The 138,589-nt window shown below is 51.0% G+C and overlaps 6 protein-coding genes across 17 annotated transcripts in view; 3 read left to right on the top strand and 3 right to left on the bottom strand.

Moving 5' to 3' along the window:
- The window catches only part of Ythdf1 (YTH N6-methyladenosine RNA binding protein F1), a 17,421-nt gene extending 1,765 nt beyond the window's left edge, over positions 1-15,656 (bottom strand). The window contains exons 1-4 of the mRNA XM_057780867.1: positions 14,980-15,656; positions 14,601-14,625; positions 13,451-13,530; positions 4,953-6,473 (exon numbers count right to left, since the gene is read on the bottom strand). Of these exons, the coding sequence (XP_057636850.1) occupies positions 4,953-6,473; positions 13,451-13,530; positions 14,601-14,625; positions 14,980-15,006 (1,653 nt within the window). The 5' untranslated portion in view covers positions 15,007-15,656. The remainder of the gene's footprint in view (positions 1-4,952; positions 6,474-13,450; positions 13,531-14,600; positions 14,626-14,979) is intronic.
- A 7,556-nt stretch (positions 15,657-23,212) lies between these two features.
- On the top strand, positions 23,213-27,987 carry Birc7 (baculoviral IAP repeat containing 7). Of its 2 annotated transcripts, none has more exons than XR_009057744.1 (8): positions 23,213-23,626; positions 25,043-25,142; positions 25,511-25,589; positions 25,679-25,724; positions 26,425-26,538; positions 26,869-26,940; positions 27,121-27,302; positions 27,814-27,987. XR_009057744.1 is itself a non-coding variant. In XM_057781362.1 (8 exons), the coding sequence occupies exons 1-7, from the start codon at positions 23,278-23,280 to the stop codon at positions 27,295-27,297; spliced, it is 954 nt and encodes a 317-aa protein (XP_057637345.1). In that variant the 5' UTR covers positions 23,213-23,277; the 3' UTR covers positions 27,298-27,302; positions 27,814-27,987. The 2 variants fall into 2 exon arrangements, 1 of the variants encoding a protein (XP_057637345.1); XM_057781362.1 differs by having other exon boundaries at positions 27,104-27,302.
- A 454-nt stretch (positions 27,988-28,441) lies between these two features.
- Nkain4 (sodium/potassium transporting ATPase interacting 4) lies at positions 28,442-46,521 on the bottom strand. 5 transcript variants are annotated; one of them, XR_009057722.1, is made up of 8 exons: positions 46,295-46,521; positions 35,957-36,094; positions 35,608-35,688; positions 34,553-34,750; positions 31,109-31,169; positions 29,910-29,994; positions 29,511-29,594; positions 28,447-29,009 (listed from the first exon to the last, which is right to left on the bottom strand). XR_009057722.1 is itself a non-coding variant. In XM_057780783.1 (7 exons), exons 1-6 carry the CDS (start codon positions 46,346-46,348, stop codon positions 29,512-29,514), a joined length of 615 nt encoding a protein of 204 aa, XP_057636766.1. In that variant the 5' UTR covers positions 46,349-46,521; the 3' UTR covers positions 28,446-29,009; position 29,511. The 5 variants fall into 5 exon arrangements, 3 of the variants coding, with proteins under 3 accessions (XP_057636766.1, XP_057636768.1, XP_057636765.1); XR_009057723.1 differs by lacking the exon at positions 35,608-35,688 and having other exon boundaries at positions 28,442-29,009; XM_057780783.1 differs by lacking the exon at positions 29,910-29,994 and having other exon boundaries at positions 28,446-29,009.
- An 11,046-nt stretch (positions 46,522-57,567) lies between these two features.
- On the top strand, positions 57,568-72,894 carry Arfgap1 (ADP ribosylation factor GTPase activating protein 1). 5 transcript variants are annotated; one of them, XM_057781402.1, is made up of 15 exons: positions 57,568-57,716; positions 57,996-58,283; positions 61,292-61,355; positions 61,784-61,893; positions 62,668-62,839; positions 63,279-63,379; positions 64,094-64,180; positions 64,651-64,747; positions 66,847-66,903; positions 67,887-67,919; positions 68,661-68,690; positions 69,459-69,515; positions 69,916-69,975; positions 70,836-70,906; positions 71,482-72,894. In XM_057781402.1, exons 3-15 carry the CDS (start codon positions 61,296-61,298, stop codon positions 71,816-71,818), a joined length of 1,272 nt encoding a protein of 423 aa, XP_057637385.1. In that variant the 5' UTR covers positions 57,568-57,716; positions 57,996-58,283; positions 61,292-61,295; the 3' UTR covers positions 71,819-72,894. The 5 variants fall into 5 exon arrangements, with proteins under 5 accessions (XP_057637385.1, XP_057637384.1, XP_057637386.1 ...); XM_057781401.1 differs by having other exon boundaries at positions 70,830-70,906; XM_057781403.1 differs by lacking the exon at positions 68,661-68,690 and having other exon boundaries at positions 70,830-70,906.
- A 4,170-nt stretch (positions 72,895-77,064) lies between these two features.
- Positions 77,065-109,419, top strand: Col20a1 (collagen type XX alpha 1 chain). Its single transcript, XM_057781226.1, has 35 exons — positions 77,065-77,143; positions 79,559-79,669; positions 84,016-84,159; positions 84,389-84,544; positions 85,788-85,946; positions 86,440-86,559; positions 87,037-87,201; positions 87,890-88,042; positions 88,241-88,410; positions 88,820-88,949; positions 89,960-90,105; positions 90,186-90,309; positions 90,686-90,822; positions 91,287-91,416; positions 91,628-91,770; positions 91,965-92,097; positions 92,484-92,632; positions 92,792-92,921; positions 93,862-93,900; positions 95,128-95,266; positions 97,992-98,134; positions 98,418-98,527; positions 98,857-99,015; positions 99,086-99,163; positions 99,753-99,839; positions 100,597-100,650; positions 104,726-104,821; positions 104,896-104,949; positions 105,045-105,098; positions 105,527-105,580; positions 106,485-106,556; positions 107,178-107,213; positions 107,294-107,360; positions 107,438-107,608; positions 108,028-109,419. The coding sequence occupies exons 1-35, from the start codon at positions 77,065-77,067 to the stop codon at positions 108,099-108,101; spliced, it is 3,966 nt and encodes a 1,321-aa protein (XP_057637209.1). The 3' UTR covers positions 108,102-109,419.
- Positions 109,420-109,672: 253 nt separating this feature from the next.
- Chrna4 (cholinergic receptor nicotinic alpha 4 subunit) lies at positions 109,673-129,935 on the bottom strand. Of its 3 annotated transcripts, none has more exons than XM_057781413.1 (6): positions 129,764-129,935; positions 127,579-127,730; positions 124,333-124,377; positions 124,069-124,178; positions 117,988-119,383; positions 109,673-114,707 (listed from the first exon to the last, which is right to left on the bottom strand). In XM_057781413.1, exons 1-6 carry the CDS (start codon positions 129,810-129,812, stop codon positions 114,582-114,584), a joined length of 1,878 nt encoding a protein of 625 aa, XP_057637396.1. In that variant the 5' UTR covers positions 129,813-129,935; the 3' UTR covers positions 109,673-114,581. The 3 variants fall into 3 exon arrangements, with proteins under 3 accessions (XP_057637396.1, XP_057637395.1, XP_057637397.1); XM_057781412.1 differs by lacking the exon at positions 129,764-129,935 and adding an exon at positions 129,064-129,330; XM_057781414.1 differs by lacking the exon at positions 129,764-129,935 and adding an exon at positions 128,426-128,474.
- Between the last annotated feature and the right edge of the window lie 8,654 nt (positions 129,936-138,589).

The raw sequence follows: 138,589 nt of genomic DNA, 5'->3' as shown, positions 1-138,589 counted from the left end.
CCATCTAATTAAAGCCCTTTCCAAAGGATCAAGTTTTCTGTGGCCTTCAGCAGTACTAACCAAATCAGGATAGAATTCCTCAACTGGGCTAACCCCTACTTCTACAGACAGCACCTCACCTCCAGCATGCATGACACACCAATCTGAGACTTATATCCAACTCTTTCCTGCTGTTTGCCTGCCTGGTTTCTGATCAGTGGGTCAAAAGGCCATCTGTCTTTTCTAACAATGCAGCATCTAATAAATTCAGACCATGACAGACAGTGGTGCATGCACTACCACCCACATACCAAGCACCACATTCTGTCCTAACCGTAAGACCCTCTGAACAGCACTCCCATGCCTGCTTGCCTGTCCTCCTGCCCCGCCCCCATTCCCATTCTCTCATGTGTCACTGTCAAGATATTGGAGAAAGAGCATAAACGCTACATCTGGAGGTTAAAGGTTGGGTCCCTAACATGGTCATCCTAGGTGTGAACTAAGAAAAAACTGCTAGCAAAGCACCTACAGTTTGCTCAATCTGGATTCTGTTTGAGACGGGGTCAAGTATCTAAGGTTGGCCCTGAGCTACTCCTGATCCTCCAGCCACACCTCCTAAGCATTGAAATCACAAGTAGTGTCACTCTACCTAACTACATTCAGTGTATCTGGGCAACACCTGCACTTTTCTTCGGGGCTACACTGCACTAAATATATGCCAGGCACAGAGATGACTACCATGCAAAGTCCTAAGCGAGGTCTCACATCTTTGTGTGGCTCCAATCACAAGAAAGTGGCAAGGAAGCACCTAGACCAATGAGTGGGTGGATTACTACTAAGAATCCATAAGCCTCTACCCTGAAGTGTAAAGAGGACAATTCTCTTTAAGCAGAAGTATGCCTCCCCTGAGTGCAATGGCTACTAGTAAAGCACCCGGAGGAGGGAGACCATGTCTGGCTCCTTCAGCCTTCCCAATAGCTACAAAATCTGCCACCTGCTCTTTACAGAAGTAACATTACTCAAAGAACATTTTGGGGGATGGGAGGAGGGAGAGCACTGCTGAAAAAGGACAGGTCATCCTAGAGGCCGAGCAAACACGCCTGCATGGATCTCATAAGTTCTCCAGGCTGCTCTGCTAACTGTATGTGACACATCCCTGAGGTCTGTCAAACTAGGGTCAGAATGGTTTAGGTATCTCCAGTCAGCAGGCACTGTGCAGAACACTCAATTGCCACTATTGAGTGACACCCTAAGAGGTCAGGCAGTGGTAGCACATGCCTTTAATCCTAGCACTGGGGAGGCAGAGTCAGGAGGATCTCTATGAGTTCGAGGCTAGCCTGGTCTACAAGAGCTAGTTCCAGGACAGGCACCAAAGCTACAGAGAAACCCTACCTTGAAACAAACAAACAAACAAACAAACAAACAAAAAAAAACCCCAAAACTAAAAACCCCAAGAAAAGCCTGTTTATAGATTAAACAAAATAAAACAAGACTTATAGGGATGGCAAGGTGGCTCAGCAGGCTAGGACACATACTGTCAAGTCTTGACAACATGGGTTTGAGCTCCAAGACCTATATGACTGACCAAAGAGTGAACTGACCCCCCCCATTCTTTTACACATACCGCCACACAAATAAATATGTAAAATGTAGTAAGTAAAAATAAATTTAAATGAAAAAAAAAAAGATATCTGAGACCCTATCTCAAAAACAAAACAACAACAAAAACCAGTGTGCCAGGACAGGCACTAAAGCTACAAAGAAACCTTGTTTTGAAAAAACAAAAACAAAAATACAAAACAACCCAAACAAACAAAAAACAGTGTGCCCAGCACCCAGTGCTTAGGAGACAGAGGCAGGTAGAGCTCTCTGGAGTTTAAGACTAGCCAGAGTTATATAGTGAGAACCTTTCTGGGGAAGAAAAAGAACAAGTTATTACAAACAAGGCCAGCCTGATCTACAAAGTGAGTTCCAATATACCAGGGCTACACAGAGAAACCATGTCTCAAAAAAATAAAAGAAATTAGCATATTTTCACATTTATAGCTGGACAGGAAAACTCTGAAAGGGAAACTGTGAAATTGTTTTGCTTTCTAAACATACCAGATGCTACTTTAAAGTGGTGAGGTCTGTTAACAATGAACATAAGACAGGCCTGTCTTCAGGTCAGGAGAACCTTGGCGGGGGTGGAGGTGGTAAGGTGGGGGGGAGGGGCTTCAAGTATTTTGTAGACACTAAATTTTAGCCCTGAGGAAGGAGCTCTTTACCCTTTATACTACTTCATTCTTTTTTGAGACAGGGAATTCACAGAGCTCCATCTACCTCTGCCTCCTGAGTGCTGGGATTACAGGTGTGTGCCACCATGCCCGGTGTCCCACTTCACTCTTAAGATGAAATGGCATTCTCCAGCAGCCCAGACTCCAAGACACCAGGATCCCAACTCCTAGCTTCCTGGGAGGGGGAAATTGAGTACTGACAGGCAGCAGCACAGGGCGCAGTGAAGGTATGCATCATCTAAGGACTGCCCCACAACTGGATAGAGAAACCTGAAGTTCCACTAGTGCTCACTGTCTTCTTCAATACAACTTAACATTCGACTCCATGACAGAAAGCTCTGTGGCTAGGCTGTCACCAGTCCTCCCGAGGATGCTCTTCATGATGTCCTCCAGTACAAGGACCACCAGGGATCCTGACCATATGCCTATAGCTTGTAACCCCTGCAGGTCACTCAAAAGGTTTACAAGACCAGAGGGTTAACCGGAGATCTGACAGGCACCACTGCCTAAGAATCAAGTTCATAATTTAAGTTTTCAGATGGTAGAATTAGGGGCTAACACTGCTTTGTAGTTACAAAGGGCCTGGGTTTGGTTCCCAGCACCCACCCCAGGAAGTTCACAACCATCTCTAATTCCAGTTCCAGGGGATCTGACACCCTTGCCTCACTTCTGCAAGCATCTGTATACATGTGACACATGTAAACCCATGAAGGCATATATACATAAAAACTTAACGATAGGGACTAGAGAGGTGGCTCAGTGGTTAAGAGCATTGCCTGCGCTTCCAAAGGTCCTGAGTTCAATTCCCAGCAACCACATGGTGGCTCACAACCATCTGTAAAGAGGTCTGGCGCCCTCTTCTGCCTTTAGGCATACACACAAACAGAATATTGTATACATAATAAATAAAAAAAACCTTAACGATACAAAATTCAGGCATACGGTTAAAAAAAAAAAGACATTAGAATTTTTAAGGCACAACAGATAATGGGCAGAATTTTAGCCCTAAGCCTATTACCAATCTCTGAGACCCAGTATTTTTTTTTTTAAAGAACTGAATGCTTTCTTTTGGATTTTATTTTTATGTGCACTAATAATGTTGTTTTGCCTGCATGTATGTCTGTATGAGTATCAGGTACACTGGAACTGGAGTTACAGTTGTTAGCTGCCATGTGAGTGTTAAGAATTAAACCCGGGTCCTCTTAACGGGTGAGACATCTCTCCAATCTGATTTTACTTATTTTTATGCATGTAAGTATTTTGTCTGAATGTACAGGCTATGGACCACACGAGTACAGTGCCCTTGGAGGCCAGAAGAGGGCGTCACAATCCGTGAGACAGGAGTTAACAGTTGTTAGCTGTCATATGGGTGCTGGGAACTGAGCCCAGGCGGTCTGGAATAGCAGCCTACACTCTTAATCACTGAACCATCTCTCCACCCTACCCAGTGCATTCTGATGTAACTATAAAGTTTTAGCACTTAAAGGAAAATTGAGTATAAACACATGTGCACACAAATAGCTAGCCACCAGATAAAAGGACCAAAATAGCTAGCTACTAGATAGAAGGAGGACCTAAGTTTCATTTACTATTGCTATTTTAATACAGACAGATGTTGCATTAACAATACTGTGCTAAGGGAGTGGTCCCAGATGTCTAGGCATCTTTGGTTTGTACAGGTATATATATGATGATGCTAGCAAGACAAAGTCACTAGCAACCTATTTCTAAGAACCTATGTCACTGTTAAAGAATTCCTGTTATTTTATACCTAAAAAGGTCAACCTACATAATACTGTCATCCCTTTCCTAATGCTTTCTCACTACTTGAGACGAGAGTAACTTGATGGTACTATCAGCAGCATTACTACCTGGCCTTCTCCACACTTTGCTCCAAACGCTTATTTACATCAGCAAGCCATCTAATGCAGAGTCATAAAGACTGGAAGCCAATCCAATGATCCCCGGCCTATGCTGACTGGTATTTCATGAAAGAAAGGACAATCTTAGGACTAATGCTCTTGGGTAATAAAAGCTTCATAAAACACTTTGAGACTGTTTCTCTCATTTCTGAAAACCATTTCTGTTCTGAAGAGCAAATGGCCTCACATCAGTTAGGACCATCTCCAGCCCAACGGACCTAGTCATATAATCATAACCATTAATTACAAATCATCTGGCTCCCAAGCCTGCTCCCTTATTCCCACCACCTCCCCAATTCTTCTTAGTACTTAAATGATGTAAGTTTAAGTTTCCCCAAACTGCAGGTCTTTGGAGTTCCTACAAGGAAGACAGAAAATGACCTATGTGGCAGTGTCCACACAAGAATGCTTGGGCAGGCAGGACACGAAGGCACAGCCAACCCTACAACATGGGCAGTCTCCTTGGCCTCTCTGGTGCCACATGAACACCAATTTCTAAGAGTGCTTAACTGGGCAGGAGCTAGAAAGAACTAAGATCATGATTCAGAAAGTAGCTTCCCTGCATTCTTAGGTGCACACAGTGGTCCAGATGACCATGTCTCCTAACACTCATCCCAGGGATGTGTAGCTAAGAGATGACACCTGTACCCTCTCAGACTGCTCTGATGACAGCTAGCTGGGACACGTCACTGGCCCATTACACTCTAGCTTGCTGTGAGGGTACCCGGCATGCAGACACAGACATTTGTTTAACAGGTGCCTACAGACAACTCACCTTGCGCACCACCTCCTCTTCCTCTTGGCGCTTCTCATAGTGAGAAAAGTCATCAAAGATGGAGGTTGTGTGCTTATAGGAAGCAATAATTTTCAGCACTTGTTTCGCTTTTTCTAAGGGTACCTCCTGTGTATCACGGGAGTTTGTGACAGGTTTGTTGTCGTTATTCTCAAGTCTGATGTGCCGCAGTTGGTTATTGGGCACATCCTTGACAAAAATCCACTTCACGTCAAACTTCCCCTTCCATTTGTCCTGGGACCAGACCCCAGCACTGGTGCCGTAGTCCACAGGGGACTTCATCTCTGCTACCCCACAGAAATGTCCACTCCCATTGACACTGAAGAGCAGGTAAACAGGCCCCTTGCTGCTCATGGAGCGGAAGGCGCCGTCCAGGCGCTTGTTGCCATGTTCAGTACTACACCAGATGGAGTACTTGATGGAGCGGTGGATGTCGTCCTCAGAATAGCTCTTGATGATGAACACCCGCCCACTCTTAAGATTCCAGTCGAACTCTTTAGGGTTATAGCTGTGGGCAGCTTTCAGTTTCTCCAGGACAGGGTGGGATTCTACACTTGGGGCAGAAGTAGGCTGGGCATTTCCAACAGAGTTACTGTCACTGTTGGCCACTCCACTCTGCCCAAATGCTGCATTTCTGTTTCGGGGAGCCACCCAGCGGGGTTGAAGAGGCTGCTGAGGGCTCTGATACTGTGGCTGGACTAAGGGTGGGGGCTGAACAGGGAGAGGCTGAGCTACCTGTTGGGACTGTGGGGCAGCCTGGGGGGATGGTGTCTGCTGGGGGGCTGAAGCCTTTGGAACAGGGCCCTTGTTATCCCAAGTACCAATGTCCATGTTATGTTTTATAGGTGGAGGAGGCAATGCACCCCCCACTATTGGCCCACTCTTTGTTTTCATCTTAGGCTGCGGTTTTGCAGGCTTGCTGGCAATGGCTGCCCATGAAGTTGGTTTTGAAACCGGCATGTTTACATTTGTACCACCATTGCCAGAAAGGACACCAGTCAGTGCCACACTGTTGACAACTGAACCCACCGTCTTAACTGCAGAGGCGGTAACATCCCCAATCTTTAGGCCAACCATGCCCTGCTCCAGACTGTTCATCCCAGGGGCCTTGTTGAGGGTGTCACTGTGAAAACCTGTCTGCCCATCAACAACTGTGCCACCAAGGGAGCTTGGTGGGTAAGTGTAACTGCTCCCATAGGCTGAGCTCTGAGTCTGCTGCCCCTGAGAACCACTTGTCCCCCAGGCTGAGAAGGCAGGGTTTTCAGGGAAAAAATTAAACCTATGCGGGTAAATATTGTTCCCCAGACCCCCAGGCTGTCCAAAAACAGCATCATGCATGAAGTGATGGTCTCCATTACTAAGTTGTCCATAGGTAGTAAGATATGGGATGGGAGGGTCCCCTGCAGTGGACCATGGTGCCTCACTGAGGGAGTAAGGAAATCCAATGGACGGTGGATAGTAGCTGGGCAGGTAAGGATCACTCATCGAGGGGTAACTGTTACTCTGTAAAAACAAAACAAGTGATAAGTTAGATTCCTATCATATAGCCCATCATGCTAACCACCTCATACATAGGCAGAGCAGAAACAAACCTAAAATAGCACAGAATTATTTTTTCCTAAATGAAAGCTATGGTTACCAATGTCAAAACAAAAGTCAAGATCCAGAGAAATTCATAACAAATAGAACCCAAGCTATTGCCTCAAAATACAAAACCTCACTGGGTAGTGGCAGCACACACCTCTAACCCCAGCACTTGGGAAGCAGAGGCAGGTGGATCTCTGAGTTTGAGGCCAAAGTGACCTAGAGAGTGAGTTCTAGGACAGACTGGGCTATACCCTGTCTCAAAAGAACAAAATACAAACAACAACAACAACAACAACAAAACCCCAACACTACAAAGCCTCCTTTATATTTGAACTCAGGTAAAATGACCTGAACTCAGGTGACATGATCCAGCCAAACCATCTTTTTGCCTTCACCATTAGAGGAATCCAACCCAGGTCTGTAGTAGTGATGTTTATAAACAAACACTGACAACAGAACAAAGCAGGACAGCTTTAACAATGCCCTGAGGTGGCTCTGATAGTCAATTAGGACCAGTAGGCTCCAGTTTGCTGGCCGACTGGCACACCTGGGCATTGATGTTCAATGTCACCCTTCAAAACCCTCTTCTAAGCCGGGCGGTGGTGGCGCACGCCTTTAATCCCAGCACTCGGGAGGCAGAGGCAGGCGGATCTCTGTGAGTTCGAGACCAGCCTGGTCTACAAGAGCTAGTTCCAGGACAGGCTCCAAAGCCACAGAGAAACCCTGTCTCGAAAAACCAAAAAAAAAAAACAAAAAAAACCCTCTTCTAAACACACTCCTGAGAGCTACCCCAGCTGGGTTTTTTTCTGAGGCTCTGTCCTTCACATTTCATGGGTTCCTGGGTACACTCATGGGTGCTCAGAGGGGAACACGGACTCCTTGGCTGGTTCCAATGCTTTTGCCAATGTCAAGTTCCTGGAGTTTAAGAACCCTGCTATGAGTCTCCCTAAGCCCCAACTCTACCTGCAGAAGGAGCTTCTGAAAGGGGCTGTTAAGTTAGGTTACAGGACAGAATGGTATGAGGAAGGACAGAATGCTTCACCATCTTGACCTAGTAGCCTTACTATTCCTCTAAGGAGTTGCTAGGCTGCAGGTGTAGACTTGGGAGCGGGCAGTCTAGGGTAACATCTCTTTGGAGACACTCAGCTGAGGTTTGGTCAGAAACAGGCCCTACCCACAGGCATCGAAACAGAGGTGCTTTGAGCTCAGTTTCAGTTTTCATTTCAACCCCACTGACAGACCAGTTTCTGTCACCTCCACTGTCTCTGAGAGTGAGGCAACAGTGAGGTAAATGAAGACACCTTCCTAGAAAAGCAGTCTGTGCTCAGGCCGTACATGTTTAGTGAAGAAAGCACCATTTAGCACCACACATTTCAGAACTAGTATTTAACATAAAGTAACTGTTTCTCTGTTAATGAAAACTTAGCATCTACAAACACGTCCTCATAAATATTCTATAAACATAAAAAACCTTGAGTTTATCTTCTCTTGAAAGGATTTCAATGATTCTGGTTCCTCCAATGCAACCTCCTCCCAGCATCCTTCAGAGGAGCCCGAGCAGCAAGGCCAGGAGGAAATCAGTGAGGTCTGGGTAGAAGAACCCTTCCTCTGTGAAGGAATCATACAGATTCCTTCATGGATACAAAACTGAGGGCATAATCCTTCCACAGGAAGACTGGCCCACCTCAGCAACCACTTTAATGCATGAATTATGGCTGTATATCATTCTAACCCACTGGGCCACAAACCAACAGAAAAACAGCAATAAAGAAAAAACGCTCAAGTCACTCTGACTTACACAATTGAGGATTATATCCATCACATTCAGCAAATCTCCCAAAGCCCACCTGAAGTATTGCCATGCCAAGAACAGACACAGCACACAGGTCACAGAGCTACACAAACAGCCTACTATGCACTCAGCACCACCCAATAGGTGGTCCCCACTATTCTCTAGCCTGTAGTGTCTAAAGGCTATCTGAATACAGTAGATTCAAGCACAACACCTCCCTAAAACCCCACTGCAAATCCTAAAATTGTGCTTCTTCCAGATTTTTATACAAAGATCCTAGGTAACGTTCTTGAAAAAATCATCACACCTCACGACAAGGGTGTGATGATTCAACTAAAAATGTACACGTAGAAACACACATGTAGGACAGAAGCAGCAACGCAGCAGAGAAGAGAAGCAGTCAGCAGCCTGGAAGGCATCCTGGAAAGCACCTCACTGCTTCCTTGAGTTCTCAGATGGAGAAGACAGTACAAGCAATGATACAATTAAACCCTAAGGAAAAGGTAAAATCACAGATAAAAAGGCCATTGTGTACTAAGGTCTCCTGAAAAGTACTACAGGCATCCAGGAGGTTACCCAAACACCTATCCACACTCTCCTTCTGCCTCTGAACCAACAGCCTCACTTCTCCTAATGCTCTCCACCCTGAGATGCCACAGGCACTGTGAAATTGTATATTAGCCCAATCCCAGTCTTGACCTCAACCCTACTGACAGTCCAGTTTCTATTACCTCCATCATATTTCCTTTCAATTTCTGAAAGTGAAGCATCAGGCTACTTTGTGAAGCTATCTCACCCAGGTTGTTTCATGCAGAGGAAACCTGTGAGCCAGGCTGAAGCCGGGTCCATGATATACATCTTTCCTGAGAAGCAGGTGGTTCCCATCAATCTGTAGTAAATGCTCTGGTCTAGATGTACAGCGACTTAATTCAAACACACCCTGGAAATACACCGGGGCTGCTGGTAAAGCTCCATCTCCCTCTGTGTAACCAGGCACAGGCTCAGGTTTACATTCACTTGTAAATGCCCCAGGCAAGACAGTCTTCTGGCTTAGTGGCTCCACAGGGTAGTCTAACCTACCAGTAACAAATGGTTTATCAAAGACACAGCTGAATAAACTTAAATCACACAAGCAAACTCAAAATCACTCTTCATACACGAACACCTCTGAGTGAGAACACTTTGGTTCCCACAGTTCTTACCAGACTCCTGGGTAGTACCATATCTAAGATTTCTAATCAAAGCCTGGGTACAAGAGGACCACACAAGGGAAGCACGCACATCTCCCAACGCCAGAGCTCACTGACAGATGAAAATACAACTTGGAACTCTTTGGTCTCTTCCTCCTGATAACTGGAAAATTAGATAAATAAAATAAAGCCTCCAAAGATTTAAAGAGGATTTAAATGACCATGGCTGTTATCCCCAGGTTATTTGGAAACAGTTAAATATAATAAAGCTACAAATCTGTTCAAGAATTAAGAACTTTGGGGCTGGAGAAATGGCTCAGTGGTTAAGAGCACTGACTGGTCTTCCAGAGGACCCGGGTTCAACTCCCAGCACCCACATGGCAGCTCACAACTGTCTGAAAATCCAGTTCCAGGGGATCTGACACCTTCACACCAATGCACATAAAATAAAAAAAGATAAATAAATCATAAAAAGTTTAAAAAAAAAAAAAAATTAAGAACTTTAAAAAAAATCAAACCAAGTTGAGTTACCTTAAGTGACAGGGTTAGGAACGGACACACACACCGACAATTCTGAATGATCAGAACTCTTCCTCTAGCCTTTTTTCACAAAGGAAAGAATTCTGAGACCATTTGAAAAACAAGGTGACTGGGTGTCAGAGGGACTGACACTAGAAGGAGATTTCCCAGCCCCACAGGTCATCTCTGGAGCATGCTGAGACACATGCACTTCACTGGATCAAATCAACTACCTAAAAGGAAAGCACTGAGGGCAAGGCTGGAAAGTGACCAAGTGACTAGGACTCCTGGGAACTGCTCTGTCAATCAGCACGGCCACATTTACTTCAGGACAGAAGAAATGTTCGAGAAAAATCTGAACACTACATACTGGCTCAGCTAGCACTTCTTGGTCTTTCTTCAAGGCTGGTCCTTCTGAGACTGTAATGTCAGTCCCTTATCTGGCTGATCAATATGAAGAGACAAGAGTTTCTGACAAGGAATTTCTTTATCTGTTTAAACAATTTACTAAGGGGCAAGTAAAGATCCGCGGTATCCTTTCACTGCCCCTCTGGGACGCTGTACTGGGAGCAAATCCCTCCTCACCAGGTACTGCCACGGGAACTTTTAGGAATTTTATGTACACATAACCACAAGACTCCAAGCCAGATGATACAGGTTTGATAGCCAGGCACATATGCGCTAATCCTGAGCCTACCAGCACTGCCTAGACATGGCAGTAACACAAGTATCAAGTTTCTCCCAGATCTTCACAAACAGAGATTGCATATGCCCTAACAAGGCACAGCATTATTTAACTTAACTCTGGACTGCAGGCGAAAAAAAAAACACACAAAGCCTGATTAAAAAAAAAACAAAAAACAAACAAAAAAACCACCTTGGATGACTAGGTAGGCTCAATTTTCAAGATAAGCCGAGAAGAGCTCCCAAGGCCAGCAGTTCCTCACAAATGAGTGAGTATAGAGGTATAAACGTCAATCCAGCCACAGGAAACAACACAAGTGACGGTGTCCATCAATCATTCTGAACTATCTTTGGGCACTGAGATGTACTACAGAAAAAGCAAGGAGGCAGATGGTCACTTGGCCCCATATAAAGAAACAAGCAAAGCAAAGACAAAAGTACCTGAAGAATGAAGGCCCCAGCTTCTCCAAACAGGTAAACAGCTGTCACGCTGGTACTCAGCTGCTTCTTCTAAAAACACCTGAAAGCTTCCTATGTTACTACTTTCTACCTAACGAAGTTGGGCATTTCTAGAAAATCTGCCATCAGGAGCACACAGTTACTCTTCAGTAAAATGCGCTGTAAGTACTTTGCTAAGAGTGCACATCTGAACACACAGACACAGAAGGGAGTGCCACCTTGAAGAACGTTCCTCCTTTCCATGCCTTCCACAAAAGAAGACTGCAGTGGCCTGCAATTGACAGCGGGACTGGGGGTGGGTGGGACCGACTCCACTTTAAATAAATCCTCTCAAATGTTCCATGTGCCCCTACTTTATAAAAACACATTTCAAATGTAGTAAAGCAACCCTAGTTCCTTGTTTTGGTTAATATTTAGTATAAGCCACTACTCATCACTAAGAAAACCGGGAAATACAATATTCAAAAGGATAGCTTTGTTTAACTTCTTGTCCTTGCCATGGCCAACAGCCCACAACTAAAGCCAAGTCAGTTCTGCAACTCCATACTGTTCAGACATTCAGGGGCAACCATGCAGCCCTACAGTTAAGGTTCCTTCAGACTCTTAGGCTTTGATATGCTAAATGTGGTGGGAAGGAAGATGGATAAAAGTTGCAAAATGCTCTAAGATGATCTTGAAGAGGCAGAAAAGTGAAAAAGAAAAACAAAACACAAAAACAAAACCAGTCAGTAATTCATTTTCCTTCCAATACAAGGACCAGGCAAAACCTTGCTTTACTTACTCTAAAAATGCATTTAAAAGTAGCAGTCACTATGGTTAAACCTAAATTTCAAATTGCCTATGGTTCTTTGCTTGTTGTGAGACAGGTCTCACTACATAGTCCTGTCTGTCCTCGAACTCACAGAGCTCCAACTGCCTCTTCTTTGAGTACTGGGATTAGTAGTATGAACCACATACCCAGCTTGCCTATGGCTTTTAACCAGAGTGATTCTGTTGTCAGAAGCTAATCAGGAAATCTAGTTGGTTGGGGGGTGCTTTTATGAAACTAGTGATCCTACTGTGCAGGGAACAGTAAAAACAATACTTTGGCACAAAACGCCCAGTAGATTAGGGGAAAGAGAGGACATGAAGGTGGGAGGGGCACACTGGGGAAGTGTGAGGATGCTATGATCCATACAGACTGTATGCACATATGAAATTTTCAAAGAATAAATTTAAAAAATGTTTTTTAATTGTCTGGGGCTAAAGAGATGGCTCGGAGGTTGAGACTTGCTGCTCTTTCAGAGGACCACAGTTCAGCTGCCAGCACCCATGTAGGCTGTTCATAACCACCTGCACCTACTACTCTGGACTCCAAGGTCACCTGTGCACTGCACACACCTACTGCCTGAGCCACACCCACACCTAAAATATAGAAGTCGTGGCCGTGGCGGGGGAGATGACTCAGTTTAAAACGATTGCTACCCAAGCTTTAGGACTAGAGTTTGAGCCCCCCTAAACCCACGTAAATGCCAAGTGGGTTGGGGGCTTACTTGTAAAGACAGGAGATTCCCAAAGCAACTGAGACTTAGCCACATTGGCAAGTTCTGGGTTTAAGAGACCCTGCAGCACTGAATAAGGTGGAAAGGTGACAGGAGATGATCCTGATATCAGCACCAGGCCTGTACATGCATTCAATACCCCACCCACCCTAGCCTCAGCAGACACACACCTGTACATATATACATGTGTTTCAAGGTGCCAAAGATAAGAATACTGAATCACCTAGGAACACAGGCCCTGAAGCCTGCTGGACCACAAAGGCACTCTCTGTGCTTTATATGCCCTCTCTAGTGCCAACCTCCCAATAGTCCTAAGAACTAAGGTTCAGGGAAAGCGAGTCACCTGATGCACAGAAAGGGCCTGCTGCACTGCCCAGGGCTTAAGCTGCTCTCCTAGATCCTAACTCTAACCCTCCAGAGACAAAATGAATATGGCACAAAGCTTCAGGGAACCACCAGTCCTTTACACCATAAAAAAGTCAATTAGAAGTCTGTCTGTCCCCATCCTCAGTGGGTGCTGCTCTGCATTACTCAGGCCCCAGGCCTAGCGGGAAGACCCACTCAAATCAACTCTTCAAGACTGGTCACGTTTACTATTCTCTAGCCTGCCTCTTTCCTGTTTAGGATAAGAAATTAGAAATATGATAGTCAAGGTGTTACAAACAAAGTTACTTAAAAAAAAAAATTCACTAAGAAAAATAAACTCACCGGATTGGACTGTCCAGAAAGGTAGGGCTCAAAGTCATTGTCATGAACTGTATCCTTCTGATGCAAAGAACCATTTTGTACTACAACAAGAAGTAGCAAAATATTATCTTCAGCATGGGAATTACTTTTAAGCATGGGAACCTTAGCAAAGTCCATTTTCATCAAATTTTTGTAGAGACCATCTTATGTTAAAATGGGCACATTCTAGAGCTGATGTTTACATGCCTCGTAAGACTGGCAGTGTACAACTTTCTACAAATTACATTTTTATAAAGATATAATCATAATTTGGTCAGGTCATTTTTTTTTTCAAGTAAAATAAATGGCAAGAAACTTACAGCCAGACTTTAGGGTCTTGTGATGTCCCGCCCCCACCCCAGAGGTGGGAACTGACCCCCAGCTGATGAAATCTACAGGGTCTCAGAAATTCTTTGCCAGGCTCTAAGAGCCCCGCTGGGCACAGAGAGCTGAAGAGGGCAGGATGCTCAGCTGGAAAGGGCCGTAACCCAAGCTCACTACCGTCTGATTCTCCACTTACTTTCTGTTGTTACAGTGCACAGCCAGGAAAGGAAAGGAAAGGAATGGTAAACAGAGTGCTGGGCCATTTCCAACCTTAAAACACGATGAACCATATTTGGTTACACCCAAGTAACAACAACATGCACTGGTTAAAGAGTCTTCCAAGTAAACGTCTAGGGTCACTTTCCAAGACTGAGTTTTGGCAGTTTATTACGGATCAGACTAACACAGAAGACAACAAATTTGCAGTGACAGTAACTTAGGGTGGAGGGCCGAGCCTCCGAGGCCCGCAGGCTAGCTGACTCTCCCTAAGAACCGCCCACTACCTAGCAACAGAGGACCATCATTCAGCCCCCTGGACTCTGCGAAGAGGTCTTATCGCCATTTCCTTCCCCACCAGGTAACTGTTCTTGCAGAGTGAAGAGGGAAGGGCCGAACTACTCCGGCCCTTTATTTCCTAGTAACCCCCCCCCCAATCTGTCAAATATCCCGGAAATGGAAAGTTTCATCTCCTCCGAGCTGACGGAGAAAACTAACTTTCGGATTCCAGGCAAGGTAGACTTTCTCTCGTCCACACGGACCGACGCTGCCCCGTCCTCCTCCAAAGTCGACTTCCCGGAACTCTGCTCACCTTTATTATCTTGTCCTTTTGTTCTCTGCGTCGCCGCAGGTCAGGATGTGCGGGTGGACACCACCCAGCCAGGGAAAGGAAACACAAAAGTTACTATCCGGAGAATGCTCCGCGGAGGGCGACACAACCCCGGCCCGGCCTCGGGATCTCTCACACTCTGACCACGGCCAGGCCCAGCGGACCCCACCTTCGGAACCCGTAACTCCGGCCCGGCCTGGTATCCAGGTCCTCGGCCCGGAGACCCGAGCCCTGACCCGGCCTCCCGGATTCCCGGCCCGGACCCTGCACCCCCAGCCCAGCCTCCAGTTCCCTGGCGCGGCCCAACCTCAACCTCGGCCCACGGCCCGGCCTCGTGACCGTGGTCCCGAGACGCCCCTACCTGGGGGTCCACGCTGGTGGCCGACATGCTTCATGAACAGCGCGGCGCGGGACCGGGGCGCCGCCGGCTCGGGCCTCCCGCGAGGCCGGGCCTGTCACGCCGCGCGCGGCCCCGGGCCCCGCCGCCAATCCCGCGGGCGCAGCCGGACGCGGTGGTAGCTGTGGGCACGCGGGCCGGAACAGTGGGCGGTAGCGGGGAGGTAGCGGACAGGCTGAGGGGTAGCCAACTCCAATGGCGGCCGCGGCGGCGGGGACGAGGCTGCGCGACGTCAGCGCGCGGGGCAGGCCGGGAGCGCCGTCGAGTCGCCACCATTGCGCCTGCGCGTCGTCTCTCCTCGCCCAGAATTTCGCGCTTGGGACTCAGCCTCGCGCTGGAGGGGCAGGGCCGGACGGGGCGGGGCGGGGCGAGTCGGAGGAGGAGGTGGGTGTCTGTGGCTAAGCTACACCTGTCCCACTGGCGCAAGAATTTTGCCGGTGCTGTGCAGGCCCCCTCGGCTACAGTGGGACAGTCTGGCCTTGAGAAGGGAGTACCAGTGTGTGACCAGTTTAATCGCCTTAGATTCTAAACCCGATTCCATCACCCAGGAGTAAAGACAAGAGGCCTTTGACGAAGGCTAGACAATCTCCTTTCGGCTCCAAATTCGTGGGGAAAGCTCCGTTCATTTTTCACACACCAAAGAGTCTCCAACAAAGAACTCACCCACCTCACCAGACATTTACTTTCAAACAGGCTCCTTGCTCAGTGAACTTGTTACCACACACACACACGCACACACACACAGAGAGAGAGAGAGAGAGAGAGAGAGAGAGAGAGAGAGAGAGAGAGAGAGAGAGAACTGAGGCAATGTCTCAGTGGTTAAGACTACTTGCTGTTCTTACAGAGAACCCGGGATTGGTTCCCAACAGCCACATTGAGTTTCACAATTGCCTGTAACCCCAGTCCCAGGGGGTTCCAAAACTCTCTTCTGACATCGGATGTGCCATAGTGCACGCGGTGCACAAACAAACAGGCATACACACATGTTAAATAAATAAATAAATAAATAAATAAAATATTTGAAAGATTTATTTATTATGTATACTACATTCTGCCTCGATGTATGCCCGCACGCCAGAGGAGGGCACCAGATTTCAGTACAGATGGTTGTGAGTCACCATGTGGTTGCTGGGAATTGAACTCAGGACCTCTGGAAGAGCAACCAGTGCTCTTAACCTCTGAGCCATCTCTCTAGCCCTCAAATATATTTTTTGGTTTTCGAAACCGGGGTTTCTCTGTGGTTTTGGAGCCTGTCCTGGAACTAGCTCTTGTAGACCAGGCTGGTCTCGAACTCACAGAGATCCGCCTGCCTCTGCCTCCCAAGTGCTGGGGTTAAAGGCATGCACCACCACCGCCCGGCTTCAAATATATTTTTTAAAAGATGTATTAACTTTTATTTTCTGTATTTTGACTGCTTGTATGTAAATGCACCACATGTGTACCTGGTGCTCAGGGAGATACCAGAAGAGGGTGCCAGATGCCCTGGAACTGGAGTTACAGATGGTTGACCTCCAAATGTGTGCTGAGAGTTGAATCCTCTGAAAGAGCAGCAAGTGCTCAAGCCCTGAGCCATCTCTCTAGCCCCTTTAAAATATTTTTAATATTTATTTATTGTGCATACAATATTCTGTCTGTGTGTATGCCTGCAGGCCAGAAGAGGGCATCAGACCTCATTACAGATGGTTGTGAGCCACCATGTGGTTGCTGGGAATTGAACTCAAGACCTTTGGAAGAGCAGGCAATGCTCTTAACCAATGTTTACGAGAGTATTTTGCTTGCATGTATGTATATGTGTGTGTACGTGAATGTATGTATACATACACTATGCGTGTGCCTGTGCAGGTCAGAAAAGCCGTCTGATTATCTGGAACTAGAGTAACAGGCATTTGTGAGTCGTCATGGGAGTCTTGGGAACCAAACATTGGTCTTCTGCAAGAACATTGCTAGGCACCAGCACCCAGATGCACCTCCCCATTCCTTCCAGGGAGTGTTTGGTTCCTGGCTTTGCTGTAGTAAATGTTCTAACCTGTTACATGTCATCAGTAGATGGATACAAGAGGAAAAATGATTGGGTTGAAGGGCATTTTTCTGTTAGTCATTTTGTAGATGTTAGATGCCCCCCACGGAGGATGTGTTGAGTCTCCAGCTAGAAGAGCTGAAGGATGGGGCCCAGCGGGTATAAGCCCTGTATTCAAATGACACCTGGCTGGAACAAGCCTGTGTGCTGTGTGCTGGGTTTAGCTCACTCGAGAATTGGCTCTAGCTGGGCCAGCAGTGAAGACACCTGTCCAGATAGACAACCCACGGATGCTCAAATGCAGCCCCCCACCCCTTCTCTATGAATGTACTCTTGGGAATGAACAACCCTCTGTAGCAGACCTCCCTCTGAACACCCTGTCCTTCCATACTTTCCGGGGTGTCTAGTTTGTCTTCCAGGAAAACCAGCTTGTGAGCTTGGGGCTCCTTCTGTCCTCGCCCCTCAGCGGCAACTTTGAGAGGCTCCTGTGAATCACAGCTCCTCTCTCTAAATGTCCATCAGTCACTTATCCAGAAGCACTCGTTGACCACCTATTTTATGCCTGGGATATACAGAGTACTGGAGTACCAGTGGTCCCTGCCCTTGTAGCTCCCTGAGGAGGGATGCTTTCACAGTCCAGCTCAGCCTCACTCTACACTGACTGACCACCAGTTCCCAAGCATGTGATCAGAAAATGAGCCCAGTGCTTCAGCCAGACACAAAAAGGATGGCTCAACCAAGTCACCACAAATCAGACCTGTGATTTGGCAGGCAGCCAGGACAGGGAAGAATGAGAAGAAAGAATGTCCGTGAATTGGGCTCTAGGATGTCCCTTAATGAGAATCCAGGTGATAGCCAGGCAGTGGGGGCCCACCCCTTTAATCCCAGCACTTGGGAGGCAGAGGCAGGTGGATCTCTGTGAGTTCGAAGCCAGCCTGGTCGATAGAGCAAGTTCCAGGACAGGTTCCAAAGCTATAAAGAAAAAATAGCAAAACAAACTAGAATCTTAGCCGGGCGGTGGTGGCGCATGCCTCCAGCACTCGGGAGGCAGAGGCAGGCGGATCTTTGGGAGTTTGAGGCCAGCCTGGTCTACAAGAGCTAGTTCCAGGACAGGCTCCGTAGCTACAGAGAAACCCTGTATCGAAAAACCAAAAAAAAAAAAAAAAAACCAAATAAAAAAACCTGATTCTAGGGGAGATGGAGGCTGGACTGAGCTGAGTCCCCAAGTCCTGCCCCTGGCTTAATCATCTCAGCAGGTGGCACTTATAAAACAATTTCAAAGACTGTCCAGAAAGTGGCTACAGCACTATTCTAGGCAAGAATTGTCTGTTACAAAAGGTGCCTGGGAACCACAAGGATCCCAAGGCCCTGCTGGAGATGCACAGAGCTGGCATCACAGGAGTCAAGCGATGACTGTGCCAATTGGGATTGGCCAGGATCAACAGCAACAGCAGGAAGAGAGTGAGGAGGGCTCACCCTGGAGGAGGGGCTTGGGGCCCAGCTGGTGAGCACTGCTGAAGCTTTTAGCCTGGAGTGAGGGCCTGGCCTGATGTGCAACCAACACCCGCTCCTTCATGTCTCCTCCATGCTCCCCATGATGACCAGCAACCCTTCAGTCTGGTAACTGCATGTTGATATCAATTCAGGGAGTCAGTCCTTCTCAGCCCTAAGCTGGTGCCTTTGGGGAAACGAGGTGCACTTGCCCTCACTTTGCTGAGTTGTGAGCAAAGGGGCCGTTCAAGGCCATCGTTACTGAGACCTGTTGTTGTCCCTGAGAGGGAGAGGTCTGCCAATGATGGCATTACCTGAGCATATGGATCAAGCTAAACCCGAGGCCGTCCACCCTGGGCTTTCGCTGAAGCCTCCAGCACCTATTAACTGGTCTCCTGGTGTCCACACTCCCTCATGTTCTTACAGTTCCCAGATACTGGCTACACGTGCCTCCTGTCCCTACAACTCCCCACCCTACTCCAGAGTCCCTCAGCTATCTTCTAGGCATTTGGACCCTTGTTCTTGTTGTCGCCTTAGAATCTCACAGCATTTCTGAAGTTTGGTCCACCTATGTAGGTGGCTAATTCCACAACTCTCTAGGACCCGTGTTGTCATTCCCCTCATGTCCAGTAGGGTGTGCTCTGAACCAGGTGTTATGACCTCGGGCTCCCCCATCTTCCAGATCCGGGAGATTGACTTTCATCCCGTGGGCAGTGGGTGAATACTGTGACTTTCTGGGCTGCTCTGTCTCACAGCACAGCCACTGACCTTGTGCCGCGACTGAGTACTTGGAATTTAAGGACTGTATTTTCCCATTTTATTTCGTTTTAGGAAGACTCAAATGGCCACACTTAACTAGGGTTCAGGCCATGTCCCTGGGAGAAGTTGGAGACCTGTGTGTATGGCAGACTCACAGATGATCCTGACACTCAATTCCATTGAGCCTGGTTATCTACAACCCCTCCAGCAACTCTGATAAAGATGAATTGGAGGAAGTAATGTCTAGCTTGTTTCTCCCTTGCAGGCTACAGTTCCCCTTCCTTCCCTGCAGCCCTTCCGGAGGCCAGGGAACTCCCTGAGCTAGCCCTTCTTGAAGTCAAACCCAACTTTACCCTGGATTCCTCCTTGGCTGGAGGCTGGGTCCAAACATACACAGTCTGGAAGGTTGACCTGTGGGACATTTGGGATCCCCTGGACTTTGGGAACAGAAGATGCTGCCATCTCAGCTGGTCCATGATGCCTACGTGTTCTCCTTTGGCCAGACACCTCAGGGTCTCTGGAAAATACACTTAGAGTGCCCAGAGGAGTGGCCTTTACAAGCAAGTCCAATGTCAACAGCAGGATACCCGACACTGACATTCATGCTTCAGCCTGTTTCGAGTCTGCTCTGTAGAGCTCAGAGCAGGACAGAGGACCTATAGAACTATGCAGAAAGAATCCTCTTGGTCTACAGAGGGGGCTAGTGCATTGGCCTTCCTCTGACTTCCTTCTCTTTCTCTCATCCCTTCCCCCACCACATCCAGGAGCCCTCAGGCCTCCCTTTAGGCTTCAACCACACAGAGGGTGGCACCAACTGTCCCCACATTCTAACACTGGGTCTTAGCTGACCCAGAGTCACATCATGGCTATGCTGTGAGCTACAGGGCCTTGCCAACTACAGTCTGTCATCACCTAGGTGCTGCCTGCCTTGACAAGGGGCTCAGCTTGAAGTGTGAGCTCATGGGGGGGGGGACTTAGGCATCAGGTAAGGCATTTGTAGAGACTAGTGCTGTTCTTATGAGGTCCCAGCATGAATACATCTGACTCAGACGCCCAGGGGTTTGTTTCCAGCTCCTTCCGCACACATCATGCTACTGCTTGCCTCTTTCACGGGCCTCATGCACTGCTGAGAGCACTAAGATCCCCATTCTGTGGTCCCAAGTAGAGGATATTCCTGTCTGCCAGGAGGACTCTCAAACAGGAAAGAGGGGCTGGCTCAGTTGCAAGCTTGCAATCCTGACTTGGAGAGACTGTCCTTTGTCACAGGTCCCCAGGCCCAACCAGCAGATTCAGAGTCCAATGATCAGAGCCCCAGGGACCGGGGCCTGGACCTGCACAGAGAAAGAGTTTGATGACACTGCCCATTCTCCTTTATCAGCCCCTTTGACCTCAATCCCTGGGAACCCAGTACAGCAAGCCCTGGAAAGGCAGGGCTCCGGGTTCAAATGCCAAAGCTGTGATTCTGCCCTTTTGCTTGCAAGTAGAGAGAAGGGCAGAGGTTGTGAGGGCCTGGAGGTGCCCTAGAAGGTTCTATGGCCACAGATGGAAGTATCGGCAGTACATGGGCCTAGCAGTGAATGAGACAGGGTCCTGAATTCTGCAGTGTCGTATATGGGTACATCTGCTGAGCTGGTGATGGCAGATTCCCCGGGGACTCCAGCCCTGCGGATCTTGATCTGGTATGGAAGTGAGTAGGCTAGGCTACCATTTCCTAGACTGATCTCCCACACCTCCGAGGGAACTTGCTTCAATTTTCACATCTCTGAAACAGTGAAAGCCGGGTTTCTTTCTCAAAGGGCCATGGGGGTTCTGTGAAGCTTGGTTCTCCCAGGGCATTCTAAAGTCATTGGAACATTGGAAAAGCTGCCCGTGGGCTCTGCATGCCACTGGAGCTTTGCTGTAGCAAGTGAGAAGGGTGAGATCATAGACAGGGTTGGCACCCACATCTTTCCAAGCCAGGTGCCTCCTTACTCGGGATCCTGCTGGCAGGCCAGGCCCTATGAAGCAGAATCCAGGATGGTATCCCCCTACCCCTGAGAAGGCAGGCCTCCTGCCCAATCTGTTCTGCTCTCTCTATTCCTTGCAATAATTGTAATTTTTATATATATTTTTTGAAACAGGGTCTTGCTTTAGCTCAGGCTGAAATACAACTTCCTCTATAGTCCAGGTTGGCCTTAAATCACAACAGTCTTCCTGCCTTAGCCCCATGAGTGCTAGGACTGCATGTATGAGCCACCATGCGCACCTCATAGTGTCTCACAAGCCTCACCCCCTCACCACCTCTCTCAATATCTACCCTGATTGAGGGACTATTGGTAGTTGACAGCTTCTGGGAGAGGGGGAGACGGTTCTCTTTAAGGCTGGTGACCCCTGGTAGGTTGACCATGTTCCAGTGGATGTTGCCACACCCATAGATATATGGACAGCACAATTGGACATTTAAAAAAAATAAAAAGAGGAGTTGAAGTTGGGAGTGGAGAGATGGGGATGGATCTGGGAGGAGGTGGGGGGAAGAAGTAGGGGTGAGTATGACCAAAATGGACTTCAAACTGAAGTTATTCTTCCTTCCTTCTTTCCTTCCTCTCTTTCCCTTCCTTCTCCCTCCCTCCTTCCCTCTCACCCTCCCTTCCTTCTCCTTCTTTTCTTTTCTCTCTCTCTCTCTTTCTTTTTCTCCTCCCCCCCCTTTTTTTTAAAACACGGCTTCTCTGTGTAGCAACAGGATTTCTCTGTGTATCCCTGGCTGTCCTGGAACTCACTCTGTAGATGAGGCTAGCTTCAAACTTGGAGCTCTGTATACCTCCGCCTCCTGAATGCTGGGATATAAATATAAACATTCACCATGTTAAAAGCTTCACCGGCAGTGAAGAGCTACTTGCAGGTGAAGCGTTTGTGCAATTATCTGAATACAGTGTCAGCTGGGGCAGAGCTGGCCTCTTGATCTTCTTCGCTCCCCTTCCAGTAATCCTGAGGACTTTTGTTTTACTAACCTGTAGCTATGGCCTCTCCAGAGTCATGACCCTCTTCTCTGTTCCGTTAGGTCTGTGGCAATGGAGTCCCTCACTTCGGGCAGTTTAGAGGAGACCAGGTCCCTGGGACCAGTTCTGAGGCAGAGCTCATTTAGGGAGGCAGTAACCCCTGTCCTGGTGCAGATGTCTGGCCTGGAGCAAACAATCCAAACCTCGAGCTCGCCGGGCGGTGGTGGCGCACGCCTTTAATCCCAGCACTTGGGAGGCAGAGGCAGGCGGATCTCTGTGAGTTCGAGACCAGCCTGGTCTACGAGAGCTAGTTCCAGGACAGGCTCCAAAACCACAGAGAAACCCTGTCTCGGAAAAAAAAAAAAAAAAAAAAAAAAAAAAAAAAAAAAAACCAAACCTCGAGCTCCTCCCAGGGCACGCCCCACCCATGATCTGACTCTAGACTGTCCAGACAGAAAGAGGTCAACCTGAGGCCAGACAGGATAGGTGGACTGAGCCCAGCAGGGACCTCCTAAGTACTAGGGAACAGGATAAGCAGGTGATGTCATCCTCTAACAGGCTAGGTATGGAAGAATGTGGTGGGGGCTGCATACAGTCCTGGACAATCTAGCTTTCTAGCTATCGTCTGGCTCTACCTCTACCCAGAACTGGACTCTGAATGGCTGGAGTCCCCCTCCTCTATGATTTTGTCAAAGTCTAGGACTTGTTTCCAGAGGCTTGGGGGATATTGTTGGAGAGGTCCCCAAGCTCTGCCCCTCCCCCTATTTAGAGAAGCTTTCTGTTCTGTGGAGTACTGCCTTTGTTATGCGCCTGCCAGGAGGCCCCATGACACTCTCGCTGCAGAGAGCACGTGGCTGCCATTCTGGCCTCTTCCAGAGAGTGGCGCATCCCTGGACACTACAGCATCTGAGCGTCTAGTGGCATCGGCCTCCAGTTAGAAGCAGGAGTCACCAGAGCTTCTAGAAAGGGCTAGAGTCAGGAGCTGGAGATAAGTCACCAGGCACAATTCCAGGGTCGGTGATGTTCTCTCCTGCAGACTGGCTCCGAGCTACTGAGGGTAGGGCCAGGGACTTGTCCTGTGGCCCAGAGCTAAGTCACAGGGGAGACAGCAATGGCTCCACCCAGGAGCAGAGCAGACCCTGCAGTGCAGGTAGCCATGTCCTGGGCCAGGACTGCATAGATGGGCAGATCTTGGGCCAGTTGCGCCCCCTGTCAGAAGAGCAAGAACCCTCTGGGGCTACCTTCCTTGGGGAGCCTGCCTTCCCTGAGATGGATTCAGAGGATCTCCGGCTGGCTTCCTTCTACAACTGGCCATCCACTGCTGGAATTCAGCCCGAGCCATTGGCTGCTGCTGGCTTCTTCCATACAGGTAAGTCTTGAGGTCTTTCTGCTGTGGTCTGGCTGCTATTTATTACTGAGTTCTGTCCATCCCTGCCCTGAGGAAGGAGCTAATGAAAGGTAATCCCGTCATCACTGCTTGGCCAGAGCGTGGGGTCCACCCCAGCTAAAGTCACTATGAGATCCTGGGCTTGTGCTGGCCTTGTCCTGAGGGTCCCTCAGCAGGTGGGGGTTTCACTTGGATTCGATGGTTCTGCGGGTCCCCCACACTACTCGGGGATCCCCACTGCCGTGTGGGAGCCTTACAGACTTGGTTACAGAGGTGATTAGTTCCTTTCATTCCAGGACTCAACGAGACAAAATCAGAATAGCTTAAGCATCCTGATTTGTGCCCATCTTGTAGGTAATCCTCCAGGCTTGCCATGTACCAGGCTAAGACAGGGACCAACTCCAGACAAATCCTTTGAGTACCTGTTCTAGGTACAAACAGCCTACTCCTTTAGCTTGGACTGCTCCTCACTCAAGGTAGGGGTCAGATTCTGGCTCCTTCTCTGCCTGGCTGAGGAAAAAGAGGCAGCGAGACCCACTGAGGGGCTTTGTAAGTATGAACATAGCCAGAGAAACTGTCACCAGTAGGGCCAGTAGGGGAGGAATCAGTAATTTTCCTTACACTGGTCAATCAAGAGTCCACACTGATATAGGGTGACTGGACACTGGTTGTGATGGTTAATGGCTGGGACAGCTAGAGCATCCTTGAAAAAAAGTGTCCCTGAGGCCAATAGATGTTAGGAGGATTTTGTGGACTGTGGCTGTCTGCTGTGGGATATGCCTGTAAGCAGTCCTGTTCCCATGGTTGGGGGAGGGGCAGAGAGCAGAGATGAGGAAGGCCTGAGCCATCAAACCAAGCCTGGCTATAGACTGGTATGGGAGGAGTCACCTCCTTTTTTTTTTTTTTTTTTGGTTTTTCGAGACAGGGTTTCTCTGTGGCTTTGGAGCCTGACCTGGAACTAGCTCTTGTAGACCAGGCTGATCTCGAACTCACAGAGATTCACCTGCCTCTGCCTCCCAAGTGCTGGGATTAAAGGTGTGCGCCACCACCGCCCGGCTGAGGGGTCACCTCTTTATCCTGTCTCTAGGAATCCTTCTTGGATGCCTTGAATCTCCAGGCTACAGAAACTCCAAGCCTTTGGCCCTACCCTACCCACATGCTTTCAGAACAACATAAATGCTAGCTCAGCCTTTCCAGAATATTCTCCCCTGACACATACCCCAGGCATTGCTTTTATTTGCCTTTGAGACAAGAGAGATGCCCATGGTACCTTGCCCCCTTCTTGTTAACCTGCTGGCAGACCCCAGTCCTGACTGCCTGAGCTCTGAAGGTCATGGAGGAACACCCTGGGGGTGCCAGCTCGGTGGGGTTACAACCATGTGTCTCTGCCATACCCAGGCCAGCAGGACAAGGTGAGATGTTTCTTCTGCTATGGTGGTCTGCATAGCTGGGAGCAGGGAGATGACCCCTGGACAGAGCATGCCCGATGGTTCCCCAGGTAAAGGCCAAGTGGACTGATGCAGGTCTGATTAATGAAAAGGGCCCTAAAGAACTCTGTCCAGTCTTCCCATCTTCCACAGTCCCAGGATATCAGGATCTCCCTAGGGTAGCAGACAACCATGCTCTTCATGGAGCTCTCTCTGGAAGGGCCGCTATGGTGGGCATTATCCTGCTGCTATCGTTTTCTAGGTGCTCAGAGTCCATCTCCTGAGTCCCAGCAAGTCCCCCACCCCTGGAGATACAGCCCTGCCTGCCTGCCATAGGGTGTAATGGGCTCCATGGGAACAGAAAGCATGGCTCATGGGGCTTGAGTGTGGCAGTGGGGCTCTCAGAGTGCAGTCCTGCCTTCTGAGATCTCTTCCCCAGGTGTCAGTTCCTGCTGCAGTCAAAAGGAAGGCACTTTGTGGAAAGAATCCAGGCCTGCACCCCCTTACTTGGCTCCTGGGTAAGTCCATCTGAGTCCATCTGTCCTCAGGACTCGGGGTTGGCAGTCCCTTGCTTTGTTTACTTACGGCATTGATGGCTTTCCTGCAGGATCAATGGGAAGAACCAGAAGATACGGTCCCTGTCATCCCCTCAGGTGAGACACCCTGACAGAGAGCCCTTGCTGTTTCATTGATATTTGCAGCCTGTACATGGGTAGGACTGTTGAGTGCACCCACCTGCCAGTCAGCAGGGAGGGACTGTGCACACGTGCTGTGTGTCCAAGGCATAGGTCAGGTCCCACCGAGTGGTTGCTAAAGGCACCAGCCAAACCTGAGGATGTAGCTGGGCTGGTTCTGCTGGGCACAGTTTCTGAAAGCCAACCGAACTGTAAGGAAAAGCCTGTTGAGTAAAGCCACAGAGGACACAGCTTTCCAAATCTCTTCCCTGGGCCCTATGGGACAGGGGCCTGAGGTAATTCAGGAACCCCCAAGGGGACTTCTGACTTCAGAAAGCACCTGATGTGTTTGCTACCTTTGTGGACACAGGCAAATGGCTCCTCTTCCTAACTGTTGTGAGACATGACAACACACACCCATTTCAGAAGCACACGCGTCTGTGGGACACTCTGGTGCTCGGCGGGGCTTTGTCTGCCGTCCTCCCCAGTGATGGTAGCACCTCTAGAGAGAGGCTCTGAAAATGTAATATCCTTGTTGTTAGAGGGCCAGACCTTCCCCCAATGCCTTCTGGGAATACGCAGATGTGTGTACAGACAGAACATGCCACAGACCACCAGCCTTTTTCTGCACCCCATAGATCTTGGGATCTCTCTCTGTCTCTCTCTCTCTGCCTTAAAGATACCAGGGGCATCCGGGAATGGAGCCAGAGCCCAGCTGTGCCCAGCACAGCCCCTTCACAACTGATGGCTAACATGCTCCAGGAGGATGAGGGCCAGACAGTCAGGGCCAGAGGTACAGCCACCCCTTCTAGGCACTACTTGCCTTTCCTTGTCTCACTCCTCTGGGAATCCATCACTCCCTGTTTCCTGTCCCTCCCAAAGTGCCAAGTATATACTATCTGTGACTCCCTAGTCTGAGGGGCTTGGCAGGCAGAGTACACTGGTGGCAGGCTCCTTGGTGGCCTCCAGGAAGCTCATGAATGGCAGTGGAGTGCCATAAAAACCTTTCTGTTCTCTAGGACAGTATTGGAACTTAGTGGCTGCTAGACCCTCTTTGGGCGAGGCCTCCCTTCCCCACAGAAGCTAGGTCTTAATAAAACCCAATCCTACTAACTGTGAACAGCTCCTGCCCATGGAGGCCCTGAATTGTTCACATCCAGAGGAGAGACACAGCCCGAAGATGTCAGTGAGCCAGGTATAGTTGGGATCTACCTGAGGTGGATGGGTCACCTTCTTTCTTGGAGGAACTGCAGGGGGAACATGGGGGATAAGAGGGTGGGTCTGTGTAACAAGTGCATTCCCCTTGAGGAGTCCGTCTCTTGGGCCCTGAGGGTGCTGGTGACTTCTTGAGTCCCCAGGAGCTGGGTCTGTGCAGGAACAGCTGCGACAGCTGCAGGAGGAGAGAACATGCAAGGTGTGCCTGGATCGAGCTGTCTCTGTAGTCTTCGTGCCCTGTGGCCACTTAGTCTGTCCTGAGTGTGCCCCCAACCTGCAGGTGTGCCCGATCTGCAGGGTGCCTATCTGCAGCTGTGTACGCACCTTCCTGTCCTAAACCAGGTAAGGTGCAGGGTCTTCCAAGCAATGTTCCTCAGCCTGTGTGTAACCTCAGTGTCTTGCTTCCTAAGGCTGGCAGTAGCATTCTACAGATGGCCAGGCCACACTTCTCACTCCCTCCACCCGTCAATCCCACTGTTTGGAATCCTTCATAGGTGGGGTCTGAGGGAAAGAGGGCTGGGGGACACCCCTTGTCTAGCTGGTCAAGGGCCTCAACTAGGCTTGGAGAGGCTGACTTCAGGGGCACATGGGCTAGATTGGGGCTTGGTGGTCATGCCCAGGAGGGGGCACATGAACCTCAATTATTACATAAATGTATCACACCCCATCCTTGCTGAGAGATGGGAGCTATGGCCTTCTTATGCTCTCAGAGGTCAATGTGTCCCCAAGATGTGTCTGATAATTCTCTGGTAGAGCAAAGTAGTAGGCCAAGAAAGCCCCTGGAGCCAAGGACCTCTGACTCAGGCAAGCCTGATGAGAACAGAACTCACACTCATTCCTTTTCTCCCTCCAGGTACTGCAAGATGGGCACCCTGCCTGCCCCAACCTGTCCCAGACCATACAGTGGGTCTGCTGGGACACTCGGTATTGACCACAAACAAAGCACAGCGTGGAAGAAGAGTTCCTGGTTGGTGTGAGGTGTGCTCCTGTTGTAGCTTTGGGAACCTATTTGAAGATAATAAAGTAGAAGATCTCACTTCAGTGCTCAGCTAGGCTCTATACCAGATACCCCCGCCTCATCTTCTAGTCCACGCTGAGCCGGTCTATGCTGCTTCTCACCTGTCCAGTGTCCAGACACCTCTAATCGCTTCACAAACGCTCTTTCTGATCTCAGTGATCTTGCACTGTATTCTACCCTTTCAGAATAGACCGGCTTCAGGTGCCTCTTGAAACCCCACTTCTAATTACCCACAAACTTTTTATATTTCCTAAAATGGCAAGTGTTCTCAGGATGCTTGCCCAAGGTCCTTTTTTCTAAACAGAGTCATGTCTACGGCCATACCACCCTGAACGCGCCCGATCACGTCTAAACAGAGTCATCCACTTTCTAGAAAGAAGAGTCTATGTGGCATTCCTAGGCTCCATGTTTCACCCACGGTTCTCTCCTAGCTTGGGAGTGGCAGGGTTCCTGGTCCAGCTCCAGGGAATGCACTGGCCTCAGTGGGGCAAGGGCCTTTGCGTGAATAAGATCTGCAGCTAGGGTACTGCAGTATTTATTCAAGACCTTTGTCACTCTTGGATCTTGGTGACTCATAGGGACTTCCTGATGGGACTGAACCTTCTCATTGTCCTCTGCTGAGCCTTTCCATACGTGGTGTGTGGTCTGCAGGTCCTGTAACCTCAGGTCAGAGCACTCTGGGGACGCCTGGGAAAACTGCCTAGGTTCACTGCCAGTTGCCCAAGAAGACCAGGGATCCAGTTTGTTTCTGTATTCTCTCATGTCTTGTCTTACTTTTTTTTTTTTTTAGAAAAAAAGAAAGGAAGAGAGAAAGAAAAAAGAAAGGAAGAGAGAAAGAAAGAGAAATTACAAACTCACAGTCGCAGCCACCCTGGCCTGCAGTGTGCCCCGCCCCTCACTGGTATCCAAGGGGAATTTGGAAAGAATGCTAGGCAGGCAGGGAAGCAGGGCTGTGACTCCAGGCCTGGAGTCTCCTCATTGTTCCAGCGGCTGAAACTGGGAGGCTCAACTGTTTTCTCACTTATGCAGGCCTGCGGAGAAGGCAGAGATCAGAGGGGACTGAGAGAAGGAGGACAATGTCCCTTCTCTTGGGGACTTCAGTTGTAAAACACACAAAACCAAGGCAGGGATAGTAGCTCAGGCTATAGCAAAAATATGCCCGGGGCTAGTACTGATCTTATCCTCTGATGACCCTGGCCCGTTCCTGTGGGACTGGAAGTGGAGTGAGGATTTCACCCTGGTCCTTTCGTCCACTCAGACTCTCCACTGAAGAGAAACCTCCCACGGACTGCCATATTCGTGGAGATTTATTGAGCCCAGGCTTGTCTTAGGAGCTATAGCCTAGGCAGCCTGAAGAGGCTCCTCCCCTTCCTAGGTCTGTATCTCCTTCTTTATTTATCCTAGGAGTTGAAGTCCTGCTACTTGTGATACCCATTATCCACAACAGTCTAGGACACCCTGAGGTCAAGCACTAGGAATCTCTGGGACCAAAGACAGTTTCACCAAGAGAACCCCTTAATGTCCCTTCTGACCTCAATTCCAAGACTTCCAGGAAGCCCAGGCATGGCCATGGCATCTGTAGGGCCGTGGTACTGCTTTAGAGAAGGAAATGTGATCTGCCAAATATAAGAAACAGATACCCTCTACACTTACTGAAGCACTGACGCCCCTGGGGGAGTGGCCTGTTGGCATCCCTCCCATTCCTGAGACTCCAGACTTCAGTGCTGACTGGGGTTCTGATTAACACAGAATCTACCCCTGCTGAGCCTTGGGCTCCACATGTGGGCTGAGTTCTACAGTCACTGCACCCTGACACCTAACCAGAGCATGGTCTTAGGGGAATGGACAGACACAGATGCCTGATAAAGTCTCCAAGGAGAACAGCCTTGAATTGTGAGCACCCTGATGCAGGCTGAGTGGACCATACTTACAAATATGCCTGCTTGGACAAGAGGCTGGACGGCTTTTCATTGACATGGTACAGGGGGAATGGGTCAAATCCACCAATGAAATCAACTGAAAGAAATCAAGCCCAAATAAAATAAAACCCAAATGATGGAAAAAGATGGCAGAATGGAAACATTCCCAGTGGCAGATTTCCAGCAAAAGGGGCATTGCCAGGACTTGTGAAGGGGGACAGGCACATCTGCAAATCAGTCCCCTGCTGTTTTGCAAATCTTGCTGGGATCTCTTTGGGGCACTGTGCACAGTTTCTGGGCTCTGTGGTCTGAATGAACTTTCCCAGAAGGAATCAGGCGAGGAGGCCAACAAGTGCCCTCAATTCTGGATGGGGCTGCACCCACCCTGCTAGGCTCTCCAATCATCCTCATGGCCTTTATTAACATCAAGCATCTGCCCCATGAAACCACCCCGACACTAGTGGTCGCTAGGCTTGTTAGGTAAAATGAACACATTTTTGAAGCTCAGGGCTGGCTGCAGTTCTGAATTCAAAGAGCAGGTGGAGCTCCTGCTTCATCCCCGGCAGCTAGCTGAGGGCTCAATGATCAGGCAGCACGGGGGTTTGATCCCACGCTCAGGGACTGTCCCTCACCAGCCTCCAGAGTCAAGCCCAAGTCTCTTGAACATGGAGACAGCTGACTCCATGGCCTGACTCTAAGGGGCGGCTGGCTTTGGATTTTAATTCTGACTCTGGAGAAGCTTCTATCCACAGGATCCCTGACTACCCACCCACCCTGTCAATCCTTTCTCTGCAGGTTCTTCCCATCAGACTATTTCAGGACTGGGGGGTCCCCAAAGGGATGTGCTTAAAGCATTACTGCGTCACATTGCAAATCAAAGTTAAGTTGAAAGGTGTTTACATGAAGAGAGAAAAGAATAATCTGCCCAAATGGGTCCTGCCTAGTACTAAATGTCACCCAATGTGTGTACCAGGCAGGCAGAGTGGCCCATGCTATTGAGGACTCAGACCCTCCTGGGGCCACTGTGGGGTAATGAGGATAAGTGTCCTTGGGCCCAAGGGCTGCTGGGCCCCTCTTCATAGACTCCCCCTTCTTCTCAGATCTTTGGGCTGTGGCAGGAAGGGCATGGGGCATAACTGAGAGCCACCTTCAGGTCCTACCCCAGACAGCACAGAACTCAGAGTTGTCACTCGTGTTAGCTACACACTTACAGCTGTCTTCTTCTTCTGTGAGCACGCTGACCACGTAGCAGCCATAGACGAAACCCAGGAGCTGAAAGACACCAAGGCCAGACATGTCAAGCCATCTCTCACTGCAGCAGCAGCCTGGGGATGGTGTGGATGACCCATGTGGACCTGATGGAAGCCTTGCATCTCCTGGGCCACTACCTACATAGCTCCCCACACTCCCACATCTTCAGTTCCCCCTTAACACACCCAGTGGGCAACATCTGGGTGAGGAATCGCACAGAACATGAAACCTGAGAGGTAGCTTGGAGGGGGCAAGGTCATGTCCTGCAAATGGATGGATCTAGAAAACATCATACTGAATGAGGTAACCCAGATCCAGGAAGACAAATATTATATGTACTCACTCATAAGTGGCCTTTAAACATAAAACAAAGAAAAATCAGCCTACAAGTCACAATCCCAGAGAACCTAGACAACTAAGAAGACCCAAAGAGAGACATACATGGATCTAATCTACATGGGAAATGGAAAAAGACAAGATCTCCTGAGTAAATTGGGAGCATGGGGACCATGGGAAAGTGTAGAAGAGGAAGGGAGAGGAAGGGAGGGGAGCAGAGAAAAACATATAGCTCAATAAAAACAATAAGAAATAAAAACAGATCATGCCCTGTGTGTCCTCCGAACCCAGAGAGTCAGGCCTGTCTTCTTCATGCCATCATACAGTGTCCTGTGAGTCCCTTCTACTGTGAGTTCCAGGGTACAGGCCTTCCCCCCATATCGAGCCTCTGTTCCTGGCAAGGCTGGCAATGTGGATGGGATGGTTTTGACTAGGTTGGCTAGTGGGGAACCCAGTAGATCAGAGAGCAGGAAAATAAGGTCCCACAGCTAGCAAAACTGCCTCCCTGCCCTGGTGCTGACAACTCACTCCTCGTGTATTATTTTAGGACCCAAGATGTTGCCATGACTCTCAGGGGACTGCACTGTCCCCTGTGGGTCCCAACATAACACCTGTATTGTGTAACCCGCCCCCCCAAACCTCCACCTGACAACAGCTCTGCCTTCCTGGGACCCTGAATGATTTGGTGCACACAAATATTTCAGAAGGCACCAGTTAAGAAGGAGCTATAGTGGGGTCTCAGAGAACCAGAGAGGAGGCACCACAGCTAGGAGGGGCTCGAACAGTGAGAACACTGGAGGAGACAACAGGAAGGTATCCAATGGTCGCAAGTGTGAGCTGTCTGGATATGCAGCAGGTCCCTCTGAAAACCAATTATTTTGGGATCCAAGATGTTCTTGGATCCCAATTATTTGGGATCCAAGTGAATCTCAGGAGAATGCACTGTCCCATGTAGGCCCCAACATAACACCTGTATTGTGTATACCCACCCCACACACCATCACCTGGCAACCGTTTGTTTTGTTGCTTCGAGGTGGTCTCCATGGTTCCATACTGACCTGGCCCAGCAGCCTCCGAAGAGGCCACCAACCCCAGTCAAAGGAGACAAACGGCTGGGAATATATGAGTTCAAAGCCCGTGAGACCCTACCCAGCTCAGGTGCAGGCCCCAGACCCCCGGGGACGCCATCGTTCTAGGAACGAGTCTAGAACTGAGCCTGAAAGTCATTTTCCTCACTGTGAAGAGTGTCTGAGGTCTTTCACGCAGCCTTTTGTGATTTCAGGGGACACCCTGAGGTGGAGGGTTGGCCCCCACAGAGAGCTGGCCACAGTGCTGAAATGTGGACTGGTTCTCCTGGCGGGGACTGGTTCTCCGTCCAATCTGGCATCTAGTCTGCCTCAGGTCATCCCTGGGGGCCATGACACTGGACCTGCATACCTGTGCCTTCTGTTCCCACCACTTCCACTCCCTGGTGTCCCATGGCTCTGCACCCCTGAATCCTGCCTCCCACCCTCCCTCATCAGCTGTAGAGTGCCATTAGGCCTTCTCTCCTATTTCCTCTTGGATCAAGTTCCTGGAATACATGGAAAATAATGGAATCTCCGTGTCTCTGAATTCATGAGACTTGTATTTCCTCCAGGCTCTCCCTGGACAACCTGAGTCCAAGGGGGCTATGACCATTGACAGGATGGCGGCACCTGACGCTTGCTAGTGACGTACCGCCGGATAGGGTGGTGACCACGACCAACACGGGAGCTGCCTGGGCACGGAACTGGTCTGCTGCTCACAGAGCAGGGCTCCTGGAGAGCAATGCCATCTCACAGCACTAGGAAATTAGCCAGATCTCCACAGACTGTTCCCTGTCTCACAGGATCTGCTCTGTGGCAGACTTCTCAGGGCTGTGGGCTCACCGCCAGCCCAGTCAGCCCACCGTGTGCCAGGAAGTATGCACCTTCTCCTGTTTTCTCTCCTGGGAGGTGAGAACTTGTGAAATATCCCCAAAGGCCCTGAGACTCGGGGAAAGCACTGAAATGCTTCCTTGATGCACCAGATCTGCTGAAATTAAACAGTCACCAGTAGGGCCCACTTGCAGCCTTATTGGCTGGTCTGGGGCTTCTGTCTCCCTTCCATTGTCTCCCTGACGTCAGCCTTGGGGTCTTTACATTCCTCCTTTGCTGCACTATCCCTGTGCTGGGCAGATATGGGAGCATCTATCTTGGTTACTCCAATCTGCATCTGCGTCATTGCTGTTCCTGTGTGCCTGGTACTCCACAGTGTCACCTGGTAGAAGCTGAAGTTTGATTCTGACTCCGAGCCTGTCTTACAAGAAAAACAGCGAGCCAGGCGGTGGTGGTGCATGCCTTTAATCCCAGCACTCCGGAGGCAGAGGCAGGCCTGTTCTACAAGAGCTAGTTCCAGGACAGGAACCAAAAAAAGCTACGGAGAAACCCTGTCTTGAAAAATCCAAAAAAAAAAAGAAAAGAAAGAAAGAAAGAAAGAAAGAAAGAAAGAAAGAAAGAAAGAAAGAAAGAAAGAAAGAAAAGAAAGACAGCAAGGCTCTATGGTGATTTGAATAAGAATGGCCCCCATAGGACCAATGCTTAGTTACTAGAGAGTGGCCCTATTTGAAAGGATTGTAAGAATTAGGAGGTGTAACCTTGTTGGAGGAAGCGTGCCTTTGGGAGTGGGCTCTGAGGTTCCAAAAGCCTATGCCAAGCCCAGTCTCTTTCTTTTTGCCTATGGATCAGGATGTAGCTCTCTGGTACTTCTCCAGCACCATGCCTTCCTGCCTGCTGCCATGCTCCCCACCATGATGATTAATGGACGAAACCTCCTAAACTGTAAGCAAATTCCCAATTAAATGCTTTCTTTCATAAGAGTGGCGTTGGTCATGGTGTCTCTTCACAGCGACAGCACGGTGACTAAGACAGACTCAAGGGTGGAGCTCACCTGTGACTCTTCCACTTTTTGCGGGATATGGAGGCTGATACCTTTGTGTAAAGGAAAGACCCTGACTCTGCCCCCAGGTAGAACAAGCCCACGGTCCGGGTGCCTGACCCCACACTCACCGCCAGCAGGATCTGCAGACCACTGTGCAGGGCTTCCATATAGCTGTACACCGTGGCACATCCAGCATCTACCACCAAGGACTGGCCATGCATTGCTCCCAGGCCGGCTGTGGCTGCCTCTTCATGAAGACAGCCTGGCCCATGCTCTTTCCACCAGGAGCGGTGCTGGGAGAGATTGAAGGTCAAGAGCTCACTGTCCTGGGAACAAAGGAGCAGGACAAGTTAGAATCAGGAGGCAGCCGGCCTCTACCAACCACAGTCTGGAGCAGGCAAGGATGAAAGTAGCCAGTCTCTACCCATTCTTCTTAGGCTCCAGCTGTGTGGGACAGGAACAAGTGTCCCAATCTGTTTCTCCATGGGAAAGCCTGATTTTCATGGCCCTCAGCCCTCATACCCCTTCCTCCAGGTACATTCCTTGCCTTGGGCAGACCTTCGGACGCAATATTATGGTATCTAGGTTCCTCAAAGCTCTCTCATTCACGTCCCTGGCCAAACTGCCACAGGGGGTCTTGGGTCTCAGGTCAGTGACTGGCAGAACCTCAGTTAGAGCTAGCTCAGTCCACCACACCACTACATATCACTCTAGGCTAGGAGACCAGAGCTGTACCAACCCAGAATTTCCTCAGGAAACATGACATGGCTAGGGCAGAAAACTCCATGTGACCACAGAAGAAGGTCTCTTCCTGTGCCTCCATCCCACCATCCCTGAGAAGGACACACCTGCACACCTTGGCCAGGTGTCTACGTAGTCTTACTCCTCCCTGGTACTGCGTGGTTCCAAGGACCTCTTCCAGAAGACCCACCCTTTGTGCTGCCCAGCCTGAGGCCATGGTCTATTGATACCCACAGTGCCTTACCAACAACCCTCACCACCCACAAACCAAAGTCTTGCTGAACTTTACTGAGGCACTGATAACAGCCCAAATAATCCGGGTGCTGGGGTCAGCATACACATCAAGCTCCCATCATTAGGAAATATGCAATGAACTGCATCAAGCGTCACATGGTGATCCAGCCAAGACCCAGTGGATGAACCCCTTCCCATTTTTACTCACCTTTGAGAGGCCCCCCACTTCCAGGTAGAAGCAGATAATGAAGACATTCCAGGTAACCCAGACAGCTGCCCACACAGCATACTACGGAGGCCAGAAAGAACAGGGCAGAAGTTGAACCCAGCAGCTTCAGAGATGAGATCTGATTCTCTCCGATGCCTTGGAAGAAAGCCCTTGAACGCATGGCAAAGCCAGGACTCCCTGAGTCTGACCTTCCCGACGCTGAGCTTGGAAAGGGTTGCCTAAACCCACCCTGGATAGGTACCAACCTAAGGCATTCTGCCCAAGCCGCCACCAAGGATGGCAGGGCTCCTGCTCCTTGAATCGAGGCAGTCAAGCACAGTGGACCTACCACCACAATGTAGCGTGGCCGATACTGGAGGGTGCCGAAGAGTCCCAAGATGACCACGATGATGTGGATGAAGTTGGCCAGGATGGGTGCCCACTGGTAGCCCAGGAAGTCAAACACCTGCCGCTCCAGAGCAGTGACCTAAGAACAGATGGCCCATGAGGAGCAGTGGACCCTAAGAGGCCACCTCCAGGTCCTGCTTCCCTCCTAAGTACCCATCACACCTATTTTAACATCTGTACCAGCTGGGCCACAGACTCCTTGGCTATAATCCTGAGCAGGTCTTGTGTGCTATGATGTGGCCTTTACAGCAAAAATCATCAAGTCTGACAATCCCAACCGTCACCTTTGGAGGGTTCCTCTCTTGAGTCAGGCTGCCCCCTTGTCTCCAGTTCCTCATCTGGAGACCAAAATAGCTGAGATTTTTTTTTGTTTTGTGTTTTTTCGTTTGTTTTGTTTGAGACAGGGTCTCTCTACATAGTCCTGGCTATCCTGGAACTTGTTAGGTTTCAAACCCAGGACAAAAAGCTAAGGTACCTATTTAACCTACCAAAACAGACCTGGACACACGATTCTCCCTTTATCCCTCAGTTCCTACCTATTACAAAGCCTTCTTGGCTGGCATATCCCCGCCCACCTAAACTTCTCCAGTCCAGAGACTAGGCTGCCCTTCCCTGTATAATCCGGTCATTTGGTTACCTGGTCCTTCCATCTACCCTTTACCCTCCTGGCCTCTTGGTTTAGATGTCCCTTCTCCCCCCTCCCATCTCCTCACATGGCTCAGGATTATGTCCATTCTGGACTCTCCCAGGTGCCCCTGCTTCTGTCTCTGCTTTCCCTTTTAATCTACAACAAACCTTCTTCTCCAAAACACCTAGGACCAGTCACATCATTTTCTTTTTATTTATTTATTTTTCCATCTAGAACTCATTATGCAGATCAGGCCAGCCTTGCACTCACAGAGATCCACTTGCCTCTGCCTCCCAAGTGCCATGATTAAAGACGCACACCATCATATCTGGCCCATACCCAAGGCTGTCCTAACTAGTGGTTAGTAGGGGCCATAAACAAGAAGCACAGATCCTAAAATGCTGTTCATCTGATCTGGTGGCAGATGAGACCCAAGCCTGCACAGGGTGCTGGACACGGAAGCCCAGAGAATCCACTGTCTCCTGGTAAAGGGGTTTTTCTATGGTTGTCCTGGGGACTATTGTGGATAAGATAGCTCTTATCCTGATAGACTGGTCACACTTCTATTCTAAGGACTCTAGTGAGAGGCGGTAGCTCTGAAGACACTACCCTCCATGCAAGAAGACAGGGAGATTGATGGGGAAAAAATGCATGGTATACAGTGAACATGTTTTCTTTTTTATTTATTTATTTATTTTTAATTTTTATTTTATTTATTTATTTATTTATTTTGGTTTTTCGAGACAGGGTTTCTCTGTGGCTTTGGAGCCTGTCCTGGAACTAGCTCTTGTAGACCAGGCTGGCCTCGAACTCACAGAGATCCGCCTGCCTCTGCCTCCCGAGTGCTGGGATTAAAGGCATGCGCCACCATCGCCCGGCTTTTTATTCTTTTTTAATTAAAATTTCCACCTGCTCCCCGTTTCCCATTTCCCTCCCCCTCCTCCCACATATTGCCCCCTCCCCCCACAGTGAACATGTTTTATACTTGAGGAAACAGACTTATGCCAAGGAGAATCAAGACTCTAAAGAATCCACCCACCTGCTCAACTGTCCACCCATCATTTATCATCAATCCATTAACCCATCATTCATTCATCTGCCCATCCCTTCATCTACCTACACATTCCTTCCCACTTCCATCCCTTTCTCTGTCTTCCCATCCTTCATTCACCACCCACCAATCCATCTTCTAATGGACTCCATCCCACGTGCAGGTGTAGGTGAAGGAAGAGAAAGTGTGGCTAAATCCACCAGGTCCCAACACTTTCTCTGGAGCCTGTGTTTAGGATGACTGCATTCTGAAAGAGTGGATTGGAGCCCGTGACGTTCACAGGATACCACTGAGCCCCTGTGTACCAGCAACTGGGTCAGCCCTGGAAATGCTGAGGCAGTCTCTGACCTAGAGTGGCTTCTGGTGTGTGAGAGAAACCAGTCTTGTTCTGGCTATTTTTCTGCCGACTAGACACAAGCCAGAGTGTATAGAGAAAAAGGAACTTCAAATGAGAAAATATCCCCACCAGTTTGGCCTGTGAGCAAGCCTATGGTGCATCTTCTCAATTGATGTTTGGTGTGGGAGGGCCTAGCTCACTGTAGGTGGCCACCCTGGGCTGGTGGTCCTGGTGACAAGCCACGGGGAGCAAGTCAGTAAGCCACATTCCTTCATGGCCTCTGTTCCAGCCTCCAGGTTCCTGCACTGTTTGAATTATTGCTCTGATACCCCTCGGTGTTGGAGTATGACCCGAGAATTGTAAACTGAGATAAATGTTTCTCCCTGGGTTTTCTTTTTTATGATCATGGTGTTTCATCACAGCAATAGAAACCGTAAGACAGGTCTGCATACAATGGTGAAGGCCCTCCCCAAGGCTGGATGCGCTGAGATCAAGAGAAAAGGCAACATTGAGACTGCAACTGGGAACACACACTGCTTTCAAACCCACAAGACCTCCTGCCATTGTGTCAGGTTTGAGTTGAGCAGTTTGGCCACCAGGTTGCTTGCCCACAGACGCTGACTTCAGTGAAAGTCAGTACTCAGGTTTCTCCCTGCTGCTTGGAGCTCTGTATGATGGGACTGATCCCCAAAGTCTTCTGATAACACCCAGGAAACACCTACAATTGGGCATGCTCTGGCATTACCCTGGCAGCTATGAGTGACTCAGGAGTGGTGGTGATGTCCAAAGACGTCTCAAAAGAGGATTGCTAGCAAGCATGCTCTGCAGAAGTCTGGGGTTCTCCGGGTGAAGGCTGACTTGAGCTACTAAATGGAGAGGTAAGGGCAGACTTTGTATCAACACCAAGAACGGCCCAGCATAATTCATTAGTAAGGACCCCACAGAAAGCCACAAGCTGCTCACACTCACTGCCCCCTGCCCATTCACAGAGTTCCCAAACCCATCCCCTCCCCAAGTACTGAGAGTTCATAGCCTCTACCCCATCTCACCAGAGTGCTCACACCAGTGGTCCCTACTTCTGTTACTCATCAACTGTTGCCCCTCCCTGTCACAGAATACTGACAGTCAATGCATGACCCTTGTCTGTCAAAGTGTTAGCATACACACCCTTCTCTTCCTGTCACAAAGCATTCACACCTGCTGGCCCCTAGTGGGTCTCCACCATGTCTCATGATTGCAACTGTTGGTGGAGGAAGCCTCTGCTAGCCAGGTTCCCACCTCCAAAGACCCTTCCTAATGCTAGCTCCTCCATGATGCCAGCCTCCTAGAGAAGGTGCCTTCCTATATAGGAGTAAACCCCTTAATGATGCATATGGAGGTCGGAGCAGTTCCTTATGGGCTGTCAATTCTCAAAGATCAGCTCTTATCTCTGGCTTTTCACAGTGTAGACAGAGAGCTGCTTGGCCAAACTTTTGGCTCCTAGTCAGGCCTGACGGGCTGTGTATGTGGAGAAAGAGGATGGGTCATCACTAACTCTCCATGAGCCGACACAGTTGATCTACCTGGTGGCTCCTGCCTCTTCATTCACATGCCTTTCACATGGAAGACATGCTTGGAGGGCTCACTGGAGAGCTTTGCTTATTTTTACAAGGAATCATTTGTCTGTCTTGGAACTACATCATCTCTAAGGAATTGGGAGTTGGTGTTTCAACCAGTATACTCTTCTCATTGGAATATGCTAAGAATCCTTCCAGGGTTGGTTAGGAGTCTACTCTGCCTGCAGGAGACAAGTGGGGTCTGATACTGGGGTGACGTAAATGTGGCTAGTCCTGGGGTCTCCCTAAGCCTCGGAAGTGCTCACCCTGGCTGGTCCTTTCCTGGTCACGTATGTAAGCAGTGGTACCAGAGCCTGCTTGGCCTGCATAGTATGGACAGCTGCAGCTCATGCGTGTTGGCCCCACACAGGCATGTCAGATGCTGTGGTCACCCACTGTCCACAGCAGACACTGCGGCCAGTCTTAGAGGCCCAAAACAAGAAGGACAGCTTGGGAGTGGCCACCTTCTCATTAGAGCCCTGTGGTAAGTATTGGGCAGTCTTAATGTTGAGACAGCGCTGGGACTATACAAGACACACACACAGAAGAGTGAAAGAAACAGAACTGTGTGCCTTTCAAGCAATTCAGGAAAACAGCACAGGGAGAGACAGCCAGTGGCCAAGGTGTTAGGGATGAACCTGAAAATCCCCCACAGGCTCCTGTCAGGATGTCCGCCCCCCAACTGTTGACACTGTTTTAGGAGGCAGTGGAACCTTCAGGAGGTCAGACTTAATTGTTACAAGGGGGCCACCAGGGTCAGGACTCTGACGGTTGTGTTCAGCCCTGGTTCCCAGGCGTTTTGTTTCCTGACCAGAGACATGTAAACAGCTATTGTGACACTCTCGTCACCAAAGGGAGCCGGTCATACGCCATAATTTACCAGCTATGAACTGAACTCTGAAGCCATGAACCAAAATAAAACCATTATTCCCTGAAGTTGTTCATGTTAACTATTCTGTCAAAGCCACGAGGAAAACAGCTAACACCTCAGGCAAGTCGCCCGACCTGCGTCCTCATGGTCTGGCTCATAATCAAGCCATCTGGATCCTTCCTTACAACCTCACTAATAAGAAGGAATGAAGTCGTAGGCAGAAGAAGCAAGTGGGGCTTCTGTTCCCTCCAGAGAATGGGTGAGCACCACCCTAAAACCTCCCTTTCAGGCCGGGCGGTGGTGGCGCACGCCTTTAATCCCAGCACTTGGGAGGCAGAGGCAGGCGGATCTCTGTGAGTTCAAGACCAGCCTGGTCTACAAGAGCTAGTTCCAGGACAGGCTCCAAAACCACAGAGAAACCCTGTCTCGAAAAAACCAAAAAAAAAAAAAAAACCTCCCTTTCAAACATAAACTAATTCCACGTGAATGAAAGGTGAAAAGACCCAAGGAAGTCACACTGCCTGGGACACTTGTACCTTCCCAAGATACCTTGGGCCTCAGGAGCCAGTGTGCACCCCAGGGTCACCAGAGGAGCATCAGCCCAAAAGCCTTTGTCTAGGAAAGTCAGCTACGGGTAGGTTCTGACCAGGTTATTAAGACCTAGAGTGGAAAGGACAGTAGCTCACACCCCAGCGAGAAAACAGTCTCAGGACAGCCACGCTGTCTTCCCTAGAGGGCCTTAGAGCTCAGGGGTCAACAAATGCCAACCCTCAATAGGAACCACATCTCAAGTGGGACTTATGATTGAGGTGACAGCCACCCTGGCCAGGCCTTGACCACTTCATTGTGGTTGGCTGTGCAGTCACAAATGCTTGTAGTGGGGGTTTGGCTTTTACATCCCTTCTAGAGATGGTCCAGGCCTCTTCTGTTCTCAGTTTGAATCTAGAAGAATTTCTGTGGCTGCCCAAAGGGTTTCTGAGCCTCTCTTTTCCCACAGAAAGTATGTCCTGTAGGACTAATGAATGCTTAGGCCCAGGGCTGTACACAGCAGATAGGAGGGATGAGGCCACACCTCCTCAGCCTCCCTGGATTTCCAACACATGGCAGAAACAGTCCCACAGGATCCATTCCAGTGGCTCTCTGGATCCCGAATTTCCAGTCCAGGCCATTTCTCCAAAGATGCTTTGTCCCCAGAAGTAACCAGGGAACGCCTGGGATGCAGGCAAGTTGGGCCACATGTGGGTTCTATATCTGTACAAAATACAGAGTCAAGTGTACATACGTCCACTTGCAGGTATGTGTGTGATGGAGCTGCAGGCAGGAAGAAGCCAAAAGCCAGATCCAGTCAGCACTGAAAGCCCACAGGGCTTCTTGCCCTGCTATTCCCAGACTTGCTGTCCTGTGGGGGTGATTTTATAACTTTCTTTTGAGGGAGATTCTTTCTGTAATCTGCCAAATTCCTTCAGAACCTGCTCCTCCTCCAGCTCAGACGCACCCTGGTGGCTCTGGGCCTGGAATGTGGGGTCACAGGGTAGGGGTTGGGGTGCTTAGCAGCACCGGGACTGTCAGCCACAGCCTCTTCCCTGAGCAGGGAATGAGGAGGGTATTCTAGAAGGGAGTTACCCAGCATGCCATTCTCTTGCAAACAGGAGGAGAACAGGCACTGGAGGCCCTTCCCAAGGAGTGATTAAGTCTCCAAAACAGTCTCAGCCCTGCCTTGCCTCCACCTAGAGTCCCTGAAAGATGAGTTTCAATGGTCAGGTTGAGTATAAGACCTCAGATTCCATGGTTGGGAGCATACCTGTACGTCAGAATCCCCAGTATTATTTACCTGGTGTCTTAACCATGGTCAACCTCTTATCAGCTTCTCCCTCTGTTATGTAAAATGAGCAATTACTCTCCGAGCTGTCATAAGCTGTCTTGGTTCAGCAGGCCCAGGGTGCTAGCAAGGCCCTGACCACAACTGTCTGTTTCTCAAGTCTTCCAACCAGTGTTGGCCTGTCAGGAAGGGTCCCTTCTTCCCCGCTGATCTGAGAACTCAGTCTTTTCCTCGTCTCTGTCCCTGCCCATCTAGATCCCAGCCAACTCCTTTCTGTTGCATGCCCCACCCTTGCTGACCCTCCCTACTGTGCTCCTACTGCGTAGCACAAGCCAAGCACAGCAGTCGAGCGCAGCACATTGAGGCCTCAATAAACTTGCAGGATGACTGATGCCCACCAGCGCAACCTTCTGAAGAGGGCCACAATGCTACCCCACCTATATGATTTTTGCCCACTGTGTAACCAGTACCTTGCACCACAAGGAAGTCTACAGAGCTGCTGTGACCCGGGAAAGTGACAGCTCCAGCAATCCTAAAAGATACCTCTGGTGTCTGTCTGCCACCATGGAAATTCCTGTCCCTCCCCACTTCACCTGTCAGAGATCTCAGGAATGGTTTAGGTTCTGGATCTGTGACCAGAGACATGTCTAGATTTTAAACTTCAGTTTGAGGTTGTGTCAGAGGCCACCTTGGGGCACCCAGATGAGTAAGAAATGGCCTGGGGATTGCAGCTCCTCACTTTGCATTCTTTTCTACCTTCAGTTTCCTAGAAGGCCACAGAAAGCATCACACATCTGTGACGTCTCTGAGCGTCAAGTGGGGGGCAGGAAACAGAAGGAGTGGCAAGCTTCCAACTCTTCCAAGCTGTGGTGTGTGGTGTGGTGTGTGTGTGTGTGTTCCCAGCTTTGGAAGCAGACCCAGGACCTCACGCATGCTAGGCAAGCACTCAACCGCTAATCTGTACCTCTAGCTCACTGCTGAGTTCCTAGTGTGAAACTGTTAGGAAGGCACTTAGGGCTCTCAGCATCGAAAGATTTGCCATGACAAGCCCTGGCTGCATAGTTCCTCTACTGCTCTCATTTTACGAGAAGAGTCAGGCTCCTACAGAATGGCTGACAACGAAAATCCCCCAGAAGGAGGCACCAAATGGCTGTCCATCCCGACTCCATAAAACATGAGAGCAGAGGTCTGTCTGAACGTTCAAGATGGAAAGTGTTGATGGAGCCCCAGTGACAGACTGCTCCTGACCCACAGGATGAGGCTCTAACAGCACCCAGCCTTGTAGACCAAGCCTCTCACTCAAGCGACCATCCACCTTCACCCCTCCTTCCTCCATCCATCAGGTCAGACCCTGGTGCATTCTCTCATCTTCTGGGGCAGGAATATCCTTCCTTTACCCCACACCTGCATGACATAGGCAACTTGAAGCTCCTGCCCTGGGCCCAGGCAGGCAGTGGTAGCGTTTCCCCTCCCCCACAATGCACTTGTCCTAAGGAGTCACATGGTGGTCTGCTCGCGTATGTGTTTCAATCAACTGTGAGAGGCGCTAACCAAAGTCTTCCTACATACAACATGAAAATGCAGGATCCAGAATGGATCTCAAACCTCAGAGCCCAGATGTCCCCATCCCAGCAGGCCCCTAGTTCCTGGAGAGCCTGAACATAAAATTACAAATCTGGGGGGAAAAAAGAAAAAAAATACCCAGCAACAGGGGACAGAGGTCAGCCCCTTAACGAATGACTAGGTCTGACTCGTTATCATCCCGCCCAGCGAGAAAAGGAACTGGAGGAGAAGATGGCCCCCTTGGTCCACTGAGAAACCCAAGGCCCTGCACAGTGAGGCCCCAGCTGGAGGCTGGAGCAGCTGCACTTGTCTGGAGGTCCTCAGTCTGAAGAGTAACCCCTGGTTGTCTCAGGAACGGAAACCTTGTAAGAGGTGGGAGTATTTTGCTTCCTCTCATTTCTGAGCTAACACGCCCAAAAGCACTGTGGCTACAGATGAGTCTCCCATTGCATGGAGGTTGGTGATTTAGAGCTGGTGGCCCTGCAGAATCTAGCTGCAGACCCCTCCGTGGGGCTGAATCCTGTCTTGTCCTTGCAAGGAGGTCTGGGAACAGTCTCAGCACAGTGCTGGCTCAGAGCCGACAGAGTTCCTGCTGTTCTTCAGGGAGAGTTGTTTAGGTCCTTTGTCCGGTAGCTTGGTAACAAGAAAACTCTCACGCTTGTCAAAAAAGGGCAAGCTTCAGGACCCCTCGGCTGCTCCCAGCTTACTCTGCTCTCAATGCCACGCAGAGGCCAGAGCAGTGGGTGGCATTGGGCCTGTTCCTCCCAGAGGCCCAGGAGGGTAGCCCGCCCCCAACTGCCAGCCAGAGCAGGACAAAAGACCCTTGACAGCTCCCTGGGGGCATTTCAGCTGTGGCCCTGCTGGACAAAGCAAGGGTACACAGGGCTCAGTGTAGCGCCACAGAGTCCTTGGGGCCTTGTCTTGGCTGAGTCTAAGTCTGGGAGAAGCCCTACCCAGGGTAACCCTGCAACCCAAGCACCAAAACGACCCCCCCCCCTTACTTGCAGCTAAATTCCCAAAGTCCGTCCTAGACCTACACCTGTATCTAGGAGAAGTCTAACAAGCAGGAACAGGCCCTGACCATATCCCCTTGCATCACAGGACCACATCCCTGAACTGGAGGTGGGAGGGGCACCTGCTTCTCGCACCATATGTCAGAGAACATTATCCTGCCAAATCCAGAACAGGGAAACCAAAGTCACCTCTGTCCCCCAAAGCTGCTGTGTTTCTTGACTCCCATAATAGGGCAGGCTCCAAACTTCAGTCAGCCAGCTCATCCTATCCTTTAGCTGGTCATTCTTCAGGACTGACCAGGTAAAGGACTCTTTCTTCCCAGGAGCTCCTGGAGGGAGCACCTCACAGAAAGACAGCTGCTCAACACTGCTCCAAGCTGGAAGCAGTTCTCTCAAGTTTGACCTGCCCAGTCGAAACCTGCGGGTCAGTAAATACCTGGACCATGAACTTCCCTGCAATCCCACATTATGCCTAGTGGCCCCTGGAAGTACAAAACACTGTGCTGCTGAGAGGACAAGACACCAAACAGTCTTAAAGCGCCTTTGAAAAAAACCCTCCTCTTCCTCAAGGAACTCCAGCTTCAGCCAGTGGAGGAGGCATCCAGTCCAGCTGGGTCCATATCCACACCCGACCCAGAGACAACAAAGCTGCGTTTCCTTCTTAAGACCAGACACCCAGGGCTAATTAGCATCTACGCAAAGGAGTTTCCCCAGCGACCTTTGTCTTAGACCTTTCCTCCAGCAGCTCCAGAACTCACATCTCAGACTCCAAGCTCAGCGAGAGCTGCAAAGTTGCTTGGTGTCGTCCAAGTTCTCTGACAGGGCTCTTCACCTAGGGAGTCAGTGGGCTCAACCCTAGGCACCCGGCCCTGAGAGCCTCTTCCCTCTACAGGTCAGGGAGATTGGGAGACCCCAAACAGACAGTGCCCACGCACAAGCTGGGAGTGCCAGGTGATCACATTCTCTCGCACACCCAACTCTAATGTCCACACTCAGGCACTGACTGAACTTTGCTGCGGGCTCCGCCACTGGTGCCATTGCGGTAACACGCAAACTCTTGACCACAGGCGCCTTCGAAGCGTGTGAGCATCAAGGGGACCACGGACTACGGACCACGCTCCCCGGACCACGGACTCCGGACCTGAGTGCAGCTCCGGGTGCAGCCCGGCCGGAAGGCTTTTGTTCCTAGCAGCCAGGGCCCCCAGAAGCTCCCCAGCACCTGTCCCATCAGCCGGGACACCGCTTCCCGAGCAAACATAACAGGGCACAGCCAAGATCCAGCAGAGTGGCTGCTCCCCTAGCATGCCTGTCAGCCGGGAAAATCGGCCAGATCCAAGATTATCCCAGGAGCCTCCCGAGGTTGGTGCGGGTCCGGAGAGCCAAGCAGAACACCAGGACTCACCAGCTGAAGAGCGCAGAGCGCAAGAAGGGTGCAGCGGCCGGAGCAAGAGCCCATGGTATTCACGCCTCCCGCGGGCGCCTTTGCTGCTAGAGTGGGCCGGAGCCCGCCGTGTGCGAAAGCTTCGGTCCACGGTGCCCCCGCCCCTCCTTGCCTGGCAGACGCCGCCTCTTAGGGATCCCGTCCCAGCTTGCCTCGGGTAAGCCTAGCAGACCCCAGCCCAGTCTGCCCTCTTCCTTTTAGATCCCGCCCCCTGCCCGCCCGCTCTCTCTTCAGACCCCACCTTCTCCCCCTCCCCACGCTCTGGGTAACAGCTGCGCGCCGTCAGTCTTCACTCGCACACCCCTAGTACTTGTAGCCCTTAGGGGCTTCAAGCTTTCTGGAGAAGAGGCGCCAGACCCCTTCTTAAAGGGGCAATGACACTGCTTTCTGATAGCAGAGAGCAGCGAGGGGCTGCGAGGTGGCTACTGGTCAAACCTACCAAGAAGTCTGCCCCGGGCGCTATTAAAAGAAGAAATTAGCAACCATAGTCCACCTCCAATAGCTTTCAGCCTGGCTCCTGTCCCTGCTCTGAATCCTCTGGTGGGACAGACACCTCTGCACTGTTGCCACCAAACTCCTTTCGTTTGTGTGTATGTGTGTGTGTTTGTGTGTGTGTGTGTTTGTGTGTGTGTTGGGGCGTGGGTGGGGGGCCGCGATGGTGCAGGCTCACCCCAGCCACGAGTTGTTTTCAGTGTGAAAGTCTTCAAGACTCCTCCTGGCCTGGCCCAAAGCTCTGTGTCTGTTCTGAGAGTGAGGACTCAGGAGCAGGAGGAATGATGGACTCACCCATCAGTACTTTACCTGCCTGGAAGGTCTAGTTCAGGTCAGAACACTAACGGGTGTCCTGTCCACAACAGCGCATGGAAAAACCCTGCTGCGCAGAGGTCTGAAAATGGGGTTAAGCTAGATTATGGAGGAGCCTCACATTCAGGCTGGAATGGACGGGACATCGTGGTCAGATGAGGCACTGGACTGTAGTGCAGGTCCTAGTAAACAATGATATAAAAACCTGTTGCCGGGCAGTGGTGGCACAAGCTTTTAATCCCAGCACTTGAGAGGCAGGGGCAGGAATCTTGTGCTAGCAGTGTGCTAGTACTTACCAGGCACGTGGTAGCTCACTGTGGGAAGATAGAGGAGGGGAATAGGAGGTTCCCACTGGGTGGTTTGGCCACAGCCTTCTGAGGAAACTGGGTCTAGGTAGCTTTAGCTCTGACTTGAGCAGCCCAGAGACAGAGAGCCAAATCCCAGTTTCACCCAGCCTCATGGGAACGCTCAGAACATGGAGATAGGCCTCCTCCGTGTGCCAGACACAGATCACAGAGCACCCTCTCACCACTGGCTTCTCACAGAGAAATGATCTGTGACTTCCTGTGGCCGCTTAACTCCTGAACCATTCATACCATTTTATGAATTACCAAATTCCCCTGATCTCATTTTTGTGAACAGTCACATACGGCACTGTATGTACTTCCACGACCTTGTATTGAGGATCTCGATGGGCTTCCTCCCCCCCCAGCCTTGACCTTTGACCTTGACCCTTGACCTGCTTTTCTATGAAATGGGCTGGTGAGATACAAGTCTCAGACCCAACAAACAGGAAAGCTCAGAGGAGAGGGTTGTATTTATGTGTGTGTGTTTGGGGTCAGGACAACAGATTTCAGGCTGATGAGAGGGGAAAAATCAAGGAAACAAGAGGGTGGGACATCCAGTCACCCCCCTGCCCGCTCAGAGCAGCCTTGGGGGGACTGAACTGGGGCCCAGGAAGGGGATCCTAAAGTCACCCCCTCCCAGGATAAGAGACTCAACAGCTGTTCGCTGAATGGGGCAACTTAGGCCTGGGGCAGAGAGAGAGCCACATAGAATTTCTGATCATCAGAGCAAGCTGTGTGAAGATGGTAAGATGTCTGGGGCAGACGTTCATGGAAAGTTACTCAGTGAAAAGAGCAATGTGTCTGAGAGGGTTTGACATGTGGGACTGGAAAATTTCCTGAGGTGGGGCTCTCCTAGGCTGAGTAGGATGAACATTAGAGGCACCTTAACTCCTACCAAGACACGGCACTCTTCTCTAATTATGACAGCTACACATCTTCAGTGTGGACAAATGTCCACTCAGCCTCTTCCTGTATGGGTTTGATGTCATCAGAAGGGAAACACTGTGTATATAGCTAGATGGCACAGGACACCACATGACACGGTGCGCATCTCTGGGCATTCTCACCATGGCCATGTGTGTTGATCACAGGCTCCACTGCATGGCTTGAATACAGGCACACATGCTTTCTGCAACCTGCGGACTCCAGCTGCCGTGGTACCCAATTGTACCAGACATCAGAGTGCAGCACTGAGCCTAGCATATCCTTCCTGAGTACTTTATGGTCCAAGCCTGTACCCTCCAGACTTCCAACCAGATGGGCGCCCAGCCTGTCTTCTTCCCGTTCTCTTGGCAGACAGCAGACATTGTGTTTCTGGTGCCTGCAGGTCCTTGAGTCTTGGCTATAGCCTCTCTGAGGTTCTTTAGCGCTCACTGAGACAAGAGGGGTGTTCCTATTCACGGGAGAGCAGACATGAGCAGTGGACTCTTCCTGACACACACTGTGGCTCAGGGGTGGCTGGGACCCCAGGGCTTCCCTCAGCTATTTGGTCTGCCTGTGGGAACTTGTCCTTCTGCATCCGGAGCAGGAGCATGCCATATAAAGTTTCTGGGTCACCCCAACTTCCTGACCTGTAGCTGACCTTGTCTGGGTACATGGAAGGGCAGGCAGAGTTTAGATACCACATATCCACGCATCTCATCCACCTCATAGTGTGACTTTATGACAAACCCAGGCACATGCTCGGTGTCATCTCCCTCCAGGTCCCCCTCCGCTCCCTGTGTTAAACTCTGTCTTTATAGTCCAGCTTGTCTTGTTGCATTGTGACTGCCTTTCTTGTCAATGGCAAAGAATGTCCCTCAAGGGACATTGCCACCTGTTCTAAAATTGATAATGCATTTGTGGTTATATGCAGGATAGTTTTATCATGTTAGATGTAATTATGACCCGGTTAAATATATAATGTGTTTGCAATTGTATGTGGGATAGTTTTATCATGTTAGGTTATTGTCTTCATTTGGAAATTAAGCGTGACATAAGGAGATATGGTTGTTGACATGGAGGGAACTTCTGGGGTTTACTCTTGGTTGACAACTTGACGGCGCCTAGAATTAACTCGAATTCAAGCAGCTGGCATACTCATATATATATGAGACTCCTGATCTCTAGTTCTCAACCTATGGGTTGCAACTCCTTTGGAGTCATATATCAGATATCCTACATATCAGATATTCACATTACAATTCATAACAGTAGCAAAATTACAGTTATGAAGTAGCAATGAAATAACTTTATGGTGGGGGGGTCACCATAGCATAAGAACCTGTATTAAAGGGAATTAAAGGGTCGCAACATCAGGAATATTGAGAACCACTGCTCTAGAGTCTAGAGAATCTTGACTAATACAGCTTGGGTAAGTTGGGCCAGCCTTTCAGGAACCAACAGAGGGTTGTCTTATCTGGTTTGCTTGATCCTTGGAGCAGGTAGTCTGATCCTCATTTCAGAAGAGGAAGCTGTTTGAGGAGGATCACAGCTGAGAGGAGGAGGAGAAAGTGGCAATAACCAAACCTGATAGGCTAGTCTTACCATGACTCACAGAATCTTGTTGTTGCTGAGTGGTGAGCAAAAGGCCTGGGCCTCCCTGGGTACCAAGGCGGAGAGAGAACTTCAAGCACAAGTGTTGAGATAGAATGGAGCCCATGGCAGCCAGTGCTGGTGATGCCCCGAATGACTATGGTCACCATACCAGAGTAAGATAAGCCAGATGGGGCCAGTCCCTTCTCATAGTTCACTAATCAGGTAGCATGGTCAGCTACTGAGGAAGCCTTAAGCCTGGGACCCACTGGATTGAAACATTCTCTCCTGGAATGAAGAGAGAAGCACATGCCACTTTTCAAGCCCAGGAAGCTCAGAATGCTTTCAGGTCCATAAGGCACTGCCCAAGGCTACACAAGCAACAGCTGCCGGGTTGAGGAGACTCTCCCATGAAGCTGTCTGCAACCGGTGCGGTGAACCCTCCAGGTGCAGCACTCCTGCGTGTGTTGCCATGTTGAAGAGGGCTTTTTTGTAATGTAGGTGCATTTTTAAAAAAAAAAATGTTTATTTATTTATTATGTATACAATATTCTGTCTGTATGTATGCCTGCAGGCCAAAAGAGGGCACCAGACCTCATTACAGATGGTTGTGAGCCACCATGTGGTTGCTGGGAATTGAACTTAGGACCTTTGGAAGAGCAGGCAATGCTCTTAACCTCTGAGCCATCTTTCCAGCCCCCTGTAGGTGCATTTGTATCACCCTGGTCCTGTAAGCAGCCCTTCAGTTACACTTCTGTAAACAATCACTTGTTAATTAAGCTAGACTTGGATGGAATAGTTCCTTTGGTTTGTAGTTGATGCTTTATCTGGAGTTAATAGACGCTTGCCCATGTATCCTTAGGAAAAGTCAACCAGTTTCTAGGAGACTGAGACTCTCTGCAGCAGAAGAAGGGCCCATGCTTGGAGTATAATAGCATGAGGGAGGAGACTTTTCCTGTAGCCATGTACCAAGGCCAGGGATCTACCAGGATGTCTTGGGAACTCATCTTTGGTCTCCGAAACCCATGGATCAAAGACTAGAGCAGAGCAGAAGCAGGCGAGGCTGATGTTTTTCTCCCAAACTTTCAAACATTAGCTTCATTAAACAAACTCGGAGATCAAAAGCCAGCTGCAGGCCTCACTGGATCCCTCTGCCCTCTCCTGGGGCTACCAGCTGTTCCCCTTCAGCCTGTCCTATATGTATTCCCTCTGCCCTCCCTTCTGTTTCTCTCCGTTGCTCTGTCTCTCATGATGGAGCCCATAACATGATCCCCAAATGTTGACAGAAACCAACGTTTGAGCAAAAGACCCGAGCTAGTTTATAAAGAACAGAAACTTTTTACAGTTCAGGAAGCCTGAAGTTCAATATCTAGCTTCATCAGAGTTGGTGTCTGGTATGGCCACTGTGCTTCCAGAAGGAAGTCTTGCCTGGGTGCAGATGGCAGGACAAGCGAGCCTTTCAACGTGGAGCCCTTTTGCAGAAATGCTATCCCATTTCTCAGGTCCGAGTCTTCTAATTCACTCATCTCTCTAGGACCACACCTTAGAAGCTTTTGCACTGTGGTTTCAGGAACAGCATGAATTCTAGAGGGGACTTTATCCCTAAATCATAGCAGAGAGCACCCAGGAGGATATAGAAATGTCCAGGCAGCAACTCAGCTTCAAAATCACAGCATGGTCATTTTTCACTATGGACCATACATAAATTTTGCCACACAAAACACAGGGTACTCTTCCTAGGCCCTTTGTTTTGCCTCCTTCTGCAGGGTACCCCACTTTGGGAAGTCCCCACTCCTACAACAATAATAGTAGTGGTCCCCGCAGTCCCTGCCATCCTGACAACTTCTCTAATGTCATAAAAGCCCTTGTGGGTTAGTGCTGTATCTTCTTCCACTTTTCGGTGAGGAAACTGCAGCTTCATCCTAAGCGACTTGCCTGGAGCCTGCAGGTGACAGAGGCAAGATTTGACTCTTGAACTCCAGAGTTGGACACAGACTGTGCTTCTGTGCTAAAGAGAACATCCCAAGTCCCTGGGAGGTGGAACTAGGAGAGTAGCCAGGAGGTGCCAAGGCCACCCTAGCCATACCCAAAGGAGAAGTGCATAGCCCATACCTTGTCTTAGGGACAGAACTCACTTGTCTGGGCCTGTCAGCTTACAGGCCTTGAGCTGATCAGCACCACTGTGGGTGTCATGCTGGCATTGGTTGGATGTCCTTGTGTGGACCTCTTATAGCCTGATCTCTACCCACTGGTCCTGTTGGTCTTAGGATAGGTTTGAGTCTATCGCTGACTCTGCCAAGTCCCCACTGACTCCTTTCTCAGCTTCCCTGTGGGCACAAAATCCTCTACATACTAACTCCACAGAGTCCCTAGGGTCTCTTCCAGGGTCCCCTCCTGTGGGGCCTCTATCCCTTCAAAGATCTCACACCAGTCCTGTATTTCCTCTGCAAGCCAGCTTCAGGCTCGTGGATTTGGTATTGTGTAACTAGGAATGGATATAATCAAGTCTGAAGCCATGGCTCCAATGATACCATCCACTAGTCTTCCTGGACCTTCTGGCCTCCAGCAAGCTTCCCCTGCCTTCAACAGAGATCCAACAACCTGTTTCGCTCTCATCTCCTAGACAGGGCAAGGTGCAGTTACCATACCTCAGCCATCCCTCCTCCCAGGCAGTAGACTCGGGGACAGAGGGATTCAGAGGCCTTTGATGGCATCCCTGGGCTCTCACACTGAGACTTCTGTACACATTCAGGACAGTCCATACGTGTATTTACTGTCACCATATCTGTATCTATAAACCTCTAGCTGCTCGAGTCTAGCAATGCTCTCCCATGGTTGGATCTGAAGTGGGACAGATAAACCAGTAACAGGGAGGCAGCTCTACACTGAGGCTGTGGACTGTCTGCTTTCCAGGGACTAGCTTTCACTTGAATTAGTACATTTTCTTTGTTGTGTCCACCATTTAAGGTTGGATTTCTGTTTCTAGCAACTAGATCAAGAAAGACTCTCAGCTGGGTGGTGGAGGCACATGCCTTGAATCCCAGCACTTGGAAGGCAGAGGCAGGCAGATCTCTGTGATTTCGAGGCCAGCCTGATTTACAGAGCGAGTTCCAGGACAGGCACCAAAGCTACAGAGAAAAACTCTGTCTCAAAACACCAAAAGAAAGAAAAGAAAGAAGGAAAGACTCTCATTTAAGATAGGAATGGGAGGGGCTGGAGAGATGGCTCAGAGGTTAAGAGCTACTGCCCGCTCTTCCAAAGGTCCTGAGTTCAATTCCCAGCAACCACATGGTGGTTCACAACCATCTAAATGGGGTCTGGTGCCCTCTTCTGGCCTGCCAGCATACACACAGACAGAGTATTGTATACATAATAAATAAATAAATAAATAAATAAATAAATAAATAAAGATAGGAATGGGAGGCTAAGGCTCAGGGAGTATTTCGGTCCTGACCTGAGATCCTGAGATTTTAACCATCAAGCTTGTGATCTGAGGAGCTGGCCAGTCCTGGTATATTCTTAGCTATGGTGACCAAATGTGATTCAGCACAGCTGCAAGTTCCTTGGAGGGTTAGGATGGAAGGGTGGCCCAAGACTACGGTCTAAGGACAGTTGCACTTCCCAAAGTCACATGGCTTCTTGACCTTGCCGTGTTGACAAGTGTTGCCTGCTCTGACATTCCTCTAGTTTCCTCTGTCCCAACCCCGGGACCTCCTGAACACCGCAAGCGTGTGGTAAGGAGCTGGCAGACTGGATACCACCAGGCCCTTCTCCATCATGGCCACTCAACACTGCAGCAACCTTATCTGGGTAGACATGAACCAGCTCACATTCTTCTCTCCTGATTCAGGAAGGATCTGGAGGGGGTACTCAATCAACAGAAGCATGTGCACCTGCACATGCACACACGCGCGTGTGCGTGCACACACACACACACACACCAAAAAAACCAGAAAAACAAAGGCTTCAGTGGGTGTACAACTGCTAAAAAAAGTAAGCCGGGCGGTGGTGGCACACGCCTTTATTCCCAGCACTCGGGAGGCAGAGGCAGGCGGATCTCTGTGAGTTCGAGACCAGCCTGGTCTACAGAGCTAGTTCCAGGACAGGCTCCAAAGCCACAGAGAAACCCTGTCTCGAAAAACCAAATAAATAAATAAATAAATAAATAAATAAATAAATAAATAAATAATAAAAAAAAAGTAAGATCTTCATTGGAAGGTGGCACAGCTCAGCTCAGCACATACAAAGAGAGGAGCTTTTCGACACCCAGAAGAGGGAAGCTATGACAAATAAGTACAACTACACGGGGCACTGGGAACAATCTGAATTTCAAGGGGGTACAGGAGGCTCCCAGAAGGAGGGTATGATGCAGAGGCATGTTGTCAGCTGGAGAGAAGCCTTAGTTGACAGCCATGCTCGTCGCTGGAGGAGGGGATGCTTCTGCTCTCAGTTCTTGGTTGTTGGCCAAGGTCTGGTGTCTGTTCTCGGAGACTAGAGGCCGGCTCTCTGGAGAAAGGTGCCATATGCCTTGGGCCTTCTGAGTGCACTACAGAGGATATACGTGGGTAAGACGCTGGGTTCCCAGTGCTGTCTATTCCATTGTGTTAGCTGTACGGTACACTTGCAGTTGGGGATAAATAACAGGTCCAGGACTCAGGACTGCCCACTATTTTAATTTTGTGAACTCTGAGTTCCTCAGTAGGTCAGCCTTGGAGGAATTAGCTCTGCTCTCTGTCTGAAATGGCCCCAGCTCAGGCCAAGCAGACTCCTGACTATGGCCTCTGTTCACCAGGAATGTCTCTTGTCAGTTTACTTCAGTTATTCCACAAGGCAAGAGCCTTCCAGGTCTGGGGCCGGGGCTACTTGCACCTGCCCAGTCCTCCTTGAATTCACTCTTTGCATTCCAACCCTGTTTGGCCTGCCAGAACTATCTAGACCTTCCATGGCAATATTTTCTTCCATAGACTCTCAGGAGACTATGGTAGAGGAACCCAAATGGGCTGACCCGCCCCCTGGAGGCCAGTCAGGGCTACATCCCAGGTCAGAGATGAGAAGGAGCCCACTATGGGAAGGTTTTCAGGGTGACCTTCATACGGAGGGGCTCTCACATCTGAGCTGTTTGATACAAGCCCTGGCACTTCCTGGAGCAGCGTTTTAGTCAGGGTTACTGTTGCTGTGGCAAAACCAAAAAACGGCTTGGGGAGGAAAGGGTTCACTTGGCTCAGCTTCCACATCACTGCTCATCACTGAAGAAAATCAGGGCAGGAATGTGGGGCCAGGAGTTGACGCGGAGCCCATGAAGGAAGCCTGTTCACTGGCTTGCTCCTCATAGCTTGCTCAGCCTGCTTCTTACAGCATCCAGGACCACAGCCCAGGTTAGTACCACTCGCAACGGGCTGGGCCCTCCCGCATCAATTACTAATTAAGAAAATGATCTACAGGCTTGCCTGATTACAGACTGATCTCTAGAGTGTAGGTTCTCAACCTGCAGGTTGTGACCCCTTAGGGCTGCAGATCCGATATTTACATTACAGTTCCTAACAGTAGCAAAATTACAGTTATGAAATAGCAACAAGACAATTTTATGGTTGGAAGTCACCATAGCATGAGGAACTGTATTAAAGGGTAGCGGCATCAGAAAGGCTGAGAACCACTGCCCTAGAGGCGCTTTTACCATGAGGCTCCCTCCTCTCAAATGACTAATTTATGTCGATTTGACACAAAACTAGCAAACACAAGCAGGAATGGATGACTTGATCAGGACGGGTGTACCCTGAGAACCACAACCTACACTGGCCAGGGTACTTCTGGGCCACCCCTAGGTCAGATCTGCTCGCTCTTCCCTGCCAAGCAGCATTTCAGCCTCACCGGAAGGCCGTGGGTTCCCGGGAGCAGCCCAGGTCTGCACGGTCAGAACCCCAGCATGTTAGGGGTTAACCACGGCACGTTAGGTTCTAGGTTGAAACCTTGGCAGCTGTGCAATACATACATAGCATGGTCTGTTTTAGAGTGACCCTGAGTAGGCCTCTGCCCCCAACATAACATGTAACTGTAACTGTTGTCTCTGCAGATCAGGTGTGGTACACCAGAGGCCTATAGCCTGGAGGTGAGAACCCAGACATCCAACACTCACAGGTCACACATGAGTAAAAAAACCAGTGACCCACACACCAAGTACACACACAAGCATACATGTATATATGTATGAACAAGGACATACATGCACAAGCTTACATGTACAGAATGTACAACACACTCCACCAGCCCTGTGTAACTCTAGATGTTTCTTCGGCTGATCCTGCTACCCTGGCTGGGAGCCCACATCCGTGAGGGTCTGCGCTCAAGGCCCTACCTACTTCCCTATTATTTATGTGGCAGTGGCATCTGGGCATGACAATGGTCATCACAGTTATGAAGGAGAACCACCATGGTGGCCTACAGAAGATTGTGGACCTCAGCCAGATCACTAAAATAAGCAGAGCAGCTAATGACTGCTAGGTCTGTGGTAAATGGTGATGGTGGTGAAGCCATGAACATATCCTCATAGGAAGAGAGGAGTCCCAAGACCCTTACCCAAGATTCCAACCACCAATATTTTATGCTCTAGGCTGCATATGGTAATGGCGGGGGTGTATCTAAGTATATAGGAGGTGGAAGGTTGAGTCATATCTGGCTTAATTTTGGTCTTAATGAGCTTCCTGTCCTCTGTATTTGGCCATTGCCTGCAGAGGGCAGATTATCTTTGAGCTCAGGATCATCCTGGTCTACATAGTGAGAGACTGTCTCAAGAAAACAAAAACGTCATGCCTGTAATTCCAGAACTCAGGAGGCAGAGGTTTACCTCGAGTTCCAGGCTAAACTGGGCTACAGTGTGAGAGCCTGTCTCATGCCACAAAATCAGGCTGTGGGTAAGTCATCTAAGACTACATTTTTTGTTATTCTATTTATACAAAGTTCTGAACCTGTGACGGAAACTTCAACGGTGGACGAAAGAAGGGATGCATTGTCACTGATGGTACCAACCGAATGTATTTGACAAACCGACTCACGGTACATTTCCACGCAGGTAGGTTTGGTTTGACCTCAATAAAAACATTAACTTTTGGTCATTCTGAATGTCCAAACGAGCCGGGAGGTGGTGGCGCACGCTTTTAAATGCCAGCCCTCGGGAGGCAAAGGCAGTCGGATATTTGAGTTCGAGGCCACGCTGATAACCAAGGTTATAGAAAAACCGTATCCCGAAAAACTAAACAAAAACAGAAAGTCAAGCAGCCGATGAGGAAGGAGTACGTGGCACAAAGAGGCCCAAAGTAAACACAAAACTAAAAACCATCAGCAATTAACTCCAGGACAGTTGGTCGAGCAGTGACCGTGGGAGTTTCTTGCTCCGGTCCAGCCTTGGTCGCACGGCACCACGGATTCCCCAGAATCCCGGCTGCAGAGACCGCACCCCGAACCCAGCAGCTCTGCGCTGCCAGGCGGCACCGCCCACGCCTGATCGCCCCTGCAAACTCGGCGCGCAGCCCTAGGTCTGCACAAACCGGAAGAAAGCCGCGCTGCTTTGCTCGCGCACGGAGGCGGAAGTCGCTCCTCGCAGGCCTCCCAGGAGTCCTTTCGCAGCGCGACGTAGCCGGAAGCTGCTGGCGGCTGGTGGGGGAACTCTGAGCGCCCAGTCCAGCTTGGCATCTCGGCAGGACCCGACCCCCTGAGAGCAGCAGGTGAGCTCGCGACCGGGACTCCCGCGACCCGCGGACCCTCAGTTCCTTGACCTTCCGGTTCTCAGATTACCCGGTTCCTGGTCCTCCAACCCTCGATACTGCGGCCCTAGGCCCTGATCCCCTAATGCCCCGGCTGTCCGACATCCCCAGCCTCCAGCCCTGACTCCACGGCTCTCGGTTCCTCACGCGCCCCCTGCCTCCCATTCCCCAGTTTCCCGGCCCCGGACTCTCCAGTGTCCTTACCCGTGACGTTTCTGTTCCTCGGACCCCAAACTCCAGGGTCCCTGTGTGCGGCTGCCCTCTTCGATCCCAGCGGCCGCCCCCCATTGCGCGGTTGGATCTCCTCGCTGCGGCCGTCCAGACCCCTCGGCCTCTGAGCTTGCCACTCTCCAGCCTAGGACCACTCTTCTCCGTTGTCCCTCATCGCTCTCGGGCGTAGACCGGTTCTGCACAGCCCAGTTACCCGGGAAAGGGCAGCTGCTCGTCACTTCGATTCTGTCCAGCGGTGCCGGGAAGCCAGACTCCCTAGCCACAGCTCGTTGATCGTTTTCCTGCTCGGCCTTTGAAGTGAGTACTCTGGCGAAGGAGGAGAAAACAAAACAAACAAAAAACCAAACCAGTAACATCAACCCCCCACCCCAAAGGACCAGGCTTCTAAACCTTTCCTCAGTTTTACCTGGTTTTGGAAGGATGTGCTGATGTTTACCCTCAGAAGGCACCACAAGTCATACACCAGGCTTCATACTTCTGCTGTGCCGTGTTTGTAGCAATGGAGCTCTATGGCCCTGGGCAAGGTGACGTTCTGAAATCACCTGTTCTTCAGAGCGAGGAGCATAACTTAGACATGGGTTCTCTGTGTGCTTCGAGCAGTTCTGGGAAAGACGGTTAGTGTTTCTCCTTGTCACCCATTCTGTAACCTTAGGGCCTGGCTTTGTCCCCAAATGTCTCTGTGACCTCAAAGGTTCATCATGTCCCAGTTTAAGACCCAGACACTCTGTAGTATGACATGTAGTTTAGTAATGTCCGGAAATAACCTTGTTTGCTTCAGTATTCACTGGGTATGTCTGCTTGAAGGAAGAGCATTTTGTCATTTTTTTTTTTTTTTATTTCGGCTATTAAGAATTCCTAGGGGTGGGTGAGGTGGATTATCAGGTAAGGGTACATGCCACCAGGACTCACTACCTGAGTTTGATTCCTGGAGCTCACATGGTGGAAGGGAATAGCTGACTCCTCCCACCTTCTAGGCTTCTGGGTACATACTATGGACACATTTATACACACACCCAAGAAAAAAAACCAAGAAAAAAATGTTAAAAAAGAAAAAGGATTCTTGACCCTTTTTTGAGCCATATTTCGGTTGGTGAGAGCGAGGAGATACCTGTTTTCATGTTATTAAGCAACATTTAAGATAAGTAATTACTCACCAATACCCAACGTTTACCGCACAGGAGTGCTTCTTAAATCCAGACCAAGCCAGGCATGGGAAACAGGCAGGCAGATCTCTGTGAGTTTGAGGCCAGCCTAGTCAGCGTAGTGAGTTCCAGGACAGCCAGGGCTTCAAAGAAAGACCCTGTCTGGAAAACAAAATCCAAACCAAGTCATCCACTCTCCCCCATTTTCTCCTAGAGCCGTAAATGTCCTGCTCTGTTTTACACAGTCAGAACTTCAGAGCAGTCTCATGAGATGCTGACTTCTTCCCTTTGTTTGCCTCCATTGCGTGGTTGTCAGCCTCTGAGGGCCGGCACAGCGCTTTGAGTACTGAGATTGGCTACTGAAGCCTTCGCTGGTCTGGTGACAGCTGCTCCCGTAGCGACTGAGAAGACTGCAGCGGGCTTTGTAAACTCCGGCCTGCCAGTGTCTCCTCAAAGGCGCCGAACTGTCTGGGGTGTACATGAGCAGATGCCTGGGGTGTAACTGTTGTGCCTGGTGAATGAGTCACTCCAGGGCCTGAGTCCTGCATGCAGGAGTCTGCGTTTGTGTGTTTGTGGTTTCAGGATGCCATCCTAACATGTAGTTAACACAGTGAAAGGAAGCTAGAGTGAGTTAGGATTTGGTTTCAAAGTTACAGAAAGCAAATATTTCCTAACATCCGACAGAAGGGGATCCCAGTCACGTGACCAGATAGAAATTTCAAGATGCAGGAGAATTGAGAGTCAAGATTCTCTTTACAGAACACCATACTTCTTCAGACTTAAATTTAAAATAAAATATAGGATCTGAGACAGAGGCTTTTTTTTTATGTGAACAACATGAATAGAAAATGGTCATTTTGTCATTTTCAGTCTGACAGCAAGGTGAAACACTGAAAACCTGTAATTTCTGTCAGAGGGAGTACTTACCTATTATTATTTTTTGTATGTGTGATGCCCTGTAAATTAGAGGAAGCAGCATGGTCCGTTGGGACAGATGAGTTCTGGAGAGACCACACCTGACTGTGGACTGGCAAGGGGGATGCCTAGAGGCCTAGGTCCTGCCTCCGGTTCCCTCAGTGCTCATGTGTGCAGTAACACTGGCATTAGCTTATGCCCAGCCTTGTTGTTGGCACAGTCTGTCCCTTTTGCTTTATTTCCTAATCCTGAATTAAATGGACCACCATTTAAAGTTAAAAACATTGCTGAAACTGGCGGCTATGAAGAAAAGAATAGGGGCTAGGGAGACAGTTTAGGGGGTAAGAGCTCTTTCTGTGTATGCATGAGGATCTGAGTTCAGATCTCCAGTATCTACATAAAAGCCAAGCATGGCTGCACATGTCTATGACCCCAACATTGGAGGATGAATGTAGGAAGATTGTGGGAGCTTGTTTCCAGCTGAGCTCCACGCTCAGTATCCCAAAGGAATAGGATAGACATTTGTAGAAGACAACCTGTGTTCTCCTCTGGTCTCCACGTGTGTGTACACAGTCATACATGTGGATGGACAGTTACAAAGAAAGAAAGAAGGAAGAGAATATTTAAAAAGGAAATGAGCTTTCTCTTTAGCTGAGCCTTACTGCTCTTCCCACCAAAGGCCCTGTGTGGGTGGTCTGTGGCCATTATTGTCCTATGGCTGTCTTATCCCACGTTTCTCATCAGGATGCCCTCATACGGGACCTATTTACACACCGTCTAATACCATTGCCAGGAATTCTTCCTTGCCCCTTGTTGCAGCCTGAGGGCTTCCTACACAGACTTGGAGAGCTGGCGGGGAGGCAGGAAGTACAGGATGCTCTCTCTTCCATCAGTGAGCTCCCTTTTTAGGGGGGAGCAGATTAAGCAGCCAATCTTCATGTGTTTTGTAAGGTTACTCCTTGTGAGTTTTGTCATCAAATGACAGGTCTTTTTTTTTTATCTTTTTTTTTTTTTTTTTATCATTTATGCTGCCTGGTGGCACACAGTGGCTGAACTTAAACTTGCAGGCGTTCCTGACTACAATTGGTTGAGGCCTGAGATTCCCTCCCCCAATGTGAAGTGTCTCCTGTACTGGCAGGACTTCTGCTGTCAAATCAGAGCAGCTTTGTGGCAGAGCCTATGAAGTCATCACTAACTGCCAACTCATTTTCTTTCTTGCATAGTAAAGGTTTGTTCTTCTCTTTGCAGCACCATGGCCAGCCCAAGAACCAGAAAAGTACTTAAGGAAGTCAGGGCACAAGATGAGAACAACGTGAGTGTGAACCTTCGGGCTGGGCTTGGGTGACTGGTGAAAGTCTCGGTGTCAGATGCAACTATGGTAGTGTGTCCCTCCTTGGAGAGGCTGCTCATGTCTCGGTGCTCACTCGTGTGGCTGAAGGGAGTGGGACTTTGTCACACTGCTCAGGTTGTGCTAAGGATGCTTGGTCTCCTTTCTGAACATTTTTTCTCATGAGAGGTTCTTTATCTTTATGCCAGTTTCTAGGCAGCTTCTGCAACCTCCGTCTTTGTCCTGTACCTACATCCTTTGACCAACCTGAGCAGCCTGTCGGGCTATTGGTGCTAGCTCTTTAGTTCCGTCTTTGCACATGTGGCCTGCTCTTCCACCTTTTTTGGGGTATCTTAGGGGACCTAACACTGCCCTGAGCTGCCTGGTGAGTTGCGTGTGGCCCCTCTTTGCAGGTTTGCTTTGAGTGTGGTGCATTTAATCCTCAGTGGGTCAGCGTGACTTATGGCATCTGGATCTGCCTGGAATGCTCTGGGAGACACCGTGGGCTTGGGGTGCACCTCAGGTCAGTGTCCTGCACAGCCTGCATCTGTCGTACTCGCCGTGTTGTGGGGCTGCTGCCCAAATTGCTGTCGGACAAGGGTGCTAGGGAGCTGTGCTAGGTGGTCCTCACTCCAGTAACCCGGCCAGGATAACCACTGTTGTCCAGCTTGTTAGGTGGTCCTCACTCCACTAACCCGGCCAGGATAACCACTGCTGTCCAGCTTGTTAGGTGGTCCTCACTCCACCAACCCGGCCGGGATAACCACTGTTGTCCAGCTTGTTAGGTGGTCCTCACTCTACTAACCCAGCCAGGATAATCACTGCTGTCCAGCTTGTTAGGTGGTCCTCACTCCACTAACCCGGCCGGGATAACCACTGTTGTCCAGCTTGTTAGGTGGTCCTCACTCTACTAACCCAGCCAGGATAACCACTGCTGTCCAGCTTGTTAGGTGGTCCTCACTCCACTAACCCGGCCAGGATAACCACTGCTGTCCAGCTTGTTAGGTGGTCCTCACTCCACTAACCCGGCCAGGATAACCACTGCTGTCCAGCTTGTTAGGTGGTCCTCACTCCACTAACCCGGCCAGGATAACCACTGTTGTCCAGCTTGTTAGGTGGTCCTCACTCCACTAACCCCGGCCAGGATAACCACTGCTGTCCAGCTTGCCTCCATGAAGCTTCTTCTGGCTTCTGCCCCAGACAGGAAGCGCCTGTGTCTAGCTCAGGACGTGATCCTTGGTTGGGAGGCTCCTGGGGCCCTCATACTTGGTAATCAGATCAGACGTCTGGTTTCTAGCTTTGTGCGCTCTGTTACAATGGACAAATGGAAGGACATCGAGCTGGAGAAGATGAAGGCTGGTGGGAACGCTAAGTTCCGAGAGTTCCTGGAGACCCAGGAGGACTATGAGCCCAGCTGGTCCCTGCAGGACAAGTACAGCAGCAGGGCCGCAGCACTCTTCCGGGATAAGGTGAGGACTCCTGGCTTGAATGCGCAACACACACTTTCACAGTGGCCAGATGTGGCTTTAGTGGCTTTGGGAGGCACTTTTAGCATCTGGGAGGCCATTGTCTGTCCAAGGACAGACAAGGACAAGTGGCCTTTACCAGAGCTAGGGCAGGCTCTTCTTGCCCACAGATAATGCCAATGGCCTGAATTAAAGGGAGTAAAAGAACAGTGATCGATGTGCCTTAGACTAACTCATTTGCAGACCATCTGAGAATCTGGCCTTCCTCAGGTTGGGGGTCAACTAATGAGTCCCTGTGCATTGGAAGTTGCAGCCGTAGAGGCCAGTAGCCCACTAACTCTCATCGTCACGTGAGCCCTGGCTCATGACTGAGATACTGACTTGTGTGGTTGGATGTGCTTGAGTAGATGGTAACTGCTTATGTCTTGTGTCATCTTGTTAGGTGGCTACTTTGGCAGAAGGTAGAGAGTGGTCTCTGGAGTCTTCGCCTGCGCAGAACTGGACCCCACCTCAGCCCAAGATGCTGCAGTCCACTGCCCACCGGTAGTTCCTCTGACCTGCTAGTCAGATCTCAGCTTCACCCTCACGTTAGTGGTAGCTCAGGGTTCCCGTAGAAACCTCATTTCCTCCGCTTGTGGAAACAGCTTCTGTTGAGAGCTGTTCTAGAAGTCAGAGAAAAGTAGCTTTTCCACATTTCTGGGACAGTGCAAACTTCTAACAAATAAGTAGCATCTTGCCCTGTTTTGCAGGAGGCTTGGTTCCTCTCCTTGCAGGTGTATCATACAACCCTGTGCACAGTGCCTGTGATGGTGTGGGTGTGGGTTGTGTTTTTTTGGCATGTGGTCCTTCTTTTGTGAGCTGTTGTTCATTCCATAGTTTAGGCCCCCAAATGGTACAGATCCTGTTGTACACCCCAAGTTCCACTGTGAAGAGTCTCCCTTCTCTGGTGCAAGGTGGATGCGGGACAGGAGAGGACTGTGTGCAGATGACAGCACGTCGTCTGCCCCCAGGTCCTGCAGAACTTACTGGAAGGTCCTAGCACCACTGATGGTTTCAGCCATCCCTGGCGAGTGCAGAGTTCACCAACAGCTGCCATTAGGCTGGGCAGAGAACCCCTGGACCATTAGCTGTGCCTGAGCATCCTGTGGGTCAGCTGTTTGCTGCATAATCGCTATGTGATATGGAAGTCCTTGTCACAAAACTGTGGTTTCATTTGGTGTTGTCAAGGCCTTACTGGCCTTTAACTTTGTATTTCAGATCCTCTGGGCAGCCGCAGAATGTGACTACCTCTGGGGACAAGGCTTTTGAAGACTGGCTGAATGATGACCTGGGCTCCTATCAGGGGTAAGGCCTCTTAAGCCAGGGATAGAGAGCAGGCAGCTGAGGGCATCCATGACAGGCCACTCTACATGGGTTTACTCCATTGTTTCCTTTAGGGTAGGCTGGGCCCACTCCTGTGTGTCCACAGTGTCTGTAATCCAGGGGTCCATTTATAGCAAGCCCCAAGATGGCCCAGGTTTGAATGGAGGTTTTGAATGTGGAGAAAACCCAGTATTAAAGATGATGCATTTTCTTCCTGGAATCTGCTCGACCTGTAAATGGTGCTTTCTGGTAACCCCCACTTATCGGGGTTGGGTCTTGCTGGGGAATCTCAGGTCATATGGAAGGAAGTGTCTGTGTAACTTCAGTGCCCATTGCCCAGAATGCAGCGTGTCCTGAGAGGGAGGAGGTACCTCTCCTGGTGGCCAGCTTCTCACTGCTGAGGAGTGGCAAAGCTCATGACTGTGGCTAGCGATGTCTGTGTTTATTCTCAGGGCTCAGGAGAATCGCTATGTGGGGTTTGGGAACACAGTGCCACCTCAGAAGAGAGAGGACGACTTCCTCAACAATGCGATGTCATCCTTGTACTCGGTAAGGAGACCTAGGTCCTTCAGAATGCCTCCTGTGACAAGACAGGGAGGACTCTTTATGGAAGAGTGGGTAGTCCTGGGGCACATGATCTGATTAAAGGTCCCTTCTTGTTTACCTTCAGTGAATGGTCCTTTTAAAAAATGGCATTTTATTCATAGCCCAGATATGTTCAGCCACTTACTCTGACCATAAAACATGTATTTCAAATTTACCAAGGTAGATTTCCCCAGAGCCCTACAAGTTTTCTGTGGGTACGCTTCTTATCTCCAGTTCATGTCCTGAGTTCAGGGGAAGGCTGACCCAGCCTCCTGGCCTGTGCTGGGCAGGCTGACTCAGGAAGTGAGGCCCTGAGCAGAGGCTGCCCAAGGTTCCGGCACTCCACTGGGGTGTGGTGCTTGGGTTTGGGGCCATTTGTCAGCTTTCCAGGCGGTTTGGAAGCGCCAGGTCAGAAGTTTAGGGTGTGGCATTTGAGGCTTGCTTTCCCAGGGAAACCAACCTTTTAGAGCTCCTTTTGTTCCGTGCAATGTTGTTCTGTAGTAATCATAAATGCAAGCACTCTGAAGGGCTGGTAAGGGCTGCAGTTGAGTGGCAGATGATACATCCATTCCTGGGTGCTGCAAGTGAAAAGAGGAGGAAATAGGCCAGACGTGGTAAAGGCACACCTTTAATCCCAGCACTTGGGAGGCAGAGGTAGGCAGATCTCAAAGTTCAAAGCTAGTCTGGTCTACAGAGTACCTCCTGTGTTACAGGACACACTGTTGAGTTCCAGGCTAACCACCAGGTCTACACAGAGAATCCCTGTCTTGAAAAACAGAAACAACAGCAAACTAGTAAAAAATAAAAAAAGGAAAGGCTTTTTATACTGATGAGAATAAATAGGCACGGCCCATAAGAGGATAAATACTGTGAGAAGGGGCAGAATGTAAAAATCTGCGTTGCTGTTGCACGCTGCACTGGGGTCTGGACTGACAGCACAGGTGAAAGACTGGCATCTGTCATCACCCTCTTTTGTTTCATGAAGCATGAATGTATGGATTTTTTTTTTTTACTTTTTTTTTTTTGAGACAGAGTCTTGCTCGCAGCTCTGTGTGGCGGTCTTGATTGAAATCATATGTAGACCAGGCCAGTCTCAGGTTTGCAATCGTCCTCCTGCATATTGGGATTACCAGCATGAGCCACCATGCCTGGCTCAAAAATTACTTTAAAACAATCGTAGGGCACACCTATTGCTCTAGCACTGGGGAAGCTGAAGCAAGAAGATTGCCCTGAGCCTGAGAGGACTTTCTTTCTTTTTTTTTTTTTTTTTTTTTTGAGAACTCATTTTGTAGACCATGCTGGCCTTGAACTCAGAGTTCAACCTGTCTCTGCCTCCCCCGTGCTGGGATTAAAAGTGTACGCCGAATGTCAATGTCAGGCCCTTCCTCACCATTTGGAAACGGAGTCCCTATCTTCTGCTGATGACCCTTTTCGCTATGGTTTTTTTTTGGTTTTTTTTGTTTTTTTTTTTTTTGTTTTTTGAGACAGGGTTTCTCTGTGGCGTTGGAGCCTGTCCTGGAACTAGCTCTGCCTCCCGAGTGCTGGAATTAAAGGCATGCGCCACCATCACCTGGCTTGATGACCCTTTCTAAGGAACACAGTGCATATAGATGTCGCCTTAAAGTCCATGGTTCCTCTGCACTAACTTGGGGGAATGACAAATGCCAGTTGTGGTTTAAGTGAGATGTTTTTATTTTGAAGTAACTTTAATTTATGTTGGAAGGTATTTGTGAGGAAATAACTTTGAATTTAGAGGAAGGCCTTTGCCCACTTCTTTCTGCCACTCTGGGAGTCAGGAAGGAGTAAGGACAGAAGTGAGGACAGCTCTGCCGACACCCTTTGAGGCCTGGTAGCCATCCTGTGCTGTGGAGGACAGTACTGCTGTGTGCTGCAGCTGGCAAGGGCAGTGTGGGTGCTGCAGTGCTGGCTGCCTTTGCCGGTCACAGGAGCTATAGAAGTACTTAGGTGCCTTCTGTGGATCCTTGCTGTGCTTCAGTGGCACTAGTGTGGCATGCACTGGGTCCAGAAAAACTGTGCTTCATCATTCTCTGTTGCCTTCTCAGGGATGGAGCAGTTTTACCACCGGGGCAAGCAAGTTTGCTTCTGCAGCGAAGGAAGGTGTAAGTGACTGGGGTGCATGCTGTCTACCTCTGGCCCGGGGGCCTTCTGCATAGCAGACCAGCATGGGGCCTTGTCCACCGCATGATGGCCCAAGGAACCCCTATTGTAGCAGATGTTTGTTTCTATGTCAGGGACAAACGGCTGGCAGAGAGTGGCTTGACGTCATGTGGGTGGTGACAGACACAGTCCTTAGTGAATAACTTATGGGTACCTGTGCCTGAACTTTTCCCTTTAGGTCTTGAGAATAAGTAGTGTTGAGATAGTCTAGCTCCTCTCCTTGAGAGGAGACCTGGAGAGTCCTGGTTAGGATAGACCATGCTGTATAGGGAACATGTCTGACTCTGGCAATGAGCTGGCAGTCACTGATAGGAAAAAGCCAGAAGGTGTAGACTTTGAGGCTGGGGTTAGGCTGTGTAATCATGGTACAAGAGGAACAGGAATAGAGGTAAATTGACCCACTGGTCCATAGGAACCCGACCGTAGTGCCCATAGCCATCCAACAAGCTGGAAGCCATTGTATCTGTCTTTCTTGCCCATTTGCCATGGAGAAGTTGCTGGCTTCTGACAAGGTATGTTTTCTCATCTCTAGAAAGACTGATGCCAGGGGAGATCTAGTTATCTCCAGCTTGGACATCTAGACAGGCCTGTTTTTTCTCAAGTGTCAGCAGTTCTTTATGTCTAGATAAGTTAGTTTCTGTGCTGCCCACATGTGGAACAAGTAGGACCAGGGGTGACTGCTGGGCCCAAACATGTCCTTTCCCCAGCAGTTTGTGGACTTGTTACAGCATATGCTAAGTCAGGCCTCCCTTCAGCAACCTGGTCCCTGAGAGCTGTTGCCATGGTCATACTGACTGCCTGGGTACTTGCCGGGAGGGAGTTTTGGAACTAACTGCACCTGGGCCCCATATAGATAAAGCCTTATGGGTAGGGTCAAGACATTTGAATTTGACTACAAAACGCTGGCTTTTGTTTTTCTTTTTAGGCTACAAAATTTGGATCCCAAGCTAGTCAGAAGGTAAGAAGGGGAAGCATTTATTTTCTGTTTCAGAACTCTTCAGTCTCCGTCGTATGCAGTGTCTGGATGCTGCAGGTCTGAGGTCCTAGGGAAGAAGGTCCTCCTCTGTCCTCGTGTGTCCCTGTGTACCTCAGTGCCTTCAGTTGCTGTGAGCAGGAGGCTTCCTCATCTACCACAGCCACCAATGAAGCCACTGTGCCGTAGCTGCCTCATATGGGAAGGGCTGTCTAGGCCACTGCTCACAGCCTTGGGCTTTTAGCTACAAAGGTGTCACTGCTTCCTCACGTGGCAGCGGTGACAGTCCCGGGTTAGAGGTTTACTTTTCTTCCAAGCTGAATATAAGAATAGTTGCCATGCTTAGAGCTCTGGTCAAGTGTCCTCCATGGTGAGGTGGGCAGGGTTTTAGGTCCTTGTGGCCCGCAGTTCTCTCTTCATAGACACTTCTGCCGCTCAGACTCCTCAGGCATATCATGGGGTCTGGATTGTGATAAATTTGGAGCAGAGAAATATTGATGCCAGGGTCCAAAGCAGATCCATGTGGTTCTGATGCAGGAAATAAGAGGGTGGTGGTCCACAGCTGTCACACTCCAGCAGTCAGGCAGCTGGGGTCGCTAGAGGGCTGCAGTGTGAGACCCTGGTTAAAGTTTAAGAGGCGTGTTTTCTGTCACTTCTGGGCATTGCTAATGTGACTCCCGCCACCTGCTCTTTCTCTGTAACTGCCTTCATGCCAACTGGGTCAAGTTTTGGGGTTACAAGCAGCAATCAGAGCCGGTAAAACCCCGTTTCTACTGGTGCATGCTGCCCCGTGTCTGCTAAATACGTGCTTTGCTCCTGGCTGTGTCTCCCTTTGTGTCTGGTCACCAGTGTCACCTCCCTGGCCTGCTGGTGCTGGAAGCTCATCTTCCTCGATATCCACAGCCCAGTTCTTCCCTGAGCAAGGTTGTCTGGGCCCAGTGGGCTCTGAGAGAAGGAATGCTTACTTCAGTGTTCATTTCCTGGATTAATTATCCCAAACCAGATCACTCCTGGGATCACACCCTGCTGGAAAGGAGCCTTCATATGTTAATAAGTTACCCCCTTCAAGCCTTTTGTCTGGCCTTGCTTTGAGGTTAAGGTCCAAGCAAGGCAAAGCTTCTGAGCTTTACCATGGTGGCTCCAGGAGAGGCTGTACCCCTGTCTGCTACTCCAGGAGAGGCTGTACCCTGTGTGCTACTTCTCTGCCCAACCCTTTCTCCATCCCTCCACTGAGCCTCACATAGCTTGGCTCCCATGGAGGGTTCAGTGCCAGCCTCAGGAAATGGATGAAGATTAGCAGTCCTCCCCACTTGTGGACTAGAGCCAGAGCTGCTTCCAGCATTGCGAGGGAGCTTTCCTCATGTCTTGGTTCTTCCGTTCTGGTGTCACTTGTGTGAGCCTACTTCCCCGTGTGTATTCACATCCCACTGCCTTCCCTTCTGTTGGCAAAGCTTGTGCCGTCCAGTGCTTGCTTTTCAGCAGCTAATGCTGCATGTGAAGCTCACATAGCATCTCTTCCCACAGGCTTCGGAGCTGGGCCACAGCCTGAATGAGAATGTCCTCAAGCCTGCGCAGGAGAAGGTACGGAGGGAAATAGGTGTACTGGGGATCAGCAAAATCTTGCCTATAGTTTCCTCTGGTCCAGGTGGCCTTGGGCTCCTTAGTTGTCGTCCCCCTACCCCCCGAGTTAGCTTCCAAGGGTGTCTTTGAACTTGCTCTTCCTTCTGTTTTACCCTAGTGGCCTGGCCACAGGCAGTGAGTGGTGCTTATCTTCAGAAGGATATTAGCCCTGGGGAGGAGTCAGTAGCCCCATCCTTCCTTACAACAGAGTCCAGACGACAGTTGGCTTCTCTTGGTAGTGATGGGTTCCTTATGTAGCTGAAGCCAGATGGCTTCTGGCAGAACTTGGGGAACTTAAGTGACAGGTCTCTCTGCACTCTGAAGCTTTGGTCCTCCTAACAATGCCCTTTAAATTGCACAGGTGAAGGAGGGAAGGATTTTTGATGATGTGTCCAGTGGGGTCTCTCAGTTGGCATCCAAGGTAGGGCCACCCTGCTGACTTGCACGGCCAAAGCCAGTTTCCATATTCTAGACACTGGAGCCCCACAGGCCCCTGGGCTGAGACAGTGGTCATTGCCCTCTTATTTCTGAGGCTTGAGGAATATGGAAACAGCTTGGTTATCAGGGCCTTGCCAGCCACTAACCTGTGTTTCTTTTCTGTCTTGCTGCTGTTGGCCTGTCCCTTGGTAAGTGCCAATGCCATTGTTAGCTGCTGCTGGTCCTGTGACCTCTTCAGGGCCTGGTTGGGGCGGTCATCAGATTTCCCAACATGATGGCAATGAAGGCACCTCCTGAAGACCTTCATTGCACTGTGGTAAAGACAAAGCCTGTAGTGGCTTGAAACTTTTGAACACCTCTAAAGTGTTACATTGGGAACACCATGTGCTTTGTGTGTGTGTGTGTGTGTGTGTGTTTTCCAGACAGGGTTTCTCTATGTAGCTCTGGCTGTTCCGGAACTCGCTCTGTAGACCAGGCTGACCTTGAATTCACGGAGATCCACCTGCTTCTGCCTCCTGAATGCTGGAATTAAAGGTGTGCGCCACCACCACCTGTCATAAGGCCATGCTTTTTACTGTCTGTGTGGCATCGTCCCACCCACCACAGGAACTGCTTCTGAGAGAGATGCTCTAAATATCTAACTTTAAGCAGCCAACAGCTGGTGTTGCTTTAGCACTGCTGCTGTGTTCCTGTGTGCGTGTGTGTGCGTGTCTCCTCGAGGCTTTGTCCAGGCCTCAGCAGGACAGCATCATTTTTTTGCTCATGTCTCACAGCCAGAGGTGCTGTATAGAGTGTGGCCTTAGTGTGGCCTTAGCTTCTTTTCATGCCTCCTTCTAGGTCCAGGGAGTTGGCAGCAAGGGATGGCGTGATGTCACTACTTTCTTTTCTGGGAAAGCTGAAGACACTTCAGACAGGTAGGCCATGTCCCCACCCAGGCCCTGGGTCCTTTGGGCTCTCTGAGAGGTCGCTGGTGGCCTGGCCTCGCACCCTCTGCCAGTGTTGCACACTGAGTCCTTTGCTAGAGGCAAAGTGACTGCCCTCTCACCCTCAGCACCAGGGCTCCTGTATGCTCTTTCCCAGTGCCCTAGTAAATACCCTACAGTTTAGGTGATGATAATACAGGTTGAGGTAGCAGGAGGAACTCAATCCCTTCTAAAAGTTTCACGCCCTTAGCACCAGGGTGAACCCTTACCAAGGCCAAGTTTGCTCTCAAAGAAAAGGGTCCCTCACTTAGTAGGGTACCCTGCCTGACCCTACAGGGGTAGCTAGGAGGTACTTTAAAGGGCAGCACCCTGTCTAGCCAGGAAGAAAGCATGGAGCTGTTGTAGGCATTTGCCACACCCTGGTTAAATGTAGGCTGGCTTGTGAAGTGGTAAATCTTGTTCTAGAGAGCCCCTGAGACCTGAGCAGATTGGGCAGCTTGGTGGGTGCAGGTAATGCAAGTATCGTTTTGTGACAACTTTTGAGATTTTGTTCTTCTCTGTAATAGACCCTTAGAGGGCCACAGCTACCAAAACAGCAGTGGAGACAACTCCCAGAACAGCACCATAGACCAGAGCTTCTGGGAGACCTTCGGGAGTGCTGAGCCCCCCAAGGCCAAGTCCCCGAGCAGTGACAGCTGGACCTACGCAGATGCCTCAACAGGGAGGAGGAGCTCGGACAGCTGGGATGTTTGGGGCTCGGGTTCCGCATCCAACAACAAGAACAGCAACAGTGATGGCTGGGAGAGCTGGGAGGGCGCCAGTGGGGAGGGCAGGGCCAAGGCCACCAAGAAGACTGCCCCAGCTACGACCACTGATGAGGGCTGGGACAACCAGAACTGGTAGGCGCCTTGCTGCACCTAGGCCCCAGCTCTGCTGGGACTGCTGTGTTTGCACTTTACCCTTTCTGATCCTCCTCATTTGACCTCAGTGTAAAGACAGTAGCTCAGGCAGGACTTGAGTGGGTGCTGCCTGCCTGGTGTGGGACAGCTTCCTCTTAGGCCTCAGGGCACCTGTCATCATCTGCCTCCTGGGTCCCCTGAGCAGCCTTCCTGGACTCTAGGTTCTTGGGACCCAGGCACTGTGTCTGCAGCCCTGGCCCAGCCTGGAACTGCAGTCCAGCAATGTCAGCCAAGCCAGACATCTGCTTTTGTTGAAATGTCTTTTAAAACTTGAAAGGTCTGCTCCTGTCCTTTTTTTTCCCTTGAAGAAAACGCCTGGAATCTTAAGCTGGAAATGAAACAACAAAAGCAGTGTTGGAGCTCGCACTGCCACCGACGCCCTCACCTAAGTCCACGTGCTGTGGCCTGTGCTGTGAACCTCACTTTGTGACCTTTGCCTTTCCTGCATCAGCCTGTCCAGCCCTTAGTTCCATGGGACAAACTCTCCACAGCTGGCCACACACGGCAGCTTGGGCTCTGGCCCTCCCTGGACACCTGACTTGAACTTGGCTAGTCCCGGACAGCTCAGAAATGAGGAAAGTCATTAAAGTAAAGGAACTGGGAACATTTTCAGCGTATCTGCCACTCCCGCCTGGCACAAGGGAGCCTGAACATGGAGGGTGGTCTGAGGGGCCAGCGGCCACTGCCAGGGTTGGAGCATCTTGATGGGGTCCCTTGTGTCTACAACAGCCCAGGCCTCCCCCCAGCCTGCTCAGGGTGCTCAGGGTCAGAGCACACTTGGTCATGTCTCCTCAGCATGCAGCTGTCCCTCCAGATGGCCCCATTTTCCACCCTGTGGACTTCATGGAACGTTGCAGTTGAGACCCATGTGCTACCAGTGGTTGGTGTGACAGCCTTTTCCTCCCAGGATTCCATGACTGCTGTATACTGTGGCCGAGAGCCCAGCTGGGTCTCTGTCTCCTTAAACCCACACCTGTCTTGACCCTCAGTTTGACCAGCAGTGCATGACCTGAAACTCTGTGTGGTTTGTGTGTGTCAAGTTTACTTCTGCTTCCCGGGGTTGAGCTGTCTGGGCTCTAAGGTTCCAGTCCTGGCTTACCTTGGGGATTCTAGTTCTTCACAGAACTGATAGGTTTTAGGTTTGGGAATCCCTCCTAGGTGCTTTATCCTCAGGTCACAGAACATCCCTGAGCTGGGAAACAAAGGGAGATACCCAGGGCAACCACAGGTGGATGAGATCAGAGGTCAGAGACTTGGGGTGAGAAGCCAACGGGATTTGTGGGAGCACATAGACATTTGGCCAAAAGCCAAGGAAGTCTGACCATGGAGGGAGGATCTACACCGAGTGCTCATACATCCCAGAGCAGAGACCGTGATTCCGAGGGTACACGGTGGTATAAAGGGGATGGAATCGGTTGGTTCTGGGCTGAGAAGCAGCCTGCTCCAGGTCATTTTGGGGGTGGGAAATGGCCCTAGGTACCTACAGCTTCCTCTGGTACTTTGTCCAGTAAAGAGAAAGATTGCAAATGTCAGTCCTTGTTCTAACATAACCCCGAGTTCTCCAGACTTTTACAGCCCTCAAAGGAAAGGATGAGTAAGGCCCAGGTCAAGGTACTAGAGCATCTGGCTGGGTTTTGGAACCTGTATGTGGGGAACTTGCCAGACCTCGAGTATACAAGGACAAACACGTGCCAGGTACTCCTGGGCTTGAGTGAAGCAACAGTTCCAGGATAGGCCTGGTTACACTCAGGCCAGATAGTCTGGGCTAAACAACCCTGGCTGCCTCTCTGCTTAGTCGGGTAGCTTGGAAGGTGGGAGAGTTGTTGTTGGTGGACTGGCTCTGAGCTTGTGGCTTGGGTAGATAGCCATTCCTGGGCCATGTTGATGGGCTCTTATCCAGACTCCACATCCTTCTTGAGGAGGTAGTAGCTTGGCCTCTGCCTTCCATCCTCCTGACCCTGACTGGGAGATGCCCGGTGGGGGAGTGTGGAATCTATGAGTAGTGGCCTGCAGAGGGGCTTCTCCGTGGGTAGCTCTTAAGGGCCAGGGCTGATGCTGATGCATGGTCTCCCACCAAGTGGAGTTGGTGCCTCTGGTTAACTGGGGAGTGTGGCAGCTGACCACCAGAGGCATCTGTCTCTCAAGTCAGACCAGAGGGCACTTTGGGTCAGCCCTGTTCTCTGTGAAACCATTAAGACAATATTCTGAGTGTCTGCTAGCCACTTGGGGTCTTCACGCTTGATTGCTTGTGTTGTCTCTCCCGTTCTGGTATCCCCACTGTCGGGCTGTGGTCCAGGAGAAAGGTGAGCAGACTCTAGGGTATCCTGTTCTGGTTTATATTACGGATCCCAGAGCATGGGGATGGGGTGTACACATGTCATTGTACATGGGGAAGAGGACCATTGGGCTGGTTTGAGGGATTCCAGGGCATCACCAGGCAGCCTGAGGTGGATACAGGGTAGCCCACCTGAGAATCATAGTGTAGGGGAGTGCTGAGGTGTTTGTGCATGCATATAGGTGCTTCAAGGTGTCTGAGCTGTGGCCACACATGTGTATACCCAGAGATTACCAGGATGAGTTCCTTCATCTGATTGGCCATGGTGAAGGTCTGCAAAGACTGTGAGCCTAGGTCCCAGGTTGTGGGGTTTTTTGGGGTCCCTAGGAACAGAGTTAGGAGCTTTCAGCATGGCATCAAGAAAGAAGACTGTGCCCCCACTTGCATGGATTACATATTACATACTGGTCATTGACCAGGTTTGTCTGAGGCCATGTGTAAATTGGGTTGTCTCCTGGCCAGGGTGCATGAGGGCTCCTATGAACAATTGATTCATCTCAGAAGAGCACCTAGGAAGGAGGTACCTGCCATTGCTCTTCCCACAGACATGGATAGCCTGACCAAGTGGAATTAAGTCATCCAGCTTCAAGGAGCATATCCCAGGATATATGTTCCTATGCATCCTCTGGGCAACTCAGTAGGGAAACACAGTGTCCTAGGAGACAGAAGCTGGCAGTTCTGCAGCCTCCCATCTTGCTGGGCTGGGGCTAAGCTAGGGGACGGAGCAGGTGGTAAGGGACTTTGATCAGCCTAGGATATGGTGGGCTGGAGCCAATGTGTAGTTGAAAACCAAGCTGAGGCTGCACTGGACCCAGGGGAACCCAGAGTGACTGCTTCACGAGCCACGCCTTCAGATGGGAGCAGGAACCCTTTATCCTAGGCCTAGTCTTCTGAGCCAGCTTGCCAAGAGTTACAGGAGCTAGGCCACTGGGAGTTCAAGATGGATCAGGAGAGCTTTGCTTAGGGCAGAACCAGTTCGGGCTGTAGTGGAGACTGTGCACGGACATACCAGGTGCAAGTAGTGTAGGACTGGGCCTGCTCCTAGGGAACACTTGGGTTCTAGGGCAGAAAGGAAGGGAGTAGAGATCACGAACCCTAGTGGTTGGTAGAGTCTAAGTGGTCCTTCCAGTAGGCTGGCAGAGACTCCTAATGTCCAACACCTAGGACCATACAACTGGCCTTTATTCTCAAGAAGCCTGTTCCCTACTTCCCCTACTGGGATTCCCGTTGTGGCATGCAACGGGGTCCTTTGTGCTGGGACCATCATCTCATTCTCGGAAACATGCCTCAGGCAGCGGCAGACAGGGGAGGAGAAAGGACGTATGGGCGGGACAAGTGGTGATGTCAGGGATAGGGGCCTTTTATAAGCCCCAGCTTTCCGATGGGCACAGCTAGACCAGGAGGATCACAAGGCATCCTTGGAGCAGAAGGTTAGTGACTCAACTATGGCCCCTGGGCTGGATGGGTGAAGGGGCCACCAAGAGTTCACTCAGGGCTGTACTGGGGGGGTGACTTTGAACTTCCGAAAGAAAGATTGGAATAGGTGCTGAGGTCTCACAAGCAGAGAGACCAAGTGCCGCCCAAACACCTGAGCAGATTCTTGGGATCCTGTGAGGGTCTCAGATGACACTCAGAACTGAGGGTATACAGAAGGGCTGTGTCCAGCAGAGGGAGGCTCATGTTCTTCAACTGTGACATGAGATAGGAGTGGCTTCAGAATGAGTTCAGAAGGTTAGGGTCATCTAAATGTGGCACCTATAGACAGACAGTGATCCGTACTGAAGCCTTAGTTTGGATTCCTTGACTAGGTGCATATATCCACTCTAGGGTGGTGGTTCTCAACCCTCCTGATGCTGACCCTTTAATGCAGTTTCTCATGGTGTGGTAACCCCCATCTTAAATTATTTTCATTGCTACCTTGTAACTAATTTTGTTACTGTTCTGAATCATGTTTTCCGATGGTCTTAGGCCATCCCTGTGAAAAGGCAATTCGAACCCTCAGGGGTCACAACCCACAGTTGAGAACCACAGCTCTAGAGTGTATCAGCCTGCAGCCTTCCTGCAGGTCTGGGCCCCTGCTCAGGGAGAGCTGAATTCCTTGCAGAGGGTACCCTTGAATATGCAGGGAAGTTTTTCAGGTCCTTTGTTCAGTGGGGTGGAGAATCTGGATTCCCCAGGACTTCCATCACCTCAGGCTCACAAAATCCAGACTGGGTCATGTTCGTGTCCCCTCCTCCAAAGTACCGCCCCTGGGCAGTGGACTCTTGACCTCTCTTTCAAACATTGTCTCCCAACTTCTGAGAGCTCTCAAGTTTCCCGATACTTTTCATCCCTAGCCCTAATGTGCCTGCCTGCTTCTGCTCTGATCAGAATTTGGTCTTGAGTGTGTCCTTTGCTTGAGGGCAAACCGCCCAAAGTGAGGACCTTGATGGTAGGGTTCTGTCCAAGCCAATCCCAGACTCTGTGGGGATGCTGGGGCCTCAAGGTGTTGTCACTCTTAGTGACCCTGACTGTGTATATCTGTTGTGGATATGGACACCAAGGGGGCATGGACAGGTATCCTGGACCCGATGGACCCTACTCGGGGAGAGTGCTTTGGAGTACACAGGAGGTTGTGCAGCTAAGGGTCCTTTGTTCAGTGGGACGCCTCTGTGCTAGTCTTAGATCCTCAGTGTCTGTCACTATCCCCATTATAACAAGTCATAGACCTCTGGGTACCACACATGTCTGTGGAGACATCCTGCTGGTCCATGGGAATGGATGGAGAAACTGGCTTCCTGGTTTGGGGTGGGAGCAGATGGCTGAATTAGTGGTGAAGGGCTGTGGCCTCTCCTCCCGCAGGCAGGCTGCTCGTCATGAACCTCCGAGGCTCCCACCTCCACTCCTGCCTCTGGATGTTGTTGGGTGCCACCTTGGCTTTGGGGCAGGGACAAGGTAAGGAGACAATGCCCCCACTGCCTGCAGGAGGAACCCTGCTGCAAACCTTTGGCCTTCCATAGCAGGCATTTCCAAACAGATTGAACGTCTGTGTAAGAGCTGTTGCAGCAACAGGCAAGCTGTCAAGACAGAGGGAGAGAGTCTTCATTCTCAGCTTTTGTCCTGACTTTTGGCGCTGTGGTCTTCCAGTTTCAGCCTTGCTTGGGGAGGTTTTTTGTTTTTTCTCATCTTTTTCAGGATTACTGGCTTACTCCAAATTTAATCCTGTAGCGATGCTTTCCTTAGTTATTCTGTGAACCTTTCAGTGTGGTATCAGACAGCACACACACAGCTTAATTGAGAGAAAGATTCCTGCCTCCTCCTTCTTGAGATGAAAAGGCCTTCCTGCACTGTCTTAGACAGGTGGTGCATCTCTCCTTTCTGCACAAGTCTTAGGACAAGAGTTTCTATCTGGTCCCCTCCTATTTGGCCACTCCAGCCGCTCTTCTTGGAAAAGGCTCCCCTGGTGTCTTCCATGACCTCCAAGCGGTGTGTACAGGACTTGGGGAGGGTCTATGTTGCAGAATCATTCCAGTGGAGCTGCTGCTGGCTCAGGTGGGTCCCAGGAAGACAAGTTGCTGTGTCCCTTTAGCCTCCACACTCATGACTACACCTAGGTCCCAGGAGCGCCTGACTGGTTTGAACCTGTTTCTAGGATTACACAAATATCTAATCTCATCCATGATAAGAACCAATTCCTGTCCCTACTATCCACTGCACTGTAGGCAGGTCCAGCTCAGGTTGGCCTGGAGGCCAGCAGACTCCATTTCCCAGCATATCCACCATCCAGAGAGGTGACTGCCACAGAGGAGGGTCCCTCAGCTCCCTTTGTTCAGACAGAGGAGCCCCAAGGTGGGCTTGTGGACTGGGACTTCAATCAGAAGGAAGCCTTGCTATGAGTATGACCAATTGAGAGAGATTCCACAAGACCCACAATGCACTGTTCTCCCACCTCAGATCTCAGTGTGTCAGGCTGCTCCTCATCAGCCCTTTGCATGGCTGCAGTGGACTGGGGTCTCAGAGAACAACCAAAGACACAGGGCCCACATGTCTGCCAACTGGCTGGGAGGTGCAGCTGAGGTTAGGGAGGGAAGCATGTGCCTGTGCGGTCTCTGAAAGGGAAGTTCTAAAAGTCTCTAACACATTGCAGGGGGAGGAGAGAAACAGAAGGCTCTTCATGGCATGGATTGGGGCCCCTGCTCACAGCTGGCCTGTCAGAGACCCCACCTTCTCCTGACACATTTCTGCCTTCAGTAGATCACTGTCAGAGCAGCCAAGCCCATCTGGAAACAGCTCATTCTGAATGGGTCATTGTGTCTTCCCCAGACGCCCCCAGTCTTTGCTTATCTCTCTGTGCCCCCACACATGGCAAAGGGACTAGAAGAGGCCTCTGTCCCCATTTTCCAAAAATAACTGCCTGCACCACAGAGCCCGGAAGCTTTCTGGGAGGTCAGCACAGACCCCACTGCCCTCTCCTCCCCATTGACCATGGGTATCTCTCCCTCTTCCATGGGTAGCAGGAACCTGAAGCAGCTGATCTCATTGCATCCACCATCAGAAAGCAGAGAGGACTGAACTTGTACGCTAGAGCTCAACTCACTAGCTCAGTGTCATATGGTCTGACTCTCCTGCCAAAGGAATAGTTCCATCTACAATTAAAATGTGTCTCCCCACATTGTTAACAAATCAAGATAATCCCCCACAGGCATACTGTCAGTCCAATATCCCAGGCGATTTTAGATTCTGTTAAGTTAGCAGTACTAACCATCATACTGCCAATCTAGTGTGAGGGCTAAGCTAGGTGTGTATCCTACACGTGCCAACATTTAGGCACAGGTGCACACAGACACACCGTGTGTGATAAGCAGACAGCCACCACCACACTTCCAGCTGAGGTCCTTTATCCAGTCTACCCACAAGGGGTGCATCAACTTAGCATGACTTTGGCAGTGGGGGCACCTTCAGCAGCACGGCTGCTTCTACAGAATTCTTGAGAGCAGGAGACACAAAGCAGCTTCTAAGGCCCTGGGCAGTGGGTCAGCAGCTGCTGTTTTACCTCTGCACCTCTAATCATCACAGGGTGGGCACTGCTCCTGATGCTGATCTGAGCCTCCTTTGCAGCAGGGGCTTCCCCTTGGGTGGGATTAGACTCCCTCCTGCTGAAGCTAACAGTGTGGCCATGTCATTGAGAATCTTCAGGGTGAAGGATTTTTCCTCCACAGAAAAATCTTGAGCCACAGACTCTTCAGACACCTAGATGAAGATATGTCCCTTCCAAGATCTTAGTGGAGGCCTACCTCTGGTTGTAGGAGGCGGTCAATTAGCCGCTGGTAATTCTGTCTTGCACCCCAACCTCCAATCCTGTTTTTACAGTAAGCGGCCGTCTAAGGCTGGCAGTATTGCCTGAGGACCAGCTGCAGATGAAGTGGAGGGAAGCAGAGGGAAGTGGCCTTGGCTACTTGGTGCAGGTGACACCTATGGCAGGTATGGCTTCCGCTCCTTTTCCATTAGGACTGTTAGAAATGGGTCTAGGCTCTCAAGAAAATGACCCCAGTCCCAAGTGTTTGGCAAAGCATGCAGTTTTACTTCTGCAGAATGGTATGTAGCCAAGTTTAATCAAGTGAGCACAGCCAGTCAGAGGCCCCACTATGGTTTTGTTCCTAACCAAAGGAGTCTTGTACTGCACTCTGAGTGATCAGAGCTGGGTCTCACGTTCTTACAGATTGGCTAACTTAAAGCAATATAGTTGGTTAACAAAGTACATCTTCTAAGAGTACGATGCACCTCGAGCACAAACATGGATCTTAGAAAAATGCTGAAGGGTGGACAGGGACTTTTTTTCTCCCAGATGCCTTTATTTTTATTTTTCCCACAAATTTCTTTAAAGATGGAACCTCCTTTGTCTCATTAAATGCTTCAGTAGAAAAGGCAGTGCATTTTATTTACACCTACAGGACCAAGGCTCTCCACTGAGAAAAGCAAGGAGAATGACTCTTTAGCTAACAGGGGGTCACTGGGCCTGCTCTAGCCGGCGTCTCCCCACTCTCTGGCCGGGCCGTTTCTACATTTCCTCCATCAGCCTCCATCACATGGAGCAGATGCAGCTGGGGAGGCCTCTGTATTCCCCTGTACCCAGCACGAGCACACACAGAAGGTGCTCAGGACATATGCTTTGAAGAAGTGGTGACTTCCACTTCAGAACAGGTCCTAGGGCTTTAAGAACAGCGTGGATCCTGCATGCAGTGAGCTTGTGAGAAAGCAGTTAGCCCTCCAGTTACAGGGACAGGGTCGTGATGACACAGGCTTAAATTGGGTGTGGTAAGGTTATACCTGTTTTCTAATACTGAGGCAAGAGGATCCCCTGTTCAAGGCCAACCTGAGTTACATAGATGCTCTTTTTATTTTTTTTTTTTACTGTGGCTTAGAGGAAGATTAATAGATTCAGCTCCATAAATTATGAAAGAATAATTGTAGGGATGGAGATGTAGATCAGTGGTAGGCTTGCCCAGCATGTGCGAGGCCCTGGTATGATTGAGCTCCAGTATTGAAAAAAGAAAAAAGAAAAACTAAGAATTTAAACATCCATATTAAGTTATATGGAACAGAAAAGTAAATTTGGGTAGACTAGAAAGAAATGATAGAAAAGGGAAAAATAGAAATAAAAACAGGAGGTGAATCAACAAAGCCAAAAGATATAAAATACTAATAAAATGGATAACACAATACTAATAAAACCAATAACAAAGTAATTGATTTGAGTTTAAATCTACAGTCTTCCAATTTGCTTTCTTTTTAGAAAGATTCTAAATGGATAGTGACCCAGAGTATTCTTTTTAGCCAGTATGACAGTCTGTCTTTTTAAATTGTGTGTGTATGTGCATGCACACATGTGTGTGCGTGTGTATTGATGCAGGTGCCCTTAAAGGCCAGAGGAGAGGGATGTTTCTGGGTCTTGAGTTACAGGCAGCTGCGAGTTTGCGAGTTACCAAGCGTTGGCCGGGAACTGAACTTCATCTGCTACTTTTGTAGCAGATGCTCTTAACTGTTTGCCATCTTTCCAACCCCAATCTTTGTCTTTTAGTTGAAACATTTTATTTATTTTTATTTAACAAAGTAATTGATTTATTGAACTTTAAAGCTACATTCTTCCAATTTTCTTTCTTTTTGATATACTTTTGTTACACTTTTATTCTCTTCTTCTTTGGGGCTATTTTTATGGGAATTTTAAACACCTGGAAAGCAACAGGGTGTGATGGAGCCTGGGGTTTGGCACTAAATGCCACAGGTAACACGTGACTAGCCCAGCTTTGTTTCCCTTCTTGTCACCCTCCTGGGTGCATGATCTTAAAGCAAATCTGAGACATGCTATAATTCTGTCTGTATTTGTTCTCCTTGAAGAAGGAACGACTCAAACACAGCTCAAAGGCCATTGGCATGCCTCCAAATTAAAACCACAACTTTGTAGTTCATCCAAAAATATTTTCTACAATTGAGCAACCTTAATTAGAACCCCCAAACGAAGATACACATCTTTCCCCCCCCCCCTGAAATAGGGTCTTTCTTTCTGGCCCAGCTTGGCCTTTAGCTCCCAATTCCCTCACCTCAGCCTCCTGAGTATTGAGATTGCCAAGTGTGAGCCACACGCCAGGTTGAGGTATACATCCATCTTACTAGTCCTGTGCCTCTTGTAATTTTTCCTCTCTCCTTTTCCCTTAGTATTTACTTGTAGGAGAAGCCAGATCCCCGTGTCCTTGTCTAGCAATGACATCTTTGAGATGCTGTATGACTTGCCCCTCTCTCTCCTGTGTCTCCTGCAGATTGGTAGTTGGATCCTGGAGTTTAGTCAGGTTCAAGTTGGCCTGTGTTTGCTAGTGAAGATTGTTGCTAGTGGTATGGGTGTTCTTGGTTTTTGTTTGTTTGTTTGTTTGTTTTGTATCGCAGATGGCTGTCCATGTTTACTTTTACTGTAGCATTAAGATTGGCTGGCAGGTATTGGATGAAGAGTTCATGTCTTCATGAACTTGATAGTCACTCATTTATCTCCTCATGCCCTAGTGACCACCTTAGACACAGCAGCACACATCCTTATAAACATGTGGCAAGCCTGATATCTTTGTCACCTTTCATAGGTGATGCTTCATGAATCCTATTCTGTAGATATATTAAATCTCATAACATATTTTCAGTATGATAGTTGGTTATTAGTCTACATCTATAAAGGTAAGCTCATGTCCTAGTCTGTTTTTCTTTTCTTTTTTTAAGTTGAGATAGGGTCATACTATATAGTTTAGGCTAGTCTTTTTTTTTTTTTTGTAAGGCAAAAATTTATTAATGGCTGGGTCTTATTTTCAGTCTGCCATAGTAGGAGAATAGAAACAGTCCATATTAAAGGCAAGAGCAGTTTCTTTATATCAGGCAAGAGAGTGATTTAAGAGTGGAATTTTGCAGATATTTTTATGATCATGGTAATGGTACATGTTTATGGTCATAGAGTTCACAAACCACAAAACATCTTATGGTCAATCAATTCTCAGAACAACAAAAACAATTTATGATGTGTAATTCACAATGTTGTTGAGGAAAAACCACCCAAAAAGTTAACCTCTAGCTGAGGAAATGATAAAAATCTAACACTGTTTAATTAAAAAGAAAAATGAAGTCAGCTGTCTTTAATCTGTAACAAACCAAAGGCAACAGGAAGTAAACTATCTCAATGAGCACGATTTACACAGGACAAGTCAAAGCCTGTATCCAGTGACCCCTTCCTTCAACAACAAAGCCACACCTCCTTAAAACTCCACACACTGTGGGGGACATTTTATTTCTAACCACCAAATTCTACTCCCTAGCCCCTAAAGGCATGCAACTATATCATAATGCAAAAATGCATTCAGTCCAAATGCAAAAGATTCCAGTCTATCACAATCTAAACAACATTTAAAAGTCTAAAGTCCAGAGTCTCTTCTGAGTCATGTAGTAACTTTCATTGTAATTAAAATAAAAAAACAGATCACATACTTCCAGCATATAATGGCACAGGATACTCATTACCATTCCCAAACACAGGGAAGAAAGTATGGAAATACTGGACCAAAACAAGACCGAAAACCAGCTGGGAAACTCCAAACTGTTTCCACGTCTGATGTCAGAATGTTCTGCAGAGCTCCAATTCCCTTCAGTTTGCTGACTGTAACACACTTCTTTCTCATGGGAGGTCTCCACTTCTTGTCAGCAGCTTTCTTCACCAGATATCTCATGATTCTGGCATCTCCAATATCTTGGGGTCTCCAAGGAAATACAGGTTTCTCCTTCACAGTTTCACACAGTAACCACTCTGGGCTTCCATTCAGCACACCCCTGACACATGGATGGCCTTAGTCACTTTCCTTACCTTTCTTCTATCCTTGAAGCAGAATCATGAGGTCAAAGCTGCCGAGTTCTCTTGGCCCCTTCTCCAGCTTTGTTTTCAATAATTTCCTTCACCGCCTAAGGCTGGTTGTTCTGGAACTTGCTTTGTAGACAAGGCTGGCCTCAAACAAGAGATCTACCTGGCTCTGCCTTCCCAGTGCTGCAATTAAAGGCATGTATCACCACACCTGGCTGTAAGCTTCTTTTTAATTCCTTTCACAAGTTGGAAACTTATCCGGATGGGATGTGCCCTGAGGTCACCACTACCATGTTTCTATTTCTTAATCTGTTTATCTCCTGGAACACAGAATTCAACTCCATTACACTTAACTCCATTCCTGGTGCACACACATCGACCCACATGTATGTACACATATGTATAGTAAATTTGGGAGTCTCAACAACTCTCCACCTCCACCTAGGGGACTTGGAGCAGGAGCTGATATTAACCACCAAGATGCCCAAGGCCACCGTGGGTGGCCTGAGCCCTTCCAAGGGCTACATCTTGCAGATCTTCGAGCTCACTGACTCTGGGCCTGTCCTGCTGGTGCGAAGGGAGTTTGTGAGTAAGTCCTCCTGCACACAGACAGGGGTGAGTGTGGGCGGAAGGCAGCTCGCCTTGTGACCTGGGGCATTCTGCCTGTGAGGTGCTAGGGTCTTGTTTCCTGTTCCCGACATTGCTGCTCACTTCCTATGAGGTGGAAAGGTTCAGGAAGTACATAAACTCCCAAACCCCAAGCCCCTGCTCCCACCCGGGGTTGGTGTACTAACAGTCAGTCCCTCCTTTCTCTGCAGTTGAGGATCTGAAGAGCCACTCTCCGAGCAGAGGCAGCCGGAGGCTGGTAGGACCCACCCTGGATCCTACCTCCTTCCCTTTGCAGGCCTCAGACCCTGAGAAAATACCTGAGCCCAGCATCGCCTTCACCTCGAGCAGAGACTGGCCCATTCTTGGTGGGTCAAAGTAGAGTGGAAGTAAATCCTGGGTGTTGTGCATGTGGCAGGGGGAAGCCCTCTGATGCTTCTTGTGTCTCTTGCCGTATGGCCATAAATTCTTGTTTGTATTTGACCACATGCTCTAGCTTTAATTTAGGCTAGTCATATTCCTGGACTCACAATCTCAGGTGCAGGGGCCAGGTAGTTTTTGTCCCAGAACCCTAGCTTAGGTCTGGGAGGTGCGTGGTAGTAGATGAAACCCCTCCTTTTGCCTCCAGCAGTGGCCAATAAGGATCAGAGGAAACTCAAGCAGGGCTTTGGTGTGCAGGACCCTGCTCAGCCAACCACAGACCTGGAGAGGCAGAGCCACATTGCGGACTCTGTGGGGAAGGGAGAGCAGCTAGGTAAGGTGATTGCTGTGTTCTGTGGGGTCAGATTAGGTGAGGCCATCTCCTCGCTTGTGCCCCGCACATCAGGAGCACCACTGCCTTCTTCACCAGACACAGAGCTATGGGAAGACTTCTGTGCTCAGATTTGGGCATTACTCCCTCATGTCAGGCCCTGTGCCCCATTATGTTGTTATGAATCAGGTCTTCTTCTACAATGTTGCCCCACTATTGAGGGTCTTACAGACATGCCTGGGCCTCCCCCTTTAGACTGAGCATCAGAAACCACAGAGGAATCGTCTACCTGGCTTTGTTTAGAAATCTCATGAGACTTGCCAGGAGCAATCTGTGTCAAATTATCAGTGGCCCCAGGAAGCATGTTATCCACAAAGAACTCTAGGGTGATGGAAGATTCTGAGGTCACAGAAGTAGTTTCTGATTGCTACTGCCCTGCCTGGTCTTCCTGGCAATTTATCCGGTTTGGACTGTCTGTGGCGCTAGCACCCCCACCCATGACTAGTGGCCACCTACAGGTAGCCAGGTTGGGAAATGTGGGTGGTGGAGCCTGATCAGCCCAGGGACTAAATTGTCAGGTTCAGACATAGTGCTGCCAGGGGGCTTGGAAGGCAGAGGTGACCCCTAGACCTAAGACTGTGATCAGCCCTCTTTGAGGGGACTTAGAGAAATTGAAACCCCAAACTAGGATGCAAGAGGGTTTTTCTAAATCTAGGGGGACACAAAGTCCTTGGAGACCCTGACCCCGAAGATCTCAGGGAAGGGTATTTTGAGGCCTTCAGTCAGGTCTACAATGCCTCAGGTGTCCTGGGGAGGCCATAAGCCTCACCCAATATCTCACCCATTCTTACCTGCTCCAGCTGACCCCCAGTTCCACTGTATGCCCCCAACTCCTACCGATATAATCTTCCTGGTGGACGGGTCCTGGAGCATCGGCCACAGCCACTTCCAGCAGGTCAAAGACTTCCTGGCCAGCATCATCACACCTTTTGAAATAGGACCAGATAAAGTCCAAGTAGGTGGGTACCACCTCCTTTATATTGCCCTTGGGGGATCTTGGACCTCTTAAGCCAGCAGAAGGCTGGCAGCTGCCCTCATAACAGGATAGGGAATGCTATAGCCTCCCAAAGTCCAGCAGCCTGTGAAGAGAGTTGAGAAACCTGGCTGATGGAAGCCTACTTGGTCTGGATTGGGTCATGTGATTGATTCACTTTCCCAGTGAACCAGGGTAGCTGTTATAGTCTGCGGGAATGACTGACTCCCAGTCAGCCCCTCTGATTATACCCCTAGGAGAGCCTTGAACCCTGAAAATGTGTCTTTTCCTGGAAGTGGAACCACCAATGGCTATGCCCAGAGCAGGCAACTCTGTAGACATGGTCTTCAAAATAGTCCTGGCACTGAGGGTGCAGTAGTACAATATTGCCTAGCATGCTTTCCCTAGGGCTGCAAAAAAAGAAAGAAAGAAACCAAAAATCAAACAAAACACCCCCAGCAACCAGAGTCCACCCCCAGGTCTGACTCAGTACAGTGGAGACCCCCAGACCGAGTGGGACCTGAACTCCTTCCACACCAAGGAGCAGGTGCTGGCAGCGGTGCACAGCCTCCGGTACAGAGGAGGAAACACATTCACAGGTAAGTCCTGGGCCTTGAGGCTTGGCTATTATGAAACCTCTTGGCCAACCTCCTTTTAATCCCCGTCCACGCCTGAACATTTGTGTGATGGGCAGGTGCTGAATCCACTCCACACTTTAGAGAGCAAACTCCACCTGCACCACCCACCTCAACCTTTGGCAAAAGTGTGGAACTTTGGGCACCTTGTTGAGATCGAGTGTCTATGCTGATCAGAGGCAGCTTCTGTCTGGATCCCACTCAGCTGGACTCTCAGTCTCACAGGTGGCTTCTTAGAAGACACAGGCATGGCCTTGCTGGGCCTTGGGTACACTCCACAGCAGGCGCTGTCCCTGATCCCCGGTGTCTTTAGTCTGGCAAGGCAGGAGGGACAAGACGCATGAACAGAGAGCCCTGGGATCAAGTGTGGGAGCAGCTGTGGCCGAGAAGGCACCTGAGGAGGGAGTGGTTGTCTGTCACTTTTCCCCTGATGTTCCTAAGGCCTTGCCCTAAACCATGTACTGGGGCAGAACCTGAAGCCAGCAGCAGGTGCCCGTCCAGAGGCAGCCAAAGTGTTGATTCTGGTGACGGATGGCAAGTCCCAAGATGATGTGCGCACAGCTGCCCGGATTCTTAAGGATCAGGACATTGATGTCTTTGTTGTGGGTGAGCCTGCACAGTGCCCAGGCCCTAGGTTAGAATGCTCATGGCGGGGTGGGCTCTGGGTCACAGACACATTTGTATTCGGGCTTCACCACCTCCGCTGAAAGATTGGGTGTCCTGCAGCTTCCACACCCATAGAGGCCAGAGGGTGAGACCGGCTCCACAGAGGTGCATGGTTGCACCTTGCAGCAGCATCTGCAATATCTGTCCCTGCCCACTTTGTTGCGACACTCCCCTAACTCCTTGCAGCCCTTCAGCTCACACTGCAGGTAGCCTTCAAACGGGTTCCCTGCCTGGCAGCTGCCCTTGTGTCTGACAGCTCTCCTACCTTCTCCATCTGCTCCCCAAGCAAGGATTGTTCCTGGTGCTCTCTGGGGCATCAACCACACTCACTGCCCTCTGTTTGATGGGGAAGGAAACTTCAAATGTAGGGAGTTGCTCTAGGAGCCCTTCTCTACCCAGGACTCCCCTCTTTTATGGACACCTGTCACCAGCATCCACATAGTCTGGCCGGCTTTCCACAGCTCCCAGAATTAAGCATACTGGCCTCCCTATGTCCACTGAGATCCCATGGGATCCAGGACATTTGGCTTCACTGTGTGTCCTCCCGTGGTACTGTGTGTAAACAGGATGAGAACTCAGAGTGGTGCACTCTGTTGGCCACCTGTTGTCATGTGCTTCCCCAAAGCAGGTGTGAAGAACGCCGATGAGGCTGAACTGAAACTCCTGGCCTCCCAGCCACTGGACATCACCGTCCACAATGTGCTGGACTTCCCCCAGCTGGCCACCTTAGCTGCTCTACTCAGCCGCCTTGTTTGCCAAAAGATCCAGGGCAGGGGCCCAGGTAAGGATGCAACCCCACAGTGACCGAGGAACAGGGAGACTGAGGCTACACCTGGCCAGTTTTCATGGCCTGTACTAAACCAGGTGGTGGATGTCTGTCTTGGTTATGTTGGGAGAATCTTCCTATCTCTCCTACACATGGCCACCAGGGGGAGCAAATAGACGCGTTTGCTTGCTCCATAACTACCTTTCCCCACAGTCAAACCAGCAGCCGCTGCTCTGGCCCTGGATCCCCTCCCCATGCCCACCAGACTTGTCCTGACCCACGTCACCTCATCCAGTGTCCACCTGTCTTGGACTCCGGCCTCATACCCACCCCTTAAGTATCTAATTGTGTGGCAGCCTTCTAGAGGTGGTGCCCCCAAGGAGGTAAGAGGTGGTCTCCTGGTTCAACCTCTTCTTGGGAGCTTGGGCCGCTAACAGGACTCTGCCAGCCTGGCTCAGGTGGGCTCTGCTGAGCTGTGGATGGGCACTAGAATGAAGGTCTCCAGCTCACTAAGTCCACATGAGGCAGGAAAGCCAAGGGGGTGGACTTGGGAGTGGGTAGCTATATAAAATGTACCCAACCAGACCAAATCAGAGTGGGGAGCGCTAAGCAGTGACTGAAGACACCCAGATGTGGTTTTGACGACATATTGATAGACAAATGGATTGTTCCACTTTCTCGCCTGTCTCCATGGTACCTGGTGCTGCTCTACTCTGTGTAGGGACCGTATATTTCAGGATGATGGGACCATGTCCCCCAAGTACACCCTGTTAACGGGATTTTTCTGCCTAGGTGGTCGTGGAGGGCCCTGTCTCATCCATGGAGCTTCAAAACCTGACCTCCAACACAGAATACATGGTCTCCGTGTTTCCTGTCTATGAGAATGGTTTTGGCAAGAGCCTGCAAGGCCGGGCAACCACAGGTAGAGGGGTGACCTCCGTCTAGTCCTGCCCCTTTGGGATTACATTACCAGGGCATAACTACAGGCAGCTCTGGGTCTAGAGTGTTCCCACGAGCCACCATTCCAAGCCTCTCTGACCCTGGTATCCTCTTTCAAACACAGTGGTGTCACGCATCATTCCTTACTACTGCTGCTTAAGGTGTCCTAAGGCTCCTATCCTGTCTAGCAACCATAGCCCATGGCTGAGGCCACTAGCTCTCAGCTGTTCGTGGACCCACCATGATGCCTGGATAACAACTGCACTGAGAGAGAACTCATATGCCCACATTCACCCACTTACAGGGGACAATTGATGGCTGTTAGTATATTCAGGACTTTTCCAGGTGTGGTAGCACACACTGTAATTCCAGAACTAGAGGGGCAGAGACAGGTGGATGAATCTCTAAGTTCAATGCCAGCTTTGTCTACATAATGAGTTCCAGGACAGCTAGGATTACAAACAGAAACTGTGTCTCAAAAGAGAAATATGAATAAACAAAAAAGCACAGTATATTTAAGGCTATATACACTAAGGCCATCATAGATCATATTTATTTCCCAAGGAAACTGTACATTTCATTGGTACCCCTGGTCCTTCTTCACCCAGCCCTGGCAACCTTGACTCTGCTATGTGTCTCTAGATCTGCATCTTCTGGTCATTCACAGAGATGACTTCATGTATTGTGTGTGTGTGTGTGTGTGTGTGTGTCTTTCAACCTGGAGGTTACATCAATCACTACCTTTGTAGCAAATTGCTTTAGGCCAGCAGGATTATCTGGCTCCCCCAGAACTGTGAGCTGAAAACCACAGCCCGATGACATTTGAGACAAGTGCTCTGATTGGTGGTTGTCTACCTGACTGTGTCCCATCTATATATCCCTACTTATTGAAAGTCTTATCATTGGGAAAAGGGTTTCTTTGTTCATGTTTATGAGTTCTGCATGTGCCACACCCCTAAGATTGCCCTGATGGGATGATCATCCCCTCCTCAGCACCCCTGCCTCCACCTGGTGCACTGACCCTGGCTTCAGCAACACCCAGAACCCTCCACCTCACCTGGCAGGCATCTGCTGGAGCCACTCAGTACTTGGTGCAGTACTTGCTGACTGCCTCCCCTGGGGAGAAGCAAAGGAGAAAGGTGAGAGATGGGAAAAGGGAGACAGGTGGGACAGATGGCAGGGCTTGGTGCTGAGACATGTGTTGCCATGTCCCTGCCAGGTACATGTGGGACAGCCTGAGGTACTGCTGGAAGGCCTAGAGCCGGGCTGTGACTATGAGATTTCAGTGCAGAGCCTTCGGGGACCAGAGGCCAGTGAAGTCCGGAGCATCAGTGCCAGGACCAGTGAGTATCCTTCCCAGGTCACGCGTCCACATAGCAGATACCGTGCTCTGGGTTTAGCTTGTTTGTTTGTTTTGTTGTTTTTGTTTTGTTTTTGTTTTTTTGAGACAGGATTTCTCTGTAGCTTTGGAACTAGCTCTTGTAGACCAGGCTGGCCTCGAACTCACAGAGATCCACCTGCCTCTGCCTCCTGAGCGCTGGGGTTAAAAGTGTGCACCACCACTGCCTGGCTCCCTGCTCTGTGTTTTAGCTCCCTCCAGGGTAGGAGACCACAGCTAACTTCGGATGCCCCATATGCTCCTCAGTCCCAGCACATCCCACCTTTTCCCAGTCCCAAGCGTAGGGATGGCAGCTCCTGATGCCTTGCTATGCTCTGCAGCTGCTCTGGGGCCCCCAAGACACCTGAGTTTCTCAGATGTGAACCACAGCTCAGCCTGTGTGAACTGGGAAGCCCAGAGGCCCGTGCGCCTGGTCAAGGTCAGCTATGTCTCCAGTGACGGCAGCCACTCTGGACAGGTAAGAGCAGGCGCCCAAAAGTCACAAGAGCATTCTGGGGGACCCAGAATCTTAGGTAGATTTGGCATTCCCACAGGCACTGGTGGCCTAGTATTCTCAGGCTCTCAGCCCTCATATTCTTCTTCCCTGTGGACATCTTCAGTCCGGATCTGTTTATCTTCCTTTACATAACCTTTGAGATGGTGCAAGGGACATGGTATTGATTATGTCCCAGTCAACAAGGGGGCTGTGTCTGGCAGGAATTGGGGAAGACCTGAAGCAAGGACACATACACACATGCATAGCGATGTCACGCTGAGACTGTAGCCATGCCAGACTTAGAGGCAGAATGGCTTGTGGGGTTAAAAGGGGAGACAGGGAAAGGAGTCTCCACTAAGGGAACATTCTGGGGATCTTATTTTGAGAGTCATAGGCTAGCCTTGGCTGTCATGCGCCTGACTGGTCTGCCTGTCTACCTCCCACAGACTCAGGTTCCTGGGAATGCTACCTCAGCCACCCTGGGCCCCCTTTCTTCCTCTACCAAGTACACCGTCCGAGTCACTTGTTTTTACTTCGGGGGTGGCTCCTCCGTGCTGACCGGCCATGTGACCACAAGTGAGTCAGTGACATCAAGGCTGGGAGGAGCTGGACTGTGTCTTTATGTCCTGCTGAAGGGCCTATGTTGGGTATCTGTCTGGCTGTACTAGGCCAGGTGGGTACAAGTGTCTGTACAGTGATGTAAGGTCTGCCAAGAGACGAGGGGCCAGGGACACTCCTCGGTACGATGGTCAGCACCCTACACTCCATTTCTACCCCCGTCTTCCAGAGAAGGCTCCCAGCCCTATTCAGCTGTCTGTGGTGGAGCTCCCAGGAGATGCGGTCAAGCTGTCATGGGTGGCTGCTGCCTTGTCTGGTGTACTTGTTTATCAGATCAAGTGGATGCCCTTGGGAGAGGGGAAGGCCCATGAGGTAAGGAAACAAGGGCAGAAGACCTTTCAGAGAAATTCCTATGGCCCCAGATTCCAAAGCCATGGGAGACTTAGACTCCGTGTCCATCCAAGTCCTGTATCTTGTGAATACCTGTCTGCCATAGCCTGTGATCCTGCCTCTGGAAGGGAGGTTCTCTATGATCCAAGCGGACCCCTGGACTCTCCTTTCTTCAGATCTCTGTCCCAGGGACCCTTGACACAGCCATCTTACCTGGCCTGATGAGTCATGTGGAGTATGAGATCACCATCCTTGCCTACTACAGGGACGGCACTCGCAGCGACCCTGTGTCCCTCCGCTATATCCCCAGTAGGTGGCCTCTCCTCCACTCAGATGGGCTTGGGACAGGAGCAGCACAGAAGGGACCCAGACCCTCCTGGATCCTCGTGCCCAGGACCTCATACTCCCACTGACAAGCAGGCCCCCTGAGTTCCTGGGCTGGACCATTGGATCCGAGCCCACAAAGGGTATAGGCTCTTGAGGTGGCTGAGGTCCAAATTCCCCAGCAAGAGTGGCACAGCCTCTGTGTAAGACCTTCTAGGGATATCGGGGACTCATCAGGGGGCATTGTTAGGGCTGGGCAGGGCAGAGCATAAGGTGATGATGCAGGAACTGGCTGACTGGCCAGCCTTCTGGCTGTGGGTACCTCCATTCTGGAGAGCCTTGCATTCCACATTGTCTGTGCTACTGGATAGCCTCAGCAAGCAGGAACCCCCCATCCAGCCTGGTCTTGTCCTCGGAGACCCCCAACAGCCTTCAGGTCAGCTGGACACCACCAAGTGGCCATGTCCTACATTACCGGCTCAACTATGCCCCGGCCTCAGGTTCTGGACCAGAGAAATCCGTGAGTCTATAAAGAGCCTCCCAGGGATTTAGGTGCTGGTTTTACCTATCAATTGAGGGTAGCAACTTCTTTACAGAGGGAAAGATGGGCAGAGGGAGTACAGCCTTGGAAAGAGAAGGCAGCCTAAGAGGGAAGGCTCAGAGGCCTCCTCCCCTGCAGATCTCTGTGCCAGGCACCAGGAGCCACATTGTACTTCCTGACCTGCTGTCTGCCACCAAGTACAGGGTCCTGGTCTCAGCCATCTATGGAGCAGGAGAGAGTACGGCAGTGTCTGCCACCCACCGCACAGGTTGGTAGACACCAAGACTGCGACTCCTTCTAAACCTCAAACCCATGCCAGACTCAAGGTCCAGCTAGACACTGTCAGACCTCAGGTTTGGTCACATCCCAGACTAGTCCAGATCTCACTCAGTGAGACCTCATAGCCAGTAAGAGCTCAGAAGACAGTGCACCCCAGAGCCAGTGAGGTCCCAGGCCCAACACAGACTAGAGAGGCCATGGAGAGTGGGGTGCCCAAAATAAGTAGAGCGGGCTGATCAGAGTGACTGGGAAATGGATGGAGAGTGTGGAGAGTTCTACTCAGGAGAGACCTGCCTTTGATGCCACAGGACATAGTCAGGTCTCTGGTGGCCTGGTAGCCTCCAACCCACAAGGCCAGGCTCAGCTGTGAGGAATCACCTGAGAGCCACAGCTGCTCAGGGCATAGGGCCTTCAAAGTCCATGAAGCTCACTGCCCCAGCTATAATATCCCATCTTGGATTATCCAGTCATAGCCCAAACGCCTATGATGATTGGTTCCTCAGTGCCCAGTGGATGGCCACTGTGACTGGAACACTGGCTGTGGCTTCATCTGCCTTGTATCTGGCTTCAGGGTCAGCCTGTATCTCCTCCTCTAGGCCTGTGCTAGTTGCTGTACCCAGTCATCTCCCTGGCCCTACCATCTGGTGCCTGGGGCTCACTTTGGACCCATAACTTTTTGTGTGCAGTCCCCAGTGGAACCTTGGCTTTGGCCCTGGGTGCACAGGGTAGGCAGGGGTACCTGCTCACTCGGTGAGATCCCGGCATAGCAGGGAGGAATGGAGCGGCAGGGTGGGCATTGCAAAGGGAGGGAAGTGGGGCTGTGCAGGTCCAGCTGTGCTCACCAGAGGTCTGAAATGGCCCACGAAGTGGTTTTTTTGGTAGCTGGACTAGCTTTGGTGTGACTCACTGAACCATCCATGTCCTCCCAGCAGCCTGCCCAGCCCTGAACTCGGACAGTTCCCTCTCAGGTAGGTCTGTACGTCTCTGTCAGCTGTGCCCTGTCGTTTGCCTCCTCTGCTTTGCTTGACTCTTCCAAGTTTGGGGCAGAGCATTCATGATCCAGGATCAACCACAGGGTACTGGTCGAGGCCTCTACCTTTTCAGGTAGCTCACAGGCTGTCAGGGAAGTTTTACTTTTGCTTCATCCAAAGTTAGTATCGATGTGTGCAGGGCAGAGGCAGAGCTGGCTAGCTCCACTTGGGCCCTAGGTGGCTTCCTGCTGCCAGGCATCTAGGGTAAGTCATGCCAAGCCTGGAATCCTCATAAACACTATGCAAGAGGGTGGAGAACAGATGTTTAACATGAGGCATGTCAGGGGATTCTATCCAGCAAGGGAGGGCCTTAAAAGTGCTGAGTGGACAGAGAGGCTTTGTGATATGAAGGCTGTATCTCATCTGAATCCCAGCAAGAGAGTCTGCCGGGGGCTTCCACTGCCCTGAAGCTGCCAGGGATGGTGAGTGGTGAGATCCGTGAATGGAAGGACCCATGGAATGCAGGGCCAGTAGACAGATGGGCAGGCACAGCTGCTTCCTTAAAATGGGCCTCGGAAAGGCTGAGCCTCTGCACCCTTGAGTCTGGTGATTTCACTCCCTGATTTGTGCCAGTCAATGCTATAAAGGAACTGGTGATTGGAGGATCAACCATGACACTAATCATCCCAGTGACTCGTATGCCAGCTCAGCTTACAGCTGGGATCTGGACCCTAAAGAGCCCTTAGGCTATAAGGAACAAAAGGGGATGCTTCAAACTTCTACTCTGGCTAGAGGGGAATTCACCAAGGTCTTCCTTAAAGAGAACAAACTTGGAGCTGGTTTGGGGTAGAGTGTGGGTCCTGTTTGGTAGGTGTATGAGGCAGGTGGCTGACTCTGAGTGTCAGGGGTTCCACTGTGTCCTGTATATGGATTTCCAAGCTGGAGCATTTGGGTGAGCGATTTCCCCACTGTCAGAACTGGAATAGAGGAAGGGAAGCTGGAATAGACGTCAGCCTGGATAGAAAGGGGCTAGATTCTCCTCTGAAGGGTGGAGCAATGCTGGGCCCATGGCCGCCTCTAAGACCCCGCTCCAGCCTCTCATTCTGGTGACCCCATCCCAGGCCATCTTTTCAGACCCTTCTACATCCTGCCATCCCCCGCCAAGTTGAATCTTTGCCCCTGTCCCTCCCTCTTTCCTGATTGCTCCATTCCCTGTTCGACCAGGGTTTGACCTGATGGTGGCCTTTGGTCTCGTGGCAAAGGAGTATGCCTCTATACGAGGTGTGGCCATGGAACCCTCGGCTCTGGGTGCGGCCCCCACCTTCACGCTCTTCAAGGATGCTCAGCTGATGCGGCGAGCCAGGTGCGAGGGGCCGAGGGAACCGTAATACAAGAAGAGGTTGTGTGCCAGGCGATGGTGGCGCACACCTTTAATCCCAGCACTCGAGAGGCAGAAGCAAGTGGATCTCTGTGAGTTCGAGGCCAGCCTGGTCTACAGAGTGAATGCCAGGACAGACTCCAAAGCTACACAGAGAAACCCTGCCTCAAAAAACAGAGAGAGAGAGAGAGAGAGAGAGAGAGAGAGAGAGAGAGAGAGGAACAAAAGGATAGGAAAAGTTAACACGGGGCCTGCCACATACTTTGTGGCTCTGCCATGACCCTGGCCCATAATTGACCAGCCTCTGACACCATGTCAGCAAACCATAGACTGGCTGGCTTCAGCCCTATATTCCAGAAATTCTCATTTGACAGATTAATGAAGCCTTGGGTGTGGGAGTAGGCTCCGTGCCCAGCATGACTTGAAGCCATGCCTGGGTCTTTTCCATATGTAGCTCAGGGATCATTCTCAGGGATCATTCACATTCAGAAAATTCTGCAGATAAGCCATGGCACCGTTCCCTCTGCTTTGTAGCCTGATGGGCAAATCTACTACTATCCTTGGTTTGTGAGAAGTGGGTGCTTTCCGAGAAGGCACATGAGGTCCCTGTTATCTAGGAGACACCAATTTCTGCTTACCCTATGCATGAGTCATTAACTTTGATGCACACAGTGTGACCAAGCAGCAGGCTCGCTTCCCACATCCTGAAATAACTGAGACCCAGGCATGTAACAGAAGTATAAGTAAGGCTTCATAGAGGTCTGCCAGGAGCGCTGGAAAGCTCTGACCATCACATGCTCCCATGAATAAGAAAGGAGGTCATGGGTAGACAGAGCATGGCCCTGTGGCCTCTCACAGCAGTTTGGGGTCCAGGTGCAGGCAGCAAGCTGGGAATCTTCTCCTTGTTCAAGATCCTCTGTAAGAACCGCTAGAAACTTTGGGCAGGTAGATGCAGAAGCCTCCTGGTCAAGCAGAAGAGGGGTTAGAGATGTTTTTCCTGTCCACTCAGCTGAGACCCACACAGGATTGCCATCTTTTTCTATAGCTGCATGAATTAGTTAGTGGTTACATAAGGGTAAATAGTGATCTCTTCCAACATTTATTATTTTGTTGCTGTAAAACCGTTGCTGGTGATGGTCGGCACTTGTTCTCTGTATACCCACACTCCAGTTCCTCACGATCTTCCTTCTCTGGGCATCTTCCCATCCATTATTCCCTACTGTTCTACCCTGAGGGGTATACATACCACTCTTCCTCAGAGCCTGGCTCCATCTCTCACTCAAAATTTGATGGGCATGCTGGCTAATTCCATTTCTTGGCTCTGGTGAATAGAGCTATGGTGACCACTAAGTCTGACCTCACTTCCTTTGTAGCCAGGAATGGACTTGCCACATCTGATAGTTGCTGTTTTATTTCTTGAGGACTCTCCATTCCTTCCCATAGTGGCTGTACTAATTTACAGTCCCAACACTGCTCGAGGCTCTCCTCGCTCCACCAACACGCAATAGGTTTTATTTTCCTGACAGCAAGGTGGTATCTCACTATTTTTACATTTCCTCAGTGACAGTGACGTTGAGAGCTGTTCTATCTGCATGATCTATTTTTACATTTTCTCCTGAGACGTGGCCTTTGAGGCAGGCGTGGCCATGGCCACATGTACTTTGTGCTTGACCTTGTCATTAACTGTCCCTGGTCTTCGTGTAGGTTTGGCATGGTTGGCTGCCCCTCGTCTTAGTGACTGTCTCTTGCCTCTTCCCTTCCCCTTATCTTTGCTACTTGCTGTCCCTGTCTCTACTCTTACCACACAGCCTAAACTAAAGCTGCCCATATTCCCATTAGTGATTTCCCTTAATTGTTCCTCTCCTCAAATGAGTGATTTTTCCTGGAGTTCTCTATTTGCCTTCCTGGGACTCCAAAAGAGGGCGGGACAATTAACTAGCTTCCTCGGAGTGTTCACTTAGTTGCTGAGAGTAGAGGAATCCTATCTTGTGGTGGAGTGGAGAGGCTGCCTGAGGGAGGCACTTGTGAGGCCCTTGATTTATTTAGAGAATTGTAGTGTCATTCTATGTGTGGTGGCACCTGGAATCCTAGACCTCAGGAGGCCAGGAAAGGATCACTGTGAGTCTAATGCCAGCCCTGGCTATGTTGTGAGTTCCTGTCTCTAAGAAGAAAGAACTTTAGGATCATGACAGAGGTGGTATTTCTCTAGCTCTTGGCTTTCGTCCTAAGAGCAGATGAAGGTTGAATAGGAAAATTGCAGACTGGTAAGAATAGTCTTACTGAGTGGCTCAAGACCCCATTCTTTGTCCTTGTTCTACCCTTAGAGAGCCTGGATCAGCATGGGCATGGATTTCCCCGTTGTCCAGTCTGATAACTCAGCATATATACTCAGTGGGAGCAGCTCTTGAGTCCAGGACTATTCCAGTAACCTTCCTGCTAGAGTCTCCTTGGTCAGGCCCCTTTTAACCTACAGTGCCACTGAGCGTAAGGGGCTCAACAGCCTTTGCACAGTGACTTCCACTGTAGCCTTGGCCTGGTTTTGGGGAGTAGAGGGTCTGTTGGCCCAGGGGCCTTGGGACTTCTTCTTGAACACTAACAGTTTTGGGTAGGGGGATGCTCTGCTACACTCCCATGTTCTTTACGGAGAAACTGAGACAGGAAGACCTGAACTCAGTCCTCTAAAATCTGCTCCAATCCCCTGTCTCTCCAGTGATATCTACCCAGCAACTCTGCCACCAGAACACACCATTGTCTTCCTTGTGCGCCTACTCCCTGAGACACCCCGAGAAGCCTTTGCGCTGTGGCAGACGATGGCGGAGGACTTCCAGCCCATTGTTGGGGTTCTGCTGGATGGTGACTCTGGGCCCCGTATCACCCTTGGCAGTTGGGAGGGATGGGGCCCCTGCTTATCTTCTTCATCTCATAACACATAAGGATGCCAGCCCCCACGCCAAACTGTGGGTTCCCACAGGCAACTAGGCGTGAAAGTTCATCTTCAACAAGAGCAGATAACCTGGATAGCACCATGTCTTTGTGTTATGGGGGCCCTACTTGGACCTTGGGTCAGCCCTTTGTTCTCTCACTGCCAGCGTCTTCCAGCTTACCATTCTCTTTTGCTCCCTATCCTCCCTGGCAGCTGGCAGAAAGTCTCTGACTTACTTCAACCATGATCCCAGGGCAGCCTTGCAGGAGGTCACCTTTGACCTGCAGGATGCAAAGAAGGTTTTCTACGGAAGCTTCCACAAGGTCCTGGGAACTGTCTGCCCGAGCCCTGCAGGCCCTGACCCTCTGGTCTGGCCTTCCCTGCATGTGGTTGTCTCCCTTGAGAGTCAAGCATTGATCCACCTAGGGCCTTTGATCCTGATGCTCCTCTATTATGATTTTCCCTTCTTAATTTGGGTCAGAGAGCAAATTCTTCTCTGTGGGAGGCTCCTGCAGTAACTTCCCCTGGGGAAGCTGAGGCCCCAGTAGGTCCCAGCGTGGAATCGGGATCTGACCCCAGGCCCTATGTGCTGGGCCCCCTTAATCTGGTTTTGACCTGGTGTGGGGTGGGAAACTCACTGTGGTTTCTACAGGTCCACGTGGCTGTAGGCCACTCCAAGGTCAGACTTTACGTGGACTGTCGGAAGGTGGCTGAGCGACCTATCGGGGATCCTGGCAGCCCACCCACGGCAGGTTTCATCACACTAGGGAGGCTAGCCAAGGCCAGAGGGCCACGGAGCAGCTCGGCCACGGTGAGTCTGGGCCTTGTCTCATGGGGCAGATGGTTCTGCCTATGAGGCTGATTTTCCTCCTGCTACACAGTTCCAGCTCCAGATGTTGCAAATCGTGTGCAGTGATACCTGGGCAGACAAGGACAAGTGCTGTGAGCTTCCTGCATTGGTAGGTGGCAGCAAGGTCCTGGACACTGTCCTTGGCCCTGTGAGAGAACCACTAAGGGCCACCAAGTCTGTGTAGATGGCCTGTCTAGACCCTTGCTGAGAGAGACAAAAGCAGACTTTCTGGACAAGGTGGTCAGGGGCCTGAAGAGAACACGTGAAGACATCCCATTTCCATCCATAACAGCTACGTGTCAATTAGAAGTCCCTGGTCAGCTCTAAGGAGAAGCTGTTCCCCCTTCACTATAGTCCAGGCAGAAGCTCATTCAGGGAGGCTGTGGAGCCATCCTAGGTCTGCTGGGAACTTAGCTATCCCCATTAGTCCCTTGAGAGCTCATGGCTGAACTTGGCCATGCTAGGAGCCTGGGAGAAGAGCAGGGAAAAGGAGATATAGCACTCATGTGAGTATCCAGGAGCGACACAGTCTGCTGCACACACAGGATTTCACAGCCTTCATTCTGACCTGCCCCACCTCAGGTGATGACTCTAGACGCTCCCTAGAGTCAGGTGTCCTTTGGCCATGCTGAGTCTCAAGATCAGATGAGATCCAGAGGGGGTGGGGTCCAGTGAGCAAATGATTTCTTTTCTTCCAGAGGGATGGAGAGACATGCCCAGCCTTTCCTTCTTCCTGTGCCTGCTCATCTGAGACCCCTGGGCCACCAGGGCCCCAAGGTCCTCCGGTGAGTCCAGTGTCTCCTTCCCTGGGTGTCACCAGGGACTTCTGCTGCCATTGGCGGAGGCAGAGTGGTTGATGGACCTCCCACACCCTGTCACGCCAGCTTTCAGGAAGCCAAGCCCACCAGCAGCCTCCCAGCCATGTTACACAGAGGACAGACTTCCTTATGCTTCTTCTATGGCCATCAGGCCCAGAATCCCAGTCTGGCTAACCCCTCTGCACACTGGTTGAACTTTTCTCTCTTATATATGTCCTCCATCTGTGGGCAGATGCTAGTCTTTCTCGACAGAATGAGCCCAGGTCCCACTGGTCTCCAGGACTGTGCTGGTAGTGGTTGGTGGGCTATGATATGGCAAACTGCGAACCATAGTCTTGCAGGCAGCTCTGCCCTGGGTACTGGTCCTCAGAGGATGGTCATAACTCTCTGGTCCTTTCTCTGCAAGTCCAAGGCTTCTGGCCAGTGGCAATGCTTCCCGAGTCAGAGGTCACAGTACGCCTATCAAGGGCACTTACTTTGCACTGGCCGTCCCCAGGCCTCCTTGTATAAAGGCTCAGGGTGTGACTTCAGATCTGCCTGAATCCAGTGGGTGCCCAGCAATGAAGGGGAGGGCAGTAAGGACACCTTTGATGTTGGAGGATCCTGTTCCTCTCAGCAACACAGACAGGAGTCCAGGACTGGAGGAGGCTGGGTATCGGCGGGGGACCTGAGTGGAACTGAGGATCATGACAGGCTGTGTTCAGTCCTGTCTGTATCTTTACAGGGCCTCCCCGGAAGGAATGGTACTCCAGGACAGCAGGGACACCCGGGGCCCAAGGTAGGTCTTGTGAAATACAGGAGCCATGTGCCTGGTCTGACCTGCAGCGGGAGGACCCCCTATTTTCAGAGCACAGGGAGCAGGTTGCATGGCCTTCTGTGTGAGGTGAAAGGGCTCCCCACTGTACATAAGCAGGGGTCTGACATCACAAGGAAATCAGGGATTATTCTGGGCTCTCCTATCCCCTGCCAGACATCTGCACCTGAACCAAGTATTGTGTCAGCATATATGGTCTAAGAGGCCACGCCCCAGTAGGTGGGTAACCACAAGCTGTAAGATTTCCTACAGCACCTCCCCCGTTTGTTTAAATAAGAGAGTTTTAAACCTAATACAAAATTATATACAATAAGAACAAATATATTTAATAATTATCCTATTTTCACTAGTTTAAGTCTTGTAAGATAAATAACTTGGCCAAGTCACAAGAGGAAAGTAACTACAATTATCTAGTCTTCAACCCCATCGAAGATCTGAGAAGGGAAATAATATTACTTGAGTATCAGGAAGTGTAATCAGCAACTTCCAAAATATGCAACAAATGACAGAGAGAGGATCACCCATATGGCAAGGTGGAGAAACTGAAGAAGTCCAGTGGGTGCGTCCAGACTGCCTAGCTCTTCAACTGTCTCCTCATTCCCCTCCGTAGACACTTGCTAACTCATCCATCCACAGCGCACAGGAAACTGCGTTCCAGAGTGATTTCAGACATGGTTAGCCTCTGAGCTGATGCCATCTACAGGGTCTGTGGCCTTGTGGGAGGGAGGGTCTGACTGTGCAGAGGTTTGTGGATATGTCAGAGTATGACAAGATGTGAAATTAATATCTGTATCAACTGGGCTAGCACCAGCAGCCCAAAAAATGACTCATTAGAGTTGATCTCGGTGAGGAGTAAAACAAGTTTATTAGGGATTACTTAGAGACAAATATAGACAACATTTTGCCCTCCATGTGAATCTCAGCTCAGAGCACTGCTAGTGTTAAAGCAGTTTGTGTGTGCTCTGTTCTTACCCTTATCAGGGATTCTGCTGGTCTTAGCAAACATAGTCTGATTGTGGGAATGACGGAGGTTTTGATGTAGTCTGACAGATAAACCAGCTAAGTGACAATCCATTACAGGATGGTGTCCTCTAACTAGGTGCTGGAAAATTGGTCTCACTAGACAGAGCAGAATCTGGCTCTGTAAGGTCTATGGCTGTGCTGGGATAGTGGTCTTGGGCTGAGGTGTGGGCCGTGGAAGGCAGTGTACGTCGGTAGCAGTACCGCCCCCACAGTGGCCTACAGGATACCACTCTAGGCCACAATGCCACGTGTACAGAATATGAGACGTACAAGGGGTGGCAGCTGTTGGGATATGCTCCTTCTCTGCATCGACACCTTCACCTCACAGCCTTCCGGGGTGTCTGTCCTCACACCCTATCCTGCCCTGATCCTGGCACAGTGCCTCTTGGAGGAACTGTGTGAACTCAGACAGAGCTGGCTGAGGTCTTCGTACCGTGGACATGTTTAGATAGTGGTCAGCCTTCCGTCAGAGAAATGAGTGTTCCGCCCCCTCTGTTGTAAAGATGCTGCAATACTCTGCCCTATATGAGCACATTCTGCTGCAGTTCGAGTCCACAGGGATGGATGCCTGTGCCCTTACACACACAATGTCAGCTGTCCTCCTTGGAAGCTCCCCTGGCGAGCCATCCACTCTCTAGACCACTCCTGGATAACTAGGTGATGTCAGGTAGTCTGGTGGGTGAGAATGAGCATAGCTATGGGGTGTTGTTTGTTTGTGAGAGGGTCTCGCTGTGTATCCCGTACTAGCCTGGAACTTGCTACGCTAGCTCAGGTGCCTTTCAGAAGCGGCCAGGATTTTATTAGAAGTGTGTCCTCCAACTCTCCGCTGTCCTGTTTGTTACTTTTGTGCCCTTTGAACTTGTTTGTGACTGGTTTCGGTACAGATTTTTAGGGTAATTTTTCTCTAGTCTACATCACTGCTCTGTCTCTTCTGGAGTTTGGATTTTGTAGGCTCTTCTAAAAGGCCTCCCCAGGCAGACAAGATTGCTCTGACATGAAGGTGCTTGTCACCAAGCCTCCATGCACCTGATTCTCAGGCCCCACACTATGAAAGGGCACTCACAAGTTATCCTCCGACCTCCACAGGTATCCACAAACACTAAATAAATACATGTTACATACAATTAAAATTTAAAAGGCCTCCCTCAGTCTGAAAGCAGAAGTTGACATTCTCTGCTTTCTCTGGATGCTGGGCATTTTGGACCTGCACACCTTAGTTCATCCCAGCTTGCTTGGTACAAGATGCAGGAGTCATGTCCAGTCCTTGAAAAGTCAGTCTCCAGCCCCCGTCCCCTGAGGACTAAGCCTGGCTAGTCAGTACCATCTTCCCTGGTCCTGCCTCCGAAGCACACTTCACCCTCCTCACTGATTTGTCTACCAGGCCACAGTCTGGCCTGACCAAAGCTTTCCTGTCCACTGGATAGGGCCGAGCGTCACGAATGACAGTTGGCTCCTATACCTACAACTTTAGCATGGCAGATTCAACCCACAGCAGGTTGTGTATACGCTTGCACGTGCAGATCAGAGGACAGCTTTGTGGAGTCTGCGCTCTCCATCCACCTTTACAGGAGTTCCAGGGATTGAACTCACGTTACCGGGCTTGTGCAGTGAGTGCCTTTACCCACAGAGCCATCTTGCCAGCCCAGTCTGGTCCTCTCCAGAACATTGCTGGTTCTCTTCGCTTGTTCACTGTGGACTGTAGAACTTGCTTGTCCCTAGACTGGGAAATACAGTTGCTGTTTTCATTGGAACCAAGTTCAGGTTAGAACTGTACTTAGGAAGAAGTGGTGCTTGCAGAATTTGCATTTTCTCATCCAGGAGCATGGCATCCTGTTTGCTGACAGGCTCGGGTTCATGCCTAAATATTGTTTCTTTTTGTTGCTAGTGAAAGTGGCTGTCTTTGTTCTCATAGTTTCTCTTGTGGTTTATGCATAGGCTCTTTCCCTGATGGTTATTTTGTATCCAAACTTCTTACATGTCTTATTTGTGGTATATTTTATAATCCATGTTTTTTTAGATTCACATAAGATCACCTACATAGTTAATTTTTCTTCTCCTGTCCAATGTTTATAATTCTGGTTTCTTTTTCTTACTTGGCAAGTAATTCAGAACTCTGTCAAATGGTATCATGCGATAGTACAGATGTCTTGGCTTAATAGTAATTAATTAAATGCAGTGCCAATTCAGACACTAAAACAGATATTCATTTTCATGTGATAACAAGATTCCTTTAATCCTAATTTATTTGAAATTAGAAAAACAAATCAAACAGACAGTAAATAAAATGTGTATTATTTGTTCAGTGGTTATGGACATGATCAAGCAATTTTCTTCTTGAAGCAACTTACTATTAATTTTGCTGTTTCCCCACATGCACCATTACGAAGCCAGCATGGTGATAGCCCTCACCACTGTTTAGTATGTGGCACTGCTCTGTATGCCAGAGTTTTATTTATAGTTGTGCATTAATAAGACTGAGCAGTTTGCTGCATCCTATTTGGAACACTGATTTGCTTAATAATAAAAAAAAACAATTTGGAAGTATTTCCCCCTAAGCTCAGTTTAAATATGTTTGGTGTCACCGTCCCTTCGAGCTTGGATATCTTGTGAGAACTGAGTTTGGTTTTGGGGTGTCAGAGCTTAAGAAAATGCCCCTTTTGCCCCATGCAGCAGCCCACTAAGTTCCTTCTCTCCTCTCGGTGATTTCTGGGCACATTTCCTCTCCAAGCCCCATTGAAACCAGAGCAGAATAGGAGAACTGAAGAGGGGTGGGGCGGAAGAACTGGCTTCAAATCCTAACTCAATTTTGGCTTGTTTGCGGCTCTGGATAAGTGGCCAGGGGCTGACTGTGCCCTACAGACAGGGTCCCAGCAGGATCCATTCAGGGTACACACAAGGGGACTTTTCTTCTCCAGGGAAGGTGCCTGTGGCCTACTATGAAAACACAGGGTGGTGGACAGTGCTGAGGGCAGGAGACATGCCTTCTCGGTCCTTCCAATGCTTCTTGTGTCTCCAGGGAGAGCCAGGACCACCTGGACAGACAGGACCCGAAGGCCCTGGAGGTCAGCAGGGGTCACCTGGGACCCAGGGTCGCACAGTCCAGGGACCCATGGTAGGTACTACGCTGTACCCATCTTCTTCTGTTCTGTCTCCTTTCCCTGTCTCTCAGTTCATCTTCTCCTCCAGGGTCCCCCAGGAGTCAAAGGAGAGAAGGGAGACCATGGACTCCCAGGCTTGCAGGTAATGGGTCAGGGTGATGGCGGGGATATAGGTAGGATTCTCTCCTGCATATGATGTTGGCCCCTGCCTGGCGGACTACCTTTGTTCCCTTCCAGGGCCTCTCTGGCCAGCAAGGCATCCCCGGGAAAACTGGCCTACAGGGACCAAAGGTACTGGCTCCAGGTCCGGGATGATGTATGGGAAAGAGTGGGGCCCAGGCAGAGTCTTAGAGAAAAAGGCTATGGGGCATGAGGATGTGGAAAGGCTTCCTCCTCCACCTGGGGCTTCATTTTCCCTGCTCCCTCAGGTCTGGCTAGGAAGAAAGCTATCTCAGCCCGCACTAAGGATAAATGGTGTCGCCCTGGGGTGGGGTGAAGGGAGGCAGCTCCTCTAATCAGAGCTGGGGCAATTGTACATCCCACCTTCTCAGGGTGGGTCACATTCTAGGGACAGTACTGGCTTGGACCCAAAGGGCATCACGTTTGTAGAAGAGAACTACCAGTGAGAATAGTGTATCAGGGGCTGTTGGGGTGGACACCATAAAAGACAAGGACGGATATGAGCCCCCATCTCAGTGTTCCCCTCCTCTGCCCACCAGGGAATGAGGGGACTGGAGGGACCTGCTGGCCTGCCTGGACCACCTGGCCCCAGGGTAGGCTTTGCCCGGACTCCTCGAGGCTCCCTGGAGCTGGACAGCTCGTTTGGGAGAAAGGCACTGAACATCACCTGCTACTGTACACTTTAGAGGAGGGACTTGTTCCTGCTATGGCCTTCCACGGGGCTCTGCTGCTGTCTGAGTGTCTGTACCTGGGAGCGCCCCTACTCTACCCCAGAAAAGACCTTTGCCCCTGGAGCAAGTTCTAACTTTCCAGGGCGGGAGTGCCAGGACTCCTGACTGGGCCTGGTCCGGGTAGGCGGCTAGCCCGGCTAAACCGGCTAGACAGTGATGCTGTTCCTACAGCTGTTCCAGCAGCTGGGACATCAAAGGCAGCCCTGTGACCCTGCAGAAAAGCTGGAGCTTCCTCACCTTGAGAAGACTTTCCTTCCTCAATCCCAGGGGTTCTTTACCCTGAGCTTTGTACCTAGTGAACCTCTGAGAGGGTACCTCAGGCCGGCAGCCAAGACTTACTGGGATACACTGCAAGGACTACTCTCCGGGGTTGGGGGAAGCCCACTGTGTTTCCACCAGAGCCTATCAGGGGGCATTTCAGTGCAGCATAAACACTAGTGGACAGCTGGGTGAGGGGTGGGTGGTCTACCCTGGATGCTGAGTGAGGGTCAGATGCCTGTATTAAGTACCGAACAGAGGTAGGGTTTGTTCTGGGTGCTGGAGGAGTGGCTGGAGGGGTCTGCCCTTAGCTCTGAATGAAGATTAATAGTCTGTCAGAGACACTGGTTTGGGAACAGGACCTGGAGCGTTGATGGAGAGGGGAACAAGGTCTGAGAGCAGCTAGGGTTAACTTTGCAGGGCAAGGAGACCCTGGATATCAAACCAGGTCTAGGGAAGGGAACAGACTCCTTGGGGCCTAAACTCTGATAGCTGCATTTTTTTACAGGGGTTTCAGGGTTTGGCAGGGGCCAGAGGCACCAATGGGGAGCGAGGACCCCCAGGGGCAGTGGGGCCCACAGTAAGTACCCCCTTCCTTCCAGCAAGGCAGCCAAGCGACGGGGATGGTACAAGCGCAGGTTCAGGGACCCCATGATTGAAGATCTGCCTGTCCAGAGCTTTTCCTAGCTTCCATGAGGTACAGAACTGGAAGGAGGCAGCAGCTGACTTTCGGGGGTTCTAGTTCCCTGAGAGGCCACCTTAGCCTTCAATCAGGAGGAGTAAGATTCCAGCAGCTCAGGGCCCCTTACTTAAAAGTGGGCTCCATAGTGTGGGCATGATGGAAAGGAAGAAGCAGGATGCGTAGGAGTTCTTGGCCCAGGCCTGCCTCCGGGCCAAGGGAGGGTCTGTTCTCAAAGCAGCGTTCCAGCTGTTTGGGACCTCTGCCCACACCCTCCCTTCAGCGCAGCTGGGGATAGGTTCTCTGCAGATCACTCTAGATCCCCTTGGAGCTGTTCCTGATGTGGATACCCAGCTTCACTTGCTCTCTGGGCTGGAGCTGAGAACATACATTCCTGGACCTTGGTAGCTGGATTGGGGCCTTGGCACCGCATCAGTGTGGAGTCAAGATTGCCACATGTTGCCATGCCTGAAGTGCCTTGTCTCTACACTGATAGCTCTTTTCCTTTACCCCCTGCCACAGGGCCTACCGGGGTCCAAAGGTGAACGAGGAGAGAAGGTGGGTAGTGGCCGTATTCCAGACAATGGGACTCCCTATTGGCACCAGCCATGGGCACCAAAGCCATGTTCTCCTTTCAGGGAGAGCCACAGTCCCTTGCCACCATCTTCCAGCTGGTGAGCCAGGCCTGCGAGTCAGCCATACAGAGTGAGTGACGCCCACCCTGCCCTGCCTCATCCTCACTGGCGAGGCTGGTCCCCAGCTAATGTCTTCTTCTTCTCCAGCACATGTGATGAAGCTGAATTCCTTCCTCCATGAGAATGCCCGGCCCCCAATGCCCTTCATGGTGGAGACAGGAAAGCCAGGCAGACCTGGATCTATAGAGTCTCCCGGATTACATAATGAGAATCTACTTCGTGGAGACGGGGGACATGTCCACCATCCCGAGGAACAAAGTAACAGGCTTTCTGCTCTTGGGAGGGGTTCTAGAAGTAGATAGTGGCTGGTTCCCTGCTCACGTGAGTGTGTGTGTGCGTGTGAGTGTGTGTGTTTCCTCCTTGTCAATCCCTTTACCCCAAAGTTGTCTTAATGAACCAGGAACAGCCTGGGATACTCTCAGGTGACCCCACCTTCAGGTGACCCCACCTCATTTAGAAGTAAAATCACTACTCTGGCCACTGAACCCACACTAAGGTACTTGCGTGGGGCTCAAAGACATGATGTACTTCTGTCATGAACGCTCAGCCTTTGGCCAAGGGCTCAGCCTCATACTTATCCTGAGAGGATCCAGCTTCCCTCTGGACAGACAGGGCAGAGAGCAGGAAGCTGAAGTTGCTACATTCCCTGACCCTGCAATGTCTCCCTTTCCTCTCAGGTGAGCCTGCAGCCATCAGCCACACAAGCAGCCCTGGACTGCAGGAAGGGAAGATCCCAGAATCCTTGGGGTGAACAGGTGAATTTCCATCATCATGCTAGCCGTGGAGGAAGAAGGAGGAACAACCTGAGTAGAGGATACCTGCTTGGGCTGTACAGTGAGAGGGCGGGAGATGGTGCTGGCTCCATCTCAGAAGCACTGGCCGTGAGAGTGGGAAACTGGTTGCCTGCAGACTCTCACTGGGCCAGCGAGTGTGGAGGAGCAATAGGGTAGAACAGGGGTTTGAGCTGCAGGAGTGTGGGGGCTCACGGACCTGGGAGGAGAGAACTCAGAAAGGCACTCCGGTGAGCACCTGGCCAGGTGAGTGCTCCTGAGGTCTGAGACAGTGCTGTGGGGGTTCTGAATGTGGGTGATACAGTTGAGACCAGGGGGCAGGGTGCAACACCAGATGGCCTCTTTCTTTCCTCTGGATGTCCTGAGCAAGCTTTCTGTGTGCAACCCTGCCTGAGGAGGTGTTTCCGGGCGCACATGTGGGAGATAGGGTACAGTGAACATAGGTGGGCATGAATACAGATAAACACAGGTGAGTTCTGTGAACACAAGCGCAGGTGAAGGCAGTGAGCGCAGGTGGCACAGATGGATCCACATGGGTTCAGATGAGTGCAATGGCCTTGTCCTCAAGAAGGTGATGGCACTGGAGGCATCTGGGAGCAGACTCAGCAGGCACAAGGACTTGGAGTGCTGGGGTGGATGTCTGATGGAAAGGGGTGACAGGAGTGGGGAGTGGGAAGCCATCAAATGGACAAACTAGAGGATTGGGTGAGTACAACAGCCTTGCCCCTGCTCAGGAGACTGCAGAACAGCTCACGGTTCTGCTCTGTTTCCACGTCACAACACAAGCCTGTGTGTAGGGACCTCAAGTTCTGTCTCTCCGGGGTAGCCTGCGCTCACTGTGCCAGGAGGCTGGGTCACGGTCTCCTAGGCTACAGTCCGGCTGTGTCTGCTCTTCTCTCTTGCCAGGATCCCCCTCCTCCATGCCACTTGAAATCACCCTGTACTGCCCCAACACCATCATCCATATCTTTTGTCTCAACACTAAGAACGACTGTGTCCCTCGAGGGACAGAGAGGGAAACCAAAGGAAGACCCTGAAGCAGCAGGACTTGGAAGGGAGAAGGGTGGCACCTCTCAAGCCCCTTCTTTGTACACTTCAAAGTTCAGATAAACCTCTGCTTGTTCATCAGCCCATGTGCGGTGTCTCTCTGGTCACTGCTGAGAGCTGTCCCCCACCACTTGTGTTACTGATCATTTAAAGCTCTCCAGAATTCTTGGGCCTCCTCAAAGCTCAGACTCCTTCCTCATCAAGGCTCAGCCAGGATCCTGCACTAACCCCTTCTCGTTCACCTCCACCCCATTAGGACACAAACCTGCTCACGACTTCCATGTCTCAGGATTCCTTGTCGCCTCAAGGGTAAAATCCAGACCTCCCGCCAACTGTAGAGCGTAGAAGCTGTCTATGGCTACCCCTGAGCGTAGCAGGCTGTCTACGATGGCTACCCTGGACAGTCACACAGCTGTGGTCTAAACTAAGATCATTCCAGATTGTTCTGTCGAACTGCTGCCAAGGGCAGCAGGGTGGTGGGCTGTCAGGAGGGGGAGGCGTAGTGATGTTTCTGATCAATACAGAAAGCTTTTGAAGCACGGGTATTTACTACAAGCAAGGAGCAGCTTCTAGAAAAAGAGCCAACAGAGTAGGTGTCCAAAGTGCCTGATAGATCGGGCTTTCCTCTGTGGAGGGGACAGAACATATTAAACAATAATCTCCCAGTGTGGCAGAAATTGCTGCTTCACTGAAGGGAAGAGGCACTCTCCGAATTCCATTGAAACCTACACTGAAACACAAGACTTGGCGTTTGTCAGGGAATATACTGCTAACCCAGTCCTGAATTTTGTCACACTCATTTTCAGTGTGGCAAGGGCTCATGGTCCGGCTTGACCAGAGTAAGCATGCTTTCTGCTGTGTTAGAGAAGGTTCTAGAAACGCTAGCCTGGCCCAGCTGGAAACAATGGTATTCAAGTCTTCTCTAGATTTATGTATTTTCCCAATAGAAACATGTAATATATTTTTAAATTATTATAATTATCATGTGTGTGTGCACATGCACGTGCCCGTGACTTGTGGGGGCAGGAGGTTGATTCCTATTGATCCCCGTCTTATCTTTTGAGATATGATTACTCACTGAAACTGAAGCTTGCCATTTGCCCTGGCTGCTTGCTTGAGGGGAATGCAGGAAATGTTTGAAGGGTTTATAGGTGGCCGCCACCACTCTCAGCTTTTACATGGGTGCTGGAGATCTGAACACAGGTATTCATGGTTACATGGCAAATACTTCATCCACTGAGCAGCCTTCCCAGCCCTAGATATGTTTTTTGTTGTTGTTGTTGTTGTTTTTGGATTATTAAAGACAAAGTCTCACATAGTCCAGATTGACATCATACTCAAAGTTTAGTTGAGGGAGACCTTGAACTCCTCATCCTCACACATCTTCCTCCTAATGTTAGGATAAAGAACAGGTTTGCAGACCACAACCCCTCCACAGCAGCACTTCTCACACAGTGACAAATGGGGACAACCCAAACGTCCACTGCAAGGAAAATGGACGGATAAATGGTGTAATAGCCACACAGTGAGCACATGAGAACTAGCTGTAGATAGTAAACAGATGAAACCTCAGCAGGCTGAGAAGAGGAAGCCAGGCAGTGCAGCCCACAGGATGGAACCCACACAAGCTAGACACAGAAATGGATACACTCTACCGAGAGTGGTAACTTTCTATCTGTGCATCACCCGTGAGGCCAGCAAATAGCAAGAAATGTCAGGCAGGGATTAAAGTAATGGAAACTCCTAGCTGCAAACAGTGAGAGTAAACAGCATATCTGAGTGGAAAGTGTTTTTTAAATCACCTAAATCCCAGCACAAACCCCAGTGCCTGACAATTCCACCCTTCCCCTTGGTATTGTGTCCTGAGCGGTGTGCTTCTAGCTGTAGGTCAGCAAATCAATCTGGGGAGCTGCAACTGGCATTTTTCTACAGATTGAAACAGGAGAGACTAGAATCAAGCAGCAGGAGCCCAGGGGTGTTCTGCTGTAGCTTTTTTAAAAAACCTGTGTGCGCACCATAGAGACATACCAGGGATCCCCATGTTCCCCCTCAAAGGTCAGGACAATTCCAGGACCAGTTAGTGGCTTTGTGCCAATGAATCTCAATCTGTATGGGTGGCAGGAGGCCCAGAGTTAAAACCCTGGACTCCCCAGATGTTTCTAGTGGAAATGCACCAGTGCCCAAGAGCTATGGCAACAGTGGGGCCACTTCCACCCTATAGGATGAGTTGTCTATTGGCTCTGCGCCCCAATCTTAGTCTACTGGGGAGACAAGGGACTCCCCTAGTTGATGGCACGACAGGAAGGGTGTCAGCTGCAATTACCAGGACGATGTTGTGCTAGGAACAGGGTCATCAGTGGAGGAAGGGATGAGGGAAGGAAGTGGTACCACTCTCACAGGTGTTTCCATCAGGAGCTCAGGTTGCATAGAAAACAGCCTGGGGTAGTCTGGACACTTCCTCAGACTCCGGGCTACAAAGGGGTCTCTAGTTTCCTTTCCCTTTGTGGCTGGCTCTGATGTAAGTTTTTTTGTGTTTTTTTTTTTTTTTTTTGTGTGTGTGTGTGTGTGTGTTTTTTTTTTTTTTTTGAGACAGGGTTTCTCCATAGCTTTTTTTTGGTTCCTGTCCTGGAACTAGCTCTTGTAGACCAGGCTGGCCTCGAACTCACAGAGATCCGCCTGCCTCTGACTCCCAAGTGCTGGGATTAAAGGCGTGTGCCACCACCGCCCGGCTCTGGTGTAAGTTTATAAGGAAGAGGTGCTATTGTCGATGGCCCATCAGCCATGAAGGTGGGAGGCTCCAAGCAAGCCGAGCACTAGAAATTGTTCGGCCATGGAAGCAGCAGCCTTGAGTCTGATAAGCCCCCAACATGTTAAAACATCATAGCATACAGAAATCAAAGAAGCACGTTAACACAAAGAGAAATGGCAACACATGCCCACAGACATGAACACAGGAACTTGGTCAACAGCACCTTGACTGACACCACACGGAAGGGAAGACACCACAAGTCGGTTTATTCAGACAGAAACAGCAACTAAGAACCAACAAGCACACAGCAGCCATAAGTTTAGTGCACACAGCACAGCAGATGAGCCTTGGCCACACAAGTGAAAGAAGCCAGACATCGCGGAGTCCACTACGGCATCCCGGACACATGATGACCGGGACTCACATTTGAGTTGATGCTGTCCATGGGAAGGGGAGGAATGGGAGGGCTGGGAGCTTTGGAGAGATAACATTCACATATCAGAGGGACTGAGACCATGCTGATTTTTAAAGCTCACTGGCCCAAAGGCCTCAGATCAAGCATTCTGCCCTAACTGAACTTCATCTTGACCAGAAAGCAACACCAGAAGCAGGCAGACAAAAGGACAGCTGAGTGGGATGGGGAGAACGTGGTGCTTTAATTTCCTTTCCTGACTTCTGGGTGCCAGTGGGGTTCGCTTTTTCTGACCCAGAAGAGAGCAGCAGAGCAGCCCTCTCTGTACAGTGTGCCACTGTGGCCTTGCCCTGATCGCTACCGCTGCCCACAAATCTTGAGGTTGGAGCCATGTATGCAGCAGGTGGAACTCATATCTAACAGGTGCGTCTGCTGTCTTCCTCACTGAGGTTTGTGTTCCCCTTGGCTCCCAGGTTCTGGAACAAGTTTCCCCACCAGGGATATCTTGCAACACCCTGAGGGCTCCAGTGTGGGGGCTAGGCAACCCAGTCAGCCAGCAGAGCGAGGACAGATTGAAACAGCAGATGGGGGTCCTTGATGCCCGAAAGACTCTAGGGGAGGCCTAGAACATCCAGAGTTCAGAACCCAGGCCTCTGCAGGCCCTTCCTGTACACACAAATGTCCTGAAGTCTCCAGTTCAGGGTTCCTTTCCCAGTGGCACCCTGGAATGCCCAGCAGCTGTGTCCAAATGCAAGTTTGCCCACAGGTACAGGTAAAGACAGTGCTGGCCCTTTGGCATACCTCCGTCCTGATATCATTCAGCTGGGATGGGCAAGTTATCCCACGGAGGTGGCAGCTGTACCTCCTGGGAGTTTGGTGTGTTGGTTCCAGACTTCATTAAGTTCTTTCATTTCTTCAGTCCTCAGAACTATCCAAACAATCCAGCTTCAGGGCCTAGGACAAGCTGGCTGAGGGTGCAGGGCCCAGCTCTGCCAAGGCCACCTGGCTGTTGGGGACAGCAGGGCGGTGACCACGGCACAGGATGATTTCTTGGGTGTCTCCCTCACTCTGCCCTTCACCCAAAGGAATCTCACAGGGGTGGGCACAGCAGGTGCTTCTCCAAGCCCATCACTGGGGATTTTCCAGGTTGTCTGGTGCTATCTTGGGAAGGGGAGAAGGAGCCCTACAACTTAAGTGCAAGGCAGACTGGGTGAGGCACCCATAACCCTCAGCATATGGCCCTCAGGACGATAGGTCAGAGAGCCTGGTTCGCCTTGAACCCTCTTGGCAGCTCGCCCTATTCCATAACACGGAAGGGGCTTTCCATTATTCCTGCTTGCCTTGAGAGTCCCAGGTCTCTCATACAAGATGTGCTCAAGCGAGCTGTGGCCTCACCACAGGCCCAGGATGAGAAGTCCTACCTTCAGTCTTTTATCCCAGAGAGGAAAAAACATGCAGGGGCATCAACAAAGATCCCTGAGGGGACCTGCAGCCCAGGACCTGGGCATGATTGGCTCCCTCGCAACCCTGAGACTCCCAATGCTGCCCTCCTGGGGTTGCGAGTCCCTAGGAGGCACTCACTATAGAACCCTTGTGACCCTGAGCTGAATGCAGGGCTCCCATGGGGCTTCAGCCTTGCTACTCTAGTTCTTCTGTGAGTTGGGGCATCTGCACGGCACAGAGCTTGGCTTCTTACCAATTCACCCCAATCTAAACGAAACAAAACTTGCCTGGGCTCAGCTCTGACACCCGTGAGTCAGAGAACACCCCAGTCTAAAGGGTTGATGGGAACACATCATGGGGCAGGGAGAGGGGATGTGGTCAGCAGGGGCACAGTGGGAGTTTCCTGGGTCGGACGAATCCCCGAGATGAGGGGCTCTGGTTGCTGATGAGGAATGAATTCGTGTGGCCCCACAGGATGACCAAGACCAACCCTGGACCAGTCTCTGAGACACAGATGAGTGTGTGCTGTCTGCAGGCCAGGAGGTGATTCTCACCTGCTCTGGAGAAATTTTAATGGGGGCTCAGACTGACTCTGCCCTGTGCCAGCCTTCAGTTGCTCTAACCAGGCCCATGGCTGGATTAGAACCAGTGCCAGCTTCTGGCTCCCGAGAAGCAGCATCTCTTTCCTAGGTTTTCATGGCAGGTTTGGAAGATGGGGTAACTCACAAGTGGCATGGCCCTACAGAGACCAGGGAGCCGGGCCAAGCGGGCCTGTCCATTACTGTATCTCTAGATCATACCAGCCAGCCAGGGGGGCAGGAAGAGGCCCACAGTGCCCAGTAGGCAGACGATGATGAACATCCAGAGGAAGATTCGATCTATGACCATGGCCACATACTTCCAGTCCTCCTTCACCTGCAAACACAGACATGGGTCACTAGATCTCTCAGATCCCATGGGCAGCCAGAGAAACTTCTGCAACCTGGAACTATGAGTCGCAGTTTCTGCATCAGATACACATCTGCACACACCCCTGTGGGAGGTGACAAGGGGAGAAGGAGCATGTGACTGTCCAGTTAGAGGATCTGCTGGGGCAGATCAACTGCTACAGGACAGAGCCCAGGGAGATACCATACAGGGTGGGCTGGGCATCTACAGAGCCCATATCTGAGGCTGTATCTGTGTGGGGTCTTTGAACTTGGATTCATTGGAGCTTTCTGGTAGTTCACACTGCCACAAGAGACTTGGGGTGCATGCTGTATCCCAGGTGGTCTTGCCTGCTTAGCAGGTTACCTACGCTCAAAAGGACGCTATTTGGGCATACTTTGGACAAACACAGGGCCCATGACTTCGGGGTGAGGTTTTTTTTTTTAATTTGCTAAAGCTGGGTAGCACCATAGAGGTCGAGTCTACCTTCCCACAGTGCAGATGTCAGAAGTGGATCTCAGGGGCTGGAGAGATGGCTCAGTGGTTAAAAGCACTGGCTACTCTTCAAAAGGTTCTGGGTTCAATTCCAAGCATCCACATGGTGGCTCACAACCATCCATAACTCCAGTTTCAGGGGAATCCAACACCCTCTTCTGGGATCTGCTGGGACCAGGTATGCATCCGGTGCACAGACATACATGTAATCAAAACACCCATACATATAACATACAATTAAAGTAACTTTAAAAAATAGTGGATCCCAGAGAGATGTCAGTCATGTGTCCTAGACCAGGAGGTAAGGGCTAGGAACAGGCTGGGCAATGGACTGATCACTAAGGCCATCCCACCATAGCCAAAAGCAAAAGCTCCCAAAAGCAAGGGTTAAGTCCACACCTGCCTCTGGCCTGGCCCTGACTACCCACCCCCACCTCTTACATGGGCAGCTGCCCACACACTGGGTGGAGGCAATGATGCCAGGAGATGTTCCATGGAGGAAGGAGGGTCGGGGACAACGTGTGCATCCACCATCTGTGTCCACTTCACTGGAGGATGCATTCACACATGGTGACAACAGTGCAGATGACTACTGGTTCCTCGGATCCCACAGTGTAAACTCTTTATGCCTGGGGCTGATGCAAGTAAGCCACTTCCTCAAGCTATTCCCAGAAGCAAAGACTCAGAGGATTGATGCCTGGGTCTAACTAGGCCTGGGAACCAGCATGGCACTGAAGACAGTTCTCCCTGCAGCTCTAGCCTTGTGCTTCAGGCAGGGTGACTGTTACACCACTGCCCTGCTCCTTAACCTTCACTGTGAGGGTGTCACTAGTCTAGAAGGGCCTGTGCACATGTGACCAGCAGGGAATAAGCCACGGCAAGCAGACCTCGAGCAGGCTGAGGAACACTTGGCCTCGCAGGCCTGAGTTGGAGAAGAGTGCAGCTTCCCCAGAAGCAAGGGCACCTACCTCAAGTTTTCACAGCGATTACAGGTGTCCTGATGGGTTAAGCCAAAAGTAAACAGACATGGTCACTTTGAAAACTTTAGACCAAATAGATCTTTGCTAAATAAAAAGCCCCTCAAAGGGCTCTTCAGAGTAAATGGTGCTTAGTGTTCCTCTGTCCCTTCCTGTGCCTGGGACCAAGCCTCTGAAGATGAAACACCACAGCCATGACCTGTTGTCCTGTTCCTATCAAGTCAGTGAGCTTCCCAGGCCCGGAAGCAGGTCAGGCAGCTGCAGTAGGCCAGTGGAGATGGGGGAAGTCATGAGGTCCAGCTACAGGACTATGCTGGGGATGGTTTCAGGAGGATTTCAGTTAAACTTTCCACATCCATCCTCCCTCAGTGGCCTCAGTCCAGTTCATGCCTGGATCTCTTTTTCTACCCGAGAGCTGTAACAAGACATAACCCCGGAACCAAATTTCTCTAAAGACAGGTCTCTGAGGTCCAGAATATTCCAGAGACCACCAGAATGACTTCATGAGTCCCCGAGACTCAGTGGGGGTGATTCTGGGAGCAGAGACCCACTCCTGGGATGTAGGGCACCAGCCTCCTTTCTTTCCAGGGCTTAGCAGCCCCAGAAGACAAACCATAGACACCTGGGTGTTGACAACAGGCAAGACCCAGGTTGAGTAGGAAGATGAGCAGAAGCCAACAAAACTGACGACCCAGGAGGGACAGTGGCAAATACCAGCTCAGGACAAGGTCAGTGTAAAGGTCAGATGTCTTTTAGGTGATGTCACTTTTTAGGTGACACAGCAGAGGTTGGCCAGGACAGGACTTCCCCTGAGGACCTTTTCACCCAACCTCTGGCTGAGACTCTGATTCTCACAGGCACAGTCAGATCTGGGAAAACAGTTTGCCTAGCACCAGGAGTTCTTCATCTCAGCATCATCTAAGCCCACACTCTAGTCCTGGAGACCCCTACATGCTACAGTCGGATAAATGTGAAAGGGGAGAGAACCTATCCACAATGCCCTGGTGGCAAGGTCAGACAGAGCTGGCACTGCTGCCCAGCCCAACTGCTCATCAGAGCTGCACTCTGTGAAAAGTGCAGGAGGCCAACACCTATGGAGCAAAATAACCATTCTTTCTCAGGCCTCTGCAGAGCCACAGCTTGGAGCATGAGAACGCATGGGGGTCAGCTGGCTGAGCACTGGCTTCCTGTCTCCAGGTTCCTGAGGGCCTTGCAGTGTGGCAGCATTATGTCCTCACCCTACAACCCTCCAAAGGACTGATGGAGTGGGGGTGGGGTGTAGTTCCTGGCAGCCCCATTCTCTTCTCTATGCCCTCTCAACCTTCCTAGCGTTCAGAGGACCACCCTCTGCCATAGAAGCTCAAGGGAAATCTGTTCTTGGGTGGCGGCAGCAGAAGCAACAGTTTCACTGAATTTTGGGGAAGGCTAGTGTGGGATGAGCCTGTCACCCAGGAATTCCAAGCAGCCAGTAACAGTCTGAAGACTTCAAACGAAGACCTTCTGAGCGCTGGGATGGCAATGCTAGAAGCATCAGCCTCTCAACCCACGGCTCGCTGGGCTCATTAAGTCCTGGCACCTGGATGAAGCTCCTCAGCTTGCTCCCCACTGATAGGGCCTCGTCTAAGCCCAGCTTGGCCTAGGGATCTGTAAGGGATGCTAGGCAGAGACCCCGTACCCTCAGCTGTGCAGCGTTTGTCTGGGCCCTTGGTTTCTGGATCATATATGGAAAACACCGGACATCACATCCTGTCTGGGCCAGGGGCACCTCCCATGCATAGCCGCTGGCCAGGACTTACCGAGAAGTCTGTGTCTTCCGCCTTGAGGTGGTCTGCAATGTACTGGACACCCTCCACTGCCCGTGTCAGGGCTGGTGACAGGGGGAGGTGCTGGGGGCGTGGTTTGGTGCCTCGGGCCTTGAGCACAGTGACCGGAGACACGGGCACAGTGACCGGAGACACGGGCGATGGCTCCTTGCATGTGCATTTGCATGGAGAGGCCTGGTCGGACAGTGGAAGCTGGGATGGATGGGCCTTCAGGGAGGCAGGGGAGGCAGCTGGCTGGCTGTCAGCCAGGGAGACAGCTCCATCTCGAGAAACACAGTACTGGATACTCCGAGACCGGCAGCGGATGCCACCCTCTGCCGTCTCTTGGGAGCTGGGCACGTGCTGGACACTCAGGGACCTGGCTTTGACAAGTGTTGGGACCCTGGTGCTGTTGGGTGCGTGGCAGGGGCCAGGTGATGGACAGGGACTGGTCTTCTTCACCTCTGATGTCTGCAAATCAGGGGCCTTGTGAGAGGGTGACTTGCATGTAGGCTGGGCCTCGACTGGCGTGGTCAGAGGGTTGCAGAAAGATGGGGCAGATGACAGGCCTCGGTTTCTAGTGTCACTCAAGACGCCGGGCTCACCCTCCAGCTCTGGCCAGAAACGAGGGGCATTGGCCATCTTGTGCATGGACTCGATAAGTCTCCGGCAGTTGTCTTTGACCACAGAGGGGCGCTTCATGAAGAGGAGGCGTGGCACGATGTCCAGGAAGACTCTGCGCACCCAGGCAGGCATGGTATGCGTGCGCGGCGAGCGGTGGTGAACGTTGAGCACGAAGACCGTGATGACGATGGAGAGTGTGACGAAGATCATGGTGAAGAGCAGGTACTCGCCGATGAGCGGGATGACCAGCGAGGTGGACGGGATGATCTCGGTGATGAGCAGCAGAAAGACGGTGAGCGAGAGCAACACCGAGATGCACAGGGTGACCTTCTCGCCGCACTCGGAGGGCAGGTAGAAGACCAGCACGGTGAGGCAGGAGATGAGCAGGCACGGGATGATGAGGTTGATGGTGTAGAACAGCGGCAGCCGGCGGATGATGAAGGCATAGGTGATGTCAGGGTAGATCTCGGCGCAGCATTCATACTTCCTGGTGTTGTACGTGCCCACGGCATCCACAATGACCCACTCCCCACTTTCCCAGAAGTCCAGCTGGTCCACGCGGCTGTGCATGCTCACCAAGTCAATCTTGGCCTTGTCATAGGTCCAGGACCCAAACTTCATGGTACAGTTCTGCTGGTCGAAGGGGAAGAAGGTGACATCGATGCTGCAGGAGCTCTTATAGATGGCTGGGGGTGTCCACTGCACCCGCCCATCATAGAACAGGTGGGCTTTGGTCAGGTGGGTGACTGCAAAGTCCCCGTCCGCACTGCCAGGAAGAGGGAGAGAGAGGAGTGAGGTCTGCCCATCCCTACGCCACACCTACAGACATTCTTTTTTTCATTCTTTTTTTTTTTTTTTTTGGTTTTTCGAGACAGGGTTTCTCTGTGGCTTTGGAGCCTGTCCTGGAACTAGCTCTGTAGACCAGGCTCGTCTCGAACTCACAGAGATCCGCTTGCCTCTGTCTCCCGAGTGCTGGGATTAAAGGCGTGCGCCACCATCGCCCGGCTTTACAGACATTCTTGTAGAGAAAGGCTCACAGCCTGACCAACAGCCCCACCAGCTACCATGAAGAGTGCAGGATTATGTATAGTGGTCATGTGGTCTGGGCCACCATTCACCTGTGCGCTTCAGTTTGTCACCCTTGAAGAGTCAAGGTGGCAGAGAACATGGTGCTCACCCAGTGAGCAGAGTTAGTGTTAAACTCTTATCCATTACTATCACAAGGGACTTGGGGTGGAACCAATCTCCTGGCTTCTCTCCTGAACACCCACTGCCCCATGAATTTGCATCTGTACCTTCTCCTTGCAGAGGGGCCTGGGTCACCTCTGTGCCTTTGAGGACTGAGGCACCATGGAAGTTTCTCCTTGGATTCTAATGGTTACCACCTGAGCACCTCATGCACTGAGGGGAGGTGCAGGTGCCTGTCTCCTTCAGTTCAGGAGCTCACAACTGGCCCCGGCAGGTGCTATGGATATCCCAGAGGTCCCTGCAGGACCAAGCCCACTGTGTATGAAGCATGTGTCTGTAGGAACAGGGCAAGTGTGCCCAGAGGCCTGATTCAGAAGAATGGATGCCTGCTGGGCCCAGGAGCACAGGGTGTGTGGGACAAGCAAGATTTCCTCTTCCTCTCCTATGAAAAAGGAGGTCTCGTACCAAGCAGCTTCTCACAGGTCCCTGGTGAATGGATAATCTTGCTGGAGGCCAGCAGGGCTCTCTGCCCATCTCATCCATATGGAGGTAGCGCAGAGCCGCTCAAGGTGCCCCCCAGGACAAGTACCCCTTTGAATTTCCCCTGGACAGGGCTCACACTAAGGATAGATCTCCTCTCCTTTCCACTGGCCCCAAGAATTCGGAGGCCCCCTCTCTACAGGCTGTGGTACACGGGCTGGGTGAGGACTCCGGTTGCCTCATCCAGGTTCTAGTGCCTGACTATTGGCTTCTTGCCTCTCTCTCTTGCTGCCTTGAGGGATGTTTGCCAGGTTGGGTAGTGGAGCATGGGTCTGCTGTCCCTCAAGCCTCTTCTCTTGGCCAGAGTTCCAGCTTTGACCTCTGGGCTTCACAGACAGTGATGCTGTGCCTCATTTTACACATTCTTGGAACTTGGTGACACCGGACAACAGCTCCATGAAGCCCTTCTCACCGTGATTACCTCCACAACCCTCCCCAGAACTGCTTGTATTTCATATTTGCCTGTGGAATTGTACCCTATTTGACTGTGAAATCCATACCCTATTTTCCCCGTGAAATCCAGGCGGCAGTGTGGCACTCTTAGGCCTTGGCGTCTCTACATGCCCAGACCATTCGCTTTGGCCCTGGATTAGCATTCCGAAACCGTCAGAGTCAGCAACAGTGCACTAACACTTTGGGGCAAACCCTGCCAGCTTCAGCTCAGAAACACTGATGGGAAACCTCGATTTATAGCTAACGAGCTCCCTGAAGCACGATTAAATTTCTCACTAATGGCACCAGCATGCGTCACGTCGGTCTCACCACTCATAAAACAATGCAGCCCTGAGCCACAGGCTCCAGAACCTTCTGATTTCCCAAGTGCCCAGCCCCATCTGTCCATCCCTTCTCCCACCTCCATTCACGGGCCCAGCTCATTGGCTAGTGCCCTCCAAGGTTCTTAGGCAGAGAAATCCAGGTCCCCTGAATCTCATCAGCCAACTGGTCCTCCTCCCCTGAACAGCTTCTCAAGTCCTGACCAGAGCCCATGGTGGCCACCTGGAACCCTTCATGGTTGGTCCTTTCTATGCTAACCAATCACCTGCAGCACCATCCACAAGGTTCAGAAGACCTGAGCTTCCCATGATCTCAGTGGGTGCCGAGCCTGGGCCCTCCTGCGTGTTAACTCATCCTTGGTCAATGCTACTGATTTTCTCCGGCACAGCTGTGCTACATATGGAAAACATTGGAAAAGCTGCTCTCTACATGCACCCCAATAAGAAGGCTTCAGGCTGCACAGTGCACAGCCTGGTTTCTACAGAAGCCAGGTTCCCTCTGGGCACACGGAGGTGGATCTCACAGCATATTTCAGGCCTTGTGGAATCAGGCTTGGGTTGGCTCCCTTCTCGCAGTCCCATCTCTCCAAAAATCAAAGCCTCAGCACTCCAGGCACAAATTTAAATTCTCCCACAGCAAGAGAGTGGATCCTCTGCTTTGACAACTTTCTGCAGAGCAGGCAGGAAAGGCTGCAACCAGCTGGTCGACAGGGGCCCTCAGGGCTCACTTGAATTAGTGACTCCCCTCTGCAGCCTTGGCTGCTGGGTCTGGGTTTCCCACCCTTCAGACACACTGGGGACTCAGTACTCACAGCTCAGGCTGCTGTGGCTCCAACTGTACTGCTCACCACTCCCTGCTCTCCCCAGCCCGGCCAGGGTCCCCGCGTGAGCTCGGCAGAGCACCTAAGCCTGTGCAGATGGACTCCTCTGAGGTTACTGTTGTGCTTGTGTTTGCAGATGGGTACCAAGCGTACTCTCTGAGGGAGAAGGTCTCTGAGGGGGGCAATGCGAACATCTCCATCAGATTCTGACTCCGTTTCCATATGACACTCACACAAAGCCCCAGCTGTGGAGAAGATGACAGCTGAGTCCACAGAGTTCAGCACTCTGTAGTAGCTCTGGCTGCTTTGTTCTTCTCATATTGCCAAGAGGAAGGCAGTCAGAACGCCCAAAGGATAATGCTGTCCCAGCAACCACTGGCAGCCCAGCCACGCACCAGGACAGCAGGTTTGTCAAGTGTGCTGTTGGCATTTCACTGCCAAGGCTGCTGATTCAGGGTGAAGATGATGACGGGTCCTCAGTTTCCAGTTCTGTACCTTACAGACCCCAGAACACCAGAGGAAGTACAAACTTCTGGGTCCTACAGTCAACCAATGTGATGTTAGTTCTGGACTCAGTGAACTGGCCAGGAGCTGGGCGAGGGTAGGTCCTGGATTTTACCTATTCCTAAGAGGCCCCACCACCTGAGGCTGCGATCCAGAGGGAAATGAGATCCACACCTGGCTGAGAGCGTCTGGGTTTCCAGGAGAGGGAGCCCCAAGTCAACAAAAAGAGTAGGGACTTCCCCAGTCCAGCAGTGGGACCAACCATCTGGCTAGTAGCTGCTGATTGCACTAGAAATGTCCTCTTCCCTGCCAGCATAAAAGTCCTTTCAACCTTCACCAGCTCCAAGCCCTGCTCAGGTACATCTCAAGTGCTCATCCCAGCCACAGAGAAAAGGGGGTCTGTCCCTTTGGCATGTGTCCGAGCACGTAGGAGGGAGAGACAAAGACGACCTGGGAGGAGTGGAGACTCCTGAGTGCCCATCATCAGGAACCTGGTCCTGGGCTGTTTATCGGCTCCCCCACCTCCTTCTCTGCCTACCCAGTACCGCCCAGAGATGCATGAGTCCAATAGGCTGCCCAGAGTAGATTCAGTACTTGATCTTAGGGCTCAAGGGAGGGACAGGCAGAGGGTGGGTCCCAGAAAGGCCCAGTCGCTAGAAGTCTTCCAGGGCTCAAGGTTCAACTAGATGAGTGCAGAAGACAGAGGGGGCCTTTCTGAGGGAAGAGCAAGGGTCATGGACCTTGATGGTCCCTGCCATCTGCTCATTCTCAAACCCACCCTTAATACAGCCCACCCATAACACACTTTGGGAAAACACCCACAGCTCCTTCTAAAAGCCAAGGATGTGACTAGTACTCTGCTCAATGAAAGAGGAAATAAAATCCCAGTCATTCTTAATCTAATGGGAGCATTTGTAGGTCAGATGGGCACCCCAGGGCCTGGAGGGGGCTGTGGGCAGATGGTTGGGACTAGGGGGTGGAAGAGCTTTCTGTTTGCTTTGTCTGCAAGCTCTGTGGGAGCTGGAGTAGCATATCACCCCGCGTAGACTAAGCTCAGAAATCCAGCTGCTCCTAGCTCAGGTCTCTCTGTAAGGGTCCCCAGGAAAAATAAGTGTGAGGATGCCCGTCTCCTGCCTTCCTGTCACCAATGACTGCATTCGTCTCCGTGCAGACTTCAGCTTCTAGGAGCTGCGACGGGGTGTGAACTGAGCTTAGGAGCTGGGATTGTCCGTTGGCTCGGCGCCCAGTGTGGGGCACAGCACAAAGGTGGGACCAAGAAGAGCGGAGGCAAGTCTCTGTGGAGCACCCACTTCTCTTTACCTCTTCTACCCCAAAGTCCCCCGCATCATTGGCCTTTCAGACTGTGACTTGTACACCTCAGGAGTTAAGAAAACCTGCCTGGGGTGGGACCTGCAGTCACTTCTGGGAGAGGGTGTCCAATCCATTCCCTGCCCTCAGGAGACAGAAGAACCTCACAGCGGGTACCCCCGACCCCTGCACTGGGTGTTGGTGCCTACACCCAGCCCCTTGGGTTTACACTCCCTTTGCCTGGTTCCTCTTTGCTTCCAGCAGTTTCCTTGCCGGGCTGGGTCCTAACCTCACCTGCCAGGGCCCACGAGGCTTACTTGTTGTAGAGTACAATGTCGGGCCTCCAGATGAGCTCGGAGGGGATGCGGATGGAGGTAACATTCTCGTAGTCACTGGGGACCCAGCGCAGCTTGTAGTCATACCACTCCTGAGTGGGGGTGGAGAGCCACGTGTGAGGGGGGTTATAGGGAGGAGGGCAGAAGTGGGGGAGCCCCCCACTCACCGGCACTCCTGAGAGGGGGTGGAGAGCCATATGGGGGGTATGGGGCGGAGGGCAGAGGCGGGGAGCCCTCCCCACTCACCTGCTTCACCCACACATTTGTCGTCATCATCTGGTTCTTCTCATCCTAGGGCACAAGGGAGAAGGGAGCTTGAGGGTCCCCTCAGTCACAGATATGTCCCTGCTTAAATCTACAATCCATAGCTAGCAAAGGCACGGACAAGCCAGGGCTGATCTTCAGGAGACAAGTGTCTCAGCCCTGAAGGCAACCTAGTCTGGTATGGCAGCCTCAGGGGAGGTAGGATGAGGAGACAAAGACTCTGGAACCTTTCCAGAGAGACGTGGGGGAGCAATTCAGCTCCAAATGGACCCCAGGCTCCTTGCAGGCTGAAATCCGTCAGCCATGTCCACTCACATTGCTCCCTCCCTCCTCCCTCTGCAGATGGGATCCACGTGTAGCTACTCCTAAGGCCATCAAAGCTACAGGTTAGGAAGATCTTGATAAAACCACCTTCCCCGGGCCAAGGTGGACATTGTGGCAGAGATTCTGGTGGTTTCATCTCAAGGTCACCACGCAACAACCAGTCAGGCTGAGAAGATCTAGGCTGTAGACTACTCTGTGAGGTTTCTTAGGGTTGCTGCCCCAGGTTTATTCCCCTCTGTGCCACAGGAATGGGCCCATCTGGTGAGGAACAGCAGGTTGGAGACCCACGTTCTGATCAGTCGGTTCCTCAAACAGACAGGACCCTTGTGGAGAATGAGCAAGCCGTGGTGTAAGCACAGATGTCTGTGGGGACAGATTGGCATCCATAGTCACTGTCACACCTTCTAGCCTCAGGAAGGGTCTGAGACGTCATGCCCATAGTCTGGGGAACAGCACTGGGCCTTGTCAGAGAGCATCTGATACTGGGCACCATGCGTCCCAAACTGGACCAACATTTTCTGTCATCAGCCTAAGCCTGACTAACAGGCTCCTCCAGGGACCTAACCAGGGAGATTCCCAGGACATCCAGCAAGAAAGTGTCTTGCTCAGAATAGAGCATGCTCCTGCCCCCACAAAAATCATTATAGTCTAGTAAATGGGAGGAGGTTGCACCCCCTGATGCCCAGCCCTAGGCCTGGGTCCTCTCCAGTGCAGTCACCTAGGAAGGTCACCCAGTGGCCTGAGCGAGTTCCCTCTCTGGAAGGACACTAAAGAGAAGGTGGGATGCAGAGCACAGTCCACAGTCTGTTGGTTCCTCCCGCTGCCTGCATGTGCTGGTCAGCAGCAGCCTCATCCCTGCATGACCTTGACCCACACCCAAGGAAGCTGGAAATGGAACACTGCTTCGTCCCACAGGGCCTCCAGAATCATCAGGATAAACTTAACTGTTGCCGGGCTGGGTCTTCTTGCCCTAAGCATCCCTTCCAGCCCCATGTGGCCGTCACACTCCAGGGCCTTTGGATCCTATAGATGTTACAGAGATCTGGAGCACATTTCACAAGGACTCAGCATTGGGTTAGGAAAATCCTGGTGATTCCGTAGCCTTCTCTGCAGCGGGCGCTGGGTATAAACTCAAACAAGGCACGCAGTCTCCCTTACCGGGTGCAGACCCCAGAGAGGCATCTATAGTAGATCTAGTAGCTCACAAAGGGACATAGGCAAGCTGGGCACTAGGATGGGGGCACCTGGATCCCAGGTCCTAGTGGAAGAAAGAGTAGGAGAGTAGGCCAGACACAAGGCAGACCTTTCTACACAAATGTGGCCATGAACCTTCAACATGTACAGTGCCTGCCTAGAGCCAGCATTCCCCTTTGTGGCAAAGTCAAGGTAGATCCCTGGCGGGGTGCAGGGAGAGCCTTTGGGACACCCTCCAACCAGGCCCAGGAGCTATCTATATGTGTGTGTATACATGTTTACATGTGATCTCAGCTAGATCCAGGACAGAGGTCAGGCCTGGGAGTCAGGTCCCTTGGAGACATTTTGGTGCTGGGTTTGCTCTGAGCCTCAGTGTCTCCCGAGGCAGAGAACGTGAGACTGAACTCCACAGGCTTAGGCACGCCTGGTGGTAGCAGACCCAGAGCCTTGAGCCACCGCCAACAGCTGCCTCTGCCAGCCACCACTTGTAACGGTGTTTGCAAACCTCAGCAAGGATGAGGGCCTGTGCTTCTTGCACTGTCCTTGATGTCTCCCAGCCAGGGACACTGCAGGAACCATGCAGGGGCCAAATGCTAGGCTCTCCTGAGGATGAAAGTCTTAGTGGCTACCCCTGAATAGAGTCAACTGGCAAGAATCTGTGTCCAATCCCATCAGGCCGGATCCCTGAGATGTTGCTGGCTCTGTCAAAGATGGTATAGTTGCTTTTAGCGCATGTCAGGCAAGCACATGGAAAGGCTGAGAACCATACATTATCAGTGCCAGCCTCAAGCCAACACTTCCCCTTGTAGCAGAGAGTCGGGTGGACCTTTAGGACACTCACGCTGGGGTATGAACTCAAGCAAGGCAGCAGTGTCTTTTGTGTCCTCCCCTTTATCTTCTATCCCTCCTAGAAGGCTCTGCAGGGACAGCTTTCTCTCTCTCTCTCTCTCTCTCTCTCTCTCTCTCTCTCTCTCTCTCTCTCTCTCCTTACTCTCTCTCTCTCCTTGGATCCAGGCTCTGCCCCTGAACTCAACAAAACCCAGTATGGCGACCTCAAGCTTACTAAATCAAGTGGCCTATGGCTGCCCCACTGGTAAGATTACGCCTCCCAGCATCCTTCCTCCAGCCAGGACAGAACTCACACTGGGCCCAGCCTGAAGGGCAGAGCCTTCAATGGTACCAACCCCTGGCCACATTCCTCAAAGCCTGGTTCCACCCCATAAGGAGCATCTCAGCCTCACATGAGGACAGACTCCTACATTACACTTCCCTGGGCCAAGACCTCATCTCTGGTACTTCCTCTGGGACTCTTTGGGCCCCAGCCCATGCAGCAGGGGCTACTGCCTAGCTCACACAGGTCCTCCCAGAAATCTTCCTGGACCCTCACTGGGAAAATGAACACAGCCAGGTAAAGAGGATCTGTATGAGATTCACCCAAGCCCGACTTTCCATGTTGGCTGGTACTCTGTGGCCTCTGGGATCAGCCTGAGATCAATGTGCCCCCGGTGTACCACAGTGCCCACTGGAAGGGTGACACTTCCCACACCTTTCCTATGGAACAGGTCCAAGCCATGGAGCCCACCTCCCTTCCCCAGCGCTGAGTATCCACTGAAGCTAGAATGACATTTTTCTGTCAGATGGAGTCTCACAGTAGTACCTCCTACAGCGTGACCCCATTGTCCCATAAAACAGGGTCATTCCCACACCTACCACATCAATGAGCTGAGCAATGGACAGGCCGAAGCGGACAAGGACCACGTCTGAGATGTTGGCTACTGGCCGAGACCACTTGTTGTAGCCAGAGAAGAGTCTCTTCAGGAGCCGCTCTTCGGCATGGGCCCGGGTCTCAATGTGGGTGCTAGCTGTGGGGGAGGCAGGAGGTTTAGGGGCAGGTGAACACAAAGGGTGTCCCTCCAGCCCCATGCCACCAGTCTTTCCTGCCTTCCAGTTCCTCTTCCACATCACCTTCCACCTTAGGAGCCCTGGGCATGCTGCCTTGATTTCCCCCGACTCCCCTCAAGGAAGCCTTTCCGGCACCCTCAGAATGGGTCAGGCCCTCCTGCATTTCCTTCACCAGGAAAACAAGGCAACTGACCGCGTGAACACCGAATTGCGTACAACTTCCTGCAGACAATCACTCTGGATGAAAGTGCCCTATCGCCGGTGACCGGCAGAGACAAAGGACATGAAGTGACTGACAGCCGCATGGGAATGGGGACAGAAGGTGCATGGGACAGCGAGGGTGGTGCTTGCGCTGCTGTCCACAGGAGTGGTCCAGCTGCCTGGGTTTTAGTGTCCACCCTGACAACGAATGCAGACCCTCAATGCCACTAGCGCCCGGAGTTCAGGGCAGACGCAAGATGCCCTGGATAAGCGCCACACTGCTGCCTGGAGAGGGTGGTCCCTCATTCCACCAGTCAGCAGCCCATCTGTGTTCTCTCCATTGGCCCCCTACGTGGCTAGGGGGCCTCCCTGTCTCCATTTGCTGGGTTGCTGCATTAAAGAGGGGGGTGGGAAGAGGGAGGGGAGCCTCTGCTGTCTGCTGACTCCTGCTTACCTGAGAGGAACTCCTCAGGAGGGGTCTTCTAGAGTACCCCCACAGCCTCCTCCCTCAACCTCATTCTTCCTGGTACCTTGGACCAGTAAGGTACAGCTTCACTGCTCAGTGGGGAGGCCAGGGATTAAATAATCCCCGGAAACCCCTGGATGGGTTAGGGTGAAAGGTGTCCGTTTAAATGGGAGGTGGTGGAAGCCGGGGGACGGGGAGGGGGAGCAGAAAGGATAGGGTGGGAGCTCCAGGGGCAGAGGCAGATCCCCGAAACCAGGAGCAGACATGGGGGCGGTCTGCTGAGAGATTTGGCAGGATGGAACCTCCCTCCCAGGTGGACTCCACCTCTATCCTAGTTGGAGGTTCTGGTTCCAGCTCGGAAATGCAGCCAGACCACCCTCCCCCCGCCTCACCCCCGCCTCCACTCAAACCCCCTCTCCCAGCACTTGGCGGCTGATTCCTTCCTCACTGGCTCAGCTAGCACCGCAGGACGTCGGAGCTGTAGTGGGTGGAGGAGTCTCTGGCTATCCCGTTGCGCGCACCCGCGGCTTGGCACCGCAGCCCGGGGCCTCCTCTTCCCTGGCCCGGGAATCCCAGATGCTCGGACCCGGGAGAAAAAAAAAAACGTTCTGCGTTTTGAAACTTACCAGGCAAGAGGCCGACCCCTAAGAGCAACAGCAGCGGCAGTAGCAGCGGCGGCTGCGGCGCCCGGGGCCCCCAGAGCTCCATGGCGCACCGAACGGGCTCTAGACGCGGGCGGCTCCCAGCTGTGCCGCGCCTCCGCTCCAAGACCCGCGCGCGCCCAACTTCATGCCCCGCGCCGCGGCCGCTCGTCCCCAAGCCGGGCTCCGCAGCTTGTCCCGCGGGGCGCGGCGGCAGGGCGGGAGCTCGAGGTTGTGGGCTCCAAGGCGCGGCCCCGCCCGGACCTGCTGCCTTCAGCCGCCGGCGAGAGGGGAGGAGGGGTAGGGACGGGAGGGAGGAGGAAGCGGGCGGGAGGAGGGGGCGGACCGGGCCCCGAGGGTAGGTGGAGGCCACGCTCGGCCCCGCGTGGGGGTAAAGTTTCCTTGTCTCCCCCCCTTGGGGCTCGCGACGTGCCGGGTGGGTTGGCGACCCCCTGGTCATCCCAGCAACCCCAGCGCCTTCAGGAATCAAGCCCCCAACCCCGGTCTCCAGCCCTAAGACTGCTGGGCGTTCATTCAGGAACTGTGCGCTAGAAGAGGGCACCCTGCTTGGCTCTGACTAACTCCATCACTCCACCCCTCCTTAGCGCGACTGTTTGCAGTTTGGAAATAACAAGTCTCTCTTTCTCTCGTCTCCTCTAGCCCAGTGTTGAGGGAAAGAACCCACCTTCCATCAGCCTGCTACCCTCCTCCTGTACTGCAAGCCCAAGAAGCATCCTGCAGCGCCCAGGCCCAGAACTGCTGTTCTAGTGAGAAGATCCTGGCGATCCGGACCCTGTGTCTCGCAGCACCAACCCGGTACCAGGGTCCACCTTTGTCCTTTCTGGACGTGCAGGTTCTCGCCCCCCCCCACCCATCCCCCCGCCAGTCGGGTGGACTGTGCTGGCGCTAAAGCAGCTCCCCACCCCAACTCTGTGGCAGCGAGCTACTGGCTAAAGAGGACAGGTGCTTGGAGAAAACCGCTGGGTGCTGGGGATGGTCCTAAGGGTTGCCACTAACGAGGTGCTCGGGTCCTGTGGTTCCTAGGGAATGGGGCCCGTCTGAGCAGGAGGTCCTGGGAGAAAGGACTGTGGTTTGTGGGCCTGAGTTTCCCAAGAAAGAAGAAGCCCTGCTACACCACAAAAGCCTGATGTGTCCCAACCTTGCCTTGTCCCAGAGACTCCGCAGCCGGCTCTGAGCCCCTAGATGGAGACCATCTTGAAGTTGAAGGCATAAAGGTGCTGTCTCTGTCCCTGTAGCACATGCCCCCTTGTCCCCAAGCATGGTGGCTCCGAGGTTGACTGTCTCTCTGGCCCACACCTACCCACAACAGTACAGGGACAGTTTTCATTGCCCAAGTCCTGCTCCCATGACCTCCTCTTTCCCATCTCTCCACCCTGCCCCCTCATCGACCCCTCTATCTGTGTACCCAGCTCTCTTGCCCTCTGGCCTACAGTGAATACATGTCACACACACCCTAGGGATACTCAGACTCCTCCAGGTTACAGAAACATCTGTCTATACTTTGTGAGCAGAACCTTCCAAATTATTCTTCTCCTGGGCAGACCACCTCAACAGTGGCCACCGGTCCCCCACTGTGCCCTCCTCAATGCTGGCCCAAGTATTGAGGATGTGTAGGTGCCAGACTCTCACCGTACCCTCCAAAGCCAATTCTTACCATACCCAAGTCTTAGCTAAGAGGAAATGGGCGCAAAAAGATTTAATCAATTTGCTCAAGACCATAATTCAGTAGTGAGATAGCAACACAGCTATTGAACTTCAGGTTGTCACCCTGGCCTCATGTGAAGACAGTCTTTGGGTACCCACTCCCTTTTTGCCTGGCTTCTTTCCAGGAGCCAAGGGAAGCCTGACTTTCCCAATAGAATTGCACTCTTTCCACTCTCACCACTAGGGCTATTCCTCCCTCTGGGGCCCTTCTTAATTTGTCCTCATCCACACCAGTCCCCCAAGGAGTCAGACCTTGGCTCCACACTTCAGGTATTAGCCCCATCCCCCCCCCACTAGCTGGGTATTTTTAAGTACACCTGTAGTCTTGGACTAAAAATCAGCAGGTGGTGGAGCACTGCCTGGGGGGGCGGGGACAGAAAGCAAGCCTGGCGCGGTGGACCCTGAGGGAGCTGGGGAGAGCAAGGCCAATAGGTCCCATGTGGGAAAGCTGCTGCTGGACCTGGGTCTAGACATCTTGATGTGGCACCTCTGCTTCGCATAAGCGCAGAACAATTGGATCGCCTTCTGTGACCGTGAACAGAGCGGTGCATGCCTGGGATTCCAGTACTCAGAGGCTGAGACAGGAGGTTTGCCACAATTCAAAGCAAGGTTAGGCTACATAGAGAGTTTGAGGTCAGCCCATGTGAGATCCTCATAAATATATAGAAGTAGTCAACCATGATTCAGGTCCCTGGAGCCTCTGCCAACTCCCCTGGAACTCTGATTAGGAGCTGTCATTCAGAAATGGCTGTGGAGAAAGGTAGGCAGACGAAGGCTTGTCACTGAATATCTGCTTTCTAGGTTCAGTGATGAGGGCCCTGAGTCCTGCCCCAGGGCAAATCAAAACCTCCTTTGGGGTAAAGCTGCATTGTTTCTCCCATCCTAAGTCCAACCCTGTTTCGTCTTTTGGCTGCCTTGAGTTGGGCTTCCTTTGAATGTTGTTTTGGAGTTGGGGGTTGGGGTGGGATAGGGGATGAACTGAATGAGCCCTCAGAGGCTTCACGAAGAAAACACATAGCAGTGTGGATGCTGCGGTGTTCACGTGTACTTGGGGATTTGTTTCATGTACAGTAACCCACTATCTGAGACTGTCGATAACATATCAGGTCTATGATTCTCCAAGCCCTTTTCAGACAGCTCAGATGGAGAAGGCTCTGACCACATCTGAGCCAGAGCCTAGCCTAGCTCTCAGTCAGAGAACTGAGAGCTTCTTGGGCAGTTCAGTTCTGTTGCCTGCTCCTCTTCAAAGCCTTCCAGGTTCAGCAGCCTGAGACTGTGGCTCTCACCAGCAGGAGGTCTCTCCTGGAGCAAGAGGCCAGGTGGGGGGTCAGCTCCACCCTCAGGCTCTGCTGACTCAGCCCTGTGGACCACAGCCCCGTGGGCCGTGGACCGCTGCGCCGCTCACCGCTCACACACAGCTGCCTGGCTGGTTGACTTTCCCTGTGGATTTGCTAAAGCAGCAGATAATCAGTCTCACTCATTAATTTGTCGGCCCCTCCTGCTCCACCTGCTCACTAGGAAGCACTGCTGGGGACCCTGGGAATCCTGCACGGAGTACTTTCTACAGGCACTAGGAAAGAAAAGCCCAGTTTACAAGTCTGTAGACCACTCTGGGCAGAAGATCAGGGTGACCCCGAGGCCAGAGTCTTGTGTCCTTGAGGGTGGGGGATGGAGCAAGCCCCTGCACACGCCTCCCACCCTAGCTATGTTACTGCCCTCCCAGGATGCTGCCGCCCAGCTGGACAGGAGTTCTGCAGATACAGGCCTCCGAGGGGACTTCCCTCACCCCCCTCCCCGCCCTCTTTACCCTCCACCCTGTCCCAAGGACATTTCCATGGTAACCATCTGCTGGTATAAACAGGGATTCATAAAAGGACTGTGTCCGCTACACTCGGACTCTATCCCACAGGGATGTGAGTCCAGGAGGGAGACTCTGGGTCTCTCTCTCTCTCTCTCTCTCTCTCTCTCTCTCTCTCTCACACACACACACACACACACACACGCAGGGCTATTAGTGTGAATGAGCATGTGTGTTGAATGCAGATGGAGGAATGGATGTATAACAGAGGGAAGTAAAGATGAAGGAGGGAAGGGGAAGAGGGAAGACAGGGATCTCTGCCTCTATGGCCCTGCACTGCCACTCTGAACTCCACCCCTGGATAAGGCTTAAACAGGCTGAGAGTATCTCTGCTTGGTTAGGGCCCATGGGCATGTGGCCAAAGTGAACAGCTGGAGCACAGACTGGGGACCCAAGACTAGGTCTCCTCAGGCAGGAGCAGAGATGCTGGGATCTGGAGGGCTGAGAGCCCTTTCTCTCCCCATCATCTCCGCTGCAGAGGGCGATCATGAGTACACAGGGCCTGGCTGCATTTCCTGTGCTCCTCTGATCAGAATTCATCCCGATCCCTGGCTGCTTCAGATGTTCTTATCCCAGGACATGAGCTAGAACCCCAGGTTCTAGTCATGCGCTGAAGCAGAGCCAGCAAGCTACAGGCTGGGCCTGGTGCGGTAGCGGCAGCTCTAAGCCCGGGGGTCCTTAGCACCCTGCAGCCTCGTTCTGGATTAAGTGGACGTGTCATTGAGGGTCAGCAGCTGCCAGGATGTTAGCCAGGACCATCTGTGGCTGTGGCTAGTGTTTGAAAGCCACTTTCTTTGTCTCAACCTCAGGACCTCCTGCTTCATCTGACTTCCTGTGGGGGCTCCTTTTTGCTGATAGGGCTATTGCAGACCTGGGGCAGTCAGTGCTCAGCCCCTCTCCCCACCCTGGCACCTCTGCCCTCAGCACTTAATTGTCTATAAACACTGTGAGAGGACTGCTACTCCAGGGAGCACTGTGGTGATGAATGAGAGTGATCACCCCGCTGGCTCCAAGTCTTACTGTTGGCCCAGAGACAGCATCATGGCTAGCAGCCAGAGCTGATTTAAAACCGCTCAGCTCCTCCCATGCAGTGACCTCATGTAAGCCATTCACTACTCCGAGTCTTGGTTTCCCCAGCTGTTAAATGAGGTACAACGATCGTGTGTTTTCAGTGCCATGAAGAAGGCAGTAAGGACCAGGTGCTGGGCTTGCCCTTTAACTCCCTGGCAGTTTGGAGCTCTCAGGAAATAATCCCAGTGCCAGCATCTATGATCCACAACTCAGGTGCCTTCAGAGTCTGGGCATGGGGCAGACTAAATATGACAACCCAAAGAAGTGGCCCTGCTACCTGGTTTGTTCCTCACCATGTATGGGCCCAGGACTGAGGAGCATTGGCTGTGACCCACATCAGGGACCACAGCCGCTCAGTCCCCAAGCCTGGCAACCAGAGCCTAAATCTCTCAGTACCTGCTGGTCCCCAGTCCAGAGATACAGCTTGGGCCCTGCAACTGGTGCTGAGGCAGTGGTGTGGCTCTTTGTGAAGAATTTTGTCCTGACAGGCTGACAAAGGAAAGCTCTTTGTTTCCACCAGCTGGCTGCCAGAAAACAATTCCAGCCAGAGTCCCTCAGATGCTGCCTCTGCCCCTGTGAAGGATGGATGTAGCTCCCACCCTGAGGGACATGGATAGGAGGACAGGAGGGACAAGCAGCCGTGGCCACAACTTCCCTGTAGAGGAGGGTGGGGGAGGGGCAGCCTCCTGAATCACTCTGCACTTGGCAGCTACAGAGCCAGCCAGGAATTAAGTGACCCTCCAGGGAGAAGTCAAGGTCCTTCCGGTAAATTCTCCTCCTTCAGCTCCAACTCACCTTGTCTTATTCCCCCAAGCCTGTCCAATTGTATTCCTGTGGTTCCACATGAAGCTGATACCCAAGACCCCTAAGGTCACCCTGAACACCATGTCATTCCCCTCACTGCCCATGCAGGCCAAACCCACGTTTCCATATACCAAATTTCCATAGTAGACATGGCTCCCATTTAGATTAGTCATACGGTCATGTGACTCCAGAGTCTGTGTCTTCATACCACGGAACTGTCCTCCTATGATCTCTTGTAAAAGACTGTGTGCACATTCTGGGGCCGTAGGTCCATGGCCTTTGTGGGTGTCTGCATAGGGTGTGTGTACTTAGTATATGTTGTAGTCCTCCCACCGTGTTCCTTAACCCTTGTGACAAGGTGACTTTGCTTGCCCGGTGAATGAGCCTAAGACCCAGCCCCTGCCCCGCTCTCTTTCCTTGGAGGGGTTCTGCAGGCAGGGATAGCCCTGTGCTTAGCTTCTCCCTGGATCTGAGTAGGACACTGACACTAGACAAGAGGTCTTGGAGGCTCAGATCTCTAGGCCCAGAAGATCATTACGTGGAAGATATTTTCCTTGTTAAGCAATTGAAAAAGGAAATCATGGGTGGGTAATTTTCCCACCCCTCTGCCTTTGGGTGCCCTTGGGCATCTCTCTTTCTCTCTCTTTTTTGTTTGTTTTTTGAGACAGGGTTTCTTTGTAGCTTTGAAGCCTGTCCTGGAACTAGCTCTTGTAGACCAGTCTGGCCTTAAACTCAAGAGATCTACCTGCCTCTGCCTCCCGAGTGCTGGAATTAAAGGCATGCACCACCATCTCCCAGCTGTTCTTGGGCATCTCAGTATTGGGGATTGGCAACCAAGATTCCGGAGTCTGTTCTGGGCATCCACGACCTACAGCTCAGGCATCTTATGCCCCCTCAGTAAACTGGGAGACTGACAGTAAAGTTTAGCCATGCAGGAGGCTCTTGGCCGCCAGTCTCCAACTTGGGTCCTTCTCACTCAGTGCCCCTGTCCAGAACCAGCACAGGACACTGCTTCTTTCTCCTCTTCCCGTTCTCTGGCCTCCTCTCTTACCCAGTCACACACCTTCCTTCTCACCGTCCCCAAGGACTGTCCAGGCCACCGCACAGTGTATGAGTGCCTCCTGCATCTCTGTGGCATCTGGTAAGCCCTCCACTGCTGAAAAGGCTTCCAAGACCCTGTGCAGGAAATTGACTCATCCTACATAGGATGTCCTAGGGCAGATATGCCTCTCGTGGATGTGGGTACCCGCTATCCCACAGAGCAGGAGGGACAAAGCTTGCCATGGCTCTCTGAGTGCCTGATGACAGCATCCGGGACTTATCTTATGGTGAGGTTCTTATTCAGGTGGGCTTGGTGGAAAAGTGGTCCTATCCTAGCAGTAACTCTGGGGATCCAGGTCGAAAAGGAAGATGAAAGATAGGGAAGCCCCAAGGAACAAGAGGAGGGCTCTAAGTGACCGAAATGCAAACCAGGTTGCAGATCCACAGGCAGTGGAGCTTACTGACCAGGATCCAGGTGATGCCTCCAGGTAAGCATGGTCTCGAGCCTTCTAGTGCAGTTGGCTGGGGGTGGTGGGACATTGAAATGCTATCCTGCCAGCAGGTGCGGGGCAAGACTGCCTGCCCTGGGTCTCTGAACCATCTCAATAGCGCTGTAAGAAAGGTGTCATTTGCATCAGGGAACTGTTTTCCCCCTTCAATTTCTGTCATGTTCCAGCATTTGTCACAGCAGATGGATTGTTACAAGCATCTGAAGTGACATTATTGTTGTTACGTCTATGATATCAAAGCCAAGGTCATTGCAGAAGGAAGAGAGACCCAGCTCTGAGACTACCCTCCCCCGCCCCCATATCACAGCCTCTGGACACTTGATTCCCCAGACCTGGGGCGCTAACATCCTGAAAGCATCTCAAATCTCATGTTACCCTCCCTCACCCCCTCCACACCCAAAGAAGCCCTGTCCTCCTGAGAGTGTCTGCCCAGGGGAGCAGTGCACATGCCTTATTGTCAAAGACATCTACAAATAGCTTCTTCCTCACTTCTCCAATCCAAAAATCCAGGAGTGTTTGTGTTGTTTCAAACGGAAGCCCTGAGCCAACTTCGTGCCTGCCAGGGCCAGCAGCTACCTAGGCAAAGCTACGTGGCTCATGAATATTCATGGTTGAGGATGCATTCCTAGTCTTTCTATTTACCTCAAATTTAGCCAATGGAGCTTTCCCAGGAACTCCAATCCCTGACTTTGAGCTTCTCTCTTCAAATGGTTCTCTTTGACCAGATAGGGTAGGCAGGCTTGACTTCCCATTCTGTGTTCTGGCGCCAGTTTTAGCCAGTTTCAGCTCACTGTCTCTGTGAAGTTCATAGTACATTCCTGACCTGTTCTCAGAGAGCCCTGGCCCTTGTCCCAGCCCTGGTGAAGATAATTACCCTGATGTTTGTTTGCGTAGTTTAAATATGATTTCTCGGCATTGGATACATGAGTTTGGCTGTGGTATGTTGATGGGTTAGCGTGTGTTCCTTCCCTCTGGCTGGGCCCCAGCTGAGATAGTCATCTCTGTTGAAGGCCAGAAGGTTCCTCTTCATTGGGCCATCAACACCAGCCCAGCCATGGGCATCAACCATCAGAGTACAGGAGCCTGTCCTTTGAGGAAGATCACTGCCTACAGAGTACCTAGATGTCTCCATGGGCCAGTGCCAGGAAGAAGCACAGCTCACCCTGTGCTTTTTGTTTGAAGTTAAGGTTGGCTGCCTGTCAGCTTTGCAATCCTGAAACTAGGTTCCATCTTGAACAGGAAAGACAAGCAGAAGCGTAGGGGAGTTAGGACTATGGAACACCAGTACCAGTAGACTGGAAGACTCTGCTCAGCCAGGGACATCCCTAAGGTAGGTGTTGAGATCTCTAAGATAACTATGAATGCCAGCCATCCCATGGCTCCCTGCTCTTGTCCTTTGGTGAGGACTTACCTTTCCTGAAACAGGTCTGTAGTTCAGGGCCCAGACAGTCCAATGAAGGGCTGCTGTCCATCCATTCAGCCTAACAACCATCTGGGCATGCTGCCAGCCCCACCAGAAATAAGAACAAAATAGTCCTATCCCACCCAGAGCTCAGATCAGAATGACGTTTTGGGCTGAACGAGGAGACAAACGGACCCATGATATAACTCTGTCCTTGGACAAAAGGATGCCAGTGCTCTGGCCTGTCACCCTGCCCCACCTCTCGAGTGTGTGGATAGTTCTTGAACAGTCTAAGCTCCTCTCATTCACCTTTCCCGTTTCACAGAGCACAGCCGGCTGCTTCACAGGGGGGCCATTGCTGCATCACCCTCGGTTGTCCTGACTCATGCCTATGACAACACCTCTGAGTGTAAAGACGGGGTGGGGGTGGGTTAGCAGAAGCTTTGGCTAGCATGGTGCCTTAGGTATTGGGGACAATCCTTCTGGCCTCATGGAGGAGCCAGCTGTGGCTGAGAAGGCTTAAAAGGAGGAACATGGGATTGACTTTTTTCTATATTGAAAATCCTGCTCTAAGAAATCAATCTGGCATTCCAGAAGGAGGCCCCGGAGCTGTGTGTGAGCCACCATCCCCAGGTGCCTGACCCCAATCTTCTCGGTGAAGTGGCTCTGAGAGGCTTTGCAGGCTGAGTACCAGCTTCTTACTGGATTTCAGCCCTGGTCTGCATCTGAGCTATGCCAAGCACTTTGGCCTCTGGGACAGCACCCTAACTCCATGCCTCCTGATGCAGCCCAAGGAGCATACCCTGGGCTTCCCATCTACCTACCCCTGCAGTGCTACCCTGTGCTTCCCATCTACTCCTACAGTGCTCACTATGTTCTAGCAGAGCCCAGGGCAGATCTGGGTCTTTGTCATCTCTCACATGGAGGGGTCACGTTGAGAACCACTTAAGCATGCCTGAAGGGACAATTTGGAACCATGTTGCCACCAGTCCCTTGCTACTGCCAAAATGTGCAGCCAGAGCTTGCTCCCCACACACAGTGGCCTCTTTTGTTCTCTTTGGGAATCCCTGGCTCAGCTGTCAGGAGGAAACAGTCTCAAGT

The sequence above is a fragment of the Chionomys nivalis genome, chromosome 9, assembly GCF_950005125.1.
Source record: "Chionomys nivalis chromosome 9, mChiNiv1.1, whole genome shotgun sequence".
Taxonomy (NCBI): Eukaryota; Metazoa; Chordata; class Mammalia; order Rodentia; family Cricetidae; genus Chionomys; species Chionomys nivalis.
This window is presented reverse-complemented; position numbering and strand designations above follow the sequence as displayed.

Excerpts from the sequence above, each read along its gene's own strand:
- Birc7 (XM_057781362.1), top strand. The coding sequence starts at position 23,278 with ATGTTCTCTCCTGCAGACTGGCTCCGAGCTACTGAGGGTAGGGCCAGG. Across the intron at positions 23,627-25,042 it reads TGCTGGCTTCTTCCATACAG|GCCAGCAGGACAAGGTGAGA; the intron begins GTAAGTCTTGAG and ends TGCCATACCCAG. Across the intron at positions 25,143-25,510 it reads CATGCCCGATGGTTCCCCAG|GTGTCAGTTCCTGCTGCAGT; the intron begins GTAAAGGCCAAG and ends TCTCTTCCCCAG.
- Nkain4 (XM_057780782.1), bottom strand. The coding sequence starts at position 46,348 with ATGGGCTCTTGCTCCGGCCGCTGCACCCTTCTTGCGCTCTGCGCTCTT. Across the intron at positions 31,170-34,552 it reads GTCTGCAGATCCTGCTGGCG|CTCCTGGGTTTCGTCTATGG; the intron begins GTGAGTGTGGGG and ends GGTGTCTTTCAG. Across the intron at positions 29,995-31,108 it reads CACAGAAGAAGAAGACAGCT|TTGATTTCATTGGTGGATTT; the intron begins GTAAGTGTGTAG and ends GATTTCTTTCAG.
- Arfgap1 (XM_057781401.1), top strand. The coding sequence starts at position 61,296 with ATGGCCAGCCCAAGAACCAGAAAAGTACTTAAGGAAGTCAGGGCACAA. Across the intron at positions 66,904-67,886 it reads CTTCTGCAGCGAAGGAAGGT|GCTACAAAATTTGGATCCCA; the intron begins GTAAGTGACTGG and ends TTTTCTTTTTAG. Across the intron at positions 69,516-69,915 it reads TCAAGCCTGCGCAGGAGAAG|GTGAAGGAGGGAAGGATTTT; the intron begins GTACGGAGGGAA and ends TAAATTGCACAG.
- Col20a1 (XM_057781226.1), top strand. The coding sequence starts at position 77,065 with ATGAACCTCCGAGGCTCCCACCTCCACTCCTGCCTCTGGATGTTGTTG. Across the intron at positions 88,043-88,240 it reads GATCCAGGGCAGGGGCCCAG|TCAAACCAGCAGCCGCTGCT; the intron begins GTAAGGATGCAA and ends CTTTCCCCACAG. Across the intron at positions 91,417-91,627 it reads GACCGGCCATGTGACCACAA|AGAAGGCTCCCAGCCCTATT; the intron begins GTGAGTCAGTGA and ends CCCGTCTTCCAG.
- Chrna4 (XM_057781412.1), bottom strand. The coding sequence starts at position 129,145 with ATGGAGCTCTGGGGGCCCCGGGCGCCGCAGCCGCCGCTGCTACTGCCG. Across the intron at positions 127,731-129,063 it reads AGGGGTCGGCCTCTTGCCTG|CTAGCACCCACATTGAGACC; the intron begins GTAAGTTTCAAA and ends CCTCCCCCACAG. Across the intron at positions 114,708-117,987 it reads CGGAAGACACAGACTTCTCG|GTGAAGGAGGACTGGAAGTA; the intron begins GTAAGTCCTGGC and ends CTGTGTTTGCAG.